Genomic DNA, 122,512 nt, shown 5'->3' on the forward strand with positions numbered 1-122,512 from the left:
TATCCAGAGGTGGTTAATTTTTAACGCTAAGGCTTAATCTCTCAAACATGCTGCATTTTAAGTTAGAATAAAAAAAGCCGTTAATTGTTTTCTTTATAATATAAAACAAAAATATTTCTTTATAATATAAATCTCAAATAAGCCGGTGTTACATGAACATAGTACTGTTTATGATTTGTTTGGGGAAAATGTTTTGTGATAAACCTCTTATATCCATATACCTAACAATAAATTAGACTATATCCATATACCTGAGAATAAATTAGAATATCTGCAATACATGTGTATACCTAGAATTTTCATGTAAACTGAATTTGTATTTGATGTCATGAATATCATTAAAAGATTTTTCACTGTTTCAACTCTATATTTTGAACATGCAGTATTCAGATTTTGAATATTAACGAAATGTCTACATTTAGGTACTTCATCGCCGTGTGTGAGAGTAAAAGTGTGTGTTTAGGGGTGCAGGGAGGGGGGCGCAATCTCAACTTCTCGGGCCTTTCCGACAAGCGGAAAAACAACCTCTGACGGACAGACACGAAATGATGCAATCGCGGGGGGGGGGGGGGGGGGGGGGAGGGGGGAGGGGGGTTAAGGATATAGTCAAAGACTGAAAGTCCGAAAGAAGCAATTTTAGTTAGACAACATATCTTTTACCAATATTAACAGACAAACTTCGTCCTTATTGATAATTTTCCGTGTTAATATTACGAAAAATTGTTGCACAACGTGTAAAAATAAACTAAACTTGCAAAAATTCGGGAAACTTTTCACTTTCGAAAAAAAAATCCGCGTTTTTAACGTTTACAATATCGTTGTATTATGACGTCACAATGCTGAATACGTCAAGCCGCTGGATTCGGTTGTTATTTTACCACAGTGATAGACGCGTTTAGGAGTAGGGGAGGCTACTTTTAGAACTTTAATGAATAATTCTTAATTGAAATGAGCGAAACGATGGAAAAAGAGTCGATGTTAGAAAAGATTGTCGGTAGTGAAGTTATTGGCTTGTTAAAGTGCAACATATGTTGGGATATTTTTACAGATCCGACCATTCTACCCTGTGGACACACATTCTGCATGGGGTAAAGTAGTATTTTATTTTATCTATGATCTAGCATTTCTGGGGTTTTTTTTATCATTCTCATTAAAATAGAGGCATGGATTCCAAGAGAAAATAATACATGAGTGGAATTGGTGAATCTGACAACCCCCTCCATTTTAATTGCGGTTATCAATCTAACGAACATTTACAATTTCAGAGAATAACTCGCATACCAGAGTATCTTTATGAGTGCAATATACCATGGAACATGGTATATAATTAGGACATAAAGATTTTCCCATTTGATATTTTCTGTCTTAATGCTAAGTTAATGTATAGCGGTCGCGAACTGGGTTTACCGACGATATGTAAGCTATGAACGCAAGAGTCCTGCTGTTAAATTATGGCCACTTAAATATAGCGCATTGCAATATGAAGATCTGGCATTAATTTTTTCAAAGGAAAATTCCGAGTAAAACTGTAATGATAATCACATTATTTAAAAGAAGAATGAAAGTTAATTTATATTTTTACAGATGTTTGAATGAGATAGGTCGACATCGGTTGAAAAATACCAAAGTGGCAGTTACCTGTGACATCACAATCTTCTGTCCAAACTGTCGTCATGGCGTTCTTCTCGATGACGTCAACAACCTAAAGAATGGTGTTCGATTAAACTACGCTTTGAGTTCTATTAAGGAAACACTGACAAATTTTCAGTCTGTGCCGAAAGTAAGTTTATAATAATAAGACATTTATTTTTAGATTATGTATTTCGTTTATTGTGTTACAAATTGTATATGTATTACATGCAAATAACTTAGTATTTTAAAAGTACATGCAATTGAAATTCATATATATACTGCGGATATTGAAATAAGTACTAGTATACAAAGTATGACATCATCATATTTATTCTTTATTATTTGGGAAATAAAGCCAGTAACTAACTAGTATATATAAAATACATGGTTACTGTCTTGAAATATAAGCGATATTTAGTCGAGGGTAAGAAAACGTGATAGAGGGCGAGGCTTGCCGAGCCCTCTTACGTTTTCGACCCGAGCCCAAATATCGCTTATATTTCAAGACATTTATCATGTATTTTGTTTATCCTGCAACATATTTGTACCATTTGAACGTCCAAAACTAGCTATTTTCGACAGATTTAGGCACGTCTCTGCAGTTGAAACTATGACGTCATGGCGTAAACATTGGAATATACGTGACGTCACAATGCTTTTGGAACGTCGGAATACATGCACGAGACTTTATTAGGGCAGTGACCGGATAAAACTTTGGTTTATTAGGTTACCTTTATTAGGTCAATGCAAGGGGTAGTTGCAGGATAAAAAAATATTATTTTGCACCGGTAAATTTGATTTGCTCAAGTCTCGTCCCTCTTTTCTTCGAAAAGTGGAATTTCAGAGAAAAAAAAAATATACAGGAATATTTACATGTGCTCCCTACTGAAGTATAAAACAAGGCGACCCCCCCCCCCTTTTTCTTTTCCTTTGCAGATTTTGATTTAATTTATTATAGAATAATTTATTCATTATTTCAAAATATAACGAAAAAAAAAACTCTACAAATTTTCAACTGTTTAGCATGTACGGAATTTAAATTAATATGTGTCTGTATTTTTCCAGGTTGACGCCGCAACCAACACCGATACCGAGGCAGTGTTGGACGAAAAGCTGAAAAACATCGAACAAAATATGAATACGGCCTTTTACGAACTAAAGAAAAGGGGCAACGTTATAAACAGCGCTTATGCACAAATAGCAAAAATCAGAGAATGCCAAAATTTAAAGCCCGGGGTCTTTCAAGAAAACAACGAGTTAAACAATTGCACTTTGAAGACTAAACGCACAAATGATCAAGTATTTGATGTCTTGAAAAGCAAACTGAATGTCAATCAACCCGAATTTGTTCCACGTAGCTATTCCCGTCCTAAACAAAGCGGTTACCATCAAGGGAGAAGGAATCAGTATTATGAGCGACGGTCATGGAATTCTACTTCCGGTTTGATTCCACAATATCATAGAGTTCACCCCGCATTTGACCCTGCCATTGTTTCCGTCTATGGTCCTGCGCAGTAAAACAACCAAAAACATTACTTTTGATATCAATGTTTTTATTTTTAGAAAGCGTTGACCTATTTATTTTGTATATGAGAACATTGACGACGCCATTTTGTATTTTTATACCTGGCTTTTTCCAGAAACTTTTACATCATACTTATATGCTCTTACTGCATGTAGTTTAGAAATTTTTTAAAAAAATTCAATAAAGGCAAAACATTTTTAAGCCCTATTTAAATTTAATTCCTGCGTTGTTATCCAATTCCAAGAAGGAAGGCGTACAAGGCATAGAAAATTGATTCTTTGTTCAATTAACTTACTTGGTGAATGTTATTTTGTTGTTTATGAAGTTAACAGTTCAACATATTCAGAAAAAAGTGTATCTTGACCCCCAACCCCACCCTAACCCCAACCCCCAAATGAATATAAATTGGTAATCTCCATTAAACATTATCTAACATGCACATGGATGTAAAATGCATTATATACAAAATCTATTCTGTGTCCCCTCTTGGAAATAGAAAACTTAATTAATAAGATTACATTCTGATTTAAAAAAGTAAGTATATATATTAAAAAGCTTAAATTCTAGAATTTAATAATAATAGCAAGGATGAGAAAGACCGTGTAGAACATGGAGCCGGTAGCTGTGGATGCTGTGTTCGTTTTGTCCGGATCGTCATCATATGTCCCGAAAAGACGCGCAGGTCCGCCACTTCCGTCATAAATCTTGACAACCGGAACGTAAATAGTACTTCCGCTTTCTGGAATGTTATCCAGATTGGCAACATTCTCAATCCCTACCACGTTATTTTTACCCATGATCACGTGACAGGGTAATGTCCTGGACTGTCCATAATCCGTAGAGGGCGTGTCCACTCCAATAGCGTTGACCTGTCGCTTGTTTATCAGCCACTTGACAGCTTCCTCGTGCCAGCTAGGAAAATGGTATGTAGTGTCATCCTGAAGCTGCGCAGTTCCGTAGACAAGAGTATAGTTAGAGTATTTCTGAGTCCAACCCGAGTTCATTATAACTACGGCATGCCTAGGAATCTCTCCATATTTTTCTTCGTATTTCGAAAGATCGTCCGTAGAAACTCTTCAAAGACAGAAAATAATACATTAAAAATCCAGTTTCATTTCGACGTCTCGCAAAATACAATAATTGCATGCTATGTTGAAATTTTCAGTTTGAAATATCCCACCCAATGGAAATAAGTAAAAACAAGATGTGTTTGTGAAACACTGATGCCCCCTTTTGGCAACATAGCAAAGATTACACTTTTCTTAAATGCAAATTTTATTAATTGGTACCAAAAGTATGGTATTCTCACTGGAAAACAATTGCCAATGTTTAAGTTTTTTCAATAAATACAATAATCTCCAAGGTCAATGTCAAAAGGTCAAGGTAAACGGTATCCAATGAAAGGTGTTGCCACATAAAATACTTTTGTAGGGTATGGAAGCCCTAAACGTTCAGAAGTTATGGCCGAGCTTAATCTTTATTTTAAATGTAGGTCAAACTTGAGGGTCAAGGTCAAAGGGTCAAAGTTCTTGTTATCAAATGAAAGGTCATGTCACAAGGATTAAATATGTTTACTAAAAGCCCAACCCTTTAAAAATCTGGTCAAGGTTTGCTTTTTTAAAGTAAGTCAAACTCAAAGGTCAAGGTCAAAGGTCAAAGATCTTACTATTCGATGAAGGGTCTTTTCACAAGAATTACATATATGAAATGTGAAAGCCCTATCCCTTACCGTTCAAAAGTTATGGCCAAGGTTAAAAGTTTTTTCACAAGAACGGAAATCTACAAGATCAAGGTCAAAAGGTCAAGGATATTGGTATCCAATGAAAGGTCTTTCCAAAAAAAAAAAATAAATATTCGAACTATAAATGTCCTGGTATCTACTGTTCAAAAGATATGGCCAAAGTAAAAATTAAAATTTTTCATGTAAAAGTGGGTCAAACTCCAAGGTCAACAGACAGACAGAGAGACAGAGACAGAGAGACGGACGTACACGACAAAAGCTACATACCCCCGAAACTTCGTTTACGGGGGAATAAAAAACCACGTCATTTGAAAGTGCCAATTAAAACGGTCTTTAAAACCATGCAATATTTGTGTGATACCTTGTGTATTTTTAATTCTGACATGTTCCTTATACATAAAAATTCAACCTAGAATAAATCATTTGTACGGAAATTTTAATGCTTCAGCACTTGCATTCTGGAAAAATACATTATAACCTATGGTGTCCGGATAGGGCCAATTGCAAAAGCTCAACAGCGCGTTAAAAAAAAAAACAAAAAAAAAAAACACGCCGTCTCTCTTGCACACAACGCGCTGTCAAGGTGACACAATTTCGCACAACACGCTGTCGCGCCAACACACAACCCGCTGTCACGCTAACACGAGTTCACACAACACGCCGACGCGCTAACACACAATGCATATTTTCAAAGTAATGTCAAGCTGAGTAATACGTTTTTGACGAAACTCATTGTGACGTAGGCAAGTTAATATGTTAAACAAAAAGGACTAAATATTTTACCCAAATAAATACATTTTACAACTTAAATTAAAATTTTGCAACCTTCTAAAGAAAACAAGATTTGTCCGTGAAACACTGAAGCCCCCGTATGGCCATCGTCTCAAGCCACGGTCCGGAGTCCGCATATAGTACATTTTGGCCGTGGTTTGCGACAATGCCGTATGGCAGTTTATGGCGAAGATTGAATTCTCTTAAATGCACGTCAAACTCCAAAGGTCAAGGTCAAAAGGTTAAAAGTGTTGGTACCCAAAGGAAGAACTTGTTGTAAGAAATACACCTGTGAAATATGAAAGCTCTGGTTTTAACTGTTCCAAAATTATGACCAAGGTTAAAGTTTCTAAAAAGTGAGTCAACCTCTTAGGTCAAGAGGTTAGTAATATTTATACTTAGTTGAAAGATCTCGTAAAAATAAATACACATGTGAAGTGTGAAAGCCCTAGCTTCAACTGTTCAAAAGCTACACAGGTACGATAAGGCTTCCCAGAGAATAATGCAGTGTACTCTGTGCATGTACTTCTCTGAACTACAAATGTATGACGTCATAAATGAAAATGAGGACAAGTCAATGCATACTTGAGCTGTAAAGATGGGGAGAGTGTCATAAACTTTACACCTTATTTCAATCTGCATATAAAGATGCAAAATGCTAATTTAAAATAAACATGTTTCAATCATTTTTATCAAATTATGTAATATATACGAATAATTTAGATAACTTTGCTTTATTATTTTTGTTTAAAAGTCAGCATGTTCAAAATATGTACGAAAATAAAATTATACGTTTGACATTTACCCTTTTTTATACCCGTGGATAGAGGCAAAATTCATAATATGTGTATTAAACAGCCTGGTGGAGGTCATTAATAAGGATATATTTAATATCTGTAAGAGGAGGTTCCCCTCTAACTGAATCTTGCTTGGGAAATATGTATGATGACCTTGTTTTAAAACAGATGACGATTTTTAGCGGAACATATTCTCAGATTTGTCGGTAAGTTGAAGTTAGTGTGAAATATTTTGTAACAGAGTAATTGTACCCGATATAACTTTTCCCAAGCACATTTAGGGTTCACAAGGATGCATCGAGTATATTTATGTAACAAAAAGTTAATAATAATCCTGTTAATCACCTGCGATGAAGCGATTTATGTGAAACACTTCAAAAAGAAAGAAATGACCATCACGTGATCAACGAGGTCATGTGATATCATAACAAATATGTTTATATATAGCCAAGAGAACTCTCTATATGAATTGGACGTACTTAAGAACATAACTTAAAAAACCCCTCAAAATCAACTTTCCAGTGCAGTGTTACGTTTTAAATGCATTTAAAGCTCCGGGAAGCCTTAAAATTACTGCGTATGGCAAAGGTTAAAGTGAGATATGAGATATATTTGTAAAAGTAGGTCAAAATCCAAGGTCAAGAGATCATACTTGGTGGTACTAAAAGAAAGTTCTTTTTACAAGTAAATAACATGTGAATTATGAAAGCCATAGCCACACCCACACAATAGTTATGGGCTATGTTAATGTTGACAACAGGCAGATAGATAGACAGACAGACAGATAGGACAAAACAATATACCCCTAGGATCTTTCAAATCACGGGTGTAAAATGGTTTTCGTGAAGGCTGGGTCTTAAGTTTTTGTTTTCCAGCTTCAGAGACTACCAGACTGGAGAAAATGATTGTACGAATTTTACATCGTTTAAGTGGACTACTTAAAGTAGATGCAGTATCGAGTTAGACTGTAAGTCTCGTTCTCGTCACTTCTGGTATCAGGCTTCCGGTGACATGGTCATCTCTATACAGTACTGGGCAAATTAAATTGCCGACATGCCCAAACTTATGTTAAAACTTACTGGTAGTGATAATATGCACAAAGGAAACAAACAGAAAGTTATTTTCTCTTCTCAACCACGCTTGTTTGTCACCGGAAGTTACAACCTCTCGCGAAATCTCGTGTACGAGCAATCTCCTATGCAGAGTTGTCGTTCGTTCCTCTCTCAGACACGTATGAGCCTATGGTAGAGAGTGGTGTACGAGCTTACAGTCTCCAACTTAAACGGTATATAAATGAATGGGGTTTCAGTTTTATTAAAGAATATAATTTTAGTTATTATTTTGTTGGCTGCATGGTATTTTCTGTGGAGTACGAAATATTTCCAAGACCGACCTTGTGTAAATTCGGACTGACGTTGGTTCCCTTATCCCTTTTGTATATATTATATAGTGATTACGTAAAATCAAACATAATACGTTACCGGCCCCTGTGATAAATAAAGGTTACTCTAATGTCATAAACTTTTGACATAATTTTGTTACGACGACTGACGTCCGATCGTAAAGGGTCGACCAGCATTTAATGGATTACATCCGTTGAGTTTAGAAAATAAAGCATTTCACGTATTAAAAATCATAGTCAAGTATGAATAAGTCACAAATGTAAATATTTGTAATACATGGAAGGTATCATTTTAAATTAGGATAATATGAATCTCGTGACCAACCCGTATTCATATCCCGATATATGTTTTAAAATCATACTTTATTTCTTTAATATGTACAGGGTGAAATTATATTTTTATCCCTTTGATTCTGTCATGAGTGCTATATGTACATGAATAATTATATGAAGAAAGTTACAGTTTTTTCACCTGTAATCCGGATTGCTCTCGACCTTGGCTTTAACATTTATTATAACTCCAGGTCCGTATAATTTTTCAATCGGGATCTGATGCGCCTTCCAGGAGCCCTGGAAAAGGTGAGCCGGAGCGTCTACATGAGTGCCCATGTGCTCTGGCATTGCGAAGTGATTGCTTTCTAGCCTAAAAAATATAGACTTTTTGTAAAACTCTGCTTCATTTTATAAGTATGGATATAATAAAATTATATATGTAGAGCTTAAAACTGAGACCACATCATAATTTTCGTTATATTCAGTAAGATACTCTCACTAACTCTTTAAAGACGAACAGTCCATAATCAAAATATTAGTCCACCCGTAGCTACAATAATGTAGTCCTCTCCTATTTGATTTAATCTGATGTTTTCTTTAGAGGGCCACAATTTCACAGCATCTCCGTAATGGTGCAAACATTTTTTTTAAATACGAATGAATGCAGGCAAAATTAATTATTTTACATTCAATTTCAACTTACTACGAATAAGACGCAATTTTTATTCACTGGCCACAACATAGTCCGTTAAAAAGACCATGTAAAACAAATTTGCGTGTTTACCAGTCGCTCTACTAAGCAGCCATGACAGTTCACGCGTGATGTACCGGTAAGTTGAGACGTTCACATGAAATTATGAACAACTTCACAGAGCAAATGTTGGTGTTTATAATTGAATATATTTACATTTGCTTTGTTTTACTAGTAAGACAACAGTGAAATTGATTTGAAAACCATTTTTGTGTATATTCACGCGTAGAAATATACACGGAGAAACGTGAGCTAACGTGACGTCACAATGAGGCTACAGCGACGTTAGAAAATGCATCAAAATAGGATGACGAGATATTTAAATATTGAGATTATTATTGATGCTTTAAGGCATGGAAAATGTAAATATAAGGAATGTTTTTAAGTTTAGTGTGAATTATTGATGTGTGAATCACGTAGCGCGCTTCATGAAATATGCCTACGTGACAAATCTGTGTGATTCACTCCCACAATTGCCCCCCCCCCCCCTCCCCTCCTAAAAAAAGGAGGAGGGCTAAATAATTGCAGTTAATTCAAACAAAAAATATTGATCGTCAATATTATATATTTATTGCATGATCTTGAGGGAAAAATTAAAATCTATTCAGCCAAGAAAAACCTATTCGCCAAGGAGTATGATATGTCTTGGCTGAATATTTAATCCTGTTTTCCGAACATTCATGCAGTTAATTGTTTATTATACCGAATCAAGCAAAGGTTTTAAATGAACACAAACTGTCAAATTCGGCACGGCTCTCAAATTCACTTTCATTTTCAACGTACGTTAATAAAACCCTCTGACACATCACTAATCAGCAATTTTGTGACGTTAAAACTAGTCTATTATGACGTCTACTACTCTCGTTATGTGTAAATTAATTATTTAAGAAATGAAGCTTATTTCAACTAATATCATACGATATAACATAACTTGGGGCAGTTTACGCTTGATGAACCGCGAAGCGGTTCATAAAAAAGCGTAAACTGCCCCACGTTTTGTTATATCGTATAATATAAGTTGAAGTAAGCTTCATTCCTTATAATTTAATTTCAGTGCAGACAATGAGATAATTTTTCCCCCAGAATAAGGATTCACATTGATTAAACTTTAAAAGTAACGTCAAGCAGAGTAACACGTTTTTGACGTAACTCATTGTGATGTAGGCAAGTAATGTTATACAAAATGGATAAAATCTTTTATCCAATCAAATGACGTATTACAAGTAATATTAAATTATAATGCGAGAAAATAATTTTTGCTATTGACTGACTAGGCTAGGAATAATGGACAAAGAATTTTCCCACCTTTTATGTTATATTCATTTGAAAGGAAGATGTTTAAAAAGTGACGTAATTAACCCTTCTCTAATCCAAAAACAATGTGATGTTCACAACAGTATGATCGTTAAAGTCAAATACACAACTAGTAAAAATGGCGAGACTTGTACACGCCTCAAACGCAGAGATTGACCATTTTTTGGATAATAGTAAGAGCAAGAACAAATCAAATTTAAAATCTGTGTCCGTGAGTATCATCTGGAACTACTTGGAAGATACAGTGACTGACATTTCCTTCGAAGATTTGGAAAGTGATTTTAACGAGAAATTGAATTCAGTACTAAGGAAATTTTATGCGAAATTCTGGAAGAGAAATGGAGAAATGTACTCAAAACTATAAATGGTTTCCACACGATACAGGCTGCAGAGACATTTCCTAAAAACCAAAGACATGGGCATTATGAATAATAAAAACCAGCTAGTAACGTGTTCAAGTTTTACTAGTTTAACTTACAAGGAAGTTTAAAGGAAAATGAGAAACCAAACACCAGGAAATGATATCTGAAGATGGTCGGGAAAAAAGATCGGGAAAAATGTATAGCACATGAATTCTGCAAACAACACCCTACTATTATATAGTACAAAGTTTTCTTCGAACTCGAACTATTCTTTTACAGCAGAGGTCGGGAAAATGTACGAGAAATTAAAAAACCCTTTAAAATTTGCACTGAAACCCAAGTAAAATTGATAATTTTATGTATTTTTTGTTTTTGGTTGCTTTTTTTATATGCATAAATGTATTTTAGCATGATATTAAATCCTTGAATATTGTAGGGGAAGTATTTGTTGTAGCAAAGTACACTGCGTCTTTCGAAAAGTCATCGAGGACACACGATCGACAGCGATGAAAAGTCACCAAGAAGAGCCTTGCAATGAACTATGTCTGGTCACATGTCCTCGAGGATATGAGGCATGACAAATCAGAGGATTATCAGAACAAAACTCCGAGTCTAGCATTAAACACTAGAACATGTTCTAGTGCAAAAGATTGAGGGGCAATATGAAAATCCTTCTGTATTCAACAATGCAGAGATGAAAAAAATTAGATGGATTGCATGATCAGTACGTACAGGCCCCTGCCGACAAAGCAGGTAACAATATTGTCTTCATTTGTAAGGTTCGTTATATAAATTGTATTTCAGAAGAACTTGAATATACTTCTACAAGTGGTAATCTTACTTAGACTCATAGTTTCCTCTCTAAGAAAGAAATTCTTTAAAATCACATGTCAGTTTTGAATATTTTTAAAATCCCAAAGAACCAAAATGAATTTGAACTACCATATCTTTATTGGATTTCGAAACTTCGTAGAAATCCTTACACACAACGATACATTTATAGCGGGTTCCAGTAAATGTTCAACTAAGTCTCTTTCTTTACTCCTCACTAAGTTATCATCAGTAGTGATGGAGCAACTTTAAGAGTACTATGCAACAATATATTCAAGAAAAGGAGTAAATTAGATGTGGGTACTAAAATAATCCCAGGAACATTTAAACAGTTTTAAATCAAAAGATTTTACCAAAATCAACAGCTTAAAATTGTACGACTTTTCAACATTATACATAACCATATTCCCATCGTTAAATCAAAATCAAGGTTTTTCATATCATTGAAAGCTGCTTTTTCGATAAAAATAGAACTCGTAAATACTTACCTTGTCATTTATCATTTGCAGAATTATTGTGTTAAAATACACCTGATCCCACCTCTAATATTTTGGAGGTCTGTGTTTGCTCTGCTTCTATTTTGTATTGTTTATGGACATTTGATCATGAATACTGTTCGCTTTTTCCATGTTGTTTCATGTTTATATTAATAATTATTATCTAAGTATTTAAAGCAATATGAGCTGCATTTTTGAGAGTTTTATTTTGCTGGTAAAATGTGTTATGTCGACAAAATAGATTAAGAATGATTGGCAGCTTTTGTCATGGCTTTATTGATTAATAGTCAAAATCAATCATCAATACAATCAATATCAAATCAATCGTCAATACAGTGAATACAATGATGTACACAAGGTATCTCTACAGTGATGTACATAAAGTATCAATTCAATGATGTACACAAAGTGTATATTGAATGATTAATACACAATGTGTACAATGATATTCAATGATAAACAATGATATTCAATCAATGATGTACGCAAAGTGTATACATGTATTTACACAATAGGTACAATGAAATTCAATGATATGCAATGATATTCAATAATATGCAATAATATGCAATGATATTCAATGATATACAATGATATTCAATGATAAATGAATTGCAATGAGCAGGTAGCAATGTATTATAAAGACAATGGTCTACGTCGACTTTATCAATAGTATATGACGTGGAATCAATAGCAATGACACAATGACGGAAGCTCAATTATTGACCACTGGCCCTGGAAGATAACAGGATCAGCAGCGAGCTTCTAGCAAAATTCGGCCATATGTCTTCACATGGGAGCCAATAAAGCGCTGCATGTGAAAACATCCGCCACATGCAGCAAATTTTGCCCATGCCATGACAAAGCTGCTATTTATTAGAGTTATGCAAATTTAATTACCGCTTGATACATATGCAGTAAACTGGAACTAGGGAAGTTTTATATGATTTTCAATTTAAATTTTTTAACATTTGCAATAACAAGTGGATTAATAAACTATTTAAAAATGGAAATGGTGGGTAGCACTGCAAATTTTGACAAATTATTTTGATTATGCCACACTGAATGGTATAGAGGAAAATAGAATGTGCTATATATAATAGTTGCAACTTTCAAATATCAATAATATATGTGATGATCAATAACTGTTAAATAGTTCAATAGAGCAATAGTTGCAAAGATCAATAATATATGCAATGATCAATAACTGTTCAATAGTTCAATAGATCAACAGTTGCAAAGATCAATAATATATGTAATGATCAATAACTAAATGGAAATGGTGTGTAGCACTGCAAATTTTGCCAAATTATTTTGATTATGCCACACTGAATGGTATAGAGGAAAATGGTAGAATGTGCTATATGAGAAAGGTGAACACCCTCTGGATACAATTTTGATGAGCACTGTTGAATATCTGGGTAGTGACTATACCCCCAACCCTTGTGGCAATGAACCAATATGATGAGCTATTTATCCTAATACGAGCCTTGTGTGAAAACATGGGCCTGAAATAATTTCTTCGCAGTATTTGTGACCCAACAAATTTTAACCTTGGTATTAAACATAATTGAAAACAAGACGGAGTCAATTTCATAAACTTTTGTAGATGGCAAAGGGACATGGTACCAATACTATTACCCACACTGAATCATTATGACATGTGGTTTGTCATACTATGACACCAGAGTTCGAATATTTGAATGGTTGGACCTTTTTCCAGGTCATTCCTTGTTGACCAGACCATCTGATATGGATGAGGTATTGTTCTAAGTCCAAATTACATTATCTAAATTGATGAATGTGTGGGTTTTTCTTTCTTTCTTTTTTTTTTGCATAATGTAACAAAGATGATCCAATAATCCATATACCATGACAGAAGTGTCTGCAAACTTAGGATACATTAAAAAAACAGTAAAAAGGTATTGTCAGGTGTTTGACCGACTATAATCGAATATAAGTCTGAACTGCATGGACTTCCATCTCCTTTTAATCTTTATATAATCTTGCGACAAGCCTGATAAATACAAGTGTGTTGCACCTCTTAAATGTTTTAGTGTCAAAGCCTACAAATCAAATAAATTTCTGTAGCATTAAGGTAAATTGGAATGATGAGAAGGCTTCACACCAAGGTAAGCCAAAAACTGAACCTGGAATGTTGGGTCTAATTGACAAGTAAATGTGATGTATTTTAAATAATGTAGATGTTTCTTGGTTTTTTTTTTAAATATGTCTATTTAATCTATTAATTAATCAACTTATCTATATTTATTTAAATTTATTTGTCTATTTATTTATTTTAATTTAATTTAATTTTTTTTTTTTTTTTTAAATATCTATTCAATCTATGAATTCATTGACTTATTTATTTAAATTAATTTGTCTATTTATGGGCTAAAGCTGCATTGTGAAATCTTCAGCTACATGCCATACTTCCTAATAAAGCTTTACTGTTTAGCCAAAATTGAATGACAAAGGCCAAGGGATTGCACAATACTGCATTTGAAAGGTGAGCCTCTTGAAATTGACAATAATCGGGCAAACAAATTTTAATTCTTTACCAATGTGCTCTGGAATAAATATGGTTTGGCTTGTGGAATTTATAACTAGAACAAGAAATGTTAAATAAGTGGTTGGGCCTTCAATTTTAATCTGAATAATAGAAATTCCTATTTCCTGACAAATCTGTTAATGTTTACGTAGTTTCTAACATTCTAAGGGATCCTTGCAATTTAATTATTTATTTATCATTTATTTATTTATTTTATGTTAAATAAGTGGTTGGGCCTTCAATTTTAATCTGAATAATTGAAAATCCTATTTCCTGACAAATTTGTCAATGTTTTGGTATTTTCTAACACTCTAAGGGATCCTTGCGATTTAATTATTTATTTATTTATTTGTTTTATATTAAATAAGTGGTTGGGCCTTCAATTTTAATCTGAATAATTGAAATTCCTATTTCCTGACAAGTTTGTTAATTATTTATTACAAATTATTTATTACAAATTATTTATTTATTCATTTATTTATTTATTTATTTTATGTGGTTGGGCCTTCAATTTTAATCTAAATTAATATGGAATTCCTATTTCCTGACAAGTTTGTTGAAATGTTTAGGTAGTTTCTAACACTCAAAGGAATCCTTGGAATCTATTTATTTATTTAATTATTTATTATTATTATTATTTTTAAGTTACCTACTGACTGACAATCCATCGGAGTTTAGATGAGAATTTTTTCAAAAGTAAGACATGTCATTGAATAGCCAAGGAGCATGCACTTGTAATGTTGGACACTGAATATTCTGCTCAAGGAAATAATTCCAATTTCCTCATAACTTTAAAGGATCATAAAGATATCATTTCATGCATTATATTATGCAAAGTCATCATCATAAAATACTTTACTTTTAACTATAAACATTTCCATTCATAGTATCCATATGAAATTCTATTTACAACACAAATAGACATCACACTATACATAAACTTCACTGCTAAATACAAATCTTACCAAATACGAGGGGTGATCAAAAAGTTCGCGAACTAATTGAATAACTTCCATAAAAGAAACAATATTTGGTTTCAATGTTGATTATATTTTAAATTAATCCTCTCCGATTTTAATGCACATCAACCACCGTTCTGCGCATGCGCGAATCACGTGATATTGGCGGTCACGTGACCCCTTCCGTAGCGTTCTGTCACAAAAGTTGAAAGATTTTTCTGAGTTTTATATTTCTTTCCATGTGAGTTAATTATTCTAACAAGAACAGTTCATTTATCAGAAATTGTCAAATCTCGGCGACAGAATGGGTGGATAAGAATATCCTTTCCAAAAATAAGCATGGCGACCATTAAAACACAAAACTTCTGTCTCGGGAGAGATCTTTGTTCAAGGTGGATAGAGAATGGGTGCCTCTTTTTTATCATTTCTAATATGTTTAAAATCTAAAGTAAACGATATCTTAGGTATTTGATAATTATATTATTGTTCAAATATTCATCTATTTTTCAAAGTGTAACTTGCAGGTCTTTGATAGCTAATTGCTTAATTAAAAACACATATCTTTTCAAACTTGTTTTCACTTGGCAAGATGACAAGTATCATTTTAACCATCTGCCTTCCTTCACTAAAACGATCAATCCTATCATTAATTGAATTTATAGGAACTCATTTATCTTAAGAAACTGTGTACAAATTATTATATGATACTGCAGAGGGATTTCTAAGATATACAATAAATTGTACAGTCGTTTGTTGAACGAGTTCGACTGAGACAACCATTTTTCGTCACAAGTGACCTACATAGTGACGTCATTTTCACATTGTGACATCACAAACAAGGAAAAAACTTTATTCAGCATATGCTATTTATAGACCTTGTGTATGGCTATGTTTGTACCGAATTTCATTCTAATCTGAATTGTGGTTTTGTAGATATAGAGATAGTTCGCGAACTTTTTGATCACCCCTCGTATATGGTATATGAACCTGAGCTGCATATGGTTTCCTTCTCAGTCAGTCTTAGCTTACCATCTTAAGCTTGTTAATTTGAAAACTCTCAAACTCCCTGATCTGTGACCCTTTCTTCAAAAATATTTCTCAACCAGTGTCAAAAATGGAGGCACAAACAATGGTGGTGATGATCGAGGTGATGTCAATGCGACACGTGTTTACACCGAAGCCATGATGGTTGGAATATTCTGCAGTCCGAACCCGATGATCTGTGACACCGATCCATATCGTGGCGGATCCAACAGGCGCGTGATCACTTCCCGCCCCGGATACGTCACTGCATGGTGGCTATTGGTGATGTCTAAAGTACATGGGCACCATTTGTAAACGTTGGTTTTAATAACAACGAGTAGTTGGGTTCAATTTCACCAATGTATTAATAAACTGAGGTCATGTTCACAAACAAGAGTTCAAAAATATGGTATATGAAGCTGATCTGTATATGGTTCCCTTCTCAGTCAGTCATAGCTGACTGAATTGAACTGGTTGCCGAAGTGAAGACTGGAGAAGTAAAGTCGAAGAAGACGCAAGAGGTACACATGATGCCTGCAGTGTATTATAAGTAGGTAGCACATCTACTGTGATGGTTGCTGCACACGTGGTTAACATGGTCGTTGGGGATGTTGGTACTTTAGATATGCCATGGTAATTCTCACGTGGGGTAAAATGGATGGGCGCTTAGTCCTGGATCTATTTGCCCTGATTATGTTTATATTTCCGACGTTGGACGATAAGTGGAACACAAGATGAAGATGAATATTGTTGGGACTAAACTCGATGCTGAGCTTCAATGGATGACGGAAGATGGAAAGGAAGAGCAAATGCACATGCATAGCGGATGTGGCTAAATGAAGTCAGTGTATTTGAGTGAGAGTTATCTTTCCTGGACTTTTTATCTCTATTTGTCTCCATAACGGGACTTAACTCATATTGAGTTAAGTCGGATTATTATGATTAATCTGTATGTAATCTTAACCCTTATGATGAATAAAACCAAAATAAGGTTTGAAAATGTTTCAGGAGAAATATTTTTGTACAACTGAATATACAGTATCATATAAGAAATCATTATTGTACAGGATGACAATAATTCAATTGTTTAAATCAAAACGTATAAAAAGTACTTTCATAGAAAATATGAACAACAGAAGTTCATAAATGGTCTATTTTTCTGTCATTGAAATAGTCAATTACAAATTTGCAACATTTTTTTTCAGAGGTCAAATATGCAGCTCATATTGCTTTAAGATTTGATTGTGGTAATGAACACAGTAATAGAAGCAATTGATTAATTAGAAAATGAACTTAGATTAATTATTCCATATACTTGATATTCAAAACAGAGCTTCATTTACCGTTATTTTTTATTTTGATATTTTAGAATACAAAACGCCTCAAATTTAACTTTGTTTGGAATTTCTGTCATTTCGTTTTAATTATTTGTATTTATTAACTATGGATAATGCCTAACAAGAGGCCCATGGGCCACATCGCTTAACTAAGCACATTGGCAAGAAAAAAAACAGAAATCAGTTCAGTATTGAAATGTTTTACAAGGGGGAGGGGGGATTGAATATTAAACTACCTGATTATTCTTGGATCAATATTGATATAATACACGGCTTTGCTGTTCTTACGCAACAGATTTTGTTCTTTTTAACCATTTTAAAGAATATGATCTCCCTATCGTAGCCCAGACCAACTTCCAAGGGCCCTCGTTTAAATTAATTTGATTCTACACTACCTTATAAGAATGTTTCCATATCATTATGACTAACCAGGGCTTTTCTGTTCTTGAAAAAAAATTTCTTATTTTGATCCCCCATTATGGCCCGTACCTACATGTACCCCCTGGGGTCAAGACCTGAACAAACTTAAATTTACATCACCTGAGGATGCTTCCATTAAAATATGACCAGTCATGGCTTTGTTGTTCTTAAGAAAAAGACTTTTAAAGGATTTTCCTATATATTCCTATGTAAAACTTTGATCCCCCATTGTGGACCTATTCGACCACAAGGGATCGTAATTTGAACAAATCTACAATACCCGAGGATGCTTTCATATAAATATGACTAATCATGGCTTTGCTGTTCTTGAGATTTTAATGACATTTTTCTATATATTTCTATGTAAAACTTTGATTCCCCATTGTGGCCCTGCCCTATCCCCCGGGGTCATGAATTGAATAAATTTGAATTTACGCTACCTGAGGATGCTTCCATATACATGTAAATATGACGAGTTATGGCTTTGTGGTTCTTGAGAAGAAGTTTTAGTTTAAAGATTTTCCCAATACATGTATATTCCTATGTAAAACTTTGAACGTCCATCATGGCCCCACCCTGTCCCCGGGGGTACAAATAGTCTACCTGAGGATGCTTCCACATTAGTTTCTTCTTTCTCGATCCAGTGGTTCTTGAGAAGAAGACTTTTGAACACGCCACCATTTTTTTTTTTACTATCTCTTAAATATCTCTCTTTGAAAGAAGGCGGGGTTCTTCTTTTTATCAAACTTAAATTCCCCTTACCCAGTAATGCTTTGTAGTAGGTTTGGTTGAAATTGGCACGCTGATTCTTGAGAATGAAGTCAATAAACGTTTCAGACTTACTGACAGACGGACGGACAAACAGACGGACTACAGATAAAATGTTCACCTGAGCTTTCAGCTGTAAATTTACTAAAGAATGTATGTTTGTATACATATATTTTTTAAAATCATTTCACGAATACTCGGTTTCCTCGTAGAGCATATTATGTTTTATTAATATTAAACTTGAATTTCTTATTTTAAAAGAAGGATAAACTATAAGTAATCTAAATTTATTCATTGATTAATGAAAGTTTAATTCATAATAGATATATTTAAAGCTATATGATGTATCTGAGCTAAAAAAAAAAATAATAATGAGAAAATGAGTGTAGATAAACATTCTATATATCATTTGCATTTAAATTTAAAATTTCGCCGATTTTAATTAAGCTTGAATAACATCACGTTTTAATAGTTAAGACTTCACAATAATGTAGAGTTGGAAAATAAAAAAAAGAAACAAATTTACTCAGATGTAGCCAGATCAATATTAAAAAGCCAAACTGCGAAACAATACAATAATTTGTATCATAAAGAAGGTCTTTTTGTATTTCGACGGAACAATAAACATCACAAAAATTGTTACATTTATGACAGTTTTATTACATACATGTATGCTATAAATCATAAATTTTACGTGCATGGCTTTTACGTATAAGTTGAAACAGACTATAGACTACCTGCAATTTATTTCGTTTGTTCTCGTACCAGTACTAACACCCCTACTAATGTGTTCGGAACCTTTTATTTTTCGATGTTCTGCAAATTATAAAACCCGATGAGTTCAGAGTACCTCTGACAGTGACTCTGGCGAGAGTTAGCGAGACTTCAGCGAGATAGGGTAAATTATTCAAGGAAATGTGGCTAGGAAGTGACTAGCACGTGGAGACATGGTAAACAGAAAAGTTATGTTGCGTTTTAGTTTTCACCACCCTATAATATCATTCTGTAGAAATGTACTTCAATCGATCTTTTTTGAATTCATTCAAGTTTAAATTATAAGCATTCTCTATGATTTTTTGCTGTCATGAATTAAAAGTTCTTTTTGTATAAATATTTTGGATGGGAACCGTGACTATATTTTTTGGCGTCATACTTAGCAAATGAGGCATCAATGTGACTTTAACTGAAAAATCAGATGAATGAGAACTGCATTATGGGTTACTATACGAATTCTAAAGGAATTTTACGCTTGATAAATTCCTTTATTGTACTATCGGTGAATACAATTGTCAGGTGGATTCCTTGGCTAACACTGTGATCACGAGTATAGTTTAGTAAAAAATGTTTTGTCCATTTAAACAGGTCAACCTGTTAAATGCATACAAGGAGCTGCTCGTTTTCCTTACCCTTGAAGTGCTGGCATTCTGAATTGGACACTAACTACGTATACATTTTATTTAACATGTTTTTTTTTCTAGTTAACAACAAATTAAAAACGCCCAGGATATTTTTCATAGTTTCTAATGTTTGCATTTTGTTCATAAGAACATTTTATTTTATTGTGCACTCCATTGAATGATCATAGATTCACCTGAACCACGTGTTCGAAGTAACATGTAAACATGTATTTGGCGTTAACGTATTCAATCAACAATTGGTCAGAAGCTCGAGGTAAGATCCTTTGTGCGCATTAATAACAACAGCCATATAAGGCAAACAAATATTTGTCAGTGTAGATGATATTAATCATTTTTTTTACCAGCGTATCGGTCGCCAGTGAGCTGTAATTTTTGCAGTAAACTATGATAAGATGTATTAATTGTTATTTAACCCCCCCCCCCCCCCCTCTAAGCCACCAATTTCTGTTGAAATTCATGAAAGTCTTTCAGAAAGGTGTGGAAACACATTTTTCACAGGACAAGTTTTCAGAAGAAACAGACTATAGCAATTTCCTGTTTACTGCCAATTTTATTTATATATCCGGTTCTACCCTATAACCTATCAATAGGTGAACCTAAACCACGTGTCTTGAATTTAAATCAAAATAACATTAGTAGGGGTGACTAAGACATTCACCTTTGGAATATGAGAGACATCGCCCTATAGATTCAAAAACAATTATTTTCAACTTCGTTTACAGGGGTATATAAATTTAACGTCTAAAATGGTTCATACACTCTCTCTTGAAGTTGAGCCGTGAATGTCCCAGATGGAGAAAAATTCCAGCAAATCTGTAATATAATTTGATAATTTCAGCTTTGAAGTTGAAATGACTATTATTTCAGGGAGGGCACAAATTAACATTGTCATTCAGGGCAGGTACTACCAGGGAATAATTTGATGACAGGTCATGTCCAAAGAGAAATTTCCTATAAATTAGCAAAGCGATTACAATGTTAACCCTAGCCCGAACTATTTTTGTATCTTACCAGGTATTGTAGGGTGCATAAATTCCGCGATAAAGTTGGGTAAAGTTATACGGCGGATTGCCAGGCCAGGTGATGGTGTTACTGTCTTGTTGGTATGACAGGTCCACAATTCTGGGAACCGAGTATATTGGTCGAACCGCCGTAAGGAAAACACACAAATATATTACAACATCCATCTTGTCCAAATCTACCTGAGCCGCTGTTTAAACTGACATTTGTTGTGCTCTGTTAATCAAGGAATGTATTTATTTCCTAGGCAATAACAGAAATTAAATGACGTTCTACTTTAAAATTTGTTTCCTCCCGTAGGAAATTGTGTTACCGATTGATTTGTATGATGAAACAACCAGTTAAAGACGATTCAGGGTGTGGATCCAAGAATTTATTCTTTAGGATATTGTAAGGATTGGATGATCAAATCGACAAAAACAACAACATATAAGCACACATTTACACGAAACATTGCAAAGACAGTACATACAGATACTCACATCTTCAACACAATCATTTATAGTTCATACATGGCATAACTAACACAGTGCAATTAAATTCTTCATACACCCCGTTCCCCATGGGAGAACATGATGGTGTTGTTCGGGACTTCTTCATTCCAATAAATATTATCTGACAAATTTCTTAGAATATTTCAGTCGAATTTGTTCCTTTATCACTGTGTCTGCGGGTAGGAAATTCCTATTTAGTGATTAATTTGTGAAACAAGGCCCCGACTGTTGTTTTCGCCTTCTGGTTCTTGGATGGTATTGTCTGTGCAAACCTTGTTAAGCCGTTTGTTATAATTAGGATGTTGTGGAAACCTCCTTTAGATGACTCTAATGTAAAAAAGTCCATACATTACTGCGACGTGGGATATTGGTTTATACGGTCTTAACCAGAAGATCGGTCTCTACGTCCCACAGTGGGATTCAAAACCGTGACGTACGCAGCGACACTGATCTAGAAAAGACGCTCTTACCACTGCACAAAGCGGACGATATGAATGAATCGTCAAATTGTGATTTACTAATAGTTGGAAATTTTATCCTCTAATCTCCATCCGCCAGCTTATCTATGGATGTTTGAAATTGAAAAAAAAATGTCAAAAAATATGTCCAACACCTGAAACACGAGAAGTATGTAGTATATACGTAGCAAAACACACAGCTTATTTAGATCAGATTAATATTGCTTTAACATCGACTTTTGAAATTGATAAATTGCAAGAATCAGTAAGAATTGTTTCAGCTGATATATCATGCCAATTTATGATCATCAATTATTGGATTGAAATACGTAAAAATATATTAAAATTTTATCTCTTATTTACAGAATCTAACAATCAAATCTATACTTACTAGTTCTTTATCTATTTTATACGCAGTGTCCTATCGAGGTATACTTTCGTGATATTTGAGAATACATGTACTGGCACACTGATTCTTTAAATTAATGGATAAGTAGGTTAAATGGTAATGATGTATTTATTTATTCGGGTAGTCGGCTGGAGCTTTTCTGGCTTTTGGTACTGGTATCTTGAGATAAATGTCAACTTCCGAGTTACTGGAACTCTCTTCTATTACATGAACTTCCCTATCTTGATCTGTTTCCACTCTTGGTGTGCTCTGCGGAATCTTTTTCCTGGACATGTTTTTCTGGATAATTTGCATCCAATTGGCACTAATAGATTGCCATGAAGGGTTATTAGTTCTTCAAATGCCATCATCTACTCAAAAACTGGGATATAAAGATTGGCTGGTCATGGATGAAATAAGGCTCTTCTCTCCACCTTTCGACTATCTTGTGCTTTCCATAGAGTGTCACAACTTTAAAACTTTGTCGTCAACCTGTAAATTTGCACCCCTTACCTTTAAAATCATAGAACTTATCCTATTTTCTCCTAGCTTCCTCTGCTGTATCCATGGCCAACTTGTTTGCTTGTAGTCATTTTGGTTCTAAAATCAGCAACATAGTGACTGGCCATCACTGTCAATACGCCAGTTTCGAGATTGTAACTCTCCTACGATAGAGGCGCGAAAAGTATCCATTTTAGCATAGAGGTGGGACAGGTTGTTTCTGTATACAAACGTTCATAAATAAATGAATGATATTTATGGCTTTTAAAATTTACTAAATGTTATAGAAAGATAATAGTGTTAAGCAGTGATGCGTTTGATGATTTTATCAAGCTCAGTTACAAATCTACTTTATATTTTAGGGTACTTGAAAACGAAAGAACGTCGTAGTCTTTATAAAAAATGACTGATTTTCTTGATTGTACAAATATTTTCTTAAAAGTTAGTGGTTTTTTTTAAAAAGTTTTGATAAAGAAAAGAATCAATGTGTCATTTAAATTGCCGACTTGAATGATTAGATGCATTTGTACCGTATTTATTAGAGGTCCATATCTGTTCCCTCGTCTGGAAAGTCTCACATCCACTTATATTTTCTTTTTTGTTAAGATTTCTTTGCTTTAAAAAATTACGCCTTTACATTAATTTGGTTATTCTCGAGTTGTAAAATACACCCTTACAATCATGTAGCATTGATAAACCAGTATATCGATGATGCAACGTATCCAATACGTAAATAACTGTCCCACCTGTCTGTTTACGCAGCAACGAAACTCTCCTCCTCAACGAAAGAGCGCGCAAAGGGAGATAATCTCGAAACTTGCGTATTAGGGTTCCCTCCCAAACATCACGAAATATTGGGACTGTCCGGTACTTTTATGTCTGGTGCTATTATATGCCTGCATTAATGGTGACGAATAGATCTTTTAGCTACAGTGTACCCAGCACATCTAACAGTGTGCGATTATTACTAAATTATTCACACACCCTGTTCCCCATGGGATGATACGGTGTTGCTCGGGACTTCTTCATTCCAGTCACTTGCATTTGATGATGTTTTTATAATATTATCGTCGAAATCCGTCCCTTGATCACTGTGTATGCAGAAAGAAAATCCATGTTAAGTGATTATTTTCTGGCACAATACCCCGACTGCTGTTTTCGTCGTCTGGTTCTCGGATAGTATGGTCTGGGCAAACTTTGTTGAGTGGTTTATTTTAATTAGGATGTGAAAACCTCCTTTAGATGTAAGTGTATACACCAATATCCTATGTCGTAGTAGCATCATATTGGAATTGGTCTGTAAGGACTTCCTTACATCTAAAGGATGTTGTGAAAACCTCCTTTAGATGTAAGGAAGTCCTTACAGACCAATTCCAATATGATGCTACTGCGACATAGGATATTGGTGTTGTATACAGTACAAACCGGAGGAGCGATCTCAACTTCCCTTATTGGGATTCGAACCCGAGACGTAAGGATCAAACATTACGGTGCGACTCTGAACTACATGTAGAAAAGACGCTCTTACCTCTGCGGCACGCGACCGACGACATGGATCGTTTAATTGTGATTAAAAAATGTTGCAAAATTTCATTTACTGATCTCGAAAGCTAGCTTATTAATGGATGATTCATAAAAAAAATTGTGTCCCACCGGCCCGCGAAACACGAGTACATGTATACGTGTCCAAACATACAGGTTATTCCGATCAGATCAAAATTGTTTTTCCATCAATTATGAAACTGATAAATTGCAAGATTCAATAAGACATTTTTCAATTGACATGTCATGTTCATTTATGTTCATAATTTGATATTGACATTCGCTGATTTGAAATACTTGTTCTTTATCTATTTTATTTTCAGTGTCCTATCGAGGTATAGTTTCGTGGCATTTGCAACTACATAACTACATGTACTAGCACATCAATTCTTCAAATTAATGGATAAATAAGTTCAGTTGTTTTAATACGACGCTTTTCATTCAGAGTGCGAAGTAAATTTGCCAACAGTGCTGCATTTTAGTTTGGATACTCATATAATCAAAGAACTGAAAAGCGGTTAGCATGCTTTCATCCAAAATATCTGCATAAAATGATTATATTAAAGAAGACTCAGACATTACTCTACTAAATAATGAAATCAATTACGTCTTGAATTGATGTTACAAGTGCAAGATTCAAAATACTAACATGTCAATTCTTCAGTTTGAGAGAAAGGATGTGCAATTAAAAAAAATACAGGGCTTAATTTTTATTGAAACTGTACCTTGCTCTTTCAAAGTTTCAGTTCCGTAGGATTACTGTGGGCGTGAACGGTCAAGAGGGGATACTCATTTCTCTAGGGCAATAGATCCTACCTGAAATTTGCAGGGATCCAATTCTATTTTTAGATTGGTCACTGTTCGTTATATTCACCCTTTACATTCAAAATTTGAAGCGCATTGTATGGATTCTATAATTTTAGGAACTGAGTACTTCAGTTTATCAATATTATGAACTACTTCCTCCACTGGAAGAGAAACAAGTTAATGGGGTAATCAAGTTTTAAGAAATGTACATTATTGACTATACAAACAATCTAAATGTTCAAGGAAGTATATATATTAAAAAGCTTAAATTCTAGAATTTGATAATAAGAGGGATGATGAAAAAACACGTGTAGAACATGGAGCTTGTAGCTGTAGATGCTGCGTTTGTTTTGTCGGGATCGTCATCATATGTCCCGAAAAGACGCGCAGGTCCACCACTTCCGTCATAAATCTTGATAACCGGAACGTAAATAGTGCTTCCGCTTTCTGGAATGTTATCCAGATTGGCAACATTCTCAATCCCTACCACGTTATTTTTCCCCATGATCAAGTGACAGGGTAATGTTTTGGACTGTCCATAATCGGTAGAGGGCGTGTCCACTCCAATAGCGTTGACCTGTCGCTTGTTTATCAGCCACGTGACAGCTTCCTCGTGCCAGCTAGGAAAATGAAATGTAGAAGAATCCAGAAGCTGCATGGTTCCCCATACCAGAGTATTGTTTAAGTACTTTTGAGTCCAACCCGAGTTCATTATAACTACGGAATGCCTGGGAATTTCTCCATATTTTTCTTCGTATTTCAAAAGATCATCTGTGGAAACTCTATAAAGACAGAAAATCATTTATTAAAAATCCTCCCTAGTTTCGGCGTATTGCAAAAAGCAATACTTACACGTTATGTAAAATTTTCAGTTTGTTTGAATTAGCCTACCAAATGTTACAACTATGCAATATTTGTGTACACTTTTCGTACTTGTAATTCTGACATGTTCAAGCATATTTAAAAATTCAACCTTTCTTACAATAAAAATGCTTTCTTTTGTGATCAGAACGGAAAATAAAGTTGCAGTCCTTGCTGGAAAAATACATAATCCACGTATGAGCAAGCTTAATGGTTTATGAAATTTAAAGATGTGGGTCGAGCAGCAAGGCATGTACAAGTAAAATCTATGTTATCCCCTTGAGAAGGCATGTTATCCCCTTTGATTTGATTAAGGGTTCACCAAAAATAATGGTACTGACTACTGGTTAGTGGTTATATACCTGTAATCTGGATTGCTCTCGACCTTGGCTTTAACATTTATTATAACTCCAGGTCCATATAATTTTTCAATCGGGATTTGATGCGTCCTCCAAGTGCCCTTGAACGTATGAACTGGGGCGTCTACATGAGTGCCCATATGCTCTGGCATTGCGATGTGATTGTTTTCTAGCCTAAAAAATATATAAATAAAGACTTTTTGTACATAATAATATTGTTATCCTTTCGTAAGAATGAATTTAATATTATAGAACTGAAAACTATGCCCGCATCATAATTTTATCATTACAGTCAATATAATTAATACCGGTGAAAATGTGAATGTGAGGTTTTAATATACACATTCTTATAAAACTGCTATAATCGTATGTAAACTCAATCATTTGTGTTTTTGAGGAAAACATTACTCGAGCCTTCGTGTCTTGATTTATTAATAAAAAACAAATCAAAGATCTTCCAGGAAAAAAAATATTGAAAATTCTTTAATTTATTGAGTTTTAAGGTTTCATCAAAGGTCAACATGTCCAAAATTTTTTTTTACAATAGCTCCAAAACAATTTGAGGTTTTACCTTAAAACTTTTACAGTTTATAAATATATCATTGTTTTACAGATAGAAAGTATCACTTAAAAACAAGTATTTAAAAAAATTATCGAGACAAAAATATCAAAAAATTCGCATATTTACATGCTTATCGATGAAGGGCAAGTTGGACGAGAATGGTCTCTGAAAGGATGTTATTGAAAGCGTGGCATGGCTGTATAAAGACAAGATCCCTTAAAATTCGCCATTTGCAATGTACTTTTGATATCAAATCTTAACATTTGGACAAAATACACGGGGAAAAACAACTTTCTAGAGGCTATCGAAGTCCTACTTGCCCTTCAAGTTATTAGTAAGCATATTATGTTTCTGCAATGAAAACTTTCACTAAAACTACGGAATTCATTAGGTGTATTTTTTTTTTAAATATAGGTTTTTTATTTAAAGAATTTTTCTTGATCAATATTTTTTTAAGTATTTGTTATCCAGTGGCATTTTCTGTCTGTTAATCAATGATATATTTATTAAATGTAAAAGTTTCAACTTTAAAAACCGCATAGTTTTGGAGCTATTGTAAAAATGAATTTTTGGACAAGTTTATCTTTGGTGAACCTTTGAAGAAAGAAAGGAGAATCTCGAATGGTTACATGAAATGTAAATTTATTATTGAATCGTGCAAAGTAAGATAATCTTTAATTAATTTTCAATATTTTCTATCCAGAGTTGTCGTTCCCGCTACGTTACCACACACAATTCTGTCGTTATAAATTCTTGAAAAATTCTTGGAAAATTTTTAATCGACGAAAAATGTTGTTTTTTTTGTTGTTTTTTTTAACGTTTTTAATCATATGATATTCCTTATCGGTTTATAGGATTTATAATCAATTATTTATCCTTATAAATTACTCTTCAAAATGGTTCCATTAAAAATTTATAATGAATAAATGAACAGCTTCTATCAGTACTGTCCATATCATATTAGATATTTGTCTAGTTCATTATAAATCACATGTAACTGTTAACATGTCCATGACGTTAATGTGTACAATTTTCAACTTTTCATTGCACTGACATACAAAGTGTCGGGGGGCTTTAGTGAAATTAAAACAGTCTTAAAATCTCATTTGTACGACGGCGTATTCGTGCCATATTGACAATGTAGAGAAAATTTTTCAAAATCGTTTGTACGATTTTTAAAATCGTTTAAACGATTTAGAAAATCGTTCGAACGATTAAGAAAATCGTCTGTACGTTTTTTAAAAATCGTTTGAACGATTTAGAAAATTGTTTGAACGATTAAGAAAATTGTTTGAACGTTTTTTTAAAATCGTTTGAACGATTTCTTAAAATCGTTTGAACGATTTTTTAAACCGTTTGTACGATTTTTAAAAATCGTTTGTACAATTTTTTTGAAATCGTTTGTACGATTAAGAAAATGGTTTGTACGATTTAGAAAATCGTTTGTACGATTGTTATTTCTTGTTATTACAAGTAGAAGAAGCGTAGTAGTAGAAAACCTTGCACAAGTAGGACAACGTATCCACGCATAGTTTTAATGAATGACACGATGAAAAATTGATCAAGGGATATTTCAAGATGGGTTTCATTTTTTTGGAAATTGCACAGATCCTTTCGCAAACTCACCGAGTCTTTGTTATAGTGAACGAACATTGAAAAGGACAACAGCTAAGTTGGGACTGTTCAGATGTAAGAACAACTCCGACATATAGGGGATGTTGCCCTTTTCATTGAGGAAACAATTGAGTCATGTGGTCAATTGCATTGATACAGCTGGTTGTACTGGAAAGCTATTATGGCAGGAATTACGTTTCTAAAGAAGATATTCGATGTCTTCTTTCTATACAAGATCCAGAGGGAGAGTGTTTAAGTGAAAGAAACAGACTAAGACGAAGATTGTACACTAACAAAGGTCCAAATTACGTATGGCAGCGCACGAAGATGGATTATACAATTATACAAGTGATCATAAAAACAATGTGAATGTAATTGTGATATGATGGTTTACTAATTATAAGATTACAACAATATTCATAGAGTTTAATTAGCAAGATACAATAAGTGTTTCTGTACCTGTGTTAGTCAGCGGCGAAGGGATTTCTTTATACAATATCTTTACCAGGTTTCTTATTCAGTACGCTTCTCTTCCGAATTAGAAGAAGAAAATAATCGTACAAACGATTTACTAAATCGTACAAACGATTTAACAAATCGTACAAACGACTTAACAAATCGTACAAACGATTTAACAAATCGTTCAAACGTGGTTTTTTTTTTATTTTCTCTACATTGTCAATATGGCACGAATACGCCGTCGTACTTTTGCCCTCATATAGGAGATAGAAAGCTTAAAATCGCATTTACACTCTGATTCATACATGTAGGCTATATAACACTTTGTGTGAATCTACTAGCAAAAAAAAAAATCAAAGAATAATTTTTTTGCTGTTTTGACAACTGCCATATATATATTTGTTTGTTTCCAAGAATTTGTGATTATATACACCTTGATAATTGACACTGAATTAAATTGAGAGGTAAATTTGTATCATGGAAATTTGAACTTATTTATTTTGGTTTAGAATTGTGAACAATGGTAAACTCAGAGACCAGGAATCTGACCGTAACACAATTGTTGAAGTGATCTTGTTATTATCGAGGTACTTATAAAAGTCCGTCATCCGGAGAAATGTCGGTCTCAAATCTAGGGCAGCTGGTCAGTCTGACACGAACGCCTGTTTGTAAATCTTGATGTTAGAAAAAATGTATAAATGTTATCAAACAAGTAATTTACACGGCACACAGATTAACCCCATTGCCCCCCCCCCCCCTTTCGCCCCTCAAAAAAGAGAAAGAAAATGAAAAGAACATTTTTAGATCAGTCTATTATAACATGTATAATATTTAAAATTAGCAATATTATTTCTGTTCACATATACGTAGTAATAAAACAAAAAAATGAAATTTTACGTGCCGTATTTGCTATAAAAAATAATTTGATGCTGGAATGGGGGACAATGACAAATGAATGTAATAATTTATGCTACATTGAAGAAATGCAGCTTCAATCATTTTTCGTACAAATATAAAATAAATAGGGTTTGTTAATTAAGCGTTATCAATTTCTCAATCATAAAGTACATGAAACCTTTAGAAAAAATGAAACAGCAATAAGAGTTTTTCTTTATAGTGTTCCTATGACGGATCTTTATAGTCGCTGCCCTATAAATCAATTTTTCAGAATATTTTACGTAACTTTTAAAAACTAATATACAATTTGTTCTGTGTACCAACTGTGTACGGTTCATTCGAATTTTTAGTAACTTCTAAAATGGTTCATACACCTGTCTTGAAATTTATTCGGGAATGTCCCGGATTGAGAAAAACCCATCTGATTTATAATGTAATTTGATCATTTACAGCTTTGTAGTTGCAACTTTGGAGACAATTATTTCAGGTCTTCTTCTTAGAACATTTTCATGCAGGGTTGGCACTACCGGGGAAGAATTTTTTAGGGGCATGTCTAAAGAGTAATTTCACATAAATCAGCAGAGCTATTTCATATAACCCCCCCCCCGGACCTGGGTTGCGTCTTACCAGATATTGAAGGGTGCATAGAATCCCCGATGAAGTTTGGTAAAATTATACGGCGGGTTGACTGGCCAGCTGACGGCGTTATCGTCTTGTTGATGAGACAAGTCCACGATTCTGGGAGCCGAGTACATTGGACGAACCGCCGTAAGGAGGAGAACACTGAAATATAGAACTGTATCCATTTTGTCCAAAGGTAGCTGTTGACACTGACAAGGGCTTCGCTCTGTTTAACAATGAATGTATTTATCCCCCTAGGCAACAACAGAAACTAAATGACATTCATTCTATATTCCTTCACTCTATCTTTATTTAAGGACAGATGATACAAACAAATTTTTTCTTTGAAAAAGATTTAATATCATGTCACAAGTTTAGAAAAGTGGATGGTTCTTAGAATTTTTTCTCCGAAGAACTGGAAAATGAAATAGATTTGGAAAATATTAGTAATATTTCAATGAAAAAACGAATATAGACAAATCACATTCAGTAAAGGTTTACAGGTAAAAATAAATTTCAGAATATGTTATCCTGGCGTTAAAAGTGTAATATGAACCTTAGAAAAATATACCAAGCCAGGTGAATTTTAAGAGGAAGATCGAAATTACAAAAAATTGGCAATATCACATAGGCTGATTTTTACCATTTAGCTTTTCCTAATAAAATTCACCTGGCTCGGTATATTTTTCTTAAGTTTATATTACACTTTTAGCGCCAAGATAACATATTCTGAAATTTATTTTCACCTGTAAACCTTTACTGAATGTGATTTGTCTATATTTGTGTTTTCATTGAAATATTACTAATATTTTCCGAGTCTTTTTCATAATCCAGTTCTTCGGAGAAAAAAAATCTCAGAACCATCCACTTTTCTAAACTTGTGACATGATATTTAATCTTTTTCAAAGAAAAAATTTGTTTGTATCATCTGTCCTTAAGGTAGGATTCTTCTCTGGTTTCTGACTAGATGGAATATTCAAAGTGCATTTGTTGATATGTTTTATATATTTAGATGAAAGAGATTTAAAAGACCATATTTTTCTCTCCTTATCACAGTTAAACAACTTTAAATAAAAATGGTAAACTGTGTTTGAAAACCAGCAGGGACTATATTTTTGGCGGAATGGTGGCGTATGAAAATATCTTCTTTTCTGCCTCTCAAAATCATTATAGAACATTGAATTTAGTTATAATTTTTACGCAATCAAAGACTAGACGAAATTTTCAATTGTTAGTTAAATTAATAATAAGGGACTAAAGTTTCAAAATATATCAAATAAATAAGATTTTTCACACATACTAGAACTATGCTGGCTTTTAAATGCTTCAATTCTAAGTACAGATCTGAGCCAAAAATCCGTAGAAAGTGTTATTTCTCTCTCAGTAAACGATCAAAACTTTTAGTTTTTGTATCATTTTCTATCTTTATGTGACAACTTCACTATATGTGAAAATTGGAAAAAGCTGAATATAGATAACACATAAAAATAACTTATAAATCCTGAAAATTTAAGAAAAGTAGAGGAAATTCGGATTAGCATATATCCATTTTATTTAAATTATCCATGTCAATTTGGTAATATCATCTTATAGGCCCTATATGGCAGTATCTTTTTATGCAAAAAGAAAAAACATTCAATATTTTGAATTACAAGTAGGGGTCGCATGCTTGGAAACAGTATTTTTTTATTCTTAATGTACAGGAAAAAGGTAATGACCTTGACCTGACCTTGCCTCTAATATTAAACGGTCAAATTGAATATCACTGATACCATCACTTAGTGATATTGTCCTCTTGATTCTGTGAAAATTTCATTAATTTTTAAATACAAGAAATGTGAGAAGAATCCTACCTTAATTCCGAAGGCAGTTGCATGATTAAAGATTGCAAATTCATTCATTCTGAAAACTAGAGGTACTGTGTGCACTGAGCTCACTATATTATACCCCCTCGTCCCATACGATTATAATGGTAAAGTCTATATGTTTTGTCTGGGAGACCCAGAATAAGTGTCAGATCAAGAAGTAAAGTAGGAGCCACACAATGTCTGTAATAATGAATACTTAAGAAATGAATTTAATTTTTGAAGATTCATGAGGTTATGAACTACGACGCTTCACGCCGGCATATTTCATGAAGCGCATTAGCGCTTCATGATAAATAAGCCGGCGTTAAGCGTTGTAGTTCATATACCTCATGAATCTTCAAAAATTAAGCTCATTTCTTATATTAATTTTACATTATTTTCTGATGACTTGCCATAAACTTACGCCATTCAACTGTCATTTTTAAAGCAAAACAGTGTGCACTATATTTTTTGACGTCAAATGTGGTATTATGATGTAACAATGGAGTTATTTATGCTTTTTCTTGGTACTCCATGAGAAAATGAACTGTATTTTATTTTAATTGTAAAGAATCGTAGGGGAAATTTATTGGAAATGTAAATATATGTAATTGAAAGTACCATTAAACTGTACTTAGTGGTATAGGAGGAGTTGCAGATAAGAGATGGGTATTCTCCAATATTATAGAAAAAATGGCAGTCTCCAAGTTTTGCCATGGAAACACGTTAACCGATGTAAGTTTCAGATCAAAAAGTAAAATAGGAGGTGCACATAGGTACTATGTAACACAGATTATGTGAAAGTCTAATTAAACATCCAATGGTATAAGAGTAGTCGCGGATGAGAGAAGGGTACCCAAAGCGTAACAGACGGATCGACGGACGAACAGACGGATTCAGCCATCACGTACTTTACATCCTCTTGCTTTTCAAGCGGGGGTTTAAAAATGGAATTAAACAGAAATATCAAAAGCATAGTTGGACAGATCGAGATCCAAAATACAACGTATCACTATGCAATTACGACGGCGTAATAGTGCCATTTTAACAATGTAGAAATTTTTTTTTAAATCGTTTGAACGATTTAGTAAATCGTTTGTACGATTTAGTATATCGTGTGTACGATTTAATAAATCGTTTGTACAATTTAGTAAATCGTTTGTACGATTTAATAAATCGTTTGTACAATTTAATAAATCGTTTGTACAATTTGTTTGTTAAATCGTTTGTACAATTTATTAAATCTTTTATACAATTTATTAAATCGTTTGTACGATTTAATAAATCGTTTGTACAATTTAGTAAATCGTTTGTACAATTTAATAAATCGTTTGTACAATTTGTTTGTTAAATCGTTCGTACAATTTATTAAATGTTTGTACAATTTAACAGAAATATCAAAAGCATAGATTTAATAAATCGTTTGTACGATTTAAGTTTGTACAATTTAGTAAATCGTTTGTACAATTTACTAAATCGTTTTTACTATTTATTAAATCGTTTTTACTATTTATTAAATCGTACAAACGATTTTAAAAAAAATTCTACATTGTTAAAATGGCACTAATACGCCGTCGTAATGCAATATAGCAGTTAGCTGCAGATTTATTGCGCACAAAAAAGTGCGCTGTTTCTCTATTTATTTCTCCGTGCTTTTTAACCACCATCTCAAAATATTACTAAACGTATGTTCTAACCTATTCTTTTACTATTTCTACAACAAAACATTCCTTATAACTGTACTTATAAATAGCCCTCTTGGGCCTGAAATGCAAAAACATCGGAATTTTTGCAATGTTCATTGCCATTTTGGACGACAAGATTATTCGGCCAAACTCACATCTTGCAGATATAAAATATGAGAGTATATAATTGATAGGAGTCGAAGAAATGAATTGAGCTTTTGTACAGTTGAGAAAATAATAATAGAAACGATATGAAATAAATTTTTTATCCAATCAAATACAGCGTTACAAACAAAATTAAATTATAATTGATAGGAGTCGAAGAAATGAATCGAGCTTTTGTACAGTTGAGAAAATAATAGAAAGTAATTAAAAAAAAAAACAAAAAACAAAAAAACGAGCGCAACTCTTTGTGCCAAATGAGTATAATTTCTTCTATGGATGGCATTGTAGCTCTCTTGTCATTGATCCAATTTTTTTTTCAGACCAGCGAGGAACAGATCTGCAGGTATAAATGTACATGTACAAATATGTACGTGTACCAGTTGGTGGACACTAAAATTTAACAGATATATCGCCTTTTGATGCATCTTATAATATTGTAAACAAGTTTGTCGCACTTCTAAGGCTATATATAGTGATGTTAATTTTTAATGTGCATCAAGAAGTACATTTACCACTGTATTGCATGATTTAAAACCTACGTGAAATCTTTGCAGTTCTATTAACAACTTCATCAACTTTGTGAACTAACTTCAGAGTTCTGTGGGCGGCGGAAAGGATAACGACATTTCCAAGAAATAAAAAAAATAACGAAAAACATAATGAAATACAAGACAGACAGCTCAAAATAAATTGAAAAGATAAAAAAAACACAACAACCCAAAATTGAAGAGAATAGATGACGAGCAAAATACAGTCGTTATTTAACGCTAGTTGGCACGCGTCTTTAATTTATGTAATTTTATATATTTACATTTCCAATAAATTTCCCCTATGATTCTTTACAAAATAAAATGCAGTATATTTTCTCATGCACTACATTAGGTATGTATCACGAATATAAGCATGAATATCTCCATTGTAATTGTTTAACGTCCCTCTCGAGAATTTTTCACTCATATAGAGATGCCACCATTTGCCGGTGGAAAACTGCAAATTTTGCCTTATACTCGTCACTTAGGGCCATTGAGCAGGGAGGGATCTTTTTCGTGCCAGCACCTACAGCGACACGGGACCTCGGTTTATACGGTCTCATCCGAAGGACCGCAAAAAAAGATAATTATAATACATGCAAATAATTCATTAAGTAAATCGTCTACAATACAGTATGCAATTACTTCATATATTTAATTTGTTTGACATTTCCAGAGAAAAATTCAGCAACGAAAATGTTATCACTTTTGTCTATGCACAAACCATATGGAAATTCCAAATCAGAGTTATCTATGAAACGAAGGAACTGTCCATCCATGTCTAGGATGTGGATATAATTATGATCACGGTCTGATATAAGTACATGTATCTAACACTGACTGTCTGTTGCGATACCGGATGGCCAAAAATGGCTTTTTCAGAGAAGAAGAAAAGTGACCAGTGTATCTGAACCTGAGTTCACCACACTGATTGACCACCACTACGGCACCAGCGTCAAGATCAGACACACAGATATCCAGGTTTGTTTTCACTGTCTTTTTAAGAAAACTTTTAATGTTAAAACATTTAATTAAACCATTACATGCTGGACTTGTCCAAATTTCCCTTTCATTAATGAAGGCAACACAGCAGAGGAAGTTATCAATGACATACCCAGTATTTATTTAATTGACAAGTTTCGGCCTTTTCATTAGCTTCTTGCAATTGGTTTCCGTTTCCGATTTCTTCAATTTGGAGCCCCGTTCTTCTTTTCTGATAGACATGGGTGTTAGAGTTCCAAATAATTTGTAAACCTCTTCCCAGACCCTGTTTACATTTTGAGTACTAAATTTTGGTATTGATACAAGTACATCACCCAGTGGTGGAAGGTTTCTGAATTCGTCTATTTTGGACACGTATTCCAAAGTCAGGGTCACTTCATTTGATTTCTCAATTTTCTTCATTGTAAGCAGTGTTTGATCAATGTCAAACTGTATCTGTTCCATTTCACTTAAGTTCTCCTTAATACACACAAAAGGAAAGAAGTAAAGCTAAAACAAGGTATAATTTAAACACATATATTTGTAAGTACAGGTACATGTACATGTAACTAAAAGAACCTATGACCTTTAAATTTGCCTTTAATTAATTCTAAACTGCATGAAAACTTGACTGGTATATACCCTAAAGGCTGCCCCATTTAGACACTTTCCATTACTGGAAATCTTGGCTACAGTGTAATCACTTCCCTCTTTCCATCATCACCATTCTGGGGGGGGGGTGAATAATGAATTTCCCGTGCCCTTGAAATATGGCGTAAATGTGAACTGACAACAGGTCTAATTAATATATAGATAAAAGGAGAAAGCTTCAGGATTTATCACAATGGACTTATAGTTTTTTGGCTTTTAAAACATAATTGTGATTCATGCCGTTTTTCTTTGCGTCTAAAAATTGCGTCAGCTAATTTCAGCGATCTTTTAAATTTTCTATTTTTTTTCATTAAAAATGGGTTCATTCAGATTCCAGACAAACATACTGTAATAAACAAATTACACCATCCTGAAACCAAGAGCATTTGCCCCGAATTAAAATCGGGCTCGAGATTATCTGAAAAAGAACACTTCCGGATCAACAAGGGAAGGGAAAAATGAATGAACTTTCTAAGTTTCTTTAAAAACTGTGAAAAGGTGAGGATTATCATGTAATTTATAGAATTGATTTCAGCCAATTGTTAAAAAACCCTTCTCATTTTTTGTTTTGTAATCGAGATGAATACTGCAAATGGAAGGAACACGTTTTTTTTTTATTTAGGATCTAGGCCCATCACTTGCATCAGTAATATGCCCCTTCACGATAACTGTGGTGTCACTCTTTTACGAGGCAGACTAATAACGTTTGGCGAAGTTTTTGTTGATAGATAATTAAATGACGTCTACATCTACATAGTAGTGTTCCCTCAACCCTTATAACTATACGCTTGCGCTGCGCAAACGGACCACTAAATATTTATCACAATGAAGTATATTATACGTATATAAAACAATAGCTTTTATGTTATATTTTGTCAAAATGTATCATTTTACCCTGCAAGAGTAGTACCACAGTTATAGTGAAAGGGTCTATTGGTAAATTGGCACTAATACAAAAACTGGAAATTCAACCCACTCAACCTGGGACGGCATCCTTAGGTTGATTTTCAATACTTGCGAAGCCAATTTAATAGCAAACTCACAACTTATCAATAGTATAATTCTTTTTAGTACTGTTCAAAACCGTTTTTTAGGTTCATTTGTAAAATATGCAATCTTTTAAAAACATTTTATCAGACTGACAAGATATGTTTTTGTTTACATTTTAAAATCTTGCAAGTCCTGTATCGAAATGCTGACTGGTATTTTCTTTTCAATGATATTGGTAAACACTAGAATCATTGCACTATTTATGAATTGTGAGTTTGACATTTAATTTGCTTCACAAGTATAAAAAATCAAGAAATTCTCAAATCGGCATTTAAATCAAATTGTAAGTATAAAAAAAATCCTCTGGTTGGGAATATTGAAATTTCCAGTTTTCATTAAGGCTCCATTTTGGAAGTTTTCCTGACACAAAAAATATCAAAATTGAAAAAAAAACCTCGAAATCGCCAGACGTTTAGGACTAGTGCCCATCAGGTCATGAAAAGTTTTGATGGCATATGTTCTATATAAAATCTTTTTTTCATTTTATGTTGCAGTAAGGAAGACAAACCTAAATTGGAGTATGCAATCCAAACCAAAAAAGACCAGCACTATGTCGGAATGAAATGGATTAAATGCTAAACATTTTCTTAGTGTGACTTAAGAGTCCATGAGAAGTTTGCTCATGGTCATGTTGGAATTTCTGGAGAAGAAATTAAATGTAGAAGGACAAAGGTATGGCTTAACCTTCTAATCCTGGTTACAAGAATATGTTCTCTGTACATATGAATTTATGATATTAAAATGGTGGATCAATTACCATAGCTTTGAATTTATATCTAAATGATTCCTCCCACTCAAACATTTATGACACATCACAAAAAAATCTATAACTGACCAGCTAAGCATCAACATGATCAAAGTAGAAAATGTTTTCTAAAGAATGCAACAGGGTTCATCTAAAGAAGGAGTAAAAAGAAAAAAAAGTTCATTTATTCATGGGTATTTTTATACTTTGACATATCTCGCTTCAGTCCCAAATGAATACAATTTTTACCTCCATCATTGGAAAACTTCAATCTCAAAACTCTCATATTGTGGTAAAGAATGTACACAGAGTTTAATCAATGTGCCAAAATCTTTTATCTTTCAGCTTGGAAGTGATTGGTCAAAGTTTTAACCAATGAGAGTCAGGATGAAGAAGCTAACCTTAGGAAATTTCGTGCTAGCGGTGCTTTTCTCGCTAGCTGCTCTCTCTGTGTACTCCATGTGGAGCATTCCTGCCATTGAATCAAGTTTGTTGTTAATTAACTTCTAACTACGGACTGTGAGACATTAACAATGCTGAAAGAAATTAAAAGATGACGGAAAGTTTCATTTGTATGCATTTTAATTTATATTCCATTTATCAAATAAGTGGAAATTTTAGCGAGAGGCAAATTTAGCGAATTGTCCCTAAAAATAAGTACATGTATTTTACTTTAAGCAAGTTGTAATTAGTGATTTTCAAATACTCACTTAAGAAGCTATTAGAAATAAAATGCAATAAATTTTGAGCAATATTTAATTTTAGTGATCTCAACACCGTTGCTAATGTTACCGGGTTCACATAGTAACAAGAAAGATTCGATGATGTTCTCAATCTTTTATGTAGCAATAACAAATGTTTGAAATAATTCCAAAAATAAAATCCTTGCTAAAAATTCTGCATATAACATGTATAAGGTATTTATTCCTTAAGTCCACAAAGTTAATAAAGTCTATACAATTGTAGTTTCATTTTAAAAAGAAGAATTCTCCATATCTTTCCACAGGTAGAAAGCTAGTGGCAAGAAAAAACTTCAGGAATGTTCAGGTGATTTTTAAGATACAAAAACTTCCAGCTTGTTTTCAAAGATTTTAAAAGCAGATAATTTTTTCATAAAGATTTTGCATTATATCCATTCATAGAGAAGGAAAAAAGTTGGACATGTAGGAGCACTAAAGTATATTTATGATATTATATTTTGTTTTTTTAGAAAGTCACTTTTTCGCACCCCAATGAACAGCCCCCTGGATCCGGGCTCAAGCAAATCGGAGAAAAAAATTTCGATTACAACCGAAAGGAACGTCTATACAACCTCCGCAAGAAATGCCAGCAAGCGGACGAAGCCAAACTTGTCAAAAAGGACATTCCCGCCAAGAAACTGGGTCACATTATAGTTAATGACCAGTATAAAGTTCTCTACTGTTACATACCAAAGGTTGCCTGCACTAATATGAAGCGGGTGTTCTTGATTCTGACTGGTAAAATGAACAGCACGAACCCACTAGCCCTGAAAAGTAAAGATGTCCATATGGCGTTCGATAAATATCTGACTTACCTGGATTCTTACTCCGAGGAGGAGGTTCAGGAGAAGTTAAAAACGTACAAGAAACTGGTGTTTGTCAGGGAGCCATTAGAAAGACTACTGTCTGCATATCGGAATAAATTCACCGAGAAAAGCCCGTATTTCCATAAGAGGTTTGGAAGGAGGATTATTCGTAGATTTCGAGAAGGATCCAATAAGACCAAAGAAATTTTAGGGAATGATGTTACTTTCTTAGAATTTGTTAAGTATATTACAGATGATGACACTATAGAAAGAGAAGGCTTTAATGAACACTGGGCCCAATATGTATCTCTGTGTCAGCCGTGTTATGTGCAATATGACTTCATAGGAAAATATGAAACCATTGACGAAGATGTGAACTTTGTCTTAAAAGATCTGAAAATTGACCAACTGATTAAATTCCCAAAACGAAATGCCACATACAAGCGATCAAAGACCCAGGATCAGTTGGAGTCGTATTACAAGACAATCCCTAAAGATCTCCTGCAGAGACTGTGGAAGATTTACCACACAGATTACAGCCTCTTTGATTACCCCTACCCAGGGGTCCTGGAGAAATTCCTCGCCCCCCAGGAGGAGGTCTAAGTGCCAAAAACAGGAGGGACGGGAAAATCTTCCACAAATGAGCCAACATTGAATCACCCACTCCATATTATGTTTTCTTCCCCAACATTGAATTACCCACCTTGTATTTATTTTTTTTCCCAGCATTGAATTATCCACCTTGTATGGAGTTTTTTCTCCCAATATTAAATTACCCACCTTATATAAATCTTCTTTTCCATCATTTTAGATTTTATTTACTGCTTTTTTGATTTTGATTTGTTGTTACACGTTACATGTATGTCCCTATTGGAAAGATTTTTTAAAAAGTACACATACCATGGTTTATATGTATTTTTTTATGAAAAGTTTTACTTACTTTGAAATCCAGTTGCTCAGACAATGGCCTATGTGCATTGTATTATTTATGTTAAAAATGAAAACAGACTTTTAAGTAATGATTTACAGTTTGTAATGCATCTAAAAAAAAGTATATTACATGTATTACTTGTCTCAAGTTCAGAGAAAATTTTTGTTTAGTATCTTTTGGTTTCTTTTTTGTTAAGTGAAGGTGAAATTTAAATTTGATATGTAAATGATTGATGGATAATAAATTTTACAGTATGACCATTTAATATAAGTTCAAGGGCAGAAGTAGATTTATTAGCAAGAAGTGAAGGCCAGTTGAGTTTGTTTCTTTTATATATATTGAAATTTTATGTTTGTGAGTCATTTTTTTTTTCCAAAATTTTCACAGCGAACGAAACATTTTTAATGAAAGATAGTCTTCAAGATTTAAAAAAGAAAAGAAAAAATTAATTTTACAAATAATGAAACATTTTGGTTCAACATGTTCAAATATAGCTTAAAATGTTCTTTTCTTTGAGGAGAGCATAAACTTAGATTTGGCTGTAAAATCAAAGTCTGTGTTTTTTTTTTGGTGTTGTAAATGCTTTGTTTAGTTCAATTATTTATAACATGACATGTATAAACAAAAATCTTTGTATAGGTTGTCTAGTCAAGTGAATCTTGTAATGTGAATGTGTTGTCCAAAGAATATTTTTTATTTATACCACATATTTTACAATCTACAAATTTCTATAAGTTTAAAATTATTGTATAAAGTTTTATTTTGTTTGGGACATGATTGATTGTACAAGCATATTTCAAAAGACTGTATTTTTATTTAAATAAAAAACTAGATTTATACATACATATACAAATTGCCTTCATTGTACTGCATATAACATACTCACTGTTGTAATTTTTTTTTACACCAGCAGTTTATCAGTCAGATCATGATAATATGAAGATCTTTCCATTATACAACTTATTGCAGTCCTGCACAGTACTAAGTACTTCCTGTTTAAATGGAAATGTGTTCATTTAGCTGCAAGTTCAATTCACCATCACTATATGCAATAATTCTTTATGGAATCCATTTGTATATCATGCAATATTTTGATTCTTTATATTTTGTTTTTACTGAAAGTATGTACAATGTTTAAATAATCCATATTTTTTGGAGCTATTTTATGAAATCCATGACAAAATATTATAAATAAATGTGATCTTAATTTATTAATAATTTTTCAGGGAACTAGACATCAATTAAAATAATAGCTATTTTTCAACCACGACATAAAATCCCCATGAACCTATATATTTTCCTCGAGCCATGAAATATTATGATTTTATAATAGTCTAAAATACATGTACTAGAAGTTGCATTTTTTAAAATGGTGGTATACATCTTGAATATTGACAATTTTTATATCCTTTTATTGTTAAAACCAATATGTGACATGTATGAATCTCTGACATCAGAATTCTGAGTGGTCAACAAATTGCCCACCAGATCCACTGTATATAAAATACATGTATATGATTTTCCTAGCCATAAATCATTATTATTTGGTAAAGAATAAATCAAAATAATGTAAAGGTCTTATATCTAATACAATGTAATGCATTTTGAGACAGAACTCTTCCATTTCAGGTGGTTTATATAGTCTATAAAGTATGATCATCACCCCAAATTTTCTTAATGAAGCTCTGAAATATTACTTTTATTTATTTTTAAAAAGGATAATGTATACATTTTGATTTCCTAAAAATTAGGACAACATTTTTTTTTCTTAAAACTGATTATGATAAATAATCCAATCATTGACTTTTGCTCCCTACTCAAGTTGTGTATTTATTCTTTATTCTTTAAGATTTTTATTTTTCAATATTGTCTTCTTCAAAGAAGCTTTTTGCATGAGTATAATTTATGAATTGTTCTTATTTTTCTTTGATATACATGTGTACTATTGATCTTCATTTCCACTGTACACTGAATGTACTCTCTTTTATTTACTTATATTTACTTGTAAGATCACATTATTCTTCAAATGTTTATTTTACTTCACTGGTCAATAAACATTTATTGCATTGTTTCTTCCTTCTTGATTTTGGTTTGCAAGTACTCATGTACTGATGTGGAATGTAAATAACAAAAAATTGTACCATTAAAATGTCAACTTGCTGAAACCCTTACACTTACTGTTTATAAGTTAAGTGTGGCCAATGTTTTTTTTTTATACCCCCGCTCCGAAGGAGAGGGGGTATACTGTTTTACCCTTGTGTGTCTGTCTGTCTGTCTGTGTGTCCGTCCGTCCGTAACAAATTTTCGTCGCAGTTTTCTCAGCAACTACTCATCATAGATGCTTGAAATTTTAACACAATCTTCTCTGAGGCATGTCATATGGTGGGATACATTTTTGCTAAAATCCGATATCAACTTCCTGTTTCTGCGTCTGTCCGTTTCATACATAACAAATTTTTGTCGCAGTTTTCTCAGCAACTACTCATCATAGATGCTTGAAAAATTTTAACATAATCTTCTCTAAGGTATGTCATATGTTGGGATACATTTTTGTTCAAATCGGATATCAACTTCCTGTTTGTCTTTGCATCTGTCCGTTTCATACATAACAAATCTTCGTCGCAGTTTTCTCATTAGCTATTCATAGCGGATGCTTGAAATTTTATTGCACTCTTTGTTGAGGCATGCCATATGGTGGGATTAATTTTGATATGAATCTGATGTCAACTTCATATTTTTCTGTGCATCTGCCTGTAATTGAACTTGTGTATATTAACATGATAGTGCTTATTTACATCAGAGCGAAGGTATTACTAGTGAGCATTGGCTCACAGATTTCTTGTTCATTAAAATAGAGCTACAGCAAACTCCAAGGTCAAGGTAAAAAACAAATGGTGCCCAAGGAAACATAAATCTTGGCACATGCAATGCATCATGTCATGTGAAATACAAGAGTTTGCACCCCATCGTCGCAAACCATGGCCAAAATGTACACTCCTCTCCCATTCTGGCAGTGGTTGAATGAGCAGAGAATTCTTTGTAGCTCATTAAAATATTGACCAATGCGAGTAAAGCATAGTCGGATGGTGAACTTTCCCTAACAAAAAAAATTATAGTTAACTATAGTTTACTAATCAAAGTTTTAGTAAAAGTTTTTCAAAGTGTCAAAGTTTTCGCCAAAGTTTTTCAAAGTATCAAAGTTTTCGTCAAAGTTTTTCAAAGTGTCAAAGTTTTTGCCAAAGTTTTTCAAAGTGTCAAAGTCTTCGCCAAAGTTTTTCAAAATGTCAAAGTTTTCGCCAAAGTTTTTCAAAGTGTCAAAGTTTTCGCCAAAGTTTTTCAAAGTATCAAAGTTTTCGTCAAAGTTTTTCAAAGTGTCAAAGTTTTTGCCAAAGTTTTTCAAAGTGTCAAAGTCTTTGCCAAAGTTTTTCAAAGTGTCAAAGTTTTCGCCAAAGTTTTTCAAAGTATCAAAGTTTTCGCCAAAGTTTTTTAAAGTGTCAAAGTTATCACTATAGTAAATCAAAGTTTTCAAAGTGTCAAAGTTATAACTAAAGTTAACTATAGTTAACTATAGTTAACTTTAGTATTTTTTGTTAGGGTTATCGCGACCTTTCAATATCCAATCGCAGTATAGGAAATATTTCTTGTATACTGTTGACATCAGTTGTTGATTTCGATTGCGATGGAAACAAAACTTGCCACTGACCAAATATGACGTCACAATAGAGAGGCGGACTCCGGACCATGGCTTGAGACGATGATTGCACCCATCATCAAATGTTTTAATTTTTCAAAAGTACATGTGTACGTCTAACTCCATGGTCAAGGTTAAAAAGTAAAATCAATTGAAACATAAAGAATGGTCTTGTCACTAGAAATACACCTTCGAAATATGAAACCTTAGGCCTATTCCTAACCATTCATAAATTATGGTAAAGGTTAATGTTTATTTTAAAGTAGGAGAAACTATAAGTTCAAAAAACTAATATTATATAAATTGATGTTAATTTGGTTCCTTTAATACTTACCAACAAACAATATTGTGTAACTAAATTGATAATTGCTTTTCAACTGATTCAAGTTTACATTTCAAGGTTTCTCATTATCGAGTAATATACATATTTTACTGGTTTAAAATGGTTCATAATTGTTCAGTATTCCTTCATCATACATCATGTACATTGAATACCGATTTTTAAAAACCATTATAGCTAAAACATGAAACATCTATTTAAACTTACAGTTACTAAAATATTGCTTTTAAGTTGTAATATTGGTAAAAATTGAAAAACAAAAATTTTGATATTTCAACATGGGTAACCATATAAAGATTTTTAAAGCTGATAGAAATCCACAAGCCAATGTATACATGTATATGTATAAATAACAAACGACAATAGAATGTTAACAATAAAATAAGCTGTTTACTCAATATAAACAATCAATGGTATAAATGACATTTCATACAATGTAATTCCACAGGTACTTGTGGACAGGACCCCTACCTTGAATTTTTTTTTTTTTTTACATTTTGTATTTATTACACTTCCTTTTCAAATATACAATGCGAAAAAATGAGTTAAAACTCCAGATAACCGTTCCGTACAAAAGGGGTATTTTTTGTACGGAACGGTTATCTGGAGTTTTAACTCATTTTTTCGCATTGTATATTTGAAAAGGAAGTGTAATAAATACAAAATGTAAAAAAAAATTCAAGGTAGGGGTCATATATTGGGGGGGGGGGGGGGGTCCTGTCCACAAGTACTTGTGTGTAATTCTAGAAAAACAAGTGTTCTAATATCAAATTTTGTCATTTTCTTTTTACATATATGTGAGGAATAAAAATAAAAATAGCAATCAAGCAAAAAGTTAATTGGTGCAATTCAGAAAACATTAGAGGTTGGCTCAGTCTTGAAATTGGTTCCAACAAAAAAAAATCTCAGTTCAGATCTCAGGCTCAAGTCGTAAAGATTTCTTGACAACTGAGATTTTCCTCATAGGCCCTGCTACCAACTCATTGTTATATGTTACATTTTTCTGCACAGTTGATTCAAATTAACCTTTTAATTAATCATTTCGGAAATATTTTGCAAGTCTGAGTTTAAGACACTGTATTTGTTCGATGGCACAGTTTGGCGGGGGAAAATTAAAATTTTCTGATAAATCTCAGTTTGGGTGAGAAAATCTCAGCATTGTTAACCCCGAATTTACGTATAATGGAGGAGAATGCATCCCCCTGTTGATTGACAAGACTTCATTCTTCACGTGCATGTCTTGGCATCGATGTGTCTGAAGAACCTTGATTGTGGACTGTTTGACGGGGTTATACACAAACATTGTACCGTAGATGAAGACTCAAGCTATCCGTTGTATGGGACAGGATCAAAATAACTACGAACTGTTTGCGTTCCAGGAGGCGCGGATCCCAATGACCCTTCATAGGGTGGTGGACACACAGGGTTTGGAGCAGGCTGGTAGACCACGTTTCCATCAAATGTATTTTGAGCTGGAAAAAAAGAAATCAAAAAATGCAGTCAATAAAACTGATATTTACTGATCTATCACGCGGCTTTCATTTCAAGAACTTTTGCTTACTGGATAACTAAAGTTAAATTGTTTTCATATCCCTTGATTTCACCCATTTCTTATATGCTAAATAACTTTTAATTTTTTGTAAATTTTAGATTTAAAAACATCATCTAGAGTATACTTCTAGTAAAAATATTTGAATAGAATAATCCATTACAAATATGGGGTAGAACATGTATAAGTCTTAAGAAAATAATTTTAAAAAGTAAGATATGAGTACTAGTACTTGAATTGATGTTAGGTTGGATTGGTCTGACAATCACGTTTCCGTCATTTTTCTTCTTGCAGACTTTAACATATATAATCACCACGATGCACACAAGGATCACAAGTCCTACGATACCTCCAATGACAGCTCCAGTGATCACCCCGGTGGACGCAGAACTGCAACAAATTAAATGACAGTAAAAAATTTTCTACTGAACCATCAGTTAACTGCTTCAGTTATTTTCCCTTCTACTGAAAATGTATGAATCGTATCAAATCAGAAATACAAAGAACAGAAAACATGCTCAAAGTCCAATATAATAGTTCGAATTGGAACACAGAATTTTAAAAAAATATTTAGAAGTGGGATCAGGCGTCATGGAGGTTCAAGTTTCCCCTGTCGACTGGTCATCTGTCACGTGCTTCTTGTCATGATAGAGAAATCCGGAAACAATTCAGCATGTGAATTGGACTATCAATTTGTATGTTAAATGTCATTCAGCATTTGACTCAGTGATAGATTGTACTTTTTTGACAAACTCATTAAATTGACAAGACCATAGAACTTTGAATTTTTGATATTCTTACATGTATTTCTAAATTGGTTGCCTCGTTTTACAAATTGTTTATTTTCTTCCGAGAGATGGACAGACGAATACGATTTAATGCACCCTCACTTTTTCACTCAATATACATTGTTTTGTTATATTTCAACTACTGCGGTAGCCTAGCCAGATCACTAGTGCCCTGTTCACAAGGAGAGTTTAATTCGCAGTAAATTATGCCCTGTTCACACGACGAGTTTAATTCGCAGTAAATTAATGTGAAGTGAACTAATGCAAATCAAACTAATGCGAATTAAATTTCGTTCACACGACAGCTAATGCGAAGTAAACTAATGCGCATTAAAATAATTATTTTTACTTCTGCAGCTCGGCGTCAGCACGGCTATTATTACGTCATTAGCAAATCACGTAACCTTATGCAGAAGCAGATCCTTTTGACATAATGGCAAAGTGTTTCTATACACATATTAAAGATTAACAAAATTTTCCTTAGTTTTTCACTCAAAAATAACACAGATAACTGTACCTATAGCTGACCACCGACAAGTGGCATTTGACTAAATTTTGCCATTACACATGCGTCAGAATTTAATTTGAATTAGCTTGGCTTAGCGTTCACACGGAGCTAATGCGAAGTAATTTAATGCGCAGTAAATTAATTCGAATTAAACTAATTCGCATTAAATTCTCCGTGTGAACGCTAAGCGAAGCTAATTCGCAGTAACTTTATGTTTAATTCGAATTAAACTCTCTGTGTGAACAGGACATAGGATTACATAAATAATACTGCAGTGTTATTTGTTGCTCATTTCTGATGACTATTCAAAACATCATAAAACACAAGCAGAAAACTTTGCAATTTCTTCACATTATGTCAAAATTATTTTGTCTGTAGGCATTGCAGTGATATCTTAGGTCGACAAGTGCGAAATAAAAAAAATTAAGATTTTCTAATTTGTTGAGAAATCTTAGTAATTTGAAACTTTTGTCTTGACAATTTCATAATTTATACTCAATAATTTGTCCATTATTTTTTTTCAGTCTGAGACATTTTTAGCATTTTTAGACAAAAACATTTGTACAATTTGGCATGATTCCATGAAAAAATCATGGAAATTGAGTTAAAAATGACTCCACAACAAGTTTTTATGAAAATTGGTTTTTCATTCCAACGTATAGGGTAAAATTAATACAATGATGACTCACTTGTGGCCCTAAACTGTACCTAGATGCAAGACCAGTTACACTTTTAATTTTAATTTTAAATGCCTTACCTACTGTAACTGTTCTTGTAATAGGAATAGTAGATACAGTAATAGAACTTGTATCCGTTAACTGAATAGTAGGAGTAGCAGTAATTCCCACGTGCACATTGAACAGGACTGAAAACTAAAAAAACATATATTAATAAATATACAGGAAAAAACAAATATAAAAATATTAAGGTTATGATAAAAAGAATTTCATGACAAGGAGCACACGGCGGGTGAGACCAGTCGACAGGGAATGCACCGTCACTACTCCATGGCATCTGATCCTACCTCTGATGTTTCGGAGGTCAATCCATGTTTCCTCTGCTCCTGTTTTGTATTGATTTATTGACTTTTGAGCTTGAATACATTTATTTTTATAAATTTCATTTAAAGAAAAGAAAAAGAAAAGAAATAAAAATTTAAATAAACTCACACGTTAAAAGAAGAAATTTCAGAATGGTGAGCCATCGATTGGTGTTGCTATCGGTGTCCATGCCTTTTGATGATGATGTTGTTGTTGTTGCCTTTCTAAATGTCTTGTGTTGTTGTCTGATCCAAAAATACACATAAATGGTCTCAACAGAGGTCTTCCAAGAGATATGTGTTTTAAAATACAGGACATAGATAAGAAGGATTTTAAATGCCTTCTACATATGGGTGCATATTACACAGTCAGATAATATTCAGCCAAGTACACAAGTTCTTATCCTTATCATCTAAGTACACTGGTACTAAACTTTTTTTTTTTTTAGACATTATTTATCTCTTATATCATTTGAAAGACTATATGTTTTTTTGTTACTTTCATTTTTATGGTGTAAAGAAAGTCTTACATGTATACGATAGAACATATATATATATATATATATATATATATATATATATATATATATATATATATATATATATATATATATATATATATATATATATATATATATATATATATATATATATATAAAACTTATTAATATACTTCCTTTCGTTTTGGCACCCACTTGATAAGATAGTATGTGCAGGAAAGTTGAAACATGAAACTTATACTTAATATTTTCTCAAATTAAATTGACATATTTATATATAAATATTCGTTAAAAGGCAGAACAAGTATTACACAGCCAATTGCTCCTACCTGAAACATTAAAATCAAGATAATATTAATTTATGTTAGATATGTAACGTTGATAACTTTTCAAGAACTTACATTTAATTAACATGAAGATGAATTAAACTTACATTTAATTAACATGAAGATGAATTAGCATGAAAATCATACGCTGATTTTATGTTTATCCTTTTATTTTAACTTAACGTGATCCATTAATCATATCAATATCAATAGACATTAAATCAAAGTTAATTTAGGTCAACAATTAAGTTTTGCTCTTTTTTCAGTTTTAACAACAAGAGCAATTAAAGAACAAAAATGAGCATTGCTATAACGATCAATGTTATGCAAGTTAATGCAATACTGAGTATGTTTTAATACGTAAGTATATTTATTTAAACAATAAAATGCTTTCTTTGTTTGTTGTTACTGGAATTAACTGAAGCAGCTGTTGCAGGAAAAAAAAATACATAACCCGCGTAAGCGGGTAATATAATTTTTTCTGCAATTTGTTTCGGGTCCTGTCGTTCATTGACTGGACTAATAGCTGCGACCGTTAATTCCAGTAATAACAAACAAAGAAAGACATTTTATTATTTATATTTAGGCTATATCTGTTTAAATAATCATTTGAAGTGGGATTAAAAAGATTAATTATTGTATTAATGATGCGAACGTCTTTATACATTTCATTGATGGAACAGCCACTGAATAAGAAATCTGTACAGGCGACATGCCTAATGTAGTTCATGCATATATTAAATAAAGGAGAAACTATTCAGTAGATGTAAATATATATTTAATACACACTGATTATTTTCCTTTCATTGAACAAAAAATACCAGGAACGTATAGTTAATTCAAATATAATTTTTGACATTAAATTAGAATACTGGAGGTCCTGGATAAGGTGGCGGCAACACAGGGTTAGGACCATACTGGTAGATTATGCATTCATCATATATGTTTTGACCTGCAAACACAAACAAATCGAAAATTAATGTAAAATTCATTGAAAATATGCACCAGATATACAGGTTTCATCATTGTACCATCACAAGATTAATAAGGATTGTTGAAGGAAGGTTGAATTTTGAGCATTATAGAATGTTTATAAATTCTTAATATTTTAGAAATTTGTGAAACACATAATTTACAACCTTAACAGGTCAGAAAATATTTATCAATCCATGCACCAATATTTCTGTTTGCCCTTAAAGCAATTGAATACAATATGCACAGAACACATAATTATAAAAAAGAAGTGTCTTGCAACACTCAAACTTAAGAAAGAACATGTAATGTGTTACCGAGAAATTTGAAATACATGTATTCAAATGAAATAGAGTAAGGTTTGATTACCTGAAATGATGTAAGACACGGTAAAACATACCACAGATTCTGACACATCTGTTTCATATTTTGATATTTTACTTTAAAAAGACGTTAATCTAACAACCAACCAAGCTCTATGATATACCTGATGTTTTAAACTTTACAATCGTCAACTTCCCTTACTTATGCAGCAATATACCTTCATCACATGCATACGGAGTTTATATATCTCAGTTGATTCAACACGCAAGAACATGCTCTACCTATGAACAATTTCTAAAACGGGGTAAATTAATAAACGTACAAGTTGATGAAACAAGAATATCGACAGTCTCGTTTAAATTCATCATTTCGTAAGTTGTATGGTCGATACAATGAACTTGTCAGCATACATAATTTGTCATTGAGTCAAATGCTACTGACATTTTTTCATACTAATTGCTAGTCCATTATTTATACATAAATTGACGACGAATTTTTTTCGTTATTTTCCGATCATGACTAGGAGCATACATGTACGACGGGTTTGATCGGTTGGCAGGGAAGGCTCACTCCTCCATGGCACCCTATCCCACCTCTGATGTTTTGGAAGTCCGTGTTTGCTCTGCTCCTTAATTGTATTTTGTATTGTTTTATTTATTTTGATCTTGAATACTGTTTGTTATATCCATATGCTTCATCGTATGTATGAAAAAAGTCCTGTTATACACCAATGAAAAGTTGTGTATTTCAAAAAGTTTAAATCATAAACTTTTGTGCAAATTTATCGTTCCTTTTTCGAATATATTTTATATCTTTTTATAAGAGTCTAAAATATGATTCTCTGATTTTTCTACAATTTATAATTTAAAATTAGATAGTTTGAAATCAATTATATCTACAGTGAATAATACGGCTTTGTAGATTATGATAGGATCTTCAATTATTTGTAGTTGGATATGATTTATATTCAGACAATTGTGTATATTTTTTTTAAATATCTGAATCTTGGCGAGAGGATAAAAACTAAAAACAAATTGGATTTAAATTATACCCTGAAATTTTCCCTATATAGAAAATATTCTACAATAAATATCTAAGCTGCGAAAATATTTTTTCTCAATACATTAAATACAAAAGTACAGAGAAACCATGTCCAAAAATCATTTTTGACGTCATAACTATGATATATCAACTAAAAAGTCCATGGATTGATATTAACGAAGGGTAAACATTGGGGAACACTTTTAAAACACAAGAATTTATTCTCTATTTATGTTATCGTGTCTTAGCAAAATGATTTCACATCAGTTTAACCTCCGTTGGGTTTCTTCGCATGCCTAATGGAAGAGGGAAATATTTTTTTCAATAATGGAATTTAAAAAAAAAAGAGAAGTTCGAGAATCTGTTGTTTCAGATAAGTTTTGTTAGCAAGCTATCGTCGGATAATTTTCAAGCAAGGTCATTTAATCAAGTTGTGAACGTATTGTACCCACATTTAAAATTTTTCAAAGTTTAAAAGTTTTTGTTTTAATATCCACCATCCTTTCCTATGAAAGAGAACGCATCGCTTTAATTCCAATATATGAAATTTATTATATTCACTAAATACATGTTTAAAATAAAATATAAAATCTGAGTGTCATCTTTGTTGTAAAGATCATCCAATTAAAATACAGCCTTAAATGATGAAAGAAGTATGATTTCAGACAGATCTATACAAACAGCAATGTCAAACATTTTTGTTTATTTTGTATTCTGTTCATATATATCCACATATCACACAATATATGTGTTAAAAGATCCCTAACAAACAAATTTTCTTTACAACAAAGCACCTGTTTGTGTATATAAATCCTAATTCATTTTGCATTTAATGCTCAGCAATTACGTAAAATTCAGTCACTGCTTTCCCAATGTCAATAAATTGTCTAAACGGGTATTTTTTAAAATGTGAATAAAGTTCTTTGAATCACCTAATACCGAACATCTTTTTGCATGTATTAATCCTTTCAACGTTAATAAAGTGACATTAATCTGTGTATTGCATTTAAATTTGAACTGATTTTTCTTTATTTCCTTCACTTTACTCCATGAGTAATTTTAGGCAGATTGCCCAGCGTATGCTGTTCCTTGAGGCCCTTGATTGTTAGGAGGGTAGACGAAGTTATACTCCGGTGGTGCCGGAGGCCCCGATGGGGGCGGTGCCTGGTAAGGAGGGGGTAGGTAGGGGTTAGGCGCTGGATGGTAACCACTGGGTCCTGAGCCATAGGCGTTATTAGCTGAAACAGAGTATTGTAAAATATCTCAAAATTAATCATTCTCATTTTGTATTTAAAAAAATTAGTGCTTTATATACATTTTATTAACATTTTTGGATTGGATAAAAAAAGCTAAATATAAGAAGTATAATGCTGAATACTTACAGAAAATAAATAAAAACATGGATTTTAATACTTGAATGGACGAAGGAAACCGTTGGTTGTGAGGGCTGGACAATCACTCGTCCATGGTTAGTTGTCTTGCAGACTTTCACACATACAATGACCACAATGGTTAATAATATTATAAAACCTACAATTCCGCCAATGATCGCACCAATAATGGTTCCCACCGAAGAGTAACTGCTGTAAATAATACAATTATACATTGTCATAAACGTAAAAGGATAATGTAGATTAGAAAAAAAAACTGAAATATAACAAAAAAAACCCCCATAAATTTCTAATTAATATGCTAGAGAAATTCATTATCGTGTAAATTTCGAATGAAGATGCACGTGCAGAATAAAATATCTACCATTTTATTCTTAAGTTGTTGTAATACTTGTAAAATCTGTGGACCAAAAGACCAATTGCGAATTTATGTTCCTGTGATTTGTTACTAACTGTGATACAGCGATATAAAGTATTCACGAAAGATAAAAAAATTACTGTCAGTCAAATTGACCCAAATCATTCAATTTTGAAAGAGAAAGTTAACTTACCTGTAATAATAATAGTAGTAGTAGTAGTAAAAACAGTAATAATACGTTAATCCAGCATAGGAACTGTAGTAGTAATAGCAATAACTAGAACAATGAATGACGGTTAACGCTGAAAAATATATGGGGAGTTGACGATAATTTATGATAGTGTTGTTTATTTATCGTGAAAACTCAAATCGTAACATATTGTTGAATTATTATCATAGAAAATAATTTTAAAAATGTGATTTGAAGTCCGAAATTTTGTTTACATTGAAATACTTACATGTACACAATGACAGGATAAACAACCAAAATATCGTCATCTTCCTTCATGTTTGGTGACTAGTTTAGAATTGGTAGAACAAACTTGTGAGTGCGACTGAATGAACACTTCCTGTTCAAAGCTTTCACGCATATTTGTTTTTTTTTATGTATATTTGTTTTCTGAATAACAACTTCGTTTCGATGTAAAACTTCTTGTTCTTTACAAATTTGGCAAATATCTTGTTGACGTAATGGTGCATTGTGCAACTAAATAAAAATCAATCTTGCACGATTTTCTTTTCAATTGAGAAGTTCTTGGTAAACATTATAACCTGAATACACTTCTGAGTTTTTTAAATCACCTATAGAATTCACATTGTCCCATTTTCATGCAGCAGAAACATTGGAAGTCTAAGAAGTCCTAAACTCACCTTCGAGATTTGTTTTGTTTTAAAAGAAATTGTCAAACAATGTTCCTTATGCAGAAAATATCGTTGATTATCGGGGTCTTTTTTCATAATTGAGAATATTTTTCGTTCAATGAAGTGAGATATTGCCCTATTTAATTAAAATATGTACCATAAATTCGTTTACTGAGCAAACTAGGTCTTTTAGATACATCATTTTTATTCAAAGAGTGATACCGCCAATTATATGTTAATATACCTTAGCATATCCAAAAAAAACTTCAATTGTAAAATTTAATGACCATGCAAATAGCCATTTAATCCTGTCCAAATAATTGTAAATCTTTGATTTAATTTGTACTCAAGTTTGAACTCATATATAAATAATGATTAAGTTTTATATCATTACTATTTTTTTTTATTTCAAAACAATTGCATCGAGAAACATCTAACATGCTTTTTTTTATTGAAGACAAAAAAATATCATTATTAAAATCTTTATTCGCCGTAACAAATCACATACAAAGAATCAAAGAAAGGAGGGAGCGGTGTGTTTCTTCCACCTCTGCCCATGATACATGTATATTAATCATTTTAATCAAAGATCAGATTACACGCTAACAATTAGTCTTGTTTAAGTTTCCCTTTGATGCAACGGCGACAAAGCACCCTAAAAATATATATTATCAAATATATAATTGATAGAGTTAAGATGGATAATAAAAGAAAAATGTCTAGTCCAAAGTATTTGTAGTCAGATAGAGCATGGGATGAAGACCGAAGATGAGAACTTCCGAAGGCGGTCACGTGATGTACCCAGTATGCCGCTCTCTGAGATGCGTTCAGTGGTTTTGATCTGTATATTTCTGACGCGATCTTTATTTTCTTTGAGTAAGTCCCATTGTAGACAACTTCCCTTATACTCCTCTCCAATGCCTCCGAAGTTAATGTGTTGTGATTTAGCTTCACACCGAACGATTTAATAACGATTCTATCAGCATTATATTCCTGGTCACCAGAAATCGGTATTGCAATCATAGGTACTCCATGATATAGTGCTTCATATTGCCCACTGTTTCCACAGTGCGTTATGAATGCCTTGACTCTTTTGTTGGCAAGAAGGTCATACTGAGGTAACCAAGGAACACTTAGAATATTCCTTTCCTGAAATTGGGACTTATCTATTTTTGCAATAAAATGTATTTCTGGAACCTTCTGAAATGCTTTGAATAGAATATCTTTGAACTCCTTTGGCATGATTGATAGGCTTCCAAACGTTACAATGACTACACCGTCCTTAGCAGCATCAATATGGCGTTGAATCTTGGTTGGGAGAGGGTTCAGTGAATTTGATAACGACATTCCTCCTACAAATGCTATATTTGGAAGTGAAGGCCTCGGGTAATCTAGAACTTCGTCCTGATCCATCAAGTAAAAGCTAAAAGAGTTCGTCTTCTTGTAAAATTCTTCCATGCTAGATGCTGAAAGATATTTGCGAACAACATCGTCGGGAAAGAATAACGATTTGCCAAATGTCCCGATCAGGATCATTCCTATGCGCATAAGAGTACTTTGTAAACGTGACATTAATGAATTAGAATCAGGAATCGGGAACACAGGTAAATCGGGAATAGCAAGATAATCCGAAGGAATTCTATAGATCGTGTAAGGAAGGAATCCTGAAGCACAATGAATAATCTCTGGAATGGATAATTGTTGTGCAATAATAAGGAATGGTAAAGAAAGCATTGGATCAATAATGACCGTCTTAAATTGCTGACCCTCCAGTTTCTTGAAAATATCAGAGTCTGACATGTACAGGTGTGTAATGTTGACCATTATGCTTTGCATCTTCTGTCCAAGGGATAGAAAGCTCTTATTTTGAAAACTGCCTTCCACAGCTATATTCACAAGTTTATCAATCTCTTTTGAGATGTTCCCCTTCTTGTCATAAGTGACAATGTCGCTCGAGAGGTCTTTCAACCCTGGGTGTTCTGCGAGTGTTTCCGTGACTAAAAAGGTCACGTTATGATTGTACTGACCAATGAGAATGTCCACCATGCCCTTCATTGGTCTCAGGTGACTGTATCCCGGGCCTGGTAGAACAAGGATGTTGTCCGAAGATACAATCTCTATGTTTACCGAAAGGTACATGATAAATAAAACACGGAATAGGCAGGTTCTTTTTACCATCTGTAAAAAATAGTAACAATATTGTATTTGTAAATCCTGATGGTCATTCCTTTGTTTTAAAAAAATAATGTTAATGTGTAAAACAAAAGTACAATTCCTATAGTGATAATAGGAAAAAAATGAACACGTCTCAGTCATATGGAGAATGTACAAATAAGATTGATTTAATAAGGAAAGCGCATATTAATTTAAATTAATTGGAATACAATAATTAACAATTGACATAATTCATAATAAAAAATCCTAGGTCCGCCCGTTAAAAAATATGGTCAAAGTTCACGTTCTTCTAAATTCATGGTCCAACATTAAAATTACACTTCGGTAAATGTTTGTCAAAGGATTTCAAACTTTGGAATCCAGAGGCAATAAATATTTAATTTGTTACACATTTTTGAAACACGAATGTCTTAGCATCAACCATTAAAACAGTCAAATTGGTCAGTACTTAACAAATATAATTTAAGAATAGAAATTAATTAAAGGGTTACATGTAAAAGGTTCTTGATATATATATATATATATATATATATATATATATATATATATATATATATATATATATATATATATATATATATATATATATATATAATAGAGAGATTATGTAATAAGGTACTTTTCTACAGACAACACCCTTCCAAAAAAGTCCAAATCGTTGAATTATCACAAAATGAAATAATTTAAGTGACTTTCATATTTGAATATATGTTTTAAGGCAGAAAAAATCAGCTCGTTTTTTCATCAGCATTATTTTTCTAAGCCCCTGATCCAGTTTCCTACATCTTGCTGTCAATGTTTATGTTTTTGTTTAGGTAAACCACTGTTTGTTGTCGTTTAAAAATTATGTTATGGGTAAAAAGTATTTCCACGTACCTTCTTACTTCTACACATCCAACTTATGAGTTGTCAGCATGAGATTCCTAGAGGGTTTGCAATATTCGTTTGATTCTTTATGGGTTATATTCCACATGCCATTGAAATGTTTTTAGCATAAAAGGTCAAAAACTGTAACGGTTCACTCGCCGACTTGTATGATTGTAACTGGATGTATTAAGAATGTCCACTGACGTGTAACGATTTTGGCTGGAATGGGATTTGGGATACCGGGATGAATAAACTAAATTATTTAAAGAAAAAAATAAAGAAAAAAAATCAATAACTCGGTTTATTATAGGTTTACTGGTTTCAGATAATTTATGAAAATACAAAACACTTAAATTATATCAAAATTATATATGCCTCAAGGAATATTTGGGTTTTTTTTTATAATTGGAAAGCTTGAACACTGGCATTTAATAGCTGCCTACATCAAATTCAAAATTTTCGACTATTGTATTCTGTGTGTGACTTTAGTGTCCAAACATAACATGCTATTACATTGAAGGGCATTGCGTACATGTGTGGATACTCCTTAGCATGACTTTAATTCCTCACAATTTATAAGAGCACAAAATGGTTGTTATAGGTACAATTCATTTGAAGTAAGATACAATTATTTGAAGATAGGTCCAGATATTTTAATTTATGTTAATTTGGCGTTCCATAAAATAAGGGTCGTTGACGAATGAAAAGTTGAATACAAATAATGTTTATCATAAACATTTGTTTTTGGTTAAAATTCTAAATATAAAGTATAGAAATGTCATCAAATTCTATGACATCTTTTATTTTAAAGGTAATTGATATATGAAATCTACATATAAATTGAAGCTACTATTTCACATGTAATATATGTCCTACGGATTGTTATAAAAATATTAAGTCTCCAATTCATACACTCTAAATATTGTCATTTAGAAACCCCCATGCAGCATTTCGTTAGCCTTAACTTCAGAGTACTTGCGAGTATACAATGAAAATGTACCATTCAAATCAAATGACTTTGCAAATGACAAGGTACGTATATTAGTGAGTTCCATTCACCTGTTTTCTGTATTTATCAATCTAAAAGTAGCGACGGCGTCACGTGATAGATTTATTTAAAAATAGCTATTTTTCTTTCCTTGCAGGATAATAAATATTTATAATTTGATAACTTTGCAACGCGTTTAATTTTAATGGTGTAATTTACAGTATCTTCGTAACTTTTATTGATAAACAAATAATATCAATTTCCAATCGTATTTTAACTGGCGCAAGTTATAGCATGTATACTTTTAAGGTTCATTTAAAGTAGAATATATGACGAAGGAAAGTGCGGTTAAATGTGAAGCTAACTTCCTTGTCGGTTGTTTATGATACAGGTTTACCTTGAACCCACTGTAACGATAATCATGATAATGATTACACTGAAAATAAATCATAGAAAGAGAGACAGGACATGTTTTCAAAAGAAACAGGCATCATGTTTATAAAATTTATAAAAGCTACCCTATAACCTTTTGATCTCAGTCTCACTTTCACCAAAGGAATACAGTGGAATATGGTGGAAAATTGAGACTGAGATCAAAAGTGAGCTCGTCTAAGTTTTATTGGCACCAGGCCTGGAACCAAAAATAGAGGTTAGAATGATACAGAACATAAACATCAAACTCAACTCTTGTTATATGTACATGAATTGTCTCATTTCCAGTCTCTCATTATCTCTGAAATATTTATAATGTAAATAAAAAACCGCCACATGCATGCACACAGTAATTTTATATTTTAAAAAGATGAAACCATCAGTTATTATGACTTTATAGTGATACAGTTCTTTTTGAATTATATCATTGAATGATAATAATACTGTGTAACAATATATAATTTTTTAAAAACATTTTATGCATATAATGTCATTGTGCCCAAAAGTTTTTAGAATATAACAAGAGTGTGGTTAAATAAGTAAGGAGGAAGGCTGGAACGATAATCATGATAAGTTATGTTATAAAGCGAAATTAAACAGCATAATTTAAATACTGTAGATCACTTAATTTTCGCGACACCTTATTTTCGCGAGATAGTGATACAGAATTGACTCTTTATTATGTACAAAATTTTCACGAATTGTCTCATTGCTGTTTATAATCTAAAAAAGGAATGCACTAATTTTATATTTCGCGAGAATGGAATTTTGATAGTGATACAGTTCTTTTTAATTTACATTGAATGATAATAATAAAACCTGCGAATAAAAAGTGATTTACAGTATGTTGAATCAATCTGTTTTAAGTTTCCTTTTAAAACAGTAGTTCAAAATTATTCTCAAAACATACACAAACAAATATATGACTGAGAGAAATAAAATGAATAACAAAAGTATAATGTCTAGTCCAAAATATTGGTAGTCAGGTAAAGAGTGAGATCGGGAACGAAGATGAGAACTTCCAAAGGCGGTCACGTGATGTACCCAGTGGGCAGCTCTCTGAGAGGCGTTCAGTGGCTTCGATCTGTATATTTCTGAAGCGATCCTTATATTCTTAGAATATTTCTCATTGTAGACAACTTCCCTTATGCTCCTCTCCATTACTTCTGGGGTAAGTGTGTTGTGATTTAACTTTATACCAAAAGATTTAATAACTATTCTGTCAGCATTATAGTGTTGATCACCAGCGATGGGTATGGCAATCATGGGTACTCCATGATACAGTGCTTCATATTGCCCACTGTTTCCGCAGTGTGTTATGAATGCCTTGACTCTTTTATTGGCAAGAACGTCATTTTGAGGTAACCAAGAAACGGTGAGAATGTTCTTTTCCATGAAATAGGACTCATCTATGTTGGCAATCAAATTTAGTTCTGGAATGTTTTGAAAAGCTTCAAATATAGTACTTTTGAATTTCATTGGCATGTTTGATCTGCTTCCAAAAGTTGCAACGACTACTCCGTCCTTTGCGGAGTCTATATGGCGTTGAATCTGGTTTGGAAGGAGATTCAATGTACTTGATAAGGACAATCCACCTACAAATGCGATATTTGGAATTGAAGGCCTTGGATAATCAATTATTTCGTCCTGGTCCATCAAGTAAAAACTAAAAGAGTTTGTCTTCCTGTAAAACTCATCCACACTTGATTTCGATACATATTTACGAACAACATCATCAGGAAAAGTAAAAGTTTTTCCAAATATCCCCATCAAAACCATACCCATCCGCACAAAAAGACTTTGAAAACGCGATATGAATGAACTTGGATCAGGAATTGGGAACAGAGGAAATTCGGGGATGCTGAGGTAATCTGACGGAAGTCTATAAATCACGTGAGGTAGACAGGTTGCTGAACAATAAACAACCTCTGGAATTGATAATTTATGTGCAATGATAAGGGATGGTAAATATAGCAATCCATCAAAAATGACTGTCTGAAAATGTTGACCCTCCAGTTTGGTGAAAATATCAGAATCTGTCAAATATGCATGTGAAATGTTTAGCATCATGCTCTGTACCTTTGGTCCTAAGGTAAAAAAGCTCTTATTTTGAAAGCCTCTTTCTCCTGAAATAGTATGAAGTTTATCGGTTTCTTTTGTGATTTCTCCCTCCTTGTCGTGGGTAACTATTTGGCCTGATAAATCTCTCAAACCTTCGTGTCCTGCAAGTGTTTCCGGGACTAAGAACGTCACATTATGTTTGTACTGGTTAACTAGGAGATCCACTATACCGATCATTGGTCTCACATGACTGTACCCCGGGCCTGGTATAACTAGGATGTTCTCCGATGATACCATTGCAAGTAGGTGCAAGATAAACAGGATGTGTACAAGATGGAACCTTCTTGTCTCCATCTGCCAAAACAATGCAATATAAAAAGAAAATAAGATATTCTAATTTTCATAATCAGTCCTTATATAAGATCTTAAGATTCTGAAAAAAAAAATAATTACGAGAAAATTATTGTATATGCATATTTTTTGCAAGATTGTCTCGGCCTAAAAATAAGTGCAAGTGATTGGTAATAGAAAGTTTCATAACAGTTACTGTCTGGTCATTTTGGGGATGAACAAAAATCATGTATAGGTAACCAAAACAAAAATACACAAGACTATCCTGATATAAAATACCGTAATTTAAGTTATTTACTGAATATTTAACCATCTGCTAAAGAAAAGTTAAACCATTTAAGTACCGTAGAATTACGCTAATGTACATATTTGTGTTTTTGTATCAATATACCGGGGTATGCCTAAAATTGTAGGAAAACATCAAAATAAATATATAATAATGCCCTCGAAATCCGGCGTTTACTAACTTAAAAGTTCTGAGTTTAGCGTCATCATTGGAATAGAATGTAACAGAGCCAGCAAAGGGTAGATTTATTTCATTCAGAGAGAAGTCGTGTTTAATAAATGTTTCCCTTTAATCAGTGCAGAAGAAAAAATTACTGAACAAATTAACCTGTCTGTGAAAGTTGAACTATATTATATGTGTTCCTGCATGTTCTTAGCATGCTCAGCATAGATTAGCATAAATATTCATATAACAAACAGAGTGAGACCATACGTAAGGTGCAGGTCACTGACACCATTATGGCTATGCCGGGTATTTATAGCTTCAAAACAAGGTGAAACCGTTCAATGATTAAATAAAAACCCAATCTATACCGGTGTCAAATGTATGATACATGGATACTTAATTGTTCACTACAGGAAGATTGGTTGATTTGCATGACTGCTAAATTTATACATGTAGGCGTATATTAAGAGGACAAAAACATTACTAATTAATTAAGCCCTTGCATTGGTGTGTTATACTGATAGCATTAAAAACTATTGATTTATATGCTTTAACATGTTTAATCCAGATACACCTAACTCTTTAAAAAAATATAGCATACAGGTTGCATACCTTTTTTTCCCTAAAATTCCAGCTTACATGACTTCAGCCTGTACTGCGTGTAACCGGGGCTTGATTGTTGGATATAATTCTCCATGATCTGTATTTCTTCATGCATGCGAAGTACTTTTCTCAATAGCAAAACGTAATGGGGTCAAAATCTATAACGTTGCACTCCGTGTCTTTTATAATATCATCAAGGTCTAATGCACTAAGGCTTATTTACGCGGTCTGCATAATAAGATCTGCATGACGTGCAACAACTTACAAATCTCATATGGATTAAAAAAGTAATCTAGATATGAAATCAACTAGCTAGGGTTGGATGGCATTGAAACATCGTAATTTCTTTGTAAGAATAGTATTGAAACCAATCATTAAGTATTAAGGTCAGAGAGGTTGATCTAAATAAAGCACAATTAAATGCGTTCAATAAATCATTTCCTCAGTGCTCGCAAAGAAAAAAAAACGCTTTTCATTGATTTAGTCTTCATGATTTCACTAAAATATTCTCTTTTAATTAAAACACAAGATATTCCAATTTTTGATTATTTTTAGAACATATTCAGAGTATGAACCTTCGTATACTGGAATAAATGGTACATTCTGTGATTTCACGTACTTGTTTTTTTTTTCTTTCTGAAAGGGTCGCCCGCGTGGCGCAGTGGTTAGAGCGTCTGCTCTAGAGTCGAGATGTAAGGAGTCAATCCTTACGTCGCGGGTTCGAATCACACTGTGGGACGTGGAGACCGGTCCTTCGGATGAGACCTTATAAACCGAGGTCCCGTGTGGCAGTAGGTGCTGGCACGAAAAAGATCCCTCCCTGCTCAATGGCCCTGAGTGCCGAGCATAGGACAAAATTTGTAGCTCTCCACCGGCAAGTGGTGGCGTCTCCATATGAGTGAAAAATTCTCGAGAGGGGCGTTAAACAATATACAATCAATCTTTCTGAAAGGTGTTTGTTCAAGTTTGGAAAATGAAATAATTCAAAGGTTGAACGATCTGGCAAATATTGTTGATATGACAAAACATAACTTTCTGTTTATCAAAAAAGCGCCATTACTCTTCATGGCCTGTGACGCTGTCAGGAAAATATTTAATGTAGTGGATTCCTGATTCTGGTTCCTTCCTCTCATAAATCTTTCGATTTTTTTTTTGCAAATATTTTGCTTTCTAGACTTATTCAGAAATTAAACTGCCTCCCAGAACTAAATGGTAAAAATCAGCCTATGTGATATTGCTAATTTTTTTTGTCATTTTGATCTTCCTCTTAAAATTCACCTGGCTTGGTATATTTTTCTAAAGTTTATATTACACTTTTAGCGCCAAGATAACTTATTCTGAAATTTGTTTTCACCTTTAAACCTTAACTGAATGTGATTTGTCTATATTTGGTTTTTTTTTATTGAAATAGTACATATTTTTCCAAATCTATTTCATTTTCCAGTTCTTCTTCTTCAGACATGATATTAAATCTTTTTTTCAAAGAAAAAATTTGTTTGTATCATCTGTCCTTAAGCTAATTTACCGTCAAATGTTTCTTTAAAACAGCGTGAATTATCAAAAAATTATTCCTATGAAATTTGCTCTGTGTCATAAAGTCAATCAAACATAATCATTGATAATTTGTTGAAATTTCGCAAACACTGCGTTGGTTGTTGTAAGTAAAATATCCATTTCTGTACTGTAATGAAACTGATTATTTTGTATATATACTGATGAGCTGTAAAGCTTAAAGTGATAATAAAGAAAGAGGGAAGGAAAAAAAGTCCGCCAAGGACGGTACCCATTTTTGATGCCCATTATATATTTTATGTTCATTGAAATCCACCTGCTCATGAGTCTATAAAACAGACAATAGGTTGCCGTAAATTTTACACATTTCAGAGAATATTTCTTTGGGATTCTTAACAAGTTGTACAGCAGCATAAATGAAGCTTTTAATTTCACTCTAGTTTACCGATTCTTTACCATTCATTTTTAATGCAGTGTCTCGAGTAGCTCTTGTTGTCCAGCTTCCCACAATGAAACTCTGTGATGAAAAGTAGTCACATAAATTGTTATCAATTCATTAAAGATTCAATAATGTGAGAAAGTCAACCTTAATGTTATATGATTTCTATGTTGTATGTTATAAAGACCGGGGAAATATTAATTGAGCACCCTAGTACATGTAACTCGTAGATTTTTCAAGAACTGCTCCGGATTTCTGCAAATTTATTTAAAGATTTATTTTATTTATATAGCACCTAGCAACCAAAGTATCACATATGATATGTTCTTCTGTATCTTCAATTTTGATTACTTCTCAGTTTATTCGATACGCAAGACTTCAAGCATGTTCTAAGTACTGCATATGAACAAGTTATTGACACAAAGTTGATGAAACTAGAGTATCAGCAGTCTCTTTTATCATGTTTCTATGCATCATTCCGTAAGTTCTATGGTCGAAGCGAAGACCTTGTCAGCAAATACAATATATCATTAAAGTCAAATGCCGACTAATAATTTTTACACTATTTTTTGGGGCATTATTTACACACTGAATTGTCGACGGATTTTCAATTTTTTTCATCCCGATCATGAAAAGAAGTGCGCGAGTGTGACCGGACGGCAGGAAATGCTCAATCCTCCCTGGCACCTTATTCCATCTCTGATGTTTAATAGATCTGTGTTTGCTCTGCTGCAAAATTGGCTTTGTTTAATGGATTTTTAAAGCTAAATACTGTTCCTTATTCCCATACACATATTTCATTTGAAATTAAGGAGGTTCAATGGCTCATTACATCCACCATCGTCTAATATACCCACGGATGATATACACCCGGATGATAAGTATAGACGACGCGGAGATCACACGTGGGTTTCCAACGATATACATGCACAGCTTATTTTAGATTTATAATAGTACCATGCACTTACAACAGTATTATATAGATTTTCAGATATCGAAATGGAGATTATGATGCCTTGAAAAGGAATATATGGAGTAATTACCAATATTCCCCCAACACCCCCACCCGAAAATCAAACTTTGACGGAGAAGGATACGAGGGGTTATCAAAAAGTTCGGGGACTGGGGCTATAAAAGTAGTACTATGTTGTCTGGGCTTACAAAATTTATATAGAACATAAAACAACTAAAAATAAAGAAATGTTAAAAATTGTAGCTTGATACGTTCATTATTTCCCAAATTATTAAAAAATAAAAACGACATTATATGACCATCCGGCGCTGTCGCCGCTTAGTTTTATGACGTCCGACAACGTCATAGCTTCTTCTACCGCGTACACTTATTTTGATGAGATTCCCTAGAGATGAATAAGGACTTCAACCCGTCTTGTTTTTATGAATTTACAATGCCATGAACAGCAACTTCCAATGCGTATATATAATATTGCAAACGGATAAAATGACCCCCCCCCCCCTTTGATATCATTTTCTAGATAATATTTGTTTGATTATTCAATGTAAAATTTACAATATAACTTCACAGAATTTCCAGAATGAGGTAAAAATTCCAAATTTAATGGAACAATAGTGTCCCAACATATACCTGAATTAAGGACGTTCTGTCCTGATATTTTGAGCGTATTTCGCGCAGGTCCTTTATTCATAAAATTAAGCATCATTTTTAGGTTCTAACAATAAAACTTGATTCTTAAATGCAAATTAAATTATATTCAATGAAAAAACCGCGATTAAATTCCCTTCAAGTAGAATTGAGCTAGGGACTATATTTTGTGGCGGAAGGTTTTTTAGACGAAAATGGTCAGTTTTTTCAATTTGAACTATAATAGTACTGTTAATTTTGGATGCCTATTTTTCCATGCTGGTTGCACACAAAGTTGTTTTTTGCAGTGAAATCTGTTATGCTGGTTCTGAAATATCTATTAAATTATTTCTCATGAATTCTATCAACAAAGTATGACAAATTTAGTAAATATATTCTGAAAATCCGGGAAAAAATTTAGCCAATTTTAACGTAAAATTCACACTTTTTTAGTAATATTTGAAAATGTACATCATATACCCCCACTTTTGATGTTCTTTTCTAAATATTCAAGATAACTTTGACCTATTTGCTTAAATTCAGAAAAAGTTTACGACTTTAAAATAATTTTCTTGTTTATTATATTTTCAATGCCGGAAAAATAACACCTTATTAGTGCAGAAAGGTCAAATAATTGATTATGCGAAGCAATTTGAAACTTTTTCTAAGTCACAATTTTTAAGTGTCTATTTTTAAACAGACTTAGAGTTCATTTTGTTTCATGCTTTAATTTGATAAAAATATTGGAGGGAAAACGTCGAAGATGTAATTTTTAATTAAGACACAAATTTCAGTGCAGAAAGGTCATATTAAATATATTGTAGCGCTAAAAGAAGAATATTGACCCCCATTTTTTGATTTGAATTTTAATTAAGCTATGTATATAGAAACTAAAAATATACTTGGCAAAAAAAGTTTAAGACTTTAAATATCAGGATCGAACGTCGTTAAGGGGATTTTTGGATGTCAAATGTGCATATCAAAATAGTTTATCTTAGCTACACTTAGGCCGAAAAAACGTCGTTTTCGAGGTTGCCTGGACGTACCATTGCTCACAGAAACTTAACTAATTTATCTAAAAATAAATTTTATTATTTGTGGTTAATTCTATAGATAGAAAAGATGATGATAACTAAATATTTTAAAGTTCATTGAAGTACCTAAAGCGGTTTTCATTTTATGACGCTAGTCCACGAACTTTTTGATAACCCCTCGTATAATAATGTTCTCAAACAGGGGGATATCTGCAGATTTCAAAGCACTAAATATTTTCTTAAGCCATAACGTTATATGTGTGCAAGACCGTAACTACCATAGAGGCAAGTGAGGCAAATGCCTCACTAAATTTTTTAGCGTTTACTGAAAATTGAAAAAGTTTTAAATTGAACTTATAAATGAATTAAATATGTGTGTCTTCGTGCTAAATTAAATACTAGTACTTTCAACTTATGTTTCAATTTTAGAACGCATGAAAAATATAATTCAAAATGAAAAGGTTTGTTTTGTAAATTGTTTGATTGATTAAAATCCTTTCTAAGAATTTCTCATTCATATTGAGACACCACTTCTTGCCGGTGCAGAGCTGCAAGTTTTAAATCTGTGACATAGGACCTCTGTTCTTACGATCTCATCCGAAGGACCGGTCTCTACATCCTGCAGTGGGATTCGAATCCCGAAGTAAGGACCAGTTCCTTAGTCTGCGACTCTAGAGGATATATGCTATAACCACTGTGCTATGCTGGCGACAATTCAATATGTAAAACTTTTAAAGATTAAATACCCAGGTTTCAGGATCCCCTATCACTGTGCACATGGCCATCAGGTACTACACTTATTTGTCAACTTCCTTCTGGGATTAGGAATGCCCAACATCCTTGCCTCATTAAAACTTTGGGCCTAGTTACGGCCCTGGTTTGATATGACGTAGTTGAAATATATTTTTAAAAACAGCTTTTCAAAACTCTAAGTTGACACAGACAAATCCATGTTACTCAAGATATGACCTCCGAGTTATCAAAGTTCTAGTACTGTAAATATATTAAAAGCCGCAGCTTTTAAATGTAAAGAACAGATGTACAAGAATATTAAAATGAGATATTTCATGATGATGATGGTTTTCAGTATAGAAAACTGTCTCTCTTAAAATATTTGACAAAGTAGGTGATGTGATAGGTGATGTGATAACACCTGATTTTATGTTTTAATTAAGGATGACAGATGATACTGTAACCAGGTTTATGTATTATTTAATGCCTTTAATTACTATACTAGCGCTGCGTATATGTGAGAATGTGGTGTGAAAAACTTTGTGTGAATGAGGTTGTTGTTATTTTTAGACACTAGACGGACAGTCACATGACTTTATCCTATTCACCAAATTCCCGCTTTCACGCACTAACATCGGGCACTCTGAGCCTAGCCGTTGAATTGGTTAGATGTGTACTCTACTCTATAGTCAATAACAGATAGTAATATTTGTAATTCCTGTGTGTGTCCCGGTAAGAATCTATTCTAAAGTAAAGTCTATTATGTTTTAATTATCTGTCTAAATGTCTGTCTATGTGTCGTCTATATGTTGTGTGTAATTGTAATATTTCAGGTTTTTGACGTCTTATTTCAACATTAATAAATATAATATTGAACCTGAACCAGATTGTTAGTTCTGATGTTTTACCACTGGCTACAAATGGCGCCCACGCAATTCTAATAAACCGGGACATCACACCAAAGCTTTATTTCCTTGGAATCTCAATTCCCGGGGGACGGACTTATTGAGACGAGGACCGTGGCTGAGACGAGCCGGAGCGGTTACTTCTATTTTCACGCCAGTACCTATACCATGGAAACCCATATGAAGAGGTGATTCTGTGTGTGTTTGTGCCTGTGCGTTTATATTCCGTTATTACCAAGGAACGACAGAGTGAAAAAGTGTGTCAACTTTACGCGAATTCAGTGTTTCACGAATGGCGGGAATACGCACGGATCCAAAGGCGCGGCGAACCACGTGACCCGCACGAACCGCATTGATCCGCGAGGAAACTCGGAACTAAGCAACGAGGCCTCAGGTACTGTGTAATTCAGTGATTACTTATCTGTTCTTATATGATGTGATTATCCTGTGTTGTATTTGTGTCTGTATTTGTGCTGTGAAAGATTGAATTTGTTTTGTCATTTTGTCATCTTCTTGCATAGGGAATTCCCGAGTTTATTTTTAGATCTAAATTTAGAACAAGCTTCCGGAAATTCTTTAAACAGCTGATCGATCAATTTTGTTTTTCGATTTCATTTTCATTTCTGTTTAACATTTGAACTTTATTTTTTTTCTTGGTGTTTATAAAAGCAATATTTTTTTAATTCAGGCCTGCTATTTATTTACTTGTAAGGTTATTTGTTTATTTTGTTTTGATTTTTTTTTCTGAAAAATTGTAAAGTTTATCATTTCTGTTTTGGAATTGAAATTTATTTGTGTACTTTTGGAAATTGATTATACCGGGAATTAGTTAAAAAAAACCTTGTATTAGAAATTAGGTCATCATTTCTTTGCACTTCCCTTGCATGCTACTAACCTTTGCACTGACATGGCAACTTTGACCTTTAGTGACAGATGATGTGCATGAGTGTTACTTTGTCTGAGTGTGTGTATATGCTTGCCAATGATATTTTTCATGAGATTTGCATATTGCATATCTGCGCTGCGTTTTTATGAATTGATATAACAGGTGATTACAGGTTACTTAATGTACTTTATCAAGTTTATTACTAGTAAGTGATACATTTGAGTGACCATTAGTTGAACTTTAGTGTTATTGAAAGTTTGTTTGACTTGTGTAGAAAGTTGAAGAGTCTAAAATGGCAGATAAGGTTGAAGAGTCTAAAAAGGCAGATAAGGTGTCTGAAAAACTCAAGAAGTTACTTGATAAGGCTAAAGAAGAGGGTGGTTCATTGCATGAGGAAAGTAAGTTGGACTTTGCAGGTGTTTCAGAGGCAGATGTTCCAAAAACAAGTACTCCTGTTGTAAGTAAAGATCAAAAGCCATTAATGTTCCCCAATGCTAAAACTTCTGAACCATATCAATTCCCACCCCCTCCCAGTGTACCAGCTGACATTGGTAAAGGTGACCCCTATGGTGAGGTTAAATTTAAGAGTTTCAGTGGTTTACCCCCTCAAAGCAATCCCTTTAAATTAAGTCCAGAAGGGAACACATCCCATTTTTATGAGGTAACACATTCTCAAATCCCTAGAATTCCCCAGTTTTCTGGTGATGAACCCCCACAAAAGGGTGATGTTACTTATAGAGAGTGGCGATATGAGGTTCAGTGTCTTATGAATGATCCTGAAATAAAAGAGACAGTTATTATTCAGAGTATCAGAAGATCTCTGAGGGGTACAGCTAAAACCATGCTTATTCCTCTTGGTGAAAAAGCTAGTGTACAAGAAATACTTGACAAACTAAATATTTTATTTGGTGAAGTGTCAAATAATGCTATGATCATGCAAGAGTTCTTTAATGCATATCAATTTCAGGGTGAGTGTGCAACATCTTTTGGGTGTAGATTAGAGAGCATGTTACAGAATGCAATTGACAATGGTTATTTGAATAAATCATCAAAGAATGATTTACTCCGTCATAAATTCTGGACTTCGTTGAGTTCTGATCGGTTAAAATCACAAACGCGTCATAAGTACGATACGCTTAAGAACTATGATCAGCTTTTACTTGAGATTAGAAGGGTTGAGAAAGAAATTATGATCAACAAAAAGAGTTCAGAAAAGGTGAGTCAAGGTGTTGATAAAAATCCCAGGTTACATCAACATGGTATATCAGTAGAAAGTGAAGCTGAGGAAAGAATTAACAAGAAAATTCAGAATTTACAGACAGAGTTAGAGGGTAAGATTGAGGATAAGTTTAGTCAGATTTTGATGAAACTTGATGCACCTAAAGTTGACTCTAGACAAGATTATAGTAGAGGGAGAGGTAGCTTCAGAGGAAGACAGAGTACTAACCGAGGAAGAGGTGAGTATTTTAGGGGAAATTCTCACAGTAGTGACTCCTACAGAGGAAGTCGAGGAAACCTGCAAAGAGGTCAGTATAGAGGATATGGTAAGCCCAAGGGACAGTATCATAGTTCAGGGACAGAGAAGCAGGACCCAAACTTTTAGTGGTCTCTACTAGTGGCCGAGGAGAGACCAGTGTACTCAGAGGTAATGGCCAACAAATTAAATGTGACATGATTGGTGAGTCAAATGAAGTAGAAATTGTGTTACAGGGTGTGACTATGATGAATGCTTTATTAGACAGTGGGTCTATGATTACAACATTGTCTGATAAAGAGTACAACAATCTTATAGACAAACCAGAGTTGAAAGAGTTGTCTACCCTTGGACTGCAAATATCTGTAGCGGATGGTTCAGTTCTGCAGTACAAAGGTTACATTGAGTGTACAATCAAGATACTCGATATTGAACTATTTGTTCCAATCGTGATAGTACCAGATACAGAATTCAACAGACACTGTCCTGTTATTGTTGGAACAAATATTTTGAGAATCTGTAGAGATTATTACTCGCATATGTCCTGTCAGTTACCTGATGCATGGCAATTGGCTATTGACAGTACACAGTGCAAGTCATATTGTGTCAAAACAACTAGTAAGAAAAACATAACTATAGAACCATATCAGTCGCTTGTTGTCAATGGAATAGCAAGAGGTGTAGACAGAAATATTTCTACTTTAGTGACTGAGAATTCTCATAGTAATGACAGTTATGCAGTGTGTCCGAGAGTTGTCACTTTGTCACAGAATATTGTCAAACCCAAAGTCAAAGTCAAGGTGTGCAATATTTCTGCTAAACCTATTACACTGAGACCCAATTCAATACTTTGTTCTCTACAGGAAGCAAAAGTTATTGAAAGTGTATCTACCCTAAAGGGGAATAACTCTCAGTCAGATAAGGTGAATCCTATAGAGTTGGGTGTGAAAGTAGATAGGACTTCATTATCAGAACCACAGTTTAAAACTGTGAACCAATTACTGACAAGGTATAGTCATGTTTTCTCCAGAGGTCCATTGGATCTAGGGAAGACAGACTTGGTCAAGCATAGTATCAAACTTGAAGATAAGACTCCATTTAAGTTACCTTACAGGAGAATACCTCCTGGTATGTATGATGAAGTGAGACAGCATATCAAAGAAATGCTAGAGGCAGGTGTGATAAGAGAATCCCACAGTAACTATAGTTCTAATGTTGTCTTAGTTAGAAAAACAGACGGTTCTCTTCGCTTTTGTATCGATATGCGTGTTTTGAATTCAAAGACTCGTAAAGACAGTTACATGCTACCACGCTTTGACGATGTCATTGATACACTGAGTGGTGCCAAGTACTTCAGTAAATTAGACTTGCGGTCAGGATACTGGCAGGTGGAGATAGAGGAACAGGACAAACACAAAACAGCTTTCTCAGTAGGTAACTTTGGATTTTACGAATGTAATAGAATGTGTTTTGGCTTGACAAATGCTCCAGCAACGTTTCAAAGACTTATGGAGAAATGCATGGGTGAAATTCATCTCAAAGAGTGTTTGATTTTTCTTGACGATATTTTGATTTTTTCCAAAACTTTCGAGGAACATTGTAAACGTTTAGAAAGAGTGTTTCAGAGATTAGAAGAACATGGCTTAAAACTTAAACCTTCAAAATGTGAATTTTTCAAACAGTCTGTTACATATCTAGGTCATATTATTTCAGAGTCAGGAATTTCCACGGACCCAGAAAAAGTTGCTGCTGTTGCGGAATGGCCAACACCTACCAATGTTAAGGAACTGAGACAGTTTTTAGGGTTCATTGGCTACTACCGGCGATTTGTGAAGAACTTTGCCAGTATCATTGCTCCATTAAACAACTTGTTGAAAGGCCATGAGACCAAAACTAGTAAGAAGCAGAAGGCACTCAGTAAACCAAACTCCAAGAAGAAACCAGTACCATGGATTTGGACAGAAACGGAGGAAAAGGCTTTCCGGGACATCAAGGAAAAATTGACAACACCACCTATCTTAGGGTATGCAGAATACAACAAGCCTTTTATACTACATACGGATGCCAGTTCCAAAGGCCTGGGAGCAATCCTGTATCAAGTGCAAGGAGGTCAAAAGAGGGTGATTGCGTACGCAAGCAGAGGACTGAGACCCAGTGAGAAGAACTACGCAGCACACAAGCTCGAGTTCTTGGCGCTTAAGTGGGCGGTATGTGATAAGCTACATGACTACCTGTACGGGAATCAGTTTGAGGTAATCACGGACAACAATCCGCTAACTTACATATTCACCAAGGCCAAGCTTGATGCAACAAGCCAGAGATGGGTAGCCAGTCTTACTAATTATAACTTCCAGATTTCATACAGAAGTGGAAACTTAAATGCAGATGCTGATGGTCTATCCAGGAAACCAGTGGTTTTTAAGGACACGGTTAAGGCTCTTTGTAATGCTGCTTCAGTACAGATACCATGTTGCCAGAGTGTTTCCAAGGAAGATGCCCCTCAAGCCGCGGATGAGGAGATTTTCCCCAGCGACACACTCAGCAGTCATGACTGGATAGAAGAACAGTCCAGAGATCAAGCCATCAACAGAGTTCTACAGATCCTGAAAAGCGATTTCCGACCCAGGGGAGGAAATATACGGAAAGAATCTCCAGATGTTCAGAGGTACATGAGAATTTTGAAGAAGCTGCAAGTGGTAGATGGAGTTCTTTGTAAAACCGCTTTCCAGGATGGTAAGAGATCTTATCAGTTAGTAGTCCCAGAGAGTTTTCGATCAGTTGCATTACAGGGAATACATGATGATGTCGGACACCCAGGAAAAGATAAAACCCTTTGGTTAGCCAGACAGAGATTTTATTGGCCAGGCATGGAGAACGACATCACTAGGAAGATAGAGACCTGTAATAGATGCATATGTAGTAAAACACCTGTGAGACCTGCAGCAGAACTTATACCGATTGTGACGACAAGACCCATGGAGTTAGTTTGCATAGATTTTCTGAGTTTAGAACAATCCAAAGGAGGCTTCGAGAGTATTTTAGTCATAACGGATCACTTTACCAGATTCGCTCAAGCCATTCCATGTAAAAATCAAACTGCTCATACTACAGCTAAAGCTTTATTTGATAACTTCTTTCTACATTACAGCTTTCCTGAGAAATTACACAGCGACCAGGGACGTAACTTTGAGTCGAAAGTAATCCAAGAACTCTGCAAACTCCTAGGAATAAAGAAAACAAGGACTACACCGTACCACCCGATGGGAAATGGCTCAGCTGAGCGATTCAACCAAACACTCATCAAGATGCTCTCAACACTCAACGAGAGGCAGAAGTCAGACTGGAAATCCCATGTTGCTCCACTCGTTCAAGCCTACAATGCGACCAGAAATGATGCAACGGGATACACTCCACACTACCTGATGTTCGGTTGGCATCCTAAGCTTCCCATAGATGTATTCTTTGGTATGGACTTGGAACACGAGAAAGGAGATCACCATGGTTATGTTGAGAAACTTAAGGACAGGATGGTGTCAGCATATAGACATGCCTCTCAAGAAGCTAGGAGAATATCTGACAAGAACAAGAATAAGTATGACCAGAGAGTGAGGTTCTGTAAGCTGGAGATTGGAGACAGAGTCCTTGTGCGGAAAGTAGGATTAAAGGGAAAGAATAAACTAGCAGACAGATGGGATTCAGAAGTTTATGTTATCACAGAAATTCCCAATCCCGAGATCCCTGTTTTCAGAGTGAAGAGTACATCAGGACGAGCCACAAAGACACTGCACAGAAATATGCTGCTACCATTTAACCAGATACCAGCATGTGACATTGATGAACCTGTTGTTTATAGGACACCTGTGACAAGGAGGAACAAGAAGCCTAAGAATTCTGATGAACTTACGGAGTCCGATTCTGAGAGTTCGGATGATGAAGTAACAATTGAAGTGAAATCAAGGATACCCAGAAATAGAGATGAGTTCAGCAAAGAATCATCAGATCAACACAGTGTATCAAGATCTAAAGTTTCTAGTGTATCAGATGGTACTAATCAAAATATTTCTTCATTTCAGAATTCAAGTCCTTCCTTTCAGAGTGTGAGTTCTCCCAGACAGTCAGGTTACACCAGTGAGTCAGACAGCAGTAGTACCAGAGCTTCTGTGAGCGGTCCACATAGTCAGTTTATTTCAGACCAATCACAGTCGCCTTTACCGATTTTGCCGAGACGGTCGACCAGAATGAAAAAATTCCCAGATCGGTATGGGGAATGGATAATGTAAACGGTTTTTTATGATATTGCTTTATGCCGAGAACCGATTTTTATGCTGAAAACTGCTTTTATGCCGAAATGTTTTTATGATGCAGTTTACCCGGGATTTTAATGAATTAAAATAAAAATTTAAAAAAAAAAAAAATTATTATAATAATGACCATATTCATTATTCCCCTAATCCTTAAACTCATTGTATATAATAATTTGTGTCTAGTGTTTATGGGATTAGCTCTTAAAAGTTGTAAAACTTTAATGAGGTGTATTGAGGTACGTGTAAATAGTTTCATGACTTGTGTGTCATATGGAGTATGGAGGAATTCATTGGTCAGGTATTCCTACATTGATTGGTACATTTGTATATTATGTGTCTTGTTGATGTTTGAAGTTTGATGGTCATTGATGAGGTTTTAATTTAATTACTTGATTTCATGGTGGTGAGTTGTATCAAGTAAATTGGTTTTTATTTATATTTCATGGTTACTATTATTGTACATACCCATGGCAAAGTGGAAGGCAGTTATTAAGCAGTTTCTTAGCCTTAACAGTTTGAATATTTAAGCAGTCCTAGAGCAGTTACTTAACCTTCCCCAGATTGCTAATGGATGAACAAACCTTTTGCAATCTATAAGCAGTTTTCTTAGCCTTACCAGTTTCTTAGCAGTTCATAGGCAGTTTCTTAGCAGTTCATAGGCAGTTACTTTAGCAGTTCACAGGCAGTTGCTTAAGCAGTTTTTGCTAACTGCTTGTGGACTTCCAGTATACTGCTTATCTAGTTCCTTTTACCACATAAATATTAATGAGTCATGAAGGTGTTTTCTGGTATCAAACTTAAAATACTTAGCAATAATAGATCAATTGTTACATTTTAATTTATTGTATTTTGTACAATTGTATAACTACACAATCAAGCAATCAGAAATTGCTATGATGAATGTTTAAAAATTTGTAAACACTGTTTTATGCATCTGTAATTTTACATGTATCTTATTTACATAAACAACCATGCAGTTATACTCACTGACTTTTTAGAAAACTTATAATATCCCAGGGCATATAATACTCAACAATATTCATCACTGAAGGTAAATTAAAATGTCAAAATTAAGTAACAGCAATGTCCACTTCATCCTACATTAAGTCCTGGTTATACAGCAGTCCTATTGCACTGAAGGCCGGTATATTGCTGGGTTTTTCTATCCTTATATAAACCACAAAAATATTTCAATTGGCACTCTTTTGGTATCAATCATAATTGCTCAGGTTTATAGATCATCCATTGATCTCAGCTACTTGTTTTTCTTGAAAGAGACACAAAAGTTTGTGTATGCAAACTAGCTAGTCTTGTCCCACTCCTCTTCTAAAAGTCTGTAAATGGAAAGGAATTAATTATGAAACAATTACTGTAAACCAACTTTTATTCGCGGCGACTTTATTTCGCGATTTACCAGGGGAAACCTAGTTTGCGACGATTAATTTTCGCGATCAAGCCGATTTTGGATCTGTTATTAGTGTACACAGAGACTTTAAAGACCGATTCACGGCGAGAAATATTCGCGATGACAAGGCTCTCGCGAACTTCGCGAAAATTTCTCGCACGCGAATAAAAGTTGGTTTACAGTAAATTGTAATTAATACAGGGTATGCCATATTCAAACAAAATTAGAACAGAACATGTATTCAATTTATCTCTTTATTAAAGGCCACATATATATTGTATAACTTACCAATTGTTAAATGACTACATCATTTTTTCAATAAATCTAAAGCTTATGGCCAGCAGGCTCCCTCTTCCTTTGTCCAACAATACAAATTGGCACCCAGAATTCAATTTTGGCGGTCAGTTGTAGGTTCCTGTTGTTCATATTTCTTGGAACATTGAGCCCAACGTTAAATTTCTCTTGAACCCAATCAAATTATACAAGGAAACTGCTTATATACTGCTTACAAAACTGTTTAGGAAAGCTGTCTTGTCCTCAAGCATATGCAGCTAAGATATAACTGCTAGGGAAACTGATTACTGCATAAAAACTGCTAAGGAAAACTGTTTACTCCCAAGTCCCTAGCAGTTACTGGGGAGCAGTAAAAACCAAACTGCATGAAACTGTTTGAAAACTGCTAAAAATTTGTAAAACTGCTAAAGAACTGTCTAATAACTGCCTATATAGGCAGTTCACTTTTCCATGGGTACTTCTTTGGAAATGTCAGGAGCCATTTCAACGAAGAGGGGGAGTATGTAACCAGGGTTATGTATTATTTAATGCCTTTAATTACTATACTAGCGCTGCGTATATGTGAGAATGTGGTGTGAAAAACTTTGTGTGAATGAGGTTGTTGTTATTTTTAGACACTAGACGGACAGTCACATGACTTTATCCTATTCACCAAATTCCCGCTTTCACGCACTAACATCGGGCACTCTGAGCCTAGCCGTTGAATTGGTTAGATGTGTACTCTACTCTATAGTCAATAACAGATAGTAATATTTGTAATTCCTGTGTGTGTCCCGGTAAGAATCTATTCTAAAGTAAAGTCTATTATGTTTTAATTATCTGTCTAAATGTCTGTCTATGTGTCGTCTATATGTTGTGTGTAATTGTAATATTTCAGGTTTTTGACGTCTTATTTCAACATTAATAAATATAATATTGAACCTGAACCAGATTGTTAGTTCTGATGTTTTACCACTGGCTACAATACAAACAAACTTTTGTCAAAGAATTTGAAAATAACAACTTGGGTCATGTTTGAATGAGCAAAATTAATAACTTTCACCGCGAATTTTTAAAATTTTTTATTTAAATTTGCACAAAAATGGAATATGAAGTAAAAAAAAAATTGTATCTATAGATTAATAAGGATGGTTTCAGAAGGGCAGACATTTGAACATCACAGAAGGTTTACAATTTCTTTATATTCTAGATATTTATTATATACATCATTTGCAATGAAATTATATCAAAAAATATATACTAATTAACATGAAGGTATCACAAATATTATAGGATTAAACGTTCTTTTTGAAAAATTTATCGAAGTGTAAACTCTTGACATTTTACTCACAAACTAAATAAAAGTGCGAAGCACTTTTATGTTAAGTTTGTGAGTAAAATGTCAAGAGTTTACACTTCGATAAATTTTTCAAAAAGAACGTTTAATTCTTATAATTCCAATATCGACTTTTTAAAAATATTTAAATTATTTCTCTTTGAGGCCTCCATACAATCCGTTATTTCTGGACGGCGTAGGAATACATTTTACCGTAAAGGAACGTAATCGAGATGAATTTCGATAGAGTTCAACTTAAATTGTCAAAACAATCGATAAATAAACTTATAACAACTAATCGAATGTTGTTTAAGTCAACAAATATCGTAATTACGAGTTTACTTCAGAATAGTTCGTCTTTGACCATGGCCATGTTGACATAAACAACAACTCTCATAGCGAAAGTAGCAGACCGACGACGCCTTCAATTTGCACTTGTTTATTCAAATATTGAGGAACAATATAGAAAGTAAATATGAATTTGATGCTAATAGGGCAAGAGTTTGAGGTACGTTTCTTTTCCCTGTCAAAACGATACAGACTGAGCTTATTTTCTACGTATGAACGTTGAGACAGCGATTTTTAAAATTCACACTCGTGATCGGACAGTGACAGAAACATTTTCACGGCGTCCATCAGTTAGGCAGTTTAGTATGTTGCCAGTTTTGTTTAAGCCCTAATTAAATTTAAAGTTTCTTGTATTCATTATTTAGCCAGAACAGACCCAGAAATAACTGCTTTCATTGTTTATACGATAACCTAGTAGTGTCATCAAGAAAGTAGTTCTGATTGAAAGAATTTATCGATGTGTAAAAATTTTCTGGAACGTGTTCTCGTCCAATCAAAACACAGGAAATCAATAGATAAAATAAAGATTGGAATTATTCACAAATAAATCCGAAACAGCAGATGAATGAGTTGTTTAAGTTTCAATGCTATCACGTGATACACAAAATGTCGGCGCCCACAGCTGACGCGAAATGTCAAAAGCAACTTCAATTCGTGTCATTTAATAGTTTCCTAGACTCGGGATTTTGGCACAAACTCTCGGAAAATAAACTTAATGTTTATGGCTTGGACGAGAGTGAGAGGGCGATCAACGGATTTTACTTTAATGGTAAATAGAGACTTAATGTTTTGGGATTCAGGATGGTTTGAAGATTTGAATAGTATATCAGTGTATATAGCGAATTTTATTTTTAATAGTTAATCATGAATTCCTGCAAAATAAGTTGGTTGCAGATGGGGATATGGGCAACAGTTTTTGTAGGTTTTTTTCATGAAGGGGTGAGGGTGTCACCGAAGAGGGGAGAGGATTTACTAAATACTATCCATTTTTCTTGGCAGATTCTGGAAAGGGGATTGAATATGCCATTTCAAATTTTCATTTAGACCTAATGTTTTTGAAAAATGATACTTAATGTTATAATTGGATGTCAAGGAAAACATTCTGAGCAGAGAGAAGGTATGATGTTTTCACTATTGTTTTTCAGGGGACCCCGTTGGAATGCCATGCCGGATGAACGTAGAATTTACTGCATTTGACATGTAAGATTTTTACCCTGTAATATCTAATACTTATACAGTTATAGACTAATAACAAAATGAAGTGTCTTCATTAAAATTTTCAAACAGAATTTGAAATTATGGTCACACATGCATGTATATGTTTGGTGATTTTATTTTCAATTTGTCCATTCATTTTAGTTTCTGTAACATTTTTTTCAGAGATGCAAAGACACCCCACAGATGTTTCCCAATGCATGGATTATTACAAAATACAAACACAATTGACAAATTCAAAGAATGTGATAAAAAACAGATGATAAATGAGGCGGGCAAAAAGGTATCCATCGTCGGAAACCCAGGTGATCTTACAACTTACATATTATCATATATGCTAATTTGTTGTGAAAGATGAAAAATTTTGAAAAATACGTTTATTACTTTGCATGGTAAATATTTTGACGCTGGTGAAAACGAATTATTTAAAACAATGAAAATCAATTCGTACAGGTCACTGACATTAATACAGATATTATGAAGGAACCTCTTTCAAACTGCAAAATGTACGGGTGAATGGATTTATCAGCTGTGTTGACTACGGAATGAGCTGTTTTTGGCAAAATTTAATGAACTTTCGTTGTTACGCACGGTTATAATCAAATAATGCATATTTAATTTATAGCCCACGGGTGATAAGTAAAAAAATTTCCGACGATGAAAGGTATCTAACAACTTACATCTTATATTAATACATGAAGTGTTGAAAGATGAAAAAGTTGGTACAGGTTTACATCATTTACTTAATATCTTGATTTATATTGGTTTATATTCATATTCTTTGGATAGTCATTAAGTAACTCATAAATTACTCAGATAACTTTTATTGAAATGAATGCAATGTTTATTAAAATAGCAGTATCGTTTTACTTTAAACTTCTTCTTCTTTCATGTTTTCCTTACAGCTCTGGGAAGCAGTGGTCAGCGGTGAAGCATTAGAGACTCCAGATCTCCTGTCCAGGTTTATCCTTCTCACCTTCGCTGTATGATCTGCTCTTATTTATCTGTAGCTTGCTTATCACAAAGTTTTATTTTGTATGAAAAAGAAAGCTTTAAAAACATACCCAAAAATTAAAAAAAAGAAGTTCAACACAATTTGTACATAATTTCAATGATTGGAATTTTTTGTTCATTCTTTGAAGGAAAACAGAGAGATTATTTTTATAGTGATAAATTGCAAAATGCCATCTTATAACTTGAATGCATGTAGCATAAACTACAGAATATACATGTATTGATGCCAAAATCACGAGAATGCCGGGTATACTAGTATGTTTTAACCATATCAATGGGCACATACATGTACTATTAATGTTTCCCCAGGATTTAAAGAAGTACCATTACTACTACTGGTTCTGCTTCCCCTGCCTTTGTCCCCCAACAGAAGTGACCCTGAACCAGGAACCAGGCAAACTTACACAGAAATTTACTCAGGAACAAGTAGGAGCATATATAAGGAGTGATTTTAAGTTTTCAAGTGTAAATTATTGGTGTGGAAATCACACAGACTTGTCAGTTAGGCATGTTTCATGAAGCCTGCTAGCGCTTCTCGAAAAATATGCCTATGTGCGAGTCTGTGGGATTTACAAACCAAAAATTCACACAAAACTTAAAAACATTTCTTATACATTGTATTTACATTTTCCATGTCTAAAAGCGTTAAAAATATACTCAATGTTTGATTTTATCGCTGCCCTATATCGTTATATTTTTACTAACGTCTGGCGTCATGCATGTATGGAAATACATGTATTTTTTTCCAGTGTTTATGTTTGATTCATTGAACCCTTTACATATATTTAATATGCATTTAAAATTTAGACTCATTAAGTTTTGCTTTATAACGATATGGTATCAGCAGAGGTATATATCGATTAATGCCTGAATTTATTTGTTTAAACAGATTGCAAACTTTTTACATTCTTATGATGAATACCAAAGTAGACAACAAACTTATCAGGGATACTTCATTGCTGTTCATTCCAAGGGAGAATTCATTGTAGATGACATGAAAAATCTAAACAAATATGGAAATACACAAGAGGTATTTGCATGCTCAAAGAATTAACTTTTCATATACAGCTGTATATCTTATTTTATTTCTACATAATATCCCAAATTTAAAAAAAAATTTTTTTATTTGTGATCTTTACAAGTATATGAAAAGTGAATAATTGAGTTTTCTTCAACTGTGTTTTGTGTTGAATATAAAGTTTGTGTTTCTAGCGAGCAGTATAAGCATTTTATCAAATAAAATACCATGTTTCATATGGCTGTAGACTTCTTTAATATTTTATAAACATTTTCATCAATGATTGATTCACCGCTGTTTATTTTTTCCATCCCCTTTTGTTTATATTTTATTTTATTTTAAGCATCACTTATATTTGTATTAATCTGAGCAAGATTATTTTGGTTCATGGATTTTATAAACTGTAAATTTTAGAAGTATATTTTTTTTGCATATTTTATGTGCTTTGGTGAGAGATGTGGCCCATGGGCCTCTTGTTTCAGCTATACTGTTTTGTTTATGTACTTTATTTCTCCTTTATATTGTACAGGTATACTTTGGGGTATGTGACCCCAGCACCATTGAGAATTATCCTGGCTGGCCTCTCAGGAATCTTCTAGTCCTCATAGCATATCACTGGTAAGTCATGGCTGAGTATATACCCTTACAATGAAAAAGGGGTAAGATATGTGCAGAGAGACTTGTTTTATTCAGAACTTGATTGGAGAAGGAAAACTACATGTACAAGATATCAAAATGTTTGAGCAGTGTTTGAAACTCACTGGAAAATTAGATAGGCATGTAGGACTGACTGCAAGTGAAATTTGTCAACCCTGCCAAAAATTATTAGCCAGAGAAAAAAAAATGTCTTATGAATTTATTGTTAGTGATAATTTTTATGAAGCCAGATCATCATAACTTCAGTTCCGAATCTAAAGGTCTCTGGCTAATGAATTCTACCTGTATGCTTGTTGCACTTCCAGCCAGGCTTCAATACATGCAAGTCTATTTGCTCTCAGCAAAATTGTGTATCTCTGGCAGTCAAGCCCATGGTTATTTCAAACACTCAATTGAGATATTGAGATTAAAACTTTTACCTAGCTTTGTCATATTTGATATACATGTATAGATTATTAAAATACTGAAGTCCAGTCGTAAATTATGAAGAAGAAACCATAAGAGCAAGGGTTTTAAATTTACTCTCTGATAAGAATTTCACAATTCTTTCCCCCAAAATTATCACAACAATTTGAAATATGTTTGTAAACAATTCATATACAGGTCTACATGTGTACAGGTATAATTTTTTTGTCAGGAGTAATTATGTCTGAAATATTTGGTAATCCTCATACATTTATTTATCTCATTTACAGGAAAGGTGATTTACAGAATGTGAATATACTCTGTGTTAGAGATAGGAGTCGAGATGGATCTCGAGATATCTCATCACACAGCCTCGTACTGTCTCTTAGTGTTCCTGATATGAAGGTCATCACAGGTAAAGTACTCTTCATCTTATACCTGCGATTTGTCAGTTAAAAATCAATTTGTGATGATTAATTTCTGCCACTGAGGAAACATTCTCTACAAATGCATAGGAAAATGAATGGTTCACAGTAATTAATATTTGTGAATTGAAGTAGATAGCAGAACTCACGGATATTTCTCACATGTGAATAAAAGTTGGTTTACAGTATCATGTCGGAGTAGTGAAATGTTTTACACAAGAGCATATACATGTAAATGTAAATGCTGTGTTGAATTTTTTTCATAATAAAAGGAAAGTAAGTTGAATAATATTTTGGACATTTATATTCTCGACTTGTTTTTGTTGCACAATGTGTGTCTGATTTTTTGTAGAATGTCCAAAATGTGTTGGTTGGGAGAAAAATGAAAAACAGAAACTAGCTCCAAGATTTGTAAACTTAAGTGCCAGCATGGATCCCACTAGGTAAAATAAGCACCATGATTTAATGTAGTACTAACTAGGCCATATTAACAAATCTATATACATTTAGATGTAAATGCATGGAGAAAAGAAGGGGAGTAACTCTTCCTCATGATTTCTAACAGACTGGCTGCATCAGCGGTTGACCTTAATTTGAAGTTGATGAGATGGAGGTTATTACCAGAACTCGACCTTGACCTTGTGTCAAAGACAAAATGTCTGCTGCTAGGTGCAGGAACTCTAGGGTGCAATGTGGCAAGGTGCTTACTGGCAAGTATCAATCAAATTACATTGTAATGTTGTAGTCAAATACAAACATTTGTCTTTAGAAGAGTGACTCCTTTTAAAAAATATTTTACAAGTTTTGACATATAATTGCTCTTGACTGATTATTTTTGGAATATGTTATGCCAAATATGACTTAATGGCAATGATCCAAGATGATTTTGACAAAATCATAGTAAATGTGATGACATGCAGATATATGAAACTATTGTATCGCAGTGTACCAAGAAGATTACTGTTGAAAAACAAAATTTTTAAGTTTGTGTGGGCTTTTTAGATGCTGGAGAGCAACTCAAATGACTTGTATTTGGCATTTGCAATATTTCTTGTTTGTCATAGGGAGTGACTGAAAAATTATGATACTCATATGTAACAATAGTAAGGCCAGCCAATCTCGGATCTCAATATACAGCCTATGAATATCTTGTTTCAATATATGAAGGGCTTTACATGAAAATGAGTGTAACAATTCATTTCCATTTCAAATTGTTTTGAATGCTTCAAAATCAACAATTTCAATATATTTACTCAGCATTTTCTTTTACTATGCAGGGTTGGGGAGTAAGAACCATAACTCTGGTTGATAATGGTAGGATCTCCTACTCTAACCCGGTACGCCAGTCCTTGTTTGTGTTTGACGACTGTCTCAAGGGAGGAAAGCCTAAGGCTGAGGCCGCCGCCGAGGCACTGAAGAGAATATTCCCGGGAGTGGTGAGTGTGAAGATCGTAAAGTTCTATAAAGTCATTTAGTGTTAGACGTAAGACAAATTAAAAGCATCAATTGTAATATATTTTACCCCAAAATGCAGTGCTTTAAATTTCTAAAGAAATACTGCAGCTATGATATTGGAGAATTAATTGATTTTTTAAAGCTCTTTAAAAACTTTCTATAAATGTTAAAAATATATATACACATCATGCAGCTATCCTGTGCTAAATAAGTTATGTCATAGTACTTTATATGAAATCTTTTCAAATGACCTTTCTCTTGAAGTACATGTATATGTGTACCTTTAATTACAGGATGCTAAGGGATTAAGTCTCTCCATACCAATGCCAGGACATGCAGTTCCAGGTAATTTACTGATCTGTCAGAATTAATATAATAAACCATTTGATTCAATTCTCTCCTGCATGGTAAACTAGTATTTTTGTCATGCTATCCTTTTGTGCTTTAATTTGCATATTCTAGCACAGAAAAGAAGCTAATAAAGGCTAATATAATTTTGTGTATTTATTTCTTGTTAATACAGACAGTGCAATAGAAGGTGTTCAGAAAGATGTACAGACATTGCAGGATTTAGTGAATACCCATGATGCAATATTTTTATTACTAGACACAAGAGAAAGTAGATGGCTTCCAACTTTAATGGCAGCCGAAAAGCAAAAGGTTCGTTCATTTGTTAAAAAATTAAAATAATTTAATATTAAATAAAGTAAAGTATAAATAAAATATGATAAATAGAGACATAGAAGAGACCAGCAATAACAAGTCCTTAAACTTTAATTCTCAACATTCATAAATTTTGCATCAAAAATCTGATTTTAATGTAATGGATAAAAATCTTGGAAACAATATGTACCCAGATACTTTCTTTTCTATATAAAGGTTATAAACATGGCACTGGGTTGTCAAAAGAGTTATGTCCAGCTAAAACGTCTTCTTATATAACCTCTTCATTTCAGATTGTGATTTGTTCTGCGCTCGGGTTTGACACATACCTAGTGATGCGGCATGGTGTCAAGTCAGACACTGAGGGTGGAGAACCAGTTTCTCTGTCGTCTTATAACTCCATACCAGGGGACCAGCTAGGCTGCTATTTCTGTAACGATGTGGTAGCTCCAGGAAATGTAAGATTCTTTCTTGAAATTTTTCATTTAACATACTGTGTTGGTCATATAGAATGTAAAAATCTAATAAATAACATGTTAATGACCTAACTGTACTCTTTTTGTCTACATCTTGTGAAAATGACACTGTTTTCATGGTAACATGTTACACAGCTTAATTACCTTGCTTTCAATCTCAGTGGAATTCTTGTAAAACCCATGTCATGCAAAATTCTTGTGAAATGGATTAGAAAAAAATTAAATAATCACATTAATTTTGAACTTCATGCGGAAGAATTTAGGGAAAGATGCACTTATGCTCTTGTCATATGTGTAAAGGGAAAAGTTTTATGTAATAATGATTTGACAAAATATTTTTTTGTAGTCATTAAAAGATCGCACACTGGACCAGCAGTGTACAGTATCTAGACCAGGGATTTCCTACATGGCTTCAGCTCTGGCAGTAGAACTTCTGGTGTCTGTTCTTCAGCATCCACAAAAGTGTGTATGATGCATGTGAAGATCTTTTAAATATATAATTCAAGAAATATAAACCTTTTGAAAACCAGAGTTTTATAATAATTTGATGTTAATTCTTCTATAGAGGATATGCCCCTGCAGACACCAGTGCTAATGATGATCACCTGAGTAAGGACTTTGTCAGCGCCCTTGGACTGGTGCCACACCAGGTATCATATATTGTCTTTAAAGCACACAAGCATTAATGGAAGATATAATGACAATTTTCCAGGCCCTTTAGAAAAAAATACACATTTTTTAAGATTATTATTGAAAAGAAGTGTTGTGTGAAGGGTATAAAGCAAAGTTGTAATTTTTAAGATGAACTTGTACATGTATCACTGGCATCACAAAGTTTTGACCCTATTAATCCTGTGGAATATTTAAAGATGTGTTTTGTTTCAGATTCGCTGTTTTGTATCCAGGTTTCAGCAAGTCCTCCCAGCTTGCAAAGCCTTTGATAAATGTACCGCATGTTCTACTACTGTGAGTACTGCAGCAGCAGCATTTAATCATCTTCATTCTTTCATGAATATTATTAACTTCTTTGAATTCTGAATGACTCTTCTACTTTGAACCATTGAAATTTTAGAAGTTAATGGTTGCACAGAAAAAATTGAAAGATTTAAGAATAAACCACTTGTATGATTATTGATTATTGTTGTTTTATGCCACATGTGCCTTTTTAATCATTTTGTTCACTTATAAGCTGTGAAGCTCTTTGCAGACATCATTTTTATGTGTATCAATGTGCATGTATGTATCATATATTATGAAACAATTTTAAGTTTGTAGAAAATGAAATATTTGTTTAGGTGATACAACAATACAGGAAGGATGGATTTGAATTCTTGAGGAGGGCGTTTAATGATCCTTCATATTTAGAGGATTTGACAGGGCTTACACAGATGCACCAGGAAACATTGGATGCTGAGGTAAATAAAAGAAAACGATTAAAATATAACAATAAGGAGACAACAATTTTCACTGTGGGAAATTCTGACTATTCAGTTAACAGGACTATGTCACCAAAGTCACTGTTGCTATTAGTTTTTTATGTCTGCCATGTATCAGTCCTAAACTTTTATAAATTTCAGCTTCTTCATTTGTACCATTGAACCAGTTTTGGCATATACCAAATATTCAATCAAATATCTTTTATATCCATTGACATTATAGTGTTGCTGAAACTCCGATTTGAGTTCACATATATCCCAGATAGATTAAAAAAATATATTTAGAAACTTAATTTGCTTATTTTAATTTTGAAGGTGTGGGGATTCAGTGATGATGAAGAATGTAGCAGCATGGAACTCTCTTAATGTGGACCATGTTTGTTAGATAAAGACTATCTGAAATGTATATTTTTCAATAATTTATTATAGATGGACATTTATCATTATTTTTTTTATTTATTTCTTAATATTTACATTCTTTTTTTTAATTACTGTGATGTATGATCTTTCATAATGTTGTTATGTAAAAAGAGTACCAAACACTCATTAATAAATGATGAAAACTTAAATGCTTATTTTCATGAAGAATCAAATAATTACTTTTATAGTCAAACTTCGTTATCTGGAACCTGATGGGGCTGAGAAAAAATTTTGAGATATCCAATGATTTTAGATATAGAGGGTAAAATATTTAAAGAATACGTGGTTGGGACTTCCCTATCACTTCAACATATCCATGGTATTCGAGATATTGGAGTTTGAAATACTGAAGTTCAGCTGTATTTGGCTTTACTTAAATCTTTCATCCAAAATCGGGATACTTTTATACTTCATCGTAGAATATTCAGGCTTTGGAACCATAAAACTAAGATTAGCTCACTTTTGAACCCAGTCTGTCTTTTCCACTTTATATTCCTTTGGAAAAGTGAAACTTGGATCAAAAGTGAGTTTTCTATTATTTTTTTTTTTTTTTTGGTCTCCAGGCCTGGAGTATTAATCTTACAGTGAGAAAATTCTCATCATTTTCTTGTATATTTGATTAATCAAGGAATTATTTAAAGGAAATTCAGGATGAAATGTCTAGAAAATATACAAGTAATACTACATGTAATCAAAAGTAATAACTTTTCATTGCAAGGTATACATATTGTTTCTCATGATTGAACAATTGTCATTGGAAATGTAGAATCATATTAAAGTATTAAAATTAATTTTGCAAACTGAATTTTAATAATATGTCCTGAGTAGTGAAGTTCATGTGTATTGTACTTGTTGGATCAGGACCTAGCATGGGGATTACTTGATTTCTGGATGGCTTAAAGAAAAATCGATGTTTTACGTCAAAGGTCAAGAAATTCATACATTGCAAAAAATGGTTTCTTAATGATAATCTTGTGTATTGATATTTTCCCTTGAACTAATTCAAAGAAAACATAACTCTCAATAATGTAAAAGATTACAACTTTGATTTTAAGGTAAAACGACCTAGCATCTTGCATAAATGGTGTCCTGTTGAAAACTTGAGTTCTTGATGAAACTTAAGTTTGCAATTGAATAAATATATTAAAATACCTCTCGTCATTGTGATCTTAAGTAAGCCCCTTCTGATATAAAGTCAAAGAACGTGTTCAGAAATTCATATTTAGATTAGTTTTCAGATGATATTTTTTTTATACAAAGCTTTTGCAATTAATTGTACTGTCATAAGCTTCGTTGTTGAATTTAAAATGAATGATTGAATTTCAAATGCCAAGAAATGTGGAACTAATGACTGAATAGATTTTACAAAGTAATAGATTTTAGAGTCGTCAAAGAAAACATATAGAATTTAGGAAATGCGAATTAAAACACTAAACACTTACTAATATGCATTTTCCAATTCAAATTTAATCAACAACCACATTTTAGAAATAAAAATCATAGGTATCCAGGCTTTTGATAAAATTGCACAATTTTTATAAAAATAAGGTGCCAGTACTTTAATTAAACTTTTTACTTCGATCATTTTACTATGCTTAATGTATAAAGATTTTCCTTTCATTGCAAAACACCATATATAATAACATCTTAATAAACATTGATACCTATGTTTACAAGTAAATTAATCTTAATATCTTTAAATTTGAAATTTTAAAATACTTTTAAGGGGTAAAATTTTTGACTTTTTATAAAACATTTCTGAGAACCTCGAAATACATTGAGAGATGTAAAAGGAACATTGTTGATTGAAAAGAATTAATTTCCAAGCTTCAATTTGAGCTTTTTTATTTGAATATAGATTAAAGAGTTATCCGTCCTGGGTATAGCTGAGGATAGAAGTGCCTTAAATATCCTGTAAAACAAGGACATTTTAATAAAAATTGAAAACTGGTATATAATCCAAATGTCAGTTCTAATTACATCGTTATAGTTTCAAACACCATCACAAAAACATAGTTAAGCAAATGAAAGCCGGAAGAAAAAGAATAAAAAAAGTTCTGTTGTATGCATTCCTATAGCTAAAAGCTGTATTTGTTTTCAAATATCAATTTAACAAATAATTATTTACTATTGTAATATATTTCTAGGAAATCTAAATCTAAGGGGAAAATATTTAAATATCAAAATAGTTTCCTCCTATATAAATGTTTAGGGTACATGGTGAAGATACCGGTATTCAACAAATTCTTCTGAAAAATGGCTTAATTATTTTGTACCCCTGTCTATTTGCAGTTTAATTTCTGTCTAAAGTATGTTTACTTTTACAATTAATAATGCCAAATGGGGATGCATTGTTTGTGTTGTTTTTTCCTCATGATTATCGCTTTATTGTGTTAAGTTATTAGAACTGTTTTGAAGTCCATAACATCTACGCACGGTCAATTTTAAAACAAGGTAAGCTATCGACAAACAAGTTAATAAAACAAGGATATCAATAGTCTCGTTTAAAGTCATCATTTCGCAAGTTCTATGGTCTGGATACAATCACCTTGTTAGCAAGTGCAATCTATCATAAAGTTGAATGCTGATTGACGTTTTTATGCTCATTATTTGGCCATTATTTACACGCACCATTGTTTCTGATTTTTTTTCCGCTTAATCTTTTCAGATAGAGTTCCTTGGGTTTTCTTTTTTTTTGAAAATCCACAAATGATTTAAGCCACCTCTATAATGTACTGTATAGAACAGTACGTTTGAAGTTTCTCCTCAACAGCAGATATTTTCATTTATATACTATTTTTCAACTATATCACCATTAAAATCCTCTATCAATTAATTTTAGCTAAATTATAAAAGAAGGCCTCTTGGTTTCAATCATAATTTAGACCTTTACATGGCACTGTAGTCTCAACACAAATGCCCACTGTGACCAGGAGCCTCGGTTGCTTAAGGCTTCATCTAAAGGATTCGCAACTTTCACTTCAAAATGCAGAGCGCTTTGCGAAGGAACGGTTGCCACATATTTTTTTAGCTCTACTGGACAGACACCAGAAGAGCTTATGCGATAGTAAGGTTTCCGTCGTCGGTCCGTCCGTCTGTATGTCATGTCTGTCCGCCTTTCTCTAAACACTTTTTCAAAATGCTAAGTATGCTCCTACAGTTTTCATCTGAATTCAATATAACTTGACTCAAAAGTGGATTGCACTAAGATACATAATCTAGTGCATCGGTTTTTGATTTCGATGAACGGTGTTGGCATGGTTATTAAAAATAGACATTTCTGTAAAATTCCTTAAAAACGCTACTCATCCTACAGTGTTGATCTGATTTCAATATAACTTGGCACACAAGTAGACTGCACTAAGATACATAATTCTATTATTTGCTTCCTGTTGCAAAGTTTAAAATCCAAGTGCTACTTTTCCTTTCTTATACGTACAGACCAGTAGAGCTACAGTCTAACCAGAGACTTGTGGTTTTTATATGGCTTAGGTCAGTCGCGGTTTTGACTTGAACCCATGACTTTCCGATCATGAAGAGAATGCTCTACCTACTGAGCTACAGTGACGGTTGTTTGTGTTAGACAATCCGTAGTTTTGGAAATCAGATCTTCTAACATTCAGTCAGAATCCTCATTGGTACTAATTATATTAGCATACCTTTGTATATTCATTTAAAGCATAGGTCAATAAAAACTGATCCTTGAGAAAAAGGAGCACTTGCCTTTAACTCGAATTAAGATATATCGACGACATATTTTCATTGAACAATACACATTCATTCATACGTCGATTCAATATACCCTAAATTGTGACTTTTTTTAAATAAAAGATACCAAAGAGTCTGCCACAACTACAATATAGATTTATGATAAACGTAATGATTTCAACCTTTCAATACTATTTGTCAACCTCTCTTACTTATGTACTTAGCAATAATAACTTAGCACCTACGTTTGGAATTTTTAGTTGGTACCCATGGGAATTCCAATAAATTGTTGGAAGACCCTTTTCACAAAAAATCTTACGACTAAGAAAAAAAAATCCTATTCTCTAGCAATTATCTATGCCATAGATGCACAAAAATATTACGTTTCTATTTCATAAGATAAGAATTGCAAATAGTATTTCAGAAAAAAATGAATATCTTAATCAAACAAAAATTAAAGAGGTGTTAAACTTTTATCTTAGTCGTTAGAACTTTTCTGAAAAATGCCACTGGTCTCCAAACAGCGCATATATATTGTAAATCAGAAACTCAAGAATCTTTTAAAATGAAATTTTATTTTATAGTTAAAATTGAGTGATTTGGTTGAGCTTTGTTTCCGCTTGGCTAGTGAGGGATGATTGATTAATTTGAACTCAGCCTCTGTTATTTTAGGCTTTAAGAGAAAACAAGTTGTAATATTTTACAAATTTATTTTAGAGAAACCACAACTCTAATAACAATAAAATAATTAATTTTACAAAACATTCTGAAAAAGAAACAATTTATTAATAACATTTCATTTTTTAAACATATTACAGGCTAGTTGCGTTTACTTTAAAATAATATATAATATGATTAACATATAGATGGTTGAATATACATCTACGTACATGTACCTTAAAAGGAAACAAGTTGTAATATTTTACAAATTTATTTTAGAGAGACCGCAACTGAGGTTGTCAGGGCATGTTCGGCCATTATATACCCCAGGACCAGTTTCTAATGACAATTTCACAACTTGTTAACTTTTTTCAATACCCATGTGACATGACCGTATGTGATCATCGTGTGATCAGTGTTTACGTAATGATAATTAAGAATTAACCTTAGCCAAATCTAGAATTCGTATTTAATAAATTCAATTTAAGATTTGTTCAAAGTCAATAAGTTAAAACAAAATCAACATTGTTATCCCCCGAGAACACTGACCACTTACATAAAATATTTGATCTATTGATAGTGATTGATCATTGTTGATTTTATTACTCAATATACGAACCGAATACACAGTTTGTAAATAAGGAAAAGGTAAAAAAAAAAAAAAAACTGACAACATCTTTACATTACCAAAAAGTTACATAACATCTGACCTTGCACTAGATATGTATGAGTAAAACATTGAATAGATATTGAATTAGTACACCAATTTACATAAAAAATGGAAAATAAAACAAAAATCATATACCGTATAAGTAGAATTTTTAGCGAGGATTTAATTTTGGCATTATTAGTGAGGGTGCCGAGATCGCTAAAATTGAATATCACTAAAAATTTATTGCACTTTATTTCTGATAACTTCTTTAACGTGCATCTTAAAATCGCTAAAAAAAACATCTCGTTAAAAATAAATTACCATTTTTTCAGGACAAATCGCTAAATTTGCGTCTCGTAAAATTTCCCCTTATACGGTATTATTTATACAGCGGACTTGTGTATACAATCAGAATGCTTTTTTAACAAAGTTGACAGATGACAAGATAAGTAATTTTTTTTATTACAAAAGCAGCTGTCAATACATAGATATAGTATAGAATCTTGTATATAGTTTTGATTATAGAATATAGTATAGAATCTGATAACGGAAAAATCGTGTGCTAATGTTGACATTCCACTTCCATGTGATTCAAATGTACCCGCCTATATGCCAGTACCTTAATTTCGAAAGTGGTCCAGTTCCTATTACTGGATAATACTTTTTTAAAGTTCTTTTCCGCGACGTTTTCTAAATCATAAGAATATTTATGACAAAAACTTCAAGGCATAAATTTCATATAAATATGCATGAAAATAATTAAAGATTAACTAAGCAATACATAGCTCTTCAATATTGTAAATGGATGATTGAAGAGGTTCCAAGTTGACATACCAAAATGCATTCTTTAGAAACTCTCAGTTAAGTCAAGTATTAAACATAAGAAACTAATCTGGAATGTAATTTTTTTTACAGCCAATGTTCATGGAACCACTAGTGTCCTGATTAGATGAGATTTTGAGTACAAAATATATAAAATATAATACTTGCATATCCTGTTCTAAAGTAGTACGTAAAAGATTTTGAAATAAAAGCATTGTTATTAATATACCGGTATGACAAATTTTGTTTACTGTACAAGTATAATCAAATATACAACACGAAAGTGTATGTTTATTTTATATTTCTAAATCCTTTGTCTCTGAATAAAAGCAAATCTCTGATGTCTCTGAAGTAAGCGACTCGATTGCGTGCATTTCTGTTATCATCACGGTGATTTCCGATAACGTTGCGTTCATTTGGATTTGTGCTTCTTTTGGGAACAAGTCGATCAGATCTTTTAAAACCTTTAAAAGTTCTTTCAGAGGAAACATTAGTGGCCCCCATGCATAAGCATTGCATGTCTCTAATTTCATTATATTCATTGCACCAGAAACACTGTTAACTGATAGACATACTCTCCTTATCTTAAACAGTAAGTCGGCAATGTTATTGATTTGTTCTTTTACCTGTTCCATTTCATTGGCAATTTTGTTTTTCTTTTCTCTGGCTTTATTCAATTTCTGAATGGAATCCGTTCGCTCTTTTCGTAGATTGTCAATCTCGTCTTTCTTTTGTATGATGCTTTTATTGCAATTTTCTTTTTCCGACTTTTGAAAATCAAGTTGTTCAGATAGCATGGATATTACTGCTTCGAATAAAACGATTGCTGGACCAGCAACTGGAGTCCTCAAGATGTGAGATAGTACATTAACAACTGCCTCATATACGGTTGTGCCTAAAGAGGCTTCTTTCTGTAAATGTAGTTCAGCTATATTTCTTTCTATATCGCCAATACTAATATCAATGCTCAGTTTTTTTGTCTCTATTTCCTCAATTTCTTTATCAAGTTGGGATATTTCCAATTCAATTGTTTCTAGACTTTGCTTTGTTTTCGAAAGTTCCTCATTAGAAATGCTCAATTTGAGTGTAAGGTCTTCTAACTTATTACTTGCTTCAAAATTGCTTGCTTCGACATAGCATTTAACATAATCGAAGGAATTGTTCATTTCCCGACAACTTCCAGCTATGTTTATTTCACAATATTCCGGAAAGTCTTCTGTAGGCAGTGTTTTTGATTGATTAATATTTTCTAACATTTTACGTAAACAGTTTAAACTGATTCCTATCTCCTGACATACTAATCCAGAAATTGAAAAGGGAAGTTCCGATTGTATATCCATATGATCTGGAATGAGATGCATCGATATTAAATAACGGAACAGAAAAATATCCTTAGTTATCTACTGTTAGCTGATTGTTATAGGTAGACGAAATGACAGTTTCCAAATTCTTGAAACTAAGTTACTACTACTTCCATATTGTATAAACAATAAAATACAATTAATACAACTTACAGTAACTTTGACAGCACACACACACAAACACGCACATTCAGAGCTTTTTGTACAACTCACCCCTATTGTTTGCAAATAACCACAGGAAGTCTTGAGGAAATTATAACATAATTATCTACATTTTATAATTTGCATTGAACATTCAATCCATGTCACCAAGTGATACAGTATCTAAAATAATGATTAAAAATTCTCAAAAGTTACACAGCAAACGTATGAATTTGCACGGAGCGAATATGAATTTTAAAAACCATTTCTGAAGACAGTCTTTGCAAGGTAAAACATACATTTATCAGAACGACTGAGCAGGGCAAGTCATCTGTTAATTAAAGGGATATACTTTATCAAATTTCAATAAACTATAAAAAGAATTAAATACATGTAGGCTTCTCTCAACAAAAATTGAACTTCATTTGAAAAGATTGTGTCAATGAGATTAAGCTTAAGATTTTAGAAAAGGTCTTCCACGGCTTGATCAATGGTCGGCTTCTCCTCGTTGTAAGCCTCTTGCACTGTTGTTTGAATTTCTTTAATTCGGGCTTCTGGAATTGGAGGTAGAATTGCCTCAACTTCGCTTTTTATACGATTTACACGTTTCTCAATTTTACTGTCAAACTCTCTTTTATTTTTCTCCATGATATTTGAAATAGCCTTTTGAGCCTTTTCCATCATTGCATGAAGCTCATCTCTTTTTCGAATCATTTCTGATTCATTTTCTTTAGGATGAAGAGGAATTAATTTGCCGAGAGATGTAATACCATCCATCAAATAGTTGCTCGATATTTCAACATAAGCAGTAGAAATACTTTGAACAACAAATGCAACTCGATTTGCCTCTGTCGCTTGATCAATGATAGTGTCTTTGTAAATTGATGACAACTTGTCTCCCTCAATAAGCATGTCCCGCCCCTCGCGAGAATAATCCACAAAATTTTGCAGAGATGATTTTAAGCAACATTTGATAATGTTGGATATCATTTGGAAAAATTCGCAAAGTTTTCCCCATTGCTCTCTGACCTCAGCAAGAGCACGTATACCTTTGCATAATGTACGTCGTATTTCGTCAAATTCAATTTTTGACAAGTTCAAACCTTTTAATTCTACGAGAGTTTTACGCAATCTTTCACTTTCTTTTCGCATTTCTTCATAGGCCTGCTCATGTTTCCGCCTAGCATTTAATAAGTTCTCTTTTGCCATTTCCGTTTTAAATCGGGCGTTCTCACCAATTGCCTCTGTTAAGGTTTGAGGTGAGTCCGTGCCCTTTGCAGCTGAACGTGAAGGCTCCATTGGATATGCTGAACATTTCTTTATTTTCGCTTCAAGTGACAAAATTTTGTTTGTAAGGTTTTTGTAACTTTCCAAAATGCTTTTAGCCTTCTCATTGTCATGGTGTCCCCCTTTTGAATATTTAATCAAATCAGAACATATCATTCTTGCGTCATCAATACATTGCCGCAGTTTATTGGGAATTTTGGAATCCTCACCTTCTAATCTTTCCCTTTCTTTGCATAGATGTTGACATATTTCATTTGCACTTCCTTTTGAAATTTCATTCATATTTGGCTTTTCACCTTTAAAAAGAGCCTGAATACCTTTTATATAAGCCAGGACTCTATTGGTGTTTCCAAGTGCTATATCATCAGGAACAAGCGAATCGTTTCCATGTAAAGAACTAAGGATGTTGGCAGTCGATTTAAGAGCCAAAACTGAGCTAGCTGCATTTTTCATCGTATCTACCACACCATGAGCCATGAAAGCTGCTACCACAACGAATGCTGAAGGCATTTCTTCTAAAGCAGAGTCAAAATCTTCTTTTGCCTGAGACATTTCTCTCTCCATTTTTTTGTAGTGTTCTTCTAGCTGCATTTTTGATTCCTCGGATAACCGTTTTTGCTCTTCTGCAACCCGAATAGCAATTTCTGTTTCCCTGTACATTTCTTCATTTTGAGCTTTTACTGCTGTGCACGCCTCCAAAGCTTCTTCTGTCAACTGCATTACATAGATGAACTTTTTTTCCGTGCTGCTTGCCAATTCTTTACATGTGTCAGCAATTTCGGCAACTTTATTCAAAGATAATGGCAATAATTTCTCAACTTCCTTCACTGATCCGCCGAATAGAATTCTAACTGCATACTTTATATGGTTTTCTACGTTGCTTGTCTGCAAGCGAATCTGATCCATGCTTGTATGGGCCTCATTAAATGCATTCCAACCACTATTACTTATCTGAACAAGGCAAGCTCTAAGTGAATCTGGGTACTTCAGGTAAGTAAAACCTCCTTCTGGACATCTCTCCCTTAGACTGATATCATTCTCAGCAGACACTAAAAGTAATTCCCCTAATAGTGATATTGAAATTGGCGCAGGTATAAAAAACCTGTCCCAGTTTGAATTTGCATTCATAATGAGCATCAAGTCCTCCTTTTTATCCTGACCTTTTGTAATATTGGCGATGGCTTTCTCAGGATTGGTCTCTTTCCCAACGATATCCATTTTGAAATCTATAACACAACAATCCTTTAGGAAACTTATTTTGTAGCAATATCAATAAAGACAAAACAAGAGAATTTGTTTATAAAGCAAGATGTGTTTGTAAAACACTGATGTCCTCGCTTTGCAGCTTATGACGAGGGTTGAATTTTCTCAAATACATGTCAAACTCTAAAGATCAAGGTCAAAAGGAAAACATTCCTGGTATCGCAAAAAGGTCTTATAAGAAATACACCTGTGAAAAATGAATGCCGTAGTTCTAACTGTCCAAGTGTTATGGCATAGGTTAAAGTTATTGAAAATTGGTCAAACTTTTAGGTCAAGATCAAATGGTAAAAACTATTTATGCCCACTTAAAGGTCTTAAAATGAATACACATGTGAAGAAATAAAGTCCCAGCACCAACTGTTCAAAATTTATGACCAAGTTTAATGTGTGATGATATTTTGTAAAAGTATGTAAAACTCAAAGATCAAGGTCAAGAGGTCATTTGGTAATACCCAAAGAAAGGATTTGCCATAAGGAGTACACCTGTGAAATGAAACAGCCATTGTCACGCTCAAAAGTTAAAACATCCCTACTATTGTTATTTTGATTTAAATTCAAGACACATGGTTAAGGTTTACTTATTTATAGGTTATAGGGTAGAACCGGTTTTATAAATAAAATTGGCAGTAAACAGGAAATTGCAATCGTCTGTTTCTTTTGAATACATGTCCTGTGAAAAATGTGTTTTTAGAACTTTCTGAAATTTTTTTTCATGATTTTCAACAGAAAAGGGTGGCTAAAGGGGGGGGGTTAAATGATAGTTTACGACAAAAATTAAAGCTCACTAGCTACCGATATGCTGGTAAAAATAATGTGTAACTAGTTCTAATTGTAACGGGGACCGTTACAGATGTTCCCCAAACGCTCCCCAGCTCCCTTTTTGTGCAAATTTCCTTTAAAACTTTTTAAAATATGCTCGCAGGATTTCAAAAGAATATTAAAAGCTTCAATGATATCAACTTTTTGTCATTTAACGCATTGCACGCAAATGCACGTGTATACACATGCAAGGTGATCATGGCATATTGTCTAAACCATTAACATATCTTTATATTCCAAAAATCAATAAAAGTCATAAAAATATAAATTTTACCGTTTTTCAAACATATTGGTCATTTTTCGCATTGCGAGTGAGCAAGTGCAAGCAAGTACGTCCTTGCGTTCAAGTTTGATAGCAGTATCATGTAGGAATCCATAATACCTATTCATATTCTAAACTTCATCCTGATTTGTTGAGAAACAAGAAAAATAGAAAAATGTAGATATTCATAATGTGTGACTAAGTTCAAAATTTCAAATGATTATGACGTAAAACAAGAAAGATATTGAGGCTTTAGTTTCAGCCAATCAGAGCGAAGCGCACGTGCATGCGCGTAATATCTTGCAATTTTGACCATGTCATCTTGTCTATACTACTAATATATTCACGCATTGTGAGTTTCAAAAAATTCCATCAAGAAATAAAAAAGTTAAGGCTTCATCCATTATATTGGTAACTTCACATGTTGCAATTGCGCGCTCTTGCCAGCACACGTGCATGTACGTGCTTTCATGAAAAGTACATGTATTATACATCATGCTGTAGATCTTCATAATGTGTGACTAAGTTCAAAATTTCAAAGGATTATGACGTAAAAGAAGAAAGATATTGAGACTTTAGTTTCAGCCAATCAGAGCGAAGCGCACGTGCATGCGCGTGAGATCTTGCTATTTTGACCACGTCATCTTGTCGATACTTCTAATATATATTTATATTATGAGTATCAAAGCATATAATCAAAAAATAGAAAAGTTACGGCTATATCTATTATTTTAGTCATTTCACGTGTTGCACGTGCGCGCTCTTGCAAGCACGTGCGCGCAAAATGACCTTTGTTCCGCAAATCTACATAACATGCCTACTGACCCTAAAAAGGTTTCACCTTAGTCGGACGTGTAGTTTACAAGATCACTAGCGGAGAAGATTTTCCCAGGAAGAAGAAAAAAAAAAATAAGAAGAAGAAGAAGAAACAGAGTAAAAACAATATGTTCCCCAACTTCGTTTGGGGAACATAATTATATATCATATACACTGACAAACCTTTGTTTGCCTTATATGGCTATTATTAATCATGCGCACAGACGATCTTACAACGAGCAACTGAACGCCAACTACATGTTTATATTTTACTTCGAAGACGTAGTTCAGGTTAATCTATGATCATCTTAATAGAGTGCAAAAAAAATTCGAATGAACAAAATGCAAAGATTAGAAACTATAAAAGATGTCACGGGCGTTTTTGATTTGTCGTTAACTAGAAAAATAAGTTCAATAAAATGTATACGTAGATAGTGTCAAGTTCAGAACACAAGGGTAAGGAAAACGAGCAGCTTCTCGTGGGTATTGAAATGGACAAACCAATTTTTGCATAACTATACTCGTGATCTCGTGTTTTGGCCAGGGAATACACCTGATAATTGTATTCACCGATCGTACAACAAAGGAATTTATGAAGTGTAAAATTCCGGTAGTATTCTTAGTAACCCATAATCACCGTATACTGTACAAGGGGTAACGCGGCGGAGTCGCTAAAAAGTATGGGGGAGGCGTTTTCAACGTATGGGGGAGTAGATTTTCACCGCTTTGGAGTCAGAAGAGATGTGGGTCACGTCTTTTTTCGGTATTTATAAGATGTATTTACACAAAACATATAGCCCACGGAACGAAGCAATAGTTGAGCTTTGTCTTGGTCATTTGTCCGTCCGTCTAGCATATACGTCTAGTTTTCTCAAACACTTCGAAACTATTCGACAGATTTCACATTTACGTTGGTCGAGTAGATAAAAAAAATGTATGATTTGCAGAATCTACGACTTGTGTAGGGATTCCGACAGTTAAAACTGCAAAAGCAAATGTTTATTTTTAATATGCAACAATTAAAACTTGTCTAGACTTTATAAAATTTAATAATATAGACATTTTTTCTTCACAGAGTAATGGTTACATAGGGGGGAGTCGTTCCTGGAAAAGCACAACGCATTGGGGAGTTGCAAAATAAAGTCTAATGCAAATACTTGTTGTTTTATTGGTTTTTTAACACTGCCAATACATTTGTATTTTTTCATAGATATCTAAAAATCGATGTTTGGTTAATTCCTTTATAATTTGACGTTTTGACAAGAGATTGTTTTCTATGGCTTTATCGGTTCTAGAAAAAAAAATCAGCAATATACATGTACAATTTGACTATATATCTTCATAGCACATATGCTAGGAAACAAGACCCTCCTATTAATATAGTTTTCTTACATCACAAAAATTCAAAAAGAATACAAACCCTCACTTCCATCATTGAAAGCCTCTCCATAAAGAAGAATAACCAGATTTATGATATGGGAAATTTTGTAATATCAATCGGTTTTTATTAGAAAAATGGAAAGCTCTGGTGCGTCAGTCCCGCCCCTTTTCTTTCCTTTTTTTGGGGGGGGGGGGGAAATTTTTTTTTAAACTGGTATATGCTCTCAATTTGGTCCAACGAATTAGTATGCTAAATGAGAATATTTTGGATAATCTGGGGTTAATACACAAATATACATTCAGGAAGAATGTTGAAGACGGGACTGCAATGCATATTTCCCAAGCGCTGGAAATGTTTGTCTACAGTATAATAAATAAAGTGTGAAATGTTAAAATAATTAATTTCAAACTTTGAACAGATCAAATACAAAAATATTTCTTTACTGTATACATTTAATTATTTGATATTTTGCAAAATTTCATCGACAGGTCCAACATCTCGTTCCACGGTCAAGCAGTGATTTATATGACCGCTCAGGAAAACAGTAAAGAAAGGTCCTACATTTTTAGTTAAGTTTTTTTTACAACAACAATTTTTCAAAAGACTGACCCAAAAAAAAAGAATTATAAAAACTTACCTGAAAAATTTTAACAAGCAAAAAAAAAAAAAAAAAAAAAAAAAGGGTTGTGGAAGGAGGTTACTATGGAATGCCATATCCGACTGCCAACTGCCACACATATTTGAATAAATTTTATATTTATATTGATATTTATATGATTTTCAAAAAACAAAAAGGCGCGGATCCAGGACATTTTTTCCAAGAGGTCACACTGGTAAAATTAAATTGACTAAATGATCATTATGTTTTAATTTATGTAATATTCAATATAAAATGTATGCCATTAATAAAGTATACATTGTTTATTTGTATTTTCTTATTTGAAATAGTATAGGTGATAAAATGACTATTTTCTGCTTTTAATCTTAAAAGAAGTAACACCCCCACCCCCCACCCCCGGAGACAACAAAACCTTTGAAGAGAAAAAATTTTAAAAAAATTGTCTTTCGCATACAAAGATGTTTTGAAAATAAATTTATATCTTCCATTATATTCTATAGTTAAGAATTTCCTCAAATTAAAGATGTATATCTCTGTATGTTATAATGTTTCACATGCAAATATCTTGGGGGTGGGGTGGGGGTGGGAGGCATTTAAAATTTGTACAGTCATGAGTTAATGTATAAACTAAACGAACTAAAACTGATCTTGGACCCTCCACGTAGAAAACGCCGATCAAACATTTATATCTTTTTGTTTTTACAAATAAGATATGTTTTACATGCATAGATATATATATAGAGAGAGAGAGGTCCGGACCACCCCTCTGAAATTTGTAAAGTTATTTAATGCACAAACTAAACCAACTAAAAGTTATTCAATGTATAAAATAATCAACTAAAAGGGACCTTAGAACCCGCCCCCCCCCCTCCCCCCGAAAAAGCGGTTTCGTGTTAAGTTGGTAAAAAAAATGACATAGACATGAAGATATGAGAACCCCCTCTACCCGGCCGAAATATATTTTTACATTAAGGTAAGGACTTTACGTTTTTTCATTCTTGTCAAGAAATTTCTGGGTTGGATATTTTTTAACATGAGTGATCCTCTAGGAAAAAATGTTCTAGATCCGCGCCTGTTTTATGTTGTTTTTTTTTTTTTTGAAAATTCACATAAATATCAATATAAAAATAAAATTTATTCAAATATGTTTGGCAGTTAGCAGTAAGCAGCTAACAGTTGGCAGTAAGCAGTCAGCAGTTGGCTGTCGTATATGGCATTCCATACGTTACCATTTTATTTATACATTAGGAAATATAACAATTCTGCAACAAAAAGTTGTCCAGAAGATTCCTTATACTACGTGCCTGTTTCGTGAAAGGTATTTCAAAATTTTTATTCCGGGTAAGGGCTAGGTCTGAAGCTCTAATGATATTAACAGCTATAAAAATATTTATATATCATGCCCTCATCCCAAAATATATTCTTTAGAAGAATTTATTTATGTTGAGCGTGAAGGAAAAAGGCGAAGCTAAAGTCCCCTTTCCTAACCCCCACCCACTTTTCCATATTTGGAGTTGGTTTTTTTTCGGCATTAACTGCCTAACGGTACATGTATTGAATTTAAAGTGCTGAATTTTTTAAAATATGCCACTGCTCATCCGTGCAGAAACTATATCAAATGTACATGTAGTAAAGTATACAAGTACTGGTATATGCATGCTCATGTACTTCACAATAGGGAACGATAAATACATATCACGTTTTTAATTTTACTCGTACACATTGCATATATTGAGCAATTTTTTAATGCATGTTATATTTTACTTAAATTACCAAAAAAAGTGTAAGGAAACATTTAGCAAACGACAAGTTGAAATTTAAAATGATAGTACTATTCAATTCTGCGACTCCCCCATGCGTTGTGTTTTTCTAGAATCGACCCCCCCCCTCCCCCTTCGTAACCATTACTCTGTGAAGTAAACATGTCTTTATTATTAATTTTTATAAAGTCTAGACAAGTTTTAATTGTTGCATATTAAAGATAAACTTTTGCTTTTGCAGTTTTAACTGTCGGAATCTCTACACAAGTCGTAGATTATGCAAATCATACATATTTTAACCACTCGAATATGAAATCTGTCGAATAGTTTCGAAGTGTTTGAGATTAGATAAGAGGTTGTGCTCTATATAAGATATTGAAAAATAGCTTTTTAAAAAATTTGCCATTTTTGTAGACTTTTTCAGAAAATGAGAATTTCGTGACGTCATAAGGCATTGAATAGCCAGAGAATTACCTCAGTTTTTTGACAGATACGTAGTCAGTAAAGATCCAAGTGATATTTAATGCATTGTGGACTAAAACTATGTAGTTTAATTCACAGGGCCGAATAAGGCAAAAGTGAACCGTGTTCTTTTAACAATACAATTACAAGGTTTCTTACTCCGAATAACACAGAGTAACCCCTCCCCCAGAATCGCACTCATTTGAATTTGCAGGGGAAATGCATGGACAAAATGTTTATACCTATTTCTTCTACAATAATTTTTCTATTAAACATTTACAACACATGTCATGATTTTCTTTAGTCATGTTAGTCTTCGTAAACAGCGTCTGCGTGTGGAAAAATCGAATTCATCTATGAAATGGTATGTGCTAAGCATTCCCGAGAAAATTCTAACAGATATCCTTTTTAATCGTTTTGTTTTCTTAGACTCATAGTTCTTCGCTATATCTTTTTCAATCAATCATGAACAAGGTATTAATATTAAAATATTTGAAGCAGTACATGCTTTCATCGCAGCAACCAAACGTTTTATTTGACACCTTGTAGTGAAAGGGCTAAAATAGGCTTTGGCTGCTGCCCAATTCCATTCACTTTGTGAATAAAATTTGGTTTAATTAAAAAAAATATATACATGTGTATTTTAAATCTTCCTCACCCACAACTCGCAAATTTTTCAACTTCCATGTTTGACTGAAGGCAAAAGTGAAAACGAGGCAGCTCGTGCGAGTCATTATTCGCTTTCAGCACTCATTATTAAAAAAAAAATAATTACTTCGTATCGACCAATCAGATTACCGCAGTTCACAAAGTTATATAAAAACAAAAGCATCTACCGGTATTAATGCCAAGAATAGATGCGCTTATTTCATGAGGAAAACTTGTTGCTGTTATTTGCATAATGTGAGTTGTGTCAGATCGGGATCAGAATATCGCAAATTCTTCCATTTTGCCCGGGGGCCCGTTTCACAAAGCCTACTTAGGACTAAGTTATATCTTAGAAAAGAACTTTTTCCTAAGTTCATTACTTATCCGTTTCAATAAACTCGTCCTATCTTAGGATATTCCTAAGTTATATCATAACTTTAGGACAGGTAGATCGATGACTTAGGAAGAAATTAAATATTGCGGCTGCATATCCAAGGTTTCTGATGGAGAGAGAGAATATGTTTGGGGAGAGAAAATCCAATGAACTACTAGTATATGGATGATTGTGTTCTTTCCAGGTTAAAACTGCTTTACTTAATTTGCATGGAATTACTCTGATTTCAATAATTGATTAACAAGTGTCAAAATTAGTCCAAAGTATTTAAAAATGTCAAAAAACTGGAGCTGGCGAAATAGATGTACACATACTAGAATAATTCCCCAACATTTGAAGAGCACGCATTTGAAAACCAAAAAAAAAACCTCATGATTTGATCCAATATAATTTTATTAATCATGCATGTATATATTATGTTTTTATCTACATGTACATGTTATTTATTTATATATATTGCTAGTATTTTAATCGATATTAAATTAGAATTTGAAAAGTTATATTTTAGATAAATAAAAACACTTGTTCACTTTCTGTAAGTACATGATTCTTGATGAACCCCCAACCAAGCTCCGGATGTATAGATGTCTTTCCCAAGAATGGTTGCATCTAATCTACTCTAGAATGTTATTATTGAGGGAACACAAGCAATTGACAGTTTTGTTTTCTATAGTATACTATACATCGGTAAAATTATTATTACCCCCCTCTACCCCTTTCCCTTGCTTCTCCAGTTCCTACAGCCAGTTTAATACAATGTACAGATATGCACGCGATTTCAACAGATTTCTTTTTTTTTTAATTTTCTCTTAGTATTTTCATATCTTTCATTTCTGTGGTCGCAAATTGGGATTTTTTTTTCTGGCATGGTATTCTATCAAGGTCTATTTCTCCTTTGTTATTTTTTATAGTATGGAATAATTCTCTTCTTATTTCAATATAATTTTTACAATAGAGGATGAAATACTCAGTGTTTTCATTGATATATCCACAAGAACACTGGGTATTGTCTGAAAGTCTAAACTTAAAAAGATCTGACTTAAGGAGCCTTACATTGTGTCTCATTCTGGTTAAAATTGAATTCAGTTTTTTGTTGCCATAAGAAAGATATTTTGGGGGAGGATCACCTTTAGAGAGCATTTATAGTGTCAAGGTTTCTAGTCTCAGTAGGCAATGCATTCCATGCTGATACTGTAGATGGAAAAAATGAGTTTTTTAATAAATTTGTTCTACATTGGGGAATAACAATATTATTATTCACCCATTCTCAATATAAGGGCACAAATGCCTCTCTGATTTTTTAAAAAATGAAGTTCAAGATAACAATTTTTCTATCAATTACCTTTGAAAGAAAGTATCCGAAGATTTTGTTTCCAGATTTTTTTTTTCATCAAATTTTAATACATGGAATAATGACAAAACGGTAAAGAAGAGGGTGATTTTATTCAGAAATGTAGCTTGAAATGTACGTTACTCTTTCTTCAATGTCCAAAAAGATATGTCAAAAAAATGTAGTCATTAAAATCACAATTGGAATATCTCATCTTAACACCAGCACATCCTACCAACTCTGTCAGCAACATATTTTCTCGGCATACGAACGTGCGTTTGATTTTTCCTTTCAAAAAACAAAGGTTACTTTTTGATCCAGATGTATAAAAACATTTTTTATAATATTAATATATGCTTTAAATTCTTCTTTCTGTTTTGTTTAGAGCAATCAGTTTGGAATCTTGTCATTTTCTATAGATACTGGAACTTAACATGTACATGTAGTAAAATACTATTTTGTAGTCACTGTCTTTTTTAACATATATCCATGCCGATTTAGAAAACTACGTAAATATAACGTACATTTCAAGATATATTTCTGTTTCATAAAAACTTAAAATTCATCTAAAAATTCATCGTTTTGTTTCAGTTTATTCCAAAAAAGATTCTCTATGTAATCACATTGTGTTATATGTCACAATCACCACTATAAAGACACGATTGCCTCAGAATATGAGTAGGTAACGTACATTTCAAGCTTGTAATAATATATAAACTAGTAATAAGAAAATATTGGGAAAAAAGCAATTATTGACATAAAAATCATTTAAATGAAGCGTTTTAAAGCAGTATTATAAGAAATCATAATGTAACAAAGGAGGTTATTTGTCATCAACTACATGAATGTCACGTCACTTCGGTAACGTTCATTTCACATATTATTGGGGAGTCCCCTCCACCTCAGTTCATTACCATTCTTTTGTGCTGTTTCGCTGAAATTGACATCGGTCGTAGTCTAGTTAATTACTTCTACCTGTGTGCAAGGGTACAGACGAAAAAAATAAGAGTCAGACGTATTTTGCTATGATCCAACAAATGTTCGTGTTCGGTCATTGAAACTTAACATAAATCTATTCCGAATATATCCATCGACAGTCTTGTTAACAATTTCATTTAGTATGTTGCAACATCGTTTGTCAAAACACAAACAGACGTGCTTTTCAGCAGATCTGGAAAAATATAACCCAAAATGCAATGATTCAAACAAAACTGAGTATTGTGTGCATTTCAGTATTTGAAATGTACGTGACCGTCTTGTGTTCTGGGTTTATTTGTTTTGTTTCTTCTTTTTTTTTTTTTTTTTTTTTTTTTTACCAGTTATAAGCCTATGCATACCTTGTTTTAAATTATCAACAACAATTAAATTAATATTGACGAAAAGTCGCATATTAAAAGTATACGAACTGCAAAAAGGTTGCCAAAGATGAATTTAAGACACTTAGAAATAAATTTTCTAGCATGTGGTAACAGTCTACCACATTTACGAGGACTGGGGGTGCATTTAGCTGGATTTATGTGGTTAGTTGTCAAATGGATTGTAACGATAATTTTGTTTCGCTCATGTAAACGCAATTCATTGACTAAATAAAAAAAAAAATTGTCAGAAATACGCAAAATGTACGTTACCATACGTAACGTACATTTCAAATATAAAAATCAATTCTCTTCCACAAGCGTACGTTAGACACGCAATATATTGATACTATTTGAACTTGCATATCATAAGAAATGCATCATACAGGTTTCGTATTCAGAAATATATACCAGGTATCAAAATTATATTACATATAATTGACCTTAATATATTTTTTTTTCCTCAGCAAAAACGTTTCTTTTCATTAATTTTGGGATTTAGCCGAACCCCAAACTCTGAAACTTTCCTTTGTGTACACATTCGAGTGTGTGAAAGTATGAGAATATATGAAAATTCAGGTGTATAATCTTTGTGTTTACTTGTAATGTGGTTGAAATAGAATTAAGCGACAGGGACATTGCACAATAAAAATTATTTATTATCACAAAGAAAATGTATTTATTGTTATGAAAAGAAATATATATGATACAATGATTAACTTATCAGAAAAATTTTACTTGAGAATCAAAACTATATATTACACAGAGGGGATTCAGCATAATATTTGCCTCGGCGACAGTAACGTACATTTCAAATAGGCTACTATATTTGAATTTGGAGCTCCTTAAATACCCTTTCAGATCAATAATTATATGAATTCTTATTCATTGTTATATGACTATTTATAATGTTGATTTAAAAATTACATCAGTGGTATTTCTTCTAAATGAAAATGAGGCGACATTATTTGAGCCCTTATATTGAGAATGGGTGATTACTATTTCGTAGATCATAATGGGTAGTTTGAGAGACTTCAGGCGGTAATAGATTTAGTAAATATTCTGGTGCGAGGCCATGTTTTATTTTATACATTAAACATAATTTTCTCCTTTCCCGTCTACAAGCAAGAGTTTCCCATCCCGTTTCGAAATATAGAGATTTACGAGAAGCATAAATAGGAAGAGCTGTGACAATACGCGCAGCTTCTAATTGTAATTTCTCCAGCCTATCACAGTCAGCTGCGGTAATATTATCCCATACTTCTGATGCATATTCAAATAGGGGTCTAATAAAAGTTATATACATCTTAATTAAAAAGTCACGATTTAACGTTAATTTCAGTTTCCGAAGAACAGCAATTTCTTTTGAGGTCTTTTTAATAATGTTGTCAATATGGTTTGTCCACTTCCCAGAATTTGAAAAGGTAAGTCCAAGATGACAATGAGTAGATGATGGGACTATTTCTTGATTGTCAAACTTAAATCGTAGATTGGATACTTCGTCTTCTTTACAACCAAACATTAATATTTTGGTTTGATCAGGATTAAATTTTACAACCCATTTTTTTTACCATTCATTAATCTGTTCTAGATCATAGTTAGTAAGTCTTTCCAAGTCCTGCAAGTTTTTGGAAGTATTAGTCACAGATGTATCATCTGCAAATAATCTAGAGAGACCTAAGAGTTCACATGGCAGGTCATTTATATAAATCAGAAAAATTTATCTTAAGTTATATCTTACGACATATCTTAGGAAACGTTTGTGAAACAGGCCCCTGGATCCTAAAGAGCGCAAACTTAGTTTTTGCTAGCGCTCTCGAGCGCTAGCAACTACGTTAGTCCAAATTCCTTGAATACGCATGCTCGGCCGCCATGGCCGTGCATTCTGGGAAAACTGAAAACTACTACAGATAGACCGTACGATAACAATTCCGTTGTATCATGTTGTAGCATGAAATAACTGTTTATTTATTGTGTAGCTAACACTTTAAAGATAACTTCATATTTAAAATATTTCAAATTCTGGGTTTTTTTTTTTTGCTGACGGATATCTGATTGTTCTAAACAATGACAAGGGGTTTTGTTTTGTTTTTTTTTTGTTTTTTGTTTTTTTTAACATCAAAGCACAACCAAAGATAGATTCTAATTTCTTATTGGTCAATTCAGCCAATCTTACAAAATCCAGAAACAGAAGCAAGAATTCACACTAAAAATAACGAATAAATCCACTATTTGTGTCTAAAAAATTCTGATGTGTATGGCTTTTAACCTTAAATCAGCTCATACATGCAATGTCTCAATCGGCATCTTCTTCATATTAAATAGAGCCCCCCTCCAGTAAAGGTCATATATGTTCCGTTGCGCCAAAACTCAAACAGGTCACACCCCCCCCCCTCTTGTTTCTTAACCTATGTGTCTATAAAATGAATACGCTTCACAAAACAATAATAACTTTATCACTCTCCAGCCTCGATAAAAATTAAAGAATTCAGCAAAATAAATCACTTGATCACAGATCTTCCTTTCTGTATTCAAAAATTGCTACGGCGCTAGCTCACCTATCTTTTTAAAAGATAAACTTGTACGTGTATTATATCAGGACGTTACTTCATTAAGGACAAGCACAGGCTTGCTACATAAAATTTTTTTATATCAATGGAAAGATAAAATTACACTGTAGTTCATGCCTGATTTTTAGATCCTTGGGATCGAAGCCCCTTAAAAATTTTTAATACTACACAGGGACGGATCCAGCCATTTTTGAAAGAAGGGGTTCCAGGGTTGTGTCTCTTTAACCCCCCCCCCCCTCTACACACTCTCAAGCAAAGATTTACACACACACGTATGGAAAGATCTGAGGTTGTGGTAAATTTTATCTTTGTTTCAAGTCCCCTTTTCCTTTCAAAACGTACCCCTAGTCCGAATAAAATAAGAAACACATTTCAAAAACTACTGAAGCCTAAAAATTGAATGGATTTGGAGCATTTCCGAAGATTACAATGACTTTTGTTTTAGAATTTGAAATTTTTTTTGAGGGGGGGGGATGCGGTTGAGGTTTAAAATAAAGAGTAACATGTTTGTTCCATCAAGAGATATAATCAAAAACGGTACATTAGATAGCCGACACATGCAACTATTTTAAAGATCGCGGGAATCTTATATCAAATTAAATTTAGCATGTTACATATCATATATAAGATATATAAAAATTTAGAAAATTTTCTACCATTCTTTCATAAAAAAAGTAATAGTGAAAGTGAATGGAGGAAACTGAGTGTATGAGAATATATCTATTCAATAGATCCTTTTCCTATGACATCTTTTTCCTTAGCCGCCATATTGTAGGGGGACATTCCCAGATCACTTCATTATTTAACTAAGTTCAATTCCTTATCCTCAGCTACTGAGGTAAAGATAACACTATTTTTGTTATAAATATACACTTGTTAAAGCCTTTATTAATTCATGATTATAAGACTGTAAATATTTCCTTCCATATATTTCTTGCATGCTTGTTTAAAATTGGTTGCTCAAAGAGGTAAATTCACTTCTTTGCCCTTCAAGATGGCGGCTAAGGGGAATAACTCCTAAGTAAAATGTGTCATACATGTAGAAAAAGGGACTATACATAAGTTAGCCGTATAAGTATTTATTCTCTGAAAATGTTTATCCTCTCTCTCTCAACTTGGCAAAAAATAAAGGGGGGGGCTCCAACCCCCGGAACCCCCCCCCCCCCCCCCCCTTCTGGATCCGCCAATGCTATATATACTGTAATACTAATTCTGCTATTCTGTCTAAATAAAAAATATCATTATGATCATCTGTCGGATAAATATTAAAAAAATAATCTAAATAATATCATTCTCTAGTGATTTCTTAATAATTTTCAACTCGATCTGAAAAATAACTTTACCAAAAATTGTGCATTGGCATTTCGAAAGTTTACCCATATGGATTTTATAAGAAATAGTACCAACTCGTATCTTACGCAAATGCCTAGTAAGGTACCTCAATTTTTTTTAGCCAGGAGACTTGTTTAAGTAGCGAAACTTCAATGACAAAATCTTTGAGAAAAACATATATTCTCGAGAAGCGTATCCTCTGACCTTAAATAAATATATATTGAAGGATGCATACAAATGGATTTGTAAAGTAAAAGCAATGATTTTAAGTTCATAAACTGAAAACAAAATCATATAAACTCTTGAAGCTTTCATATCTTACCTTTTTCAAGCTTTCATGAAATCAAGTTTTTGGAGAAAAAAAAGACTGATTAATTTTTTCGTGATTTTTCCCGTACTTATACACAAAGTTAAGCATGCGCATTATAACATTGTGTAAGGTTAAACATTTAAGCCAATCATTTTAAATAAGAGATGCAAAGAAAAAAAATTAAGCATGCGCACATAATTCGTGCGCAAGGTCAAAATACTTATGCAACCAAGCTTTATCTGGGAATACAAAGAAAAGATAAAAATATAAGCACCTTCAAAGATTTTGTAATTTTAAATCCATGTAACAAATCATATGAGAACGCAAATAAACTTTTTATAATCATGTGTTTACTTGTTTAGGTAGCAATAAGGAGGACAATATTGATTCGCAGAAAATCATTATAAAATACATCATAATATGCTTGATTTAATTATCTTTTCAAGATACAACTTTAATGATACGATGAAAACACCTTTAAGGACAGATGATACAAACAAACTTTTATTATAAAATTAAAAAATACAACCTGTGTTATGTTTCAATTACTAAAATGAACAAGTTTAACTGTGTATTTTTTTTTTTTTTTTTTATTTTTTTTTATTCAAATTTTCACACAAATGGAATTTGAGGTAAAGAAAAATTATTTATTTGTACAGATTAATAAGAATCAATGTAGAGAGGTAGAACATTTAACATCATAGAAGGTTTACATTTCCTTAATATTTTGGAAATTTTGAGATGCTTTATTTGCAACAAGAAGGGCCAAAAAATAATATTTATTAATCGAGGCATCCATATTTTTTGTTTGCATCATCTGTTCTTAAAGAGTCAATATAATTCGTGAGAGCATTGAGACATTCCAGATTAATAAATGGGATTCACTGTAGAAATACGATTTAGGAAAAAGTATTGACAATTAATTCAAAGTGTACAAACTCTGCCGTCGTCAAGCTCATGAAATGATACACATTTCATTTACGTTTAAGTTATGTTTCTATAGAGTAAAAGTTTTAGTCCAAAATGATTACTTAATTTACTAGTGGAACAGTTGTAGTAAGTGTTACTGATTAAAAAATCATTTTAAAAAAAGTGTCAAGTGGAGATTTTTTCTGAATAAAGAATCAGTTTAAAGAATTTCTTGAATTTAAAATTTGAAAAACATGTACAAGAATAAAATTCTTTTATCATTTGGTAAGGTTTTAAAATAAAAAAAAATATTCTGAAGACTAATCTATTCTATTCTTGCAGCGTCTCTTCAGTACATCTTTTTAGGAAATGATATTTTATAAATAAGTTGCTGAGAGTTCCCGTCTGTGTTCAAGTGCTTTTCTGTCAGTCAAGATCAAGGTTCCTGGGTAAACATTATAATATATGCATATAATTTCGCGGAATATCGCGAAAATTTAGCGTTATATTGCGAAAAATACGCGTTTATTCGTAAAAGTTTTATCGCAAAAGTTTCGCGTCATAATGCAAAAATAATGGTTTAACCTACGAAAATGAGCTCAATGGGCTTTCACATTAGTCAAACAGTAAACAAAAGTTGATTTTAAGTGTGATTTGACATTTTAAATTCTTTTTAGCCCATTTTTGCAGAATCAAAGCTGTCTTGAAATAATCATTCGGTTTTTAGCATTTCACTTTTTTCCATATGCTGCTGTGTAAAAATTGGTATATAAATGTAATATCATAATGCCTTAATTTTATATGTAAGTTGTAAGGAAAGAAGGTTTGAAAATTTAACCAAAGACTTTTTCGACACGCCCCCCCCCCCTTCAGTAACAAATGAATGCATCGTCATTATTGTATCGCATATGCAGATATTTGATATGCTGCTTAACATTTAAGGGGGGACCTATGTCCGAAAAGTCTTTGTGTCGAATTTTCAAAACTTTGACATTTCTTTACTGATCACTTGCTCCTGAATTTTTAGGTATTAAAAACAATACCTTTTTATGCTTATTTTTACACAGGAGCACGTGCAAAAACAATGTAAAATGCTAAAAATAGATTATTTTCAGACATTATTGTTCTACCCCAAATATGCTCAAAAAAGAAACAAAAATGTCAAATCACATTCAAAATCAACAGGTTTTTAATTTATATGACTTGAATCTTTAAAATGAAGGCAAATTTATTGTCATTTATCTCACATGAAAAATTTTAATGGAGCACAATGTAAGTATCACCCCGTTTTTCTTGTCGTATTTTTTTCAATTCCGACATGCATAACAGGTAATATCTTAAAAAGTCTTTGTGTAAAAATGTTGTAATTTATATTTTTCGAAAGAAATGATTAATCTCTTTATTTTAACAAAGAAAAAAGTATACCTATATGATAAAACAAACGAGAAATATTACGTTTTCTTTTATTTTTGTACTCTTGTGTCATAATTATTTACCCTTCTGCACTAAAAAAGGTAAGTAAGCACTGACAAACATCCGAATATAAAACTATTTGGCGAAAAACGAGTATTTCGTTTTGATTAGAAACAATTTAAACAGATTAATTCTTTTCTTCTTCCTTCCAATTATTCTGCCCCCCCCCCCCACTTTCCCCGTCAACAACCAACACCTATTAGAACTTGGAATGACTTTATACAATAAAATCTACATGTACTATAAATCAATACGCAAATATAGGTACAAGGACATTTCTTTTCTTAGTTTTATTCAGAAAATACAATTAATGGAAAACATAGAATTTAACATATTACCCTGATTTAAGTCGCTTTCTTTGCTGAATTTAATCGTATCTTTTTGCACTTATATATCAGTATATCATCGAGTTATTTATTCACAACAGAAATTGCTATGAATTACGTAATATTCTAATATTTTATCAGACTCAAAAAAACAAATAAACTGTTATCGATGATGAAAAAATTTTCTTTTATTAATTGTACATGTTAATGATTATTTTAAAACAATGTTATGCCTATATCACAGTTGCAAAAGTCGACAGGTAAAAACAAACGTCGCTATTGTGACGTCACATAACGCTGCTTTGACGTAGAACGACATAGGTCTCCCCTTAACATTTAAACATTTTAATGAATAGACACAGAGACATGGGACCAAGTTATATCGAAATCAGACCACAACTGTAGGAGGAGTAGAATTTAGAAACAATTTCACAGAAATTTCTGTTTTTAGTAACCACAGCAACACCGTTCATCGAAATAATAGTAAGGAAATTTTGACCTTAGACATTTAAATTGAAGTTATAAGTTAAGGTTTATTTTGGTAAATTAAAATTCAATATTTCGATGACAAATGGAGCTTAAAAAACTGAGAAAATTTCTTTGCATTACTAATACTGCACCGTATAGTGGTTCCTGCAAGACAGATATATTTTTACCGGGTTGTAAATTTCAGGTAAGGGAGGGTGTATTTTTTCATGTGTGAATGCCTTAAGCTTGGAGGCTTGCAGTTTATCTGTGGTCATCTGTCTCCTAATCCCTATACACAGGAAGCATCTATTATATTTTCTATATCTGAATTTCTCAATGTCCTTTATATCATTGAATATAATTAACGTCGCTGCAGTCTCATTGTGACGTCACATTAACGCACGTTTCTACATGTACATTTCTACGCATTAGTCTACTTAAGAAATAAATAACAAGTTTTTATTATACCTCTGTTTATTTTTTCTATATAAAAATAAGACGAATAAAAAATGCTATTTTTTCTAAACAGTCTCTACCGTGAAATAGTTTTTGTGCTATTTGCCCATGGTGAATAGTCCTCAAAACTATTCAACGGCAGCATTCGATTTCATCTCTGAAAACTTCTGATTTAACACGGTTTCAGTAACTATAAAAGCATACTTATCGTAAAACACTGATAAACACGGAGACACTGGCGACAGCTTTACATTGAACTACGAAAACACCGAGGTGTTTGGCAGCTGTTCATGGCATGATTGCGATGATATTTTTCAACAGATTTACACATTTATCGTGAGTAAATTTTAAAAATAAAATAAAAGTTTATCATTAGGTCTAAGATTTAATCAAAGGTCTACCCCCAAAAATAAGTATGAACGTTAGAGACTGTGCAGCTGACGAAAGTGAAGAAAAATGTAAACAAACGCTAGGCTCCTAGTTTTCTCTATGTAACACAGGTTGAAACGATTGCCCAAAAACTGTATGAAAAACTTGTTTACATTTTAAATAAAATGATTGATATTTTTACTTGCTTATTTTGTTCATTTTATATACATGAAAAGCAAGTAGAGCAGGTCATTTCATAATTTATGTACCGGTAGATATTATTGCGCCGTGTGATTAGGTCACGTAATAATCATGAATCTGAGTAAGGCCCTTGGACTGGTTCCACATCAGGTATCAGTACATGTAAAGCACACAAGCATTAATGGAAGATTTTATGAAAGTTTTCCAGTCCCTTTAAAAAAAGATACATACTTTTTAAGATCATTATTGAATAGAAGTGTTGTGTAAAGGGTTTTAAGCAAAGTTGTAAATTTTATGATGAAATTGTACATGTATCACTGGCATATTCACAGTTTTGACCCTATTAATCCTCAGAAATATTTAAAGATGTGTTTTGTTTGAGATTCGCTGTTTTGTATAAAAGTTTCAGCAAGTTCTCCCAGCCTGTAAAGCTTTTGATAAATTTACAGCATGTTCTACAACTGTGAGTATTGCAGCAGCATTTAATCATCTTTTTCATTCTTTCATGAATATTATTAACTTCTTTGAATTCTGAATGACTCTTCGCCTTTGAACTATTGAAAGTTAATGGTTGCACAGTGGAAAAATTGAAAGATTTAAGGAATCACTGTCTAGTTTTGAGTGTATGCCAGGGCATCAACAATAGTGGGAAACATGGGATAATTTGCATATCCTTTGTTTCCCACTATTGTTGATGTCCCTGGCATACTCTCAAAACTAGACAGTGATTCCTTATATTTCCATTTCATTGTGAAATAAAATTGTAGACTTAGACATTAAAAATGTAGACAAATCGATTTAAATTACACGAGGACTTCCATGCCAATTTCAATAATCCTCGCACACTGACGTCAAACAGAAAGGCAGCCGCACGTGATTTACATGCATATTTGGCCTCCTTAGCGTCAGACACAGAGACAGATGCGCACGAGATTTTCATGCATATTAGGCCTCCTTAGCTGCTGACCTATCGACCTGCTTAATTTACATTCCGGCAGAATTATCAAGAAATAAATTTCCCCTTTTTAACTTTTGAACAGTTATCACAGAGAAAAAAAATTAGAAATGGAAATATTTAAGAATAAACTACTTGTATGATGATTTATTAATGTTTTATGCCATATGTGCCTTTTTAATCATTTTGTTCACATATATGCCTGTGAAGCTCTTTGCAGACATCATTTTTATGTGCATCAATGTGAATGTATATATCATATATTGTGAAACAATTTAAAGTTTGTAGAAAATGAAATATTTGTTTAGGTGATACAACAATACAGAAAGAATGGATTTGAATTCCTGAGAAGGGCATTTAATGATCCGTCTTCTTTAGAGGATTTGACAGGACTTACACAGATGCACCAGGAAACATTGGATGCTGAGGTAAAAAAGGAGTACTAAGATTAAAATATAACAATAAGTAGACAACAATTTTCCCTATGGGAAATTCTGACTATTCAGTTTACAGATCTTTGTCACCAAAGTCACTGTTGCTATTAATTTTTTTTTCTTCCGTGCATCAGTCCTGAATTTTTATAAATTTTAGCTTTTTTAATTGAACATTTGAACCAGTTTTGGTATACCATATAATCCCTATTAAATGCCCCTACCCCTATAATTGCCCCTTTAGGTCTTTTTCAATTGTCAGGAAATAAGGGCCCCCTGTACAGTGATTAAAATCATCTACAATTGTATCAAGTCTGCCAAAATTTGAAGAAACTGAAAATGAAACCTGTCTATAATCCAATTTCTTGGTGGAAAATGCATCATTTAGCTTAATTTGGGTAGATTATCTTCACTTAAAGTAAAGTTAAACATTATTTTTTAATTAGTAATTCTTTGAATTTATACCTTTTTTTCAAAAATTTGAAGTTAAAATATGAAATTAAATATTATAAAGAGAATACTAAAATAACTACCCCTTTTTGCAATTTTCTTAACGCCCAAGGCCGTTCATAGGGATTATACAGTATATCAAATATTCAATCAAATATTTTTTATATCGATTGACAGTATATTTTTGTTAAAACTCCAATTTGAGTTCACATATTCCAGACAGATTTTAAAAAAATATAATTAGTAACATTTGACTAATTTAATTTTGAAGGTGTGGGGATTCAGTGATAATGAAGAATGTAGCAGCAAGGAACTTTCTTAATGTGGGCCATGTTTGTTAAATATAGACAATTTTTCAATAATTTATTATAGAATGATGGACATTTATCATTATTTTTTGATTTATTTTTTATTTATATTCTGTTTTTTTTCTATTATTGTGATGTACATGTATGATATTTTCATAATGTTGTTTTATGTACAAGTACCAAGCACTCATTCTCAAATAAATGATGAAAACCCAAATGCTTATAATTATATGCATGAAGTATCAAATGAATACTTGTATAGTCAAACTTCGTTATCTGGAACCTGATGGGGCTGAGAAAAAACTTTGAGATATCCGAGGATTTGAGATATGGAGGGTAAAATACTTAAAGTTAATAATTATGTGGTTGGGACTTCCAGCCACATCACTTCCACATAATCTATGGTATTGGAGATATCAGAGTGCGAGATACTGAAGTTCAACTATATTTGGAATTACTAAATAGATCTTTTATCCAAATTAGGGATACTCTCATACTTCACCGTAAAACTAAAATGAGCTTGCTTTTGAACTTAGTCTTTCTTTTCCACTTTCCTTTGGTTAAATTGATACTGAGATCAGAAGTGAAGTCTGTAATATTTTAGCCCTCAGGCCTGGAGTATTAATCTTACAATGAGAAAATTCTTACCTTCTTGTAACTGTTTCCATTAAGAAAGAGGATTTTCTATGCGTGTCCTCTTTTTTTGAATTCAAAATGAAAAATGAAGACAATGCAATTTCAGCAATCAACAATTTTTTTAATTCTTTGCTATTATTGAATGCATTGAGAATTGGTGAGAACACCAATTTTTATGTTAAAATAGAGAAATTATTTATCGGTTTTCTATATTAACAGTCAGAAATTGGTTAATGCACCAATTTGAATTATCAATATCTACAAATAAATATTGATCTTGGTTGTTCCATAAAAAAACAAGAGTGATTTTTACAATACATAATTCTCTAATTAATTCAAAGACTTAGTGAACTAACCATACAGCCTCTTGGTGGGTCCACCAAAAATACGAAGACGAATACCTTAGAATACTTGAATTACATGAAATAGATATAACAAGAGTATTTATCAGTAGTTGGGATTTTGGTGGTTCCGCCATAAAAATGGAATGTGGTGAAATTCCCGATAACATTTTAAAAATGACGTTGGTGAATCCACCAGTTTTAAAATACTGAAACAACCCATTGGGAGAAACTGAGTTGTAGAACCTCATAAAAAACGTCCTTTATACAGAGTCGGTGCACTCACCAAAATGCAAAAAATCAACTAACAAGACATTCATATTTTCTCTCACAAATACTTGGTGGATCCACCAAAAATACAAATAGGAAGTCACAAGAATTCTTAAATGATACACTGTCAAGTTAAGATTATCTTGTATTCACTAATAGTGGGCAGTTTGGTGGATCCACCAAAGACATTAAAATTAAAAGGCAATAATAACATTCTTGTAAAATAACGTAGAGACACTTAATATATTTATGTACACAAGAACAAAAACCTGGTGGATTCACCTAAAAATTCGAAAAATCTTCATGTAACTCAAAGATCAACAAATTTGTCTCTAAATATAGAAAGTCGTTTGGTGGACACACCAACCTGCAGAAAAACAAATTACTAGGCTTTCTCAATTTCACTAACAAATACTCGGTGGACCCACCAAAAACAAACCGAATAGATATATTATCAGCATTGCCTAATTTTTAAAGTGGGGAATTTGGTGGGTCCATCAAAACATTAATCAAAGAAACATTTGTAGATTTCCAATTACAATGACTAAGGTTCTTTCTATATATATGAACAAAAAGTTGGTGGATTCACCAGAAAACATCGAAAATATACATCTTACACTCTCTTTACTTTTTGTTGATACATTTGCAATTCAATGATAAGTGAAACTATGAACATGTGTTTAATATAATTATAAAATACAATTTCAAAGATGTGTATACAAGTGTATACATTTTCAAAACAAATGTGAATCCTTCAATAAAAGCAAAATGTTATATAAACATTGTATAAAATAACCCGCTATTTACTGTTTTATTTGCCTGCTAATAAAGAGAAGAAAAAAGAAATATTTCCCTGATTTAAAAAAATCAAACTTTGTTTTTTTAACTCCCCTGTGATTTTGGCGATTTTTTCGTGTCTGCATCTACAGTATTACACGTTCAGCAATGGGGTGCGAACCCATGCATTACACTTAAGCAAACTACTAACATCGAAGTCCTAAATATATTATTGGACTAAATATTTCAATTCATTTACTCCCTCTATGAACTTTTTACTGAAGCAATAAAAAAAAACATTAACTTTATAACTCTCAAATACACATATAGAAAGCATAAGGAATGAATGCTGTACAAGTAAAAGTGGCAACCATGAGGATCAACACCAATACAATAATAAACACAGCACAACCTTTAAAAATAGTTAATCAATTCGTCATCAATAGACTATGTAATCATTCAAAAGAGAATTTAGAATTATACATCCAAGTCCAACACAATTACAATCGCAAGAGTTGATATAATACATTTTTATCCCTAACATTGATGTCCCTTTTCACATCTTTGGTATGGTTTGCAAGAGCTAAGGCCCGAATTACATGAACTGACATTTTGAAAGTTCTGTTTGGAAGGTGGGTTTCCTTTTCCAGTTGGTTTGTCTTCTGATATGAATTTTCTTTTACACGTTTTAGCCATGCTTTCATAATTAAACTGTTGAATATGTAATTCACCTTGATTTTCTTGAGTAAAACAATTTTCATTTAAAACGTGAAAACTATCATCACAATATAACACTGGTGATATCTTGTTAAACACTGTTTTCTGGTCTCTTTACACTAGTATCTTTTAGACCCTGTGTTTTCTGTTTCTAATCCTGAGACATCTTGGTATGTAGTAGCAGTAATACTGGACTTATCACCGCCAGCTTATACCCTATGATAAAAGCACATGTACAAAGTCTGTGTATAGTGCACAAAATGTTATTGTTATACCTTTAGAAATTTGTTCCTATAAAATTCTATACGAAAAAAAGTCTAACATTTTTAATGTTTTGCTGAGCGGGCATAAAAAAATCGATGTTGGACCGCTGAGTGAGATGTTGGACCGCTCGGAGAGATGTTGGACCGCTAACGTCACAGAGTGGGCGGAGCTTAATCTCATTTTCATTCGCTGGTGTTAAACAGTGATAGATCTGGTGTTACATCACGTAATAAAGAACAAAATACATGTAAATAAAAAAAACATAAAATAAAATGAAAGGTATAACAAAACATTTATTGACAGAGTTCTCGGGCAAAATGCGTTTTGTCGAACCCTCGAACCAAACTGTCTGCCTTCGGCCTAACGGCCTCAGGAAGACAGTTTGGTTCTTGGGTCCGACAAAACGCATGTTGCCCTCGAACTCAGTCAATAAATGTATAATGTTTCATATTTTTGTTTATATATATATATATATATATATGTAGGACTCCAAAGTGCGATGGGACTCCAAAGTCCGATGGTCACGCCAAAGTCCGATGGTCTGCGCCAAACCCCGATGGTCTGACACGCCAAAGTCCGATGGCACAGAAAACAATTAACGTCTATGACGTCATAGTACAACTGCGCAAGAATTCGATTCCACGCCATGCAAAGTCCGATTTGTTTAAAATAAAATAAAAAAAAAACATTAAATGTAAAGATTAACTCTCATCTTTTAGATATAGGTGCGAGACTAACACTTATCAGTCGAAAAATGTGTTAAAACTATATTCTAGATATCTTGGATGGGTGCAGGACGAACCCAAATCAGTCCAATGGTGTGCGAGGACTTACCTTAATATTTCTCGGGGAAACACATATGTGTTCAAGAACTAACCCTTATCAGTCGAATGGTCTACAAGGACTAGCCCTAATAGCTCTGGTGGGCGAAAACAATCAGCAATATCAGTGAAAATGCATGTGAGACGAATACTGAATCAATGAATTTTGAATGCAGGACAACGTCATGACGTCGGACTATTGTGACGTCATAAATGTTGATTGTTCCTCTGCACCATCGGACTTTGGCGTGTCA

The 122,512-nt window shown here is 33.1% G+C and overlaps 10 protein-coding genes across 14 annotated transcripts; 4 read left to right on the top strand and 6 right to left on the bottom strand.

The window, feature by feature from the left end:
* The first annotated feature begins 846 nt into the window (after positions 1–846).
* Positions 847–3,375, top strand: LOC134259066 (uncharacterized). The gene is made up of 3 exons (XM_062741668.1): positions 847–1,088; positions 1,585–1,780; positions 2,698–3,375. Exons 1-3 carry the CDS (start codon positions 949–951, stop codon positions 3,148–3,150), a joined length of 789 nt encoding a protein of 262 aa, XP_062597652.1. The 5' UTR covers positions 847–948; the 3' UTR covers positions 3,151–3,375.
* A 29-nt stretch (positions 3,376–3,404) lies between these two features.
* LOC134259065 (isatin hydrolase-like) lies at positions 3,405–21,632 on the bottom strand. The gene is made up of 3 exons (XM_062741667.1): positions 21,384–21,632; positions 8,341–8,511; positions 3,405–4,231 (listed from the first exon to the last, which is right to left on the bottom strand). The coding sequence occupies exons 1-3, from the start codon at positions 21,557–21,559 to the stop codon at positions 3,721–3,723; spliced, it is 858 nt and encodes a 285-aa protein (XP_062597651.1). The 5' UTR covers positions 21,560–21,632; the 3' UTR covers positions 3,405–3,720.
* Positions 21,633–25,640: 4,008 nt separating this feature from the next.
* Positions 25,641–31,184, bottom strand: LOC134259059 (isatin hydrolase-like). The gene is made up of 3 exons (XM_062741659.1): positions 30,962–31,184; positions 26,806–26,976; positions 25,641–26,364 (listed from the first exon to the last, which is right to left on the bottom strand). The coding sequence occupies exons 1-3, from the start codon at positions 31,138–31,140 to the stop codon at positions 25,854–25,856; spliced, it is 861 nt and encodes a 286-aa protein (XP_062597643.1). The 5' UTR covers positions 31,141–31,184; the 3' UTR covers positions 25,641–25,853.
* A 6,076-nt stretch (positions 31,185–37,260) lies between these two features.
* On the top strand, positions 37,261–43,155 carry LOC134259067 (carbohydrate sulfotransferase 11-like). 2 transcript variants are annotated; one of them, XM_062741669.1, is made up of 5 exons: positions 37,261–37,312; positions 38,359–38,536; positions 38,955–39,096; positions 39,616–39,656; positions 39,820–43,155. In XM_062741669.1, exons 3-5 carry the CDS (start codon positions 38,985–38,987, stop codon positions 40,756–40,758), a joined length of 1,092 nt encoding a protein of 363 aa, XP_062597653.1. In that variant the 5' UTR covers positions 37,261–37,312; positions 38,359–38,536; positions 38,955–38,984; the 3' UTR covers positions 40,759–43,155. The 2 variants fall into 2 exon arrangements, with proteins under 2 accessions (XP_062597653.1, XP_062597654.1); XM_062741670.1 differs by having other exon boundaries at positions 38,963–39,096.
* Positions 43,156–45,812: 2,657 nt separating this feature from the next.
* LOC134259060 (uncharacterized) lies at positions 45,813–49,263 on the bottom strand. Of its 2 annotated transcripts, none has more exons than XM_062741661.1 (4): positions 49,132–49,263; positions 48,720–48,834; positions 47,016–47,056; positions 45,813–46,589 (listed from the first exon to the last, which is right to left on the bottom strand). In XM_062741661.1, exons 1-4 carry the CDS (start codon positions 49,190–49,192, stop codon positions 46,444–46,446), a joined length of 363 nt encoding a protein of 120 aa, XP_062597645.1. In that variant the 5' UTR covers positions 49,193–49,263; the 3' UTR covers positions 45,813–46,443. The 2 variants fall into 2 exon arrangements, with proteins under 2 accessions (XP_062597645.1, XP_062597644.1); XM_062741660.1 differs by having other exon boundaries at positions 45,819–46,589; positions 46,899–47,056.
* A 3,620-nt stretch (positions 49,264–52,883) lies between these two features.
* LOC134259062 (cysteine and tyrosine-rich protein 1-like) lies at positions 52,884–54,486 on the bottom strand. 2 transcript variants are annotated; one of them, XM_062741663.1, is made up of 4 exons: positions 54,372–54,486; positions 54,107–54,215; positions 53,578–53,744; positions 52,884–53,402 (listed from the first exon to the last, which is right to left on the bottom strand). In XM_062741663.1, the coding sequence occupies exons 1-4, from the start codon at positions 54,409–54,411 to the stop codon at positions 53,224–53,226; spliced, it is 495 nt and encodes a 164-aa protein (XP_062597647.1). In that variant the 5' UTR covers positions 54,412–54,486; the 3' UTR covers positions 52,884–53,223. The 2 variants fall into 2 exon arrangements, with proteins under 2 accessions (XP_062597647.1, XP_062597646.1); XM_062741662.1 differs by having other exon boundaries at positions 53,578–53,747.
* Positions 54,487–55,268: 782 nt separating this feature from the next.
* LOC134259063 (UDP-glucuronosyltransferase 1A1-like) lies at positions 55,269–57,922 on the bottom strand. The gene is made up of 2 exons (XM_062741664.1): positions 57,826–57,922; positions 55,269–56,952 (listed from the first exon to the last, which is right to left on the bottom strand). Exons 1-2 carry the CDS (start codon positions 57,841–57,843, stop codon positions 55,384–55,386), a joined length of 1,587 nt encoding a protein of 528 aa, XP_062597648.1. The 5' UTR covers positions 57,844–57,922; the 3' UTR covers positions 55,269–55,383.
* A 2,138-nt stretch (positions 57,923–60,060) lies between these two features.
* On the bottom strand, positions 60,061–61,647 carry LOC134259068 (UDP-glucuronosyltransferase 1A1-like). The gene has a single exon (XM_062741671.1). It carries the CDS (start codon positions 61,592–61,594, stop codon positions 60,089–60,091), a length of 1,506 nt encoding a protein of 501 aa, XP_062597655.1. The 5' UTR covers positions 61,595–61,647; the 3' UTR covers positions 60,061–60,088.
* Positions 61,648–70,102: 8,455 nt separating this feature from the next.
* On the top strand, positions 70,103–71,413 carry LOC134259064 (zinc finger CCHC domain-containing protein 18-like). The gene has a single exon (XM_062741665.1). The coding sequence runs from the start codon at positions 70,103–70,105 to the stop codon at positions 71,411–71,413; it is 1,311 nt and encodes a 436-aa protein (XP_062597649.1).
* Positions 71,414–79,547: 8,134 nt separating this feature from the next.
* On the top strand, positions 79,548–118,478 carry LOC134259069 (ubiquitin-like modifier-activating enzyme ATG7). Of its 2 annotated transcripts, none has more exons than XR_009990270.1 (19): positions 79,548–79,719; positions 80,096–80,150; positions 80,331–80,448; positions 81,071–81,148; positions 81,489–81,605; positions 82,069–82,209; positions 82,727–82,815; positions 83,550–83,674; positions 84,037–84,127; positions 84,250–84,394; positions 84,962–85,120; positions 85,433–85,484; positions 85,663–85,799; positions 86,096–86,260; positions 86,625–86,740; positions 86,844–86,928; positions 116,671–116,751; positions 117,552–117,671; positions 118,396–118,478. XR_009990270.1 is itself a non-coding variant. In XM_062741672.1 (19 exons), the coding sequence occupies exons 1-19, from the start codon at positions 79,557–79,559 to the stop codon at positions 88,078–88,080; spliced, it is 2,088 nt and encodes a 695-aa protein (XP_062597656.1). In that variant the 5' UTR covers positions 79,548–79,556; the 3' UTR covers positions 88,081–88,237. The 2 variants fall into 2 exon arrangements, 1 of the variants encoding a protein (XP_062597656.1); XM_062741672.1 differs by lacking the exons at positions 116,671–116,751; positions 117,552–117,671; positions 118,396–118,478 and adding exons at positions 87,164–87,244; positions 87,574–87,693; positions 88,030–88,237.
* Positions 118,479–122,512: the final 4,034 nt, after the last annotated feature.

The sequence above is a fragment of the Saccostrea cucullata genome, unplaced genomic scaffold, assembly GCF_032062105.1.
Source record: "Saccostrea cucullata isolate Sc308-1 unplaced genomic scaffold, CSIRO_AGI_Scuc_v1 ctg810, whole genome shotgun sequence".
Taxonomy (NCBI): domain Eukaryota; kingdom Metazoa; phylum Mollusca; class Bivalvia; order Ostreida; family Ostreidae; genus Saccostrea; species Saccostrea cuccullata.

Bases quoted from the DNA above. Each gene is read 5' to 3' on its own strand.
- LOC134259068 (XM_062741671.1), bottom strand. From the start codon at position 61,594: ATGGTATCATCGGAGAACATCCTAGTTATACCAGGCCCGGGGTACAGT.
- LOC134259064 (XM_062741665.1), top strand. From the start codon at position 70,103: ATGGCAGATAAGGTTGAAGAGTCTAAAAAGGCAGATAAGGTGTCTGAA.
- LOC134259065 (XM_062741667.1), bottom strand. From the start codon at position 21,559: ATGGATGTTGTAATATATTTGTGTGTTTTCCTTACGGCGGTTCGACCA. The intron at 8,512-21,383 runs GTAAGATACAAA...TATATTTTTTAG, and splicing joins TATGCACCCTACAATACCTG to GCTAGAAAGCAATCACTTCG. The intron at 4,232-8,340 runs GTGAAAAAACTG...CTGTCTTTGAAG, and splicing joins GAGAGCAATCCGGATTACAG to AGTTTCTACGGACGATCTTT.
- LOC134259059 (XM_062741659.1), bottom strand. From the start codon at position 31,140: ATGGATACAGTTCTATATTTCAGTGTTCTCCTCCTTACGGCGGTTCGT. The intron at 26,977-30,961 runs GTAAGACGCAAC...TATATTTTTTAG, and splicing joins TATGCACCCTTCAATATCTG to GCTAGAAAACAATCACATCG. The intron at 26,365-26,805 runs GTATATAACCAC...CTGTCTTTATAG, and splicing joins GAGAGCAATCCAGATTACAG to AGTTTCCACAGATGATCTTT.
- LOC134259060 (XM_062741660.1), bottom strand. From the start codon at position 49,192: ATGGACACCGATAGCAACACCAATCGATGGCTCACCATTCTGAAATTT. The intron at 48,835-49,131 runs GTGAGTTTATTT...ATGTTTTTTTAG, and splicing joins GAAATTTCTTCTTTTAACGT to TTTTCAGTCCTGTTCAATGT. The intron at 47,057-48,719 runs GTAAGGCATTTA...AATTTGTTGCAG, and splicing joins TACAAGAACAGTTACAGTAG to TTCTGCGTCCACCGGGGTGA.
- LOC134259069 (XM_062741672.1), top strand. From the start codon at position 79,557: ATGTCGGCGCCCACAGCTGACGCGAAATGTCAAAAGCAACTTCAATTC. The intron at 83,675-84,036 runs GTAAAGTACTCT...GATTTTTTGTAG, and splicing joins TGATATGAAGGTCATCACAG to AATGTCCAAAATGTGTTGGT. The intron at 85,121-85,432 runs GTGAGTGTGAAG...CTTTAATTACAG, and splicing joins AGAGAATATTCCCGGGAGTG to GATGCTAAGGGATTAAGTCT.
- LOC134259066 (XM_062741668.1), top strand. From the start codon at position 949: ATGAGCGAAACGATGGAAAAAGAGTCGATGTTAGAAAAGATTGTCGGT. The intron at 1,089-1,584 runs GTAAAGTAGTAT...ATATTTTTACAG, and splicing joins GGACACACATTCTGCATGGG to ATGTTTGAATGAGATAGGTC. The intron at 1,781-2,697 runs GTAAGTTTATAA...GTATTTTTCCAG, and splicing joins ATTTTCAGTCTGTGCCGAAA to GTTGACGCCGCAACCAACAC.
- LOC134259067 (XM_062741669.1), top strand. From the start codon at position 38,985: ATGAGAGTCAGGATGAAGAAGCTAACCTTAGGAAATTTCGTGCTAGCG. The intron at 39,097-39,615 runs GTTTGTTGTTAA...ATCTTTCCACAG, and splicing joins CATTCCTGCCATTGAATCAA to GTAGAAAGCTAGTGGCAAGA. The intron at 39,657-39,819 runs GTGATTTTTAAG...TTGTTTTTTTAG, and splicing joins AAAACTTCAGGAATGTTCAG to AAAGTCACTTTTTCGCACCC.
- LOC134259062 (XM_062741662.1), bottom strand. From the start codon at position 54,411: ATGACGATATTTTGGTTGTTTATCCTGTCATTGTGTACAT. The intron at 54,216-54,371 runs GTAAGTATTTCA...TATATTTTTCAG, and splicing joins TATCCTGTCATTGTGTACAT to CGTTAACCGTCATTCATTGT. The intron at 53,748-54,106 runs GTAAGTTAACTT...TATTATTTACAG, and splicing joins TACTACTATTATTATTACAG to CAGTTACTCTTCGGTGGGAA.